The sequence below is a fragment of the Carex rostrata genome, chromosome 5, assembly GCF_964058835.1.
Source record: "Carex rostrata chromosome 5, lpCarRost1.2, whole genome shotgun sequence".
In the NCBI taxonomy this organism is placed as follows: Eukaryota; Viridiplantae; Streptophyta; class Magnoliopsida; order Poales; family Cyperaceae; genus Carex; species Carex rostrata.
The window spans coordinates 14,455,759-14,595,810 of NC_135922.1; the positions used below are offsets into that span (position 1 = coordinate 14,455,759).

General features: G+C 34.3%; 9 protein-coding genes and 1 long non-coding RNA gene across 24 annotated transcripts; 8 read left to right on the forward strand and 2 right to left on the reverse strand.

Annotated features, from left to right (window-relative positions):
• Nucleotides 1-5,901: 5,901 nt before the first annotated feature.
• On the forward strand, nt 5,902-7,526 carry LOC144554780 (uncharacterized). Its single transcript, XR_013511741.1, has 2 exons — nt 5,902-6,193; nt 6,692-7,526. It is a non-coding gene; the product is annotated as an uncharacterized LOC144554780 (long non-coding RNA).
• A 1,679-nt stretch (nt 7,527-9,205) lies between these two features.
• LOC144554548 (BTB/POZ and MATH domain-containing protein 1-like) lies at nt 9,206-21,766 on the forward strand. Its single transcript, XM_078302864.1, has 3 exons — nt 9,206-9,512; nt 12,166-12,395; nt 20,907-21,766. The coding sequence occupies exons 1-3, from the start codon at nt 9,497-9,499 to the stop codon at nt 21,621-21,623; spliced, it is 963 nt and encodes a 320-aa protein (XP_078158990.1). The 5' UTR covers nt 9,206-9,496; the 3' UTR covers nt 21,624-21,766.
• LOC144554546 (BTB/POZ and MATH domain-containing protein 1-like) lies at nt 9,512-10,782 on the forward strand. The gene has a single exon (XM_078302861.1). The coding sequence runs from the start codon at nt 9,616-9,618 to the stop codon at nt 10,666-10,668; it is 1,053 nt and encodes a 350-aa protein (XP_078158987.1). The 5' UTR covers nt 9,512-9,615; the 3' UTR covers nt 10,669-10,782.
• A 1,667-nt stretch (nt 21,767-23,433) lies between the features above and the next one.
• Nucleotides 23,434-24,507, forward strand: LOC144553907 (BTB/POZ and MATH domain-containing protein 2-like). Its single transcript, XM_078302086.1, has one exon. It carries the CDS (start codon nt 23,434-23,436, stop codon nt 24,505-24,507), a length of 1,074 nt encoding a protein of 357 aa, XP_078158212.1.
• A 10,744-nt stretch (nt 24,508-35,251) lies between these two features.
• Nucleotides 35,252-36,848, forward strand: LOC144554547 (BTB/POZ and MATH domain-containing protein 2-like). 2 transcript variants are annotated; one of them, XM_078302863.1, is made up of 2 exons: nt 35,252-36,284; nt 36,373-36,848. In XM_078302863.1, exons 1-2 carry the CDS (start codon nt 35,583-35,585, stop codon nt 36,391-36,393), a joined length of 723 nt encoding a protein of 240 aa, XP_078158989.1. In that variant the 5' UTR covers nt 35,252-35,582; the 3' UTR covers nt 36,394-36,848. The 2 variants fall into 2 exon arrangements, with proteins under 2 accessions (XP_078158989.1, XP_078158988.1); XM_078302862.1 differs by having other exon boundaries at nt 35,257-35,479; nt 35,710-36,848.
• Nucleotides 36,849-37,595: 747 nt separating this feature from the next.
• LOC144554528 (putative disease resistance RPP13-like protein 1) lies at nt 37,596-42,936 on the reverse strand. 2 transcript variants are annotated; one of them, XR_013511633.1, is made up of 3 exons: nt 39,012-42,936; nt 37,887-38,436; nt 37,596-37,773 (listed from the first exon to the last, which is right to left on the reverse strand). XR_013511633.1 is itself a non-coding variant. In XM_078302846.1 (2 exons), the coding sequence occupies exon 1, from the start codon at nt 42,885-42,887 to the stop codon at nt 39,018-39,020; it is 3,870 nt and encodes a 1,289-aa protein (XP_078158972.1). In that variant the 5' UTR covers nt 42,888-42,936; the 3' UTR covers nt 37,596-38,436; nt 39,012-39,017. The 2 variants fall into 2 exon arrangements, 1 of the variants encoding a protein (XP_078158972.1); XM_078302846.1 differs by having other exon boundaries at nt 37,596-38,436.
• Nucleotides 42,937-63,030: 20,094 nt separating this feature from the next.
• On the forward strand, nt 63,031-70,658 carry LOC144554196 (catalytics). 3 transcript variants are annotated; one of them, XM_078302501.1, is made up of 15 exons: nt 63,032-63,333; nt 63,690-63,762; nt 63,912-63,933; nt 64,045-64,123; nt 64,609-64,641; nt 64,917-65,065; nt 65,210-65,366; nt 65,786-66,026; nt 66,659-66,900; nt 67,145-67,408; nt 68,044-68,154; nt 68,522-68,746; nt 68,973-69,176; nt 69,688-69,864; nt 70,243-70,658. In XM_078302501.1, exons 1-15 carry the CDS (start codon nt 63,064-63,066, stop codon nt 70,429-70,431), a joined length of 2,436 nt encoding a protein of 811 aa, XP_078158627.1. In that variant the 5' UTR covers nt 63,032-63,063; the 3' UTR covers nt 70,432-70,658. The 3 variants fall into 3 exon arrangements, with proteins under 3 accessions (XP_078158629.1, XP_078158627.1, XP_078158630.1); XM_078302503.1 differs by lacking the exon at nt 67,145-67,408 and having other exon boundaries at nt 63,031-63,333; XM_078302504.1 differs by lacking the exons at nt 63,032-63,333; nt 63,690-63,762; nt 63,912-63,933; nt 64,045-64,123; nt 64,609-64,641 and adding an exon at nt 64,798-64,827.
• Nucleotides 70,659-71,364: 706 nt separating this feature from the next.
• On the reverse strand, nt 71,365-80,129 carry KUP3 (K+ uptake transporter 3). Of its 3 annotated transcripts, none has more exons than XM_078302500.1 (12): nt 79,855-80,129; nt 78,702-78,939; nt 78,023-78,097; nt 77,812-77,982; nt 75,947-75,997; nt 75,236-75,496; nt 74,975-75,027; nt 74,276-74,396; nt 73,930-74,184; nt 72,754-73,634; nt 72,048-72,308; nt 71,365-71,570 (listed from the first exon to the last, which is right to left on the reverse strand). In XM_078302500.1, exons 1-11 carry the CDS (start codon nt 79,885-79,887, stop codon nt 72,087-72,089), a joined length of 2,361 nt encoding a protein of 786 aa, XP_078158626.1. In that variant the 5' UTR covers nt 79,888-80,129; the 3' UTR covers nt 71,365-71,570; nt 72,048-72,086. The 3 variants fall into 3 exon arrangements, with proteins under 3 accessions (XP_078158626.1, XP_078158624.1, XP_078158625.1); XM_078302498.1 differs by having other exon boundaries at nt 71,365-71,598; XM_078302499.1 differs by lacking the exon at nt 71,365-71,570 and adding an exon at nt 71,588-71,673.
• A 22,307-nt stretch (nt 80,130-102,436) lies between these two features.
• Nucleotides 102,437-116,405, forward strand: LOC144554197 (uncharacterized). Of its 9 annotated transcripts, XR_013511557.1 has the most exons (22): nt 102,437-102,631; nt 108,501-108,590; nt 108,737-108,946; nt 109,385-109,612; nt 109,938-109,982; nt 110,083-110,181; nt 110,272-110,364; nt 110,456-110,548; nt 110,640-110,732; nt 110,824-110,916; nt 111,008-111,100; nt 111,192-111,284; nt 111,376-111,468; nt 111,560-111,622; nt 111,714-111,776; nt 111,868-111,930; nt 112,022-112,090; nt 113,533-113,585; nt 114,292-114,363; nt 114,777-114,862; nt 115,221-115,502; nt 116,069-116,405. XR_013511557.1 is itself a non-coding variant. In XM_078302505.1 (18 exons), exons 2-17 carry the CDS (start codon nt 108,588-108,590, stop codon nt 112,082-112,084), a joined length of 1,488 nt encoding a protein of 495 aa, XP_078158631.1. In that variant the 5' UTR covers nt 102,437-102,631; nt 108,501-108,587; the 3' UTR covers nt 112,085-112,090; nt 112,521-112,791. The 9 variants fall into 9 exon arrangements, 1 of the variants encoding a protein (XP_078158631.1); XR_013511558.1 differs by having other exon boundaries at nt 113,533-114,363; nt 115,218-115,502; XR_013511555.1 differs by having other exon boundaries at nt 113,533-114,363.
• A 17,043-nt stretch (nt 116,406-133,448) lies between these two features.
• On the forward strand, nt 133,449-134,084 carry LOC144553908 (uncharacterized). The gene has a single exon (XM_078302087.1). The coding sequence runs from the start codon at nt 133,449-133,451 to the stop codon at nt 134,082-134,084; it is 636 nt and encodes a 211-aa protein (XP_078158213.1).
• Nucleotides 134,085-140,052: the final 5,968 nt, after the last annotated feature.

Below are 140,052 nucleotides of genomic sequence, written 5' to 3' on the forward strand. Positions count from 1 at the left end.
CATATGATGACTAACTTAATTAGTAACATATCATAAAGAAGTATCATTCCTCTCCAGTAGTTATCCTACTGTAAGTCTCCCTTTTGTCGCTGTAACTAGGGACCACTTCAATTATCTCTGTCGATGCTGAAGCTAGCGCACAAATTTGGTGTACAACGGCGAATATTTGGAATAGAAATGAAGTTTTTCCAGAGAGAATAGGTTAATAAATTTTGATACAAGTAGTATACTATAAGAATGGGAGGGATACTGTCAGTATAATGTCGCAAATACTATCGTCACTAATAGAAAAAATATCTTTATATCGATATACCCTAATTGATAGTTCAGTTTTTAGCTGAATCTTATTATACAGGAAATATTTATTAAATCTCAGTAAATTAATTACTATATCAAATCAATCCATATGACTGAAAACGAACGGGCCGGCCGGTCATATTAACATAAAAGAGTTTTAATTTTCAAAACCCAAGGTATTAACATGATATTAACATGATAATGCTCTTAGAGGATCAATCAAGGTCTAAGAGAACGAATTGTTTCATACAAACTCTTTAATTATAGTTTGACTCTTTGGGTTTTGTAATTCATTAATACAAGCTAAACAGATAGCTAGGGCTTCAAGGCATGGTTCGCAAAGTCATAATTGGAATCGGAATCGAAATCAAAATCAAAATCAAAATCGGGTGAATCCATGTATGAAGCTTACGGGCATTATAATAGCAAAACAACAAAAAGCGCAGTACGTGGTAATAAAAAATGGGGTTACTTTATGTCGGGCAGGATGGGCAGACAAGAAAAAGTTATTATAATAGAAAAAATCATTCAAGCCATAGGATATAATTTAACGTTTTAAGATGGAAGAAAAGTAGATTTCTTATTCGCTAAGAAAAGCAGCAGAGTAAAACCACTTGTCAGCTGCTGACAAGATTTCAAAAAAAAAAAAAAAAAGCAGAGTCGGTCCCGTTCTCATGATCTCATCAGAGCTTATTGCTCCTGGTTCATTATGGACCAAATGCCTCTTTAATGATTTTATTTAAAAAAGATATTGCTTCTGGTTCACTGTGGAACAAATGTCTATGAGTACACCATGTTTATTTAAAAACGAAGAATCTATTTGCCTTTCTTTTCTTTTTTTTGAGTGAAGCATCTATTTGCCTTTCGCCACCTTTCGGCCCCTTTCCTCTCCCAAGATAACTTCGTCTCCTTTCTTCCCATCGACTACTCTCTCTCCCGAATCAATCTCTTTCTGACCCAAATTGACGCAAAAAAACCCCACAATCTCATGGAAAATTCAGTAAACTACATCAAAGTCGCACACCATTTCAAATTTAACTACTCAGAGATGAAGGATATGAAACTTGGGCAATTTGTTTCCTCCCCAGTATTTCATGCATTGGGCAATGAATGGGTCATTCACTGTAACCCACAATGGTCAAGCCAAAAGTCGCCCGGTATTTATACTCGTTTCATTGTTATGCTTCACAGTGAATGTAAAACTGTGAACCCTATAATCAGTTTGAGTCTCCTGAAGAGAGACGAGAAAACATACACACTTTCAATTCGATACCAACAAAGAGTGGGGACAGATTTATTCCTGTGTGGATGTAGTGTACTTTATAACTCATTGTTAGAGAAGGATTTTGTCAATGATGGTAGTTTCGAATTAATTTGCAGCATCGATGACAAAGAGATACCCCACAATAGGTGCTCCCTTGGGGTGCCAAAATCATCTGATTTACCCAGCCATATTGGAAAGCTCTTGGGAAGTAGCGAGACAGCTGATGTAACTTTTTTTCTTGAAAATCGTTCATTTATGTGCCATAGATTAATATTGGCAGCACGATCCCCTGTATTTAACGCAATGCTCTTTGGAAATATGGCCGAGGCGACAAAACAAGAAATTAAAATTGCAGACATGTGCCCCGAGGTATTCGAGGCAATGCTTCACTTCATATATACTGATTCTATTCCCGAATGCAATTCTGAGAAGTCATTGACAAAATTTACCCAAGATTTGTTTGTAGCTGCTGATAGATATGCACTAGAAGGGTTGAAGGCATTATGTGAGGATAAGCTATGTGGTGGCATTTCACTTGACACGGTTACGACCTCTTTGGCTTTGGCTCTGCAGCACGACTCTCTTCGGCTCAAAAATGCTTGCCTAGATATCATTGCGCAGCCAGGAACTCTACTTAGTTGGATGTTAACTGACGAATATGTAGATTTGGTCACAAGCTTCCCATCTATAATGGCTGAAATAAGAGGCAAAGTCGATACCGTACCATCTTTCAAGAACGTTAAAATACAATAAATATAGTAGCATATATATTTCCTCTAAGCAGATTTCTTTTTATATGTAATGAAGTTTTTTGTTGTGTTTTTGTTTGGTCAATAAATTATGAATTATTTATGAAGAAGGTAACGTTAGTTTTGTTAGCAATGTACTGCTTTGAATTGTTACCGGTTTCTTGTGTGAAATTTTTCTTGTGAATGTTGGGTTGAACTCTTATTTTCTCTGCCATTCGGACTGTACTGTCCTAATTGGTGCAGTTTGGCAACCTTGTGAATCTGAACCATGAATTGTTGATGAAATTGTGAACCAAAATTTGAATTGTTTTTGTTGATTTACTTGTGCATGGGTCATGCCTTGTAATTGCTTGTTTGTATGAATCAGGGACTTGTACTAGTTTTCTGGTAACTGGTACCGTCCGTACTGGTTTTAAATGGGTACTGGTACACTTTCTTAAACTGTCAGGGATCTGATTGCAAATAATTATGTTAAGAGGACTCATCTGTATATTTTAATGGCATTGGTAATGACTCTCTATTATAGGGACTTAAAGATAAAATTTGGGATTTAGAATTGATGGGTTCGGCCTTGAATGTATTGAAGATCTTAATTATAGGTGCTTTTCTATCTCATGGTCATTTGCATCATGACCAATTTTTAGGTCCAATTGTGTTCCAGCTGTCAAATTTTCCCATTAGGGAAGTAATATTAGAATTTGGTACTAATATGAAATACAAAATTTGACTGGCCATTAAATTACATTTATTTTACATTTGGCCATCTCGAATTACATTGATTTTACCTAGACGTTGAAGCTTTATGTCATGACCAGAAAATTGCTTTTGCAAAAATTTACCACCCCATCATGCCACATTGCTTATTTTTTGCAAAATACAGAGATTAAGTTGCTATAATTAGATTTATGAAATTGTGTCAGGTATGTCAAATAATATTCTTAGTCTTGACTTAAAGAGCAACATATATGTTTTTTTTTTTTTTTTTATCTTAAAAACTTCAAATGAAGAATTGGTGTTGTTAAATAAGATATACTATTTCAAATCGGATCGTATAACTGAAAACTAACGGGTCATATTAACATAAAAGAGTCTTCTAAATTTCAAATCGGGTCGATATCCGTTGGATTCATTTTAAAAATCACACAGATCGAATTGGAACAAATAGGGTTTAACTTTTTCTTTAGAAAGTAGCAGATATGGAGTGGGGTGTTTGGAGGCCAGCAACATGTGTTTATCTAATTGGAAACACATTTTTTTCATAATAAATAAAAAAAAATGGTGTAGCATTTAGCATTTTTTCACGAAAATTTTTTTTTACAAGAAAAGAAAATTAATAAAATCCTTATGAAAAAAAATAAGGCACACAAAACTCAGTATTTTATGACAAGTGATAGAGGCATAGAGCATTGTGTGGACAGGGGAGGCACTTGCCTCCTTATAAAATTATTTTTAAATAAGTATTTGTAAACCTATACTTTAATTTTGAAGTTATCATGAATTTATACATTATTGCAATTTTTTTTAATTATTATTTATTTACCACACTACTCATGCTTAATACATAATAGTGCAATTAATTAACCCATATAGACGATTCTCTAAGTGACAATTTATTTACTTGACTCGGTCAAAACTAATAAATCTCAGTATTTATTTGCAAGTTCTGAAATTATGTAGTACAGAGTATTAATTATAATGCTCTTAGAAGATCAATCAAGGTCTAGGGAACAAATTGTTTCATACATACTCTTGAACTCTTTAATTAGGTTTTGTACTAAAATTTTTTGGCTAAAACTTGTTTTGTACTAAAAATAAAAATATATTTTTTTTCAAAAAAATATATTAAAGAAAAATAATATTGAAAAAAATTTAATATATTATTAAGTTAGCCATACATTATATGCATGTTATATTTTTAATTTCAAATGTGACAAAATGTATGAAAATATAAAATCATATAAATTGAAAAAAAATTATATTCTTCAGTATGATTTGTAATTTAGACAATTTGCTTGATATGTTCAAATTAAATTAACTTACTAACATTAAATATGTTCAAATAGAAGACTTATTTAATTTGTTTTTTATTTGATGTGCCCATATCAAAAAATACAAAATTGTTCCTGGTTCACAATATTTGTTTGACTTGACCTCTATTCTCAATAGATCAGTACACCATGTGTATTTAAAAGTGATGTTGCTCTTGATTCACTATGGACCAAATCAGTACACTTATTTACTCTTTAAAACTTCAATATATTATATTTATCTCTCAATTCTTCTCATTCTTTGTTATTTACCTTTTACACTTAGTCAGCACACTTTAATTTTAATATTTTTGATTATACCCCTCATTTATTTCATCTCTTCAATTAAAACAAATGAAAGACATGTGAGAGAGGCAATGGTGAGGCGAAGGATGAGGAGAGGCCATTTTTTAGTTTCTCCTTCGCTTCTCTAGTGGAGCTTTTTTATTTGCATTAATTCGGATCGGAGTGCGAGTTGTAGTGCGGGTTTGGGTCTCTCGGTTACTTTTTGCACTTGGTCGGGAAAGTGTTAGGCGAGTAGATACCTTGAAGGGTAAGGAGAGAAAAAAATGTAAAGCGAACATTGCCAAAAAGAATGTGTTTCGGTAACCTGCTAATTCGATCATGAGTTTAGTCCTACACTCCTACTGGATATAGAGTGGGATGCTAAAATGCACTAACCATCATTGTCTCTCTTCTCTCTCCCATGCCTTCATTTGCTTTAATTGAAAGAGATGAAATAAAAGAGGGGTATATTGGAAAATATTAAAATTAAAGTGTGTGAACTAATTGTAAAGAGTAAATAACAAAGGATGAGAAGAGTTGAGAGATAAATATAATATATTGAAGTCTTAGAGGATAAATAAGAAAATAAGCAAGAGTTAAATGGTACATAAGAAATTAACTCCAAATATAAAATCATATAAATTAAAAAATTATATTCTTGAGTATGATTTGTAGTTTAGACAATTTGCTTGATACGTTCAAATTAAATTAACTTACTAACATTAATATCTTCAAATAGAAGGCTTATTTAATTTATTTTTTATTGGATGTGCCTAATAAGCCACAAAGTACAAAATTGTTCATGGTTCACTATGGACCAAATGCCTCTATTAATAATATTTGTTTGACTTTATCTCTATTTACAATAGATCAGTACACCATGGGGGCCGTTCGGCAACAAAGGATTAAGCCTCCTTAAAACTTAATCTGCTTCCTTTAGCTTCCTTAGCCGCTTAATTCCACCGAACACCGGTTCCTTAGCGTGGATTAAGAGCACCTCCTTTAGCTTCCTTTTGCCCGGACTTTAAGGCACTCATACCTCTTCCTTTAGCTTCCTTAGTCTTTACTCACAGATTAAGACAACCGAACATCAATTCCTTAGCGCTCCTTAAGCTCTTAATCCTTCACTCTTAATCATTTATTGTGGAACGACCCCATGTGTATTTAAAAGTAATGTTGCTCTTGATTCACTATGGACCAAATCAGTACACCATGTCTATTTAAAAAAAGATGCATCTATTTAGCCCTCTATTCTTCTCCCCAGCTCTCTTCGTTCCCTTTCTGCACATCGACTCCTCTCTCTCTCCCAAATAGATCTCTTCCTGACAAACCCAAATTGACGCAAAAAAAAACCTAGAATCAGTCTCAGATCGCCCCAAATCGTGGGCTAGAGCCCGTGTGCGAGCATCAACGCCAGAAGAAAACAAAAAACTTAGTCGAACGCTCAACCCGGTTCTAAACCCTAAACCCTAAACTCGCTTGAATCGACCGATTCAACCCTGTTCAACCCGGTTTTTTGCTAAAAAATCGATCTAAGGGCAACAATTAGTCACCTATGGCTCTATACATTGGTACTGAAAACCTCTTCTTACTTTTCAGTTCATATGTCATCTATTAGTTCCGAATCTGAATTCCACAAACTTTTACTATATTATAAGTAGTCTCTCAGAACTCATGGCAAATTCAGCATCAGTAAACTACATAAAAGTCGCACACCATTTCAAATTTAACTACTCAGAGATGAAGGATACGAAACCTGGGCAATTTGTTACCTCGCCAGTATTTCATGCATTAGGCAGTGAATGGGCCATTCACTGTAACCCACAATGGTCAAGCCAAGAGTCGCCCAGTATTTATACTCGTTTCATTGTTATGCTTCACAGTGAATGTAAAACTGTGAACCCTATAATCAGTTTGAGTCTCCTGAAGAGAGACGGGAAAACATACACACTTTCAATTCAATACCAAAGAGAGGGGACAGATTTATTCCTGTGTGGATGTAGTGTACTTTATAACTCATTGTTAGAGAAGGATTTTGTCAATGATGGTAGTTTCGAATTAATTTGCAGCATCGATGACAAAAAGATACCCCACAACAGGTGCTCCCTTGGGGTGCCAAAATCATCTGATTTACCCAGCCATATTGGAAAGCTCTTGGGAAGTAGCGAGACAGCTGATGTAACTTTTTTTCTTGAAAATCGTTCATTTATGTGCCATAGATTAATATTGGCAGCACGATCCCCTGTATTTAACGCAATGCTCTTTGGAAATATGGCCGAGGCGACAAAACAAGAAATTAAAATTGCAGACATGTGCCCCGAGGTATTCGAGGCAATGCTTCACTTCATATATACTGATTCTATTCCCGAATGCAATTCTGAGAAGTCATTGACAAAATTTACCCAAGATTTGTTTGTAGCTGCTGATAGATATGCACTAGAAGGGTTGAAGGCATTATGTGAGGATAAGCTATGTGGTCGCATTTCACTTGACACGGTTACGACCTCTTTGGCTTTGGCTCTGCAGCACAACTCTCTTCGGCTCAAAAATGCTTGCCTAGATATCATTGCGGAGCCCGGAACTCTAATTAGTTGGATGTTAACTGACGAATATGTAGATTTGGTCACAAGCTTCCCATCTATAATGGCTGAAATAAGAGGCAAAGTCGATACCGTACCGTCTTTCAAGAACGTTAAAATACAATAAATATAGTAGCATATATATTTCGTCTAAGCAGATTTCTTTTTATATGTAATGCAGTTTTTTGTTGTGTTTTTGTTTGGTCAAGAAATTAGGAATTATTTATGAAGAAAGTAATGTTAGTTTTGTTAGCGTTGTACTGCTTTGAATTGTTACTGATTTCTTGTGTGAAATTTTTCTTGTGAATGTTGGGTTGAATCCTTATTTTCTCTGTCATTCGGACTGTATTGTCCTAATTGGTGCAGTTTGACACCCTTGTGAACCTGAACCATGAATAATTGCTAAAATTGTGAACCCAAATTTGAATTGTTTTTGTTGATTTACTTGTGCATGGGTCATACCTTTGTACCTGTAATTGCTTGTTTCCCTTTCTTGTGAAAACTTGTTTGTATGAATCGGGGACTTGTACCAGTTTTCTGGTAATTGGTACAACCCGTACTGGTTTTAAATGGGTACTGGTGCACTTTCTTAAACTGTCAGGGATTGAATTGCAAATAATTATGTTTAGAGGACTGATCTGTATATTTTGATGGCATTGGTAATAACTCTCTATTCTTAGACCATAATGAATATAGATCCCTTTTGATGAAGTTCTCAAGTTAATTGGTGTTCAACTTCGTGAATATATTTGTTTTGGAAGAAACAACTATGTAAATCTTAATTACAGGTGCTTTTCTATCTCATGGTCCTTTGCATCATGACCAATTTTTAGGTCCGATGGTGCTCCAGCCGTCAAATTTTCCCATTAGGAAATTAAGTAATATTAGAATTTGGTTCTAAATATGAAATCCAAAATTGAACCGGCCATTGAATTACATTGATTTTACCTAGACGTCGAAGAGATCTGGTTTATGTCAAATTACTTTTGCAAAAATTTACCACCCAATACACATTTTGTTACACGATGTCTTATAAATGTAGGTGTTGAATAACCACGCATAGTCCCCCATCATGCCACATTGCTATAATTAGAGTTATGAAATTGTGTCAGGTATGTCAAATTTTATTCTTAGTCTTGACGTAAAGAGCCAATATATATAGTTTTCATTTTTTACTTTTTTTTTTTTCTTTTTTGGCTTAAAGAACTTCAAATTAAGAATTGGTATCGTCTTACTTTTCCTGCTTATAAAAATAAGATATACTATTTCAAAAAGAACCGTATAACTGAAAACTAACGAGTCATATTAACATAAAAGAGTCTTCTAAATTCTAGGGAACAAATTGTTGCATACATACTCTTTAATTATAGTTGGACTATTTAATTAGATTTTGTGATTCATTAATACAAGCGACAGATAGCTAGAGCTTCCGGGTTTGGTTTGCAAAATTCAAATTAGAATCTGAGTTGAAATCGGAATTAGACAATTCGGATTGAAAACTATGATTTTTTTTGGCTGAAATTTGTTTTGTACTAAAAATTAAAAAAAAAAAATTTCAAAAAATTATGTTAAAGAAAAATAATATTGAATTTTTTTATTACATTATTAAGTTAGTCATACATAATATGCATGTTATATTCTTAATTTCAAATGTGACAAAATGTATGAAAATATAAAATCATATAAATTAAAAATATATATATATTCCTCAGTATGATTTGTAATTTAGACAATTTGCTTGATATGTTCAAATTAAATTAACTTACTAACATTAAATATGTTTAAATAAAAGGCTTATTTAAGTTGTTTTTTATTGGGTGTGCCATAAGTCAAAAAGTACAAAATTGTTCCTGGTTCACTATAGACCAAATGCCTCTCTATTCACAATATTTTTTTGACTTGAGTACTTGACCCCTATTCACAGTAGATTCGCTATGGACCAAATCAGTACACCATATCTGTTTAAAAAAAAATGCATCTATGATCTATTTCCCCAGGCCCTGATCTCTTCGTTTCCCTCTCTGCCCATCGACTCCTCTTTCTCTCCCAAATCGATCTGACAAACCCAAATTGGCGCAAAAAAAAAAAAAACCCAGAATCATTCTCAGATCGCTCCAATCGTGAGCTAGAGCCCGTGTGCGAGCATCCACGCCAGAAGAAAACCAAAAACTTCAAGTCGAAAGCTCAACCCGGTTCTAAACCCTAAACCCTAAACTCGCTTGAATAGGCCGATCGACCCTGTTCGACCCGGATTTTTGCTAAATAATTCGGTCTAAGGGAAACGATTAGTCACCTATGGCTCTATACATTGGTACTGAAAACCTCTTCTTACTTTTCAGTTCATATGTCATCTATTAGTTCCGAATCTGAATTTCACAAACTTTTACTGTATTACAAGTAGTCTCTCAGAATACATGGCAAATTCAGCATCAGTAAACTACATCAAAGTCGCACACCATTTCAAATTTAACTACTCAGAGATGAAGGATATAAAACCCGGGCAATTTGTTTCCTCCCCAGTATTTTATGCATTAGGCAGTGAATGGGTCATTGAGTGTATCCCACAATATTCAAACCAAGAGTTGCCCGGTATTTATACTTGTTTCCGTGTTAAGCTTAAAGAATATAAAACTGTGAACCCTACAATTAGTTTGAATCTCCTGAAGAGAGATGGGAAAACCTACACACTTCCAATTCGATACCAACAAAGAAACGGGACAGATTTATTCCGGCATGGATTTAGTGTACTTTCTAACTCATTGTTAGAGAAGGATTTTGTCAACGATGGTAGTTTCGAATTAATTTGCAGCATCAGTAACACAGATATACCCCACAATAGCTGCTCCCTTCAGGTGCCGAGGTCATTTGATTTACACAGCCAAATTGGGCAGCTAATGGAAAGTACCGAGACAGCTGATGTAACTTTTCACGTTGAAAATCGATCTTTTATGTGCCACAGAATAGTGCTCGCTGCACGATCCCCTGTATTTAAAGCAGAGCTTTTTGGTAATATGGCGGAGGCGACACAGAAACAAATTAAAATTCAAGACATGGCCCCTGAGGTATTCGAAGCAATGCTCCACTTCATTTACACTGATTCTTTTCCCTCTTGTGATTCGAAGAAGTCATCAACGAAGATGGCACAACATTTGTTTGTTGCTGCTGATAGATATGCAATAGATGGGTTGAAGGCATTATGTGAGAATAAGTTATGTGGTCGCATTTCACTTGACACGGTTGCGATCATTTTGGCATTGGCTCTGCAGCACAACTCTCTTAGGCTAAAAAATGCTTGCCTATATTTACTTACAGAGCCAGGAACTCTAATTAATTGGATGTTAAGTGATGAATATGAAGATTTGGTCAGAAGCTTCCCATCCATAAAGGCTGAAATAAGAGACAGGGTCAATACAGGACCGTGTGATAAAAAGAAAAAAAGAAAAGCAAATAGCTTATTAACTCAATGAAGATATCGTCTCATATGTAATGAAGTTGATTGTTGTGTTTTTCTTTGTTCTAGCAATTATGAATTTATGATGAAAGCAATGTTCCCTTTGTATGGACTGAGTAATTGAATTCTAGTCTTTTTGTGCGTTTTTACCAGTTCTGGTATTTTCAATGCCTTGGTGGCTTTTGGTGATGTATTAGGCAGTATTTTCAATTTTGTTAGTCTTTCTGCATGTTTTGTGCTACTGGTATGTACCAGTTCCTGTATGTCCATACTCCATCCTACTCCAGATGCTTGGAGTTGGCAACAGTATGACTCTATGGTTTCTAATGAAATCGGTGGATTAATCCAACTTAAAAATGTTCCCTTTGTATTTCTTGAATTACAGAGCATGCATTTTGTGTTACTTACAGGAATTCTTTTGCAGATTGATAATGAATATCACCTTGATAAAGTCCTTACGGTTTCAACCACGAACTAGTTTATTGTTACTACCATTTTTTAGTATTGTTAACGATTTGAGATCACAATCGAGCCAATATGCTAGAATTTAAATCCAGTGAAAGACATACAGTAATATTAGGTAATTTGTATTTCTTTAAATAATAGGGCATGCATTTTTGTTACTTGCGGGTAATGTTTTGCAAATTGATAATGAATAAAGATACTATTTGATGAAGTCCTTAACTTTAATTGGTGGGCATCAATGTGAATATATTTCATGAAGAATCAACCCATTTGTAGGTGCTTATCTATCTCATTTGCTAACGTGACACAAGAGGATCATATGACCAATTTTAAGATCTAATGTTCTTAAAATTATCAAAATATTTGATTAAAAAAATAATTATAGAATTATGTTCAACCTCAGCCGCTGTCTGCAGGTTACGAGCCTAATCGAATTAGGGCCCAATAGAAGGCCCGCTTTTGTTTTTTCCCAGGATCCATAGGTATACAATACTCACTATTGCATATGTTAATACGTCAACACAAGGAATAAAATTACAATCTCACTAATTATTATTGAAGATACTAGCTTTCTTTTATAGTTTGCCCCTTTAGGTTACATAATTCATCTGTATTTGCCAATATTGAAGATACTGAAGATATTGAGTATCACTAACAAATTTTTTAATATTTGTAAAATAGGAAACTGAAATCTGTAGATGGATTTTATTAGATTATAGCTTAAATTTGTAGTAACAGCTTGTAATTAGATTACGAATCATTCAATACATGCATTCTATAGACAATTCAATCACTGTCCTAATAATCTCTACTTTCATGGATCTATATATTGGTACTAAAAAACTCTACTTGCATATCATCTATTAGTTTAATCTGAATTCCACAATTTTGTACGATATTACAAATAGTCTCTCAGAACTCATGGTAAATTCAGCATCAGTAAACTACATCAAAGTCTCATCCTCACACCATTTCAAATTTAACTACGAAGAGATCAAGGATTTGCAACCTGAGCAATTTGTTTCCTCCCCTGTGTTTCATGCATTAGGCAATGAATGGGTCATCGACTGTTACCCACGGGATACATGTCTACTGTGGTCCGGTAATTATACTTCTTTCCTTGTTAGGCTTCATGGTGGATACAAAACCGTGAACCCAACAATCAGTTTGACTCTCATGAAGGAAGACGGGACAACATCTGCACTTCGTCTCTATCAAAAAAGAGACAAGGATCCTATCTTCAAGCATGCGATACAAAATTCTCCTTTTGAGGGACAGGTATTTGCTTATGGCTATTATAACAAATTATTCGAGGAGGATATTGTCAACAATGGTAGTTTGGAATTAATTTGTACCATCGATAACACAGATATACCCCACAATAGGTGCTCCCATGGAGTGCCGAAGTTATTTGATTTACAAAGCCAAATTGGGAAGCTCTTGGAAAGTAGTGAGACTGCTGATGTAACTTTTTGCGTTGAAAACCGATCTTTTACGTGCCATAGAATAGTGCTTGCTGCACGATCCCCTGTATTTAAGGCAATGCTCTTTGGAAATATGGCCGAGGCAACACAACAACAAATTAAAATTGCAGACATGTGTCCCGAGGTATTCGAGGCAATGCTACACTTCATATATACTGATTATGTTCCTAGTTGCAACTCTGAGAAGAGATCGATGAAATTTACACAACATTTGTTTGTAGCTTCTGATAGATATGCAATAGAAGGGTTGAAGGCATTATGTGAGGATAAGTTATGTGCTCACATTTCACTTGACACGGTTACGACCACTTTGGCTTTGGCTCTGCAACACAACTTTCCTCGCCTAAAAAAAGCTTGCCTAGATTTCATTGCGGAGCCAGGAACTCTAATTAGTTGGATGTTAACTGACGAATATGTAGATTTGGGCAAAAGCTTTCCATCTATTATGGCTGAAATAAGGGGCAAAATCAATACCGTACAGTCTTTCCGTAACATTAAAATACAATAAACATATAGTGGTAGCATATATTTCCTCTAGCAGATATCTTTTTATATGTAATGCAGTTTTTTTGTTGTGTTTTTCTTTGATCTAGAAATTATGAATTATTAATGATGAAATTAATGTTGGCTTTGTGTTTCTTTGATTTTGAGGATGCATTTTTGTTACTTGACAGCCGGGATTATTTTGCAAAATTATAATGAATATATATACCTTTAGATGAAATCCTAAAAGTTGATTGGTGTTCAACTATATTTTTTTTTTTTGAATGAACAACTATATGTGTGAATAATAATGCAATAAATGATTAGCTGTTAGATGAGCTGTTATGAGATGATTGGTAACAAACTTCTGTTAGACTTCTTAACTAATTACAGTTAGGCTTTAGTGATTCTAGAATACTCTGTATGATGCCTATATAAACAGAAGATGTAATCTGGATTAGAGACTAATGAAATTGAGACATTCTGTCATTACATTTCTTCCTTTATCTTCTTCTATCATGGTATCAGACCATTTTTTCTTTCTTTTTCGATCCTGATTCTTACCAGTTCCTCTCCCAAATGGCAACTACAGGCTCTTCGACTACTACTCTCTCTTCTTCTTCTACAGTAACTGATCCTGTTATTCAGATCACCATTTCACTTGTAATTTTTTTTTTTTTTAAATGTCATGACAGAAGCGAATCACTTGTAAATAACATTGTTATCAATATATTATTGGTGATGTCACGTCATCTAACCTTAAAAAAAAAAAAAAAACTGTATATGTGAATCTTAATTATTGGTGCTTCTCTATCTCATTTGCTATTGTTCCTCCAGCCTTCAGATTTGCCAATTAGGGAAGTAAATAGAGAATTGGGTACAAATTAAAATATGAAATCCAAAATTGTATCGGCCATCAAATTAATGCTCTACCCCAAGTCCAGAAATCTGTCATCCTACTGCCGCGCCCTTGATATATATTTTTGATAAGATATGACGATTGAATTTGTGATATATATTCTAATTATATAAAATTCTTCTTATTTAAGCTCTTCCTATGATCGGCTTGGTTGTTTAAATAGCATAGTAAAATGGAATATCATGAGAATTCTATACATAAACTTTGAAATTTTAGTCATCTTTATGTTAGAATTTTTTTTTTTTTACATGCCAATTCATTTGTGAGTTTCAACACTCATAGGTATATATGCTAGTATTGTGCTCATGTGTTGCAATAGAAACATATTATAAAAGAACAAAAAAAATATCTCATACAAAATAACATATTTTCATAAAATAGACCAATGAAAATAATAATTATTCAATAATATCCATCAATTACATTAAAATAGTTTGGTTCTATATTCAAATTATAGGTATTTTTTTTAAACGTTGGCAACGACTGCCAAGTAAAATTATAAATAAAAAGTAATAAAATGTTATTATGATAAAACAAAAAAAATAGTTACCAACTATAGCATAATGTACCAAAAATTTCATCAATATTTTTAAATAAAAATCCATTAATTGACCTTTTATATTTTTATAGAAAGTTTTGTCAATTGGACCGCATATTAATTAAGCAATAAATATTAGTAAATATTAGCGCATGACTGACATACAACAAAATCAAGAATTTATTACTTTGGATTTGTATCTTTAAATGACATTTTGAAAATGAAAAGAAATACCAATTAGAAAATCGAAATGAGAAAATCAAGACATCTACGTGTGACGAGTATGTATCTAAATAAATTTAAATTTCTACATTTAAAAAAAAAATTAAAAGATGCATAAAATCAAAATAAGCTAGACTATTTGATTGGACGGTCGATATTCAATCCGAAATTGAATCTATTATTCAAAGTTATTGGCCCATCAAAACATCTACGTGCTTAATATAAGAATAGCTAAGTATTTCACGTTGTAGAGCAATCTATGTTGTCAACTCTCATATTATATTTTTGGTCTTTTTGGTCTTGAAATAGAGAACAACATAGTATTTTATTTTATTTTTTTCTTAAAAAAGAGCTTTTAGATCTCCATTATTTTTTTTTTCTGAGAAAAATAGAATTCTAATATTTCAAATCCAATCGTATAATTAAAAACGAACATACAATATTCACATAAAAGAGCTCTTTAAATTTAAAATCAAATCGATTAGGTCCGCTCATTTAAATCGTACAAACCGAACTGGAACAATATGATACTACTTCTCGCTTAGAAATCAAATAAATTGAAAATAATAATAATTATATTCTTCAGTATGATTTATAATTTAAACAATTTGATTAATATGTTAAAATTAAATTGACTAACTAACATTAAATATGTCCATGTAGAAGGCTTATTTAATATGTTTTTAATTGAATGCGCCCAATTAGTCAAAAGTAAAAGAAGGAATCTTGGCATCCCTTTAACTACTTTCACGTCCAGTGAAATAAATAAAAAAAAGTGCTCAAATAATCCTCGTTCTCATGATCTCATCAGAGCTCGTTGCTCCTGGTTCACTATGGACCAAATGACTCTTTAATGATTTTATTTAAAAAAGATATTGCTTCAGGTTCACTGTGGAACAAATCTCTATAAATACACCATGTTTATTTAAAAAGGAAGCATCTATTTGCCTTTCGGCACCTTTCGGCCCCTTTCCTCTCCCAAAATAACTACGTTTCCTTTCTTCCCATCGACTGCTCTCTCTCTCCCGAATCAATCTCTTTCTGACCCAAATTGACGCAAAAAAACCCACAATCGGCCTCAAATCGCCCCAAATCGTGAGCAGAGAGCCCGTGTGCAAGCATCCACGCCGAAAGAAAACAAAAAACTTCAAGTCGAGAACTCAACCCAGTTCTAAACCCTATACCCTAAACTCGCTTGAATAGGCCGATTTCAACCCGGTTTTTTTGCTAAAAATATTGGTACTGAAAACCTCTCCTTACTTTTCTGTTCATATGCCATCTATTAGTTCTGAATCTGAATTCCACAAACTTTTAATATATTACAAGTAGTCTCTCAGAACTCATGGCAAATTCAGCATCAGTAAAAAACATCAAAGTCGCACACCATTTCAAATTTAACTACGACGAGATGAAGGATTTGCAACCTGAGCAATTTGTTTCCTCCCCTGTATTTCATGCATTAGGCAATGAATGGGTCATCGACTGTTACCCACAGGATACACGTCAAGAGTGGTTCGGTCAATATATTTCTTTCCTTGTTAGGCTTCACGGTGAATACAAAACTGTGAACCCAACAATCAGTTTGAGTCTCATGAAGGAAGACGGGACAACATCTGCACTTCGTCTCTATCAAAAAAGAGACGAGGATCCTATCTTCAAGTGTGCGATAAAAAAATCTCCTTTTGAGGGACAGGTATTTGCTTATGGTGATTATTCTACAATATCATTCGTATTTGATATTATCGACAATGGTAGTTTTGAATTAATTTGTACCATCGATAACACAGATATACCCCACAATAGGTGCTCCCTTGGGGTGCCCAAGTCATTTGATTTACAAAGCCAAATTGGGCAGCTCTTGGACAGTAGCGAGACTGCTGATGTAATTTTTTGCGTTGAAAACCGATCTTTTACGTGCCATAGAAAAGATTAATTGAGAAAATGAATTGTGTTTATTCCTGTGTTCCTTTGAGCCTATATAGGCGGTACATTTTGCATACACAACCCTACAACTTCTATAATACATTTCTTGCCTATATAACCCTACAACTCTCATAATACGATAAACATACATAAATAAACATACATAATTCTCAACACTCCCCCTCAAGATGGGCAAAAGATATCCTTCAAGCCCATCTTGTCACAAAACCTATCTAGATCTATCGAGCTAAGTCCTTTGGTGAGACAGTCAGCTACTTGATCTCTAGTAGCTACATGACTCAGCTCCAATAGTCCACTCTCTAGCTTTTCCTTTATGAAGAACCTATCGATCTCCACATGCTTGGTTCTGTCATGCTGCACAGGATTGTTGGCAATGCTAATCGCGGACTTGCTATCGCACCACAATTTCATTTTAGCTCCGTTATTCACCTTGAGCTCTTCCAACAACCTCTTCAGCCACACCATCTCAGCAACTGCCAATGCCATAGCCCTGTACTCGCCTTCTGCTGTCGATCTCGCAACAACTGGCTGCTTCTTGCTCTTCCAAGAGACCAAGTTGCCCCCTACAAACATGCAGTAGCCAGCTGTGGACCTCCTGTCATCAAGAGAACTAGCCCAATCCGAGTCACAATAGCCCTCAATGTTCATGTGCCCATTCTGCCTGAAAATCAAGCCCTTTCCTGGTGCACTTTTCAGGTACCTCAGAATGTGATACACTGCGTCCATATGGCCCTTCCTAGGGTCATGCATGTAGCGACTCACCACGCTCACTGCAAATGAGATATCGGGACGAGTGTGGCTCAAATAGATCAATCTGCCTACCAGTCTCTGGTACCTCTCACGATCAACCTGTTCTCCTGTCTCTGCACTTATTTTGGCCTTCACATCGATTGGAGAAACCACAGGCTTGCACCCCAACATGCCTGTTTCAGTGAGCAAGTCTAGGACATACTTCCTTTGGGATAGAACAATTCCCTCTGCTCCACGAGCCACCTCGAACTCCTTCCCCAATCTTGCCTTCAACTGTGCAATCTCCCCTTCGTCATCCCCGGTAATGATTATATCATCAACATACACAGCTAACATAGTAATGTGACCGCCATGTTGTCGAAAGAACACCGTGTGGTCTGCATTGATCTGCTGGTAGCCCATGCCTACCATAGCCTTCCTGAACCTATCAAACCAGGCCCGAGGGGATTGCTTCAACCCATACAGCGACTTCTTGAGCCTACACACCTTACCCACTGTCTGGTTCGTGCCAAACCCTGATGGTATCTCCATATACACCTCCTCTAACAAGTCACCATGAAGAAACGCATTCTTCACGTCGAGTTGGTGTAACTTCCATCCTCCATTCGCTGCCATGGAAACCAGTGTCCTCACTGTACTCATCTTCGCCACGGGTGCAAAGGTCTCATCATAGTCGATTCCATAGGTCTGACTGTACCCCTTCGCTACCAACCGAGCCTTGTAGCGTTCAACCAGACCCTCAGGATTCTGTTTCACTGTAAAGACCCACTTGCATCCAACTGCCCTCTTGCCTGGTGGTAGTGACACGAGCTCCCAGGTTCTGTTCTTCGCAAGGGCCTCGAGCTCTTCTAACATGGCTGCTTTCCACTTCGGATCTTCTTTAGCAACCTGCCAACACTTAGGGATAGAGACAATGTCTAATGATGCAATGAATGCTCCATGTACAGGTGATATGTGTGAGTAAGAGACAAACTGGGCAATGTCATGTGGGAAACCATACCGGTCAGGAGGAATTCCTGCATTCTCGCGAGAAGTCCTCCTTACCGATAAGGGAGTGGGAGGAGTAGAGAGAGGAATCATATCACCTGTGTATTCTGGATCTGAGGTGGATGGTGAAGGTGTCTCAAGAGTCGGAGCGGGCAGGGACAAGGGACTTGGCACAATAGTAGGCACGGTTCCCTCATTCTGCTTCTTCCTCCTCACATACACTTCACCATATCTCGACTCCCCCTGAGCCTGAGTTCCACCACCCTCGGACTCAATCCTCTCAACCTCTGGCTCAATCACAGCCGAAGTCTCCTTTTCCGGCTCAATCACAGCCTCTTCGAGCATGGGGCAACCAATACCACCCACACTCACCATCCTCCTCTCACCATCACCACTACTCTCCTCCTCTCGCCTCATACCTCCTGTATCGAGCGAGCTATCAAATGGTGATGTTGCTTCTGAGGAGTAGTATGGTTCAAGCTCGTGAAAAGTAACATCCATACTCACAAACATTCGCCTCTCAACTGGACTCCAGCACGCATACCCCTTTTGAGTGGCTGAGTATCCCACAAAGATGCACCTCACGGCCCTTGGATCAAGTTTTCCCACATTAGGCCTGTTGTCATGTACAAAGCACACACACCCAAAAGTTTTGAGAGGAAGAATATCTCCATTCTTACCTGTCAGCATCTCAATTGGAGACTTCCAATCCAATACCCGTGAGGGCATTCTATTGATCAAATAGGCTGCTGTCAGAACTGCTTGCCCCCACAAGTGCTTTGGGACTTTCATCGAAATCATCATCCTCCGAGTTACCTCAAGGAGATGCCTGTTCTTCCGTTCCGCTACCCCATTCTGCTCTGGTGTGTATGGACACGTGGTCTGATGCTGTATCCCCTGAGATGACAAGTATTCCCCAAACGCCTTGTTAGTGTACTCTGTCCCATTGTCAGACCTCAATACTTTCACAACTGCACCATATTGAGTCTGAACCATCTTGTGAAAATCTTTAAAGCAAGCAAGCACATCACTCTTATTTTTCATCAAGTAAAGCCAAGACACACGAGAAAAACAATCAATAAAAGACACAAAGTATTTAATTCCATTCAAGATAGTTGTAGGACAAGGTCCCCATACATCCGAATGAATCAAATCAAAACTACAAGGCTTCCTACTCCCAGAGCTAACATAAGAGCTTCTGGTGTGCTTGCCTAACTCACACGCATCACACACTAATTTTTCTTTATTTGCCTTTTCAAATAAAGACTGAAACATCCTACTCAAAACTGGAAATGAGGAGTGACCCAATCGCCTATGATGTCACGCCATCTTTTACGTGCCATAGAATAGTGCTTGCTGCACGATCCCCTGTATTTAGGGCAATGCTCTTTGGAAATATGGCCGAGGCAATGCTCTTTGGTGTTCAACTATTTTTTTTGTTTTTTGAATGAAGAACTATATGTGTGAATCACTTGCATTTTTTTTTTTTAAATGCCATGACAGAAGTGAATCACTTGTAAATAACATTATTATCAATATATTATTGGTGATATCGTACGCCATCTAACCTTAAAAAAAAAAAACTATATATGTGAATCTTAATTATTGGTGCTTCTCTAATCTCTATCTCATTTGCTAATGTTTCTCCAGCTTTCAGATTTGCCAATTAGGGAAGTAAATAGAGAATTGGGTACAAAAATATGAAATCCAAAATCAGACCGGCCCTAAAATTAATGCTCTAACCCAAGTTCAGAAATCTGTCATCCTAATGCCGGGCCCTTGATATATATTTTTGATAAGATATGACGATTGAATTTGTGATATTCTAATTATATAAAACTCTTCTTATTTAAATAACATAGTAAAATCGAATATCATTAGAATTCTATATATAAACATTGAAATTTTAGTCATCTTTATGTTAGAATTTTCTTTTTTTACACATCAATTCAATTGTGGTCTAAGGGGAACGATTAGTCACCTATGGATCTATATATTGGCACTAAAAACCTCTCCTTACATTTCAGTTCATATGTCATCTAGTAGTTCCGAATCTGAATTCCACAAAGTTTTAATATATTATAAGTAGTCTTTCAGAACTCATGGCAAATTCAGCATCATCAGTAAACTACATCAAAGTCTCATTATCACACCATTTCAAATTTAACCTCTCAGAGATTAAGGATCTGCAACGAGAGCAATTTGTTTCCTCCCCTGTATTTTCTGCATTAGACAATGAATGGGTCATCGACTGTTACCCACAAGGCACATGTCGAGATTGGTCCAGTACTTCTTTCCTTGTTAGGCTTCACGGTGAATACAAAACTGTGAACCCAACAATCAGTTTGAGTCTCATGAAGAGAGACGGGTCAACATCGGCACTTTCTCATCAGTATCATCTAAAAGGAGATGATGGACAAAAGTTCAGGTATGCGATACAAAATTCTCCTTTTGAGGGACAGGTATTTGCTTATGGCGATTATTCTTACCTATTATACATGGACGATATTGTCAACAATGGTAGTTTTGAATTAGTTTGTACCATCGATAACAAAGATATACCCCACAATAGGTGCTCCCTTGGAGTGCCGAAGTCATTGGATTTACAAAGCCAAATTGGGCAGCTCTTGGAAAGTAGTGAGACTGCTGATGTAACTTTTTGCGTTGAAAACCGATCTTTTACGTGCCATAGAATAGTGCTTGCTGCACGATCCCCTGTATTTAAGGCAATGCTCTTTGGAAATATGGCCGAGGCAACACAACAACAAATTAAAATTGCAGACATGTGCCTGGAGGTATTCGAGGCAATGCTTCACTTCATCTATACTGATTCTGTTCCAGCTTGCAAATCTGAGAAGAAATCGATGAAATTTACACAACATTTGTTTGTAGCTGCTGATAGATATGCAATAGAAGGGTTGAAAGCATTATGTGAGGATAAGCTCTGTGGTCTCATTTCACTTGACACAGTTACGACCACTTTGGCTTTGGCTCTGCAACACAACTTTCCTCGCCTAAAAAAAGCTTGCCTAGATTTCATTGCGGAGCCAGGAACTCTAATTAGTTGGATGTTAACTGACGAATATGTAGATTTGGGCAAAAGCTTTCCATCTATTATGACTGAAATAAGGGGCAAAATCCTTGCCGTACAGTCTTTCAGTAACATTAAAATACAATAAACATATAGTAGCATATATTTCCTCTATGCAGATTTTCTTTTTATATGTAGTGCAGTTTTTTGTTGTGTTTTTCTTTGATCTAGAAATTATGAATCATTAATGACGAAAGTAATGTTGGCTTTGTGTTTCTTTGATTTTGTGGATGCATTTTTGTTACTTGCCGGCCGGGATTATTTTGCAAAATTTTAATGAATATAGATACCTTTATATGTATATATATATATTTTTTTTGAAATGCCATGACTGAACGAATCACTTGTAAAAAACATTATTATCAATATATTATTGGTGATGTCACGCCATCTAATTATAATTACAACAAAGTAGACACTTTTTGCGAGGGAAAAAACGTTTTTGTGATGGTCGTCCGTCGCAAAAAGAAAAAGCTGAACAATGAGAGTAGTCCGTCGCAAAAAGTCACTTTTTTATCCCCGCGAAAAGTGTCTCATTCTTGTTGTGATATATATATATTAACCTTATAAAAAAAAACAATATTTGTGAATCTTAATTATTGGTGCTTCTCTATCTCATTTGCTAATATTAATGTTCCTCCAGCCTTCAGATTTGATAATTTTGGGAAGTAAATAGAGAATTGGGTACAAAAGTATATATGAAATCCAAAATTGGAGCGGTCATCAAATTAATGCTCTACCCCAAGTCCGGAAATCTGTCATCCTACTGCCGGGCCCTTGATATATATTTTTGATAAAATATGACGATTGAATTTGTGATATTCTAATTATATAAAACTCTTCTTATTTAAGCTCTTCCTATATATGATCGGTTTGGTTGTTTAAATCACATAGTAAAATGGAATATCATGAGAATTCTATATATTAACATTGAAATTTTAGTCTTCTTTATGTTAGAATTTTCTTTTTTTTTACACGTCAATTCATTTGTGAGTTTCCACACTCATAGGTATATATATATACTAGTATCATGTCCATGTGTTGCAATGGAAATATATTATAAGTGAAAAAAAAAAATCTCTTACAAAATGACATATTTTCATAAAATAGACCAACGAAAATAATAATTATTCAACAATATCCATGAATAATATTAAAATAATTCGGTTCCAAATCCAAATTATAAGTAATTTTTTTTTTTGAATCTACTGCCAAGTAAAATTATAAATAAAAAGTCATAGAATGTTATTTTGATTAAAAAAAAGAAAAAAAATAGTTACCAACTATAGCATAATGTACCAAAAATTCATCAATTGACCTTCATATTTTTATAGAAAGTTTCGTCAATTGGACCGCGTATTAATTAAGCGATAAATGTTAATAAATTTATACAGTATGCAGACGATGCGGACTCCAAATAATCCTGCTTGTTACTTCACCCTCATTCTCATGATGTCATCAGAGCTCGTTGCTCCTGGTTCACTGTGGGCCAAATGCCTCTATTAATGATTTTATTTAAAAAAGATGTTAGTCCTGGTTCACCGTGGAACAAATGTCTCTATGAGTAGACCGTGCTTATTTAAAAACGATGCATCTATTTGCCTTTCGGCGCCTTTCCTCTCCCAAGATAAGTTTGTTTCCTTCTTCCCATCGACTACTCTCTCTCTCTCCCTCCCGAATCAATCTCTTTGTGACCCAAATTGACGCAAAAAAAACCCACAATCGGACTCAAATTGCCCCAAATCGTGAGCAGATAGCCCGTGTGCGAGCATCCACGCCAGAAGAAAACAAAAAACTTTCAATCGAGAACTCAACCCGGTTCTAAACCCTAAACTCACTTGAAACCGAATCTGAGTTCCACAAAGTTTTAATATATTATAAGTAGTCTTTCAGAACTCATGGCAAATTCAGCATCAGTAAACTACAACAAAGCCTCATTCTCACACCATTTCAAATTTAACCTCTCAGAGATTAAGGATCTGCAACCGGAGCAATTTGTTTCCTCCCCCGTATTTTATGCATTAGACAATGAATGGGTCATCGACTGTTACCCACGAGGTACACGTCCAGAGTGGTCCCGTGGTACTTCTTTCCTTGTTAGGCTTCACGGTGAATACAAAACCGTGAACACAACAATCAGTTTGAGTCTCATGAAGAGAGACGGCACAACATCTGCACTTTCTCATCAGTATCGTCTCAAAGGAGAGGAAGAAAAGTTCAGCTATGCGATACAAAATTCTCCTTTTAAGGGACAGGTATTTGCTTATGGCAATTATCCTAAACTATTATTAGCGGAGGATATTGTCAACAATGGTAGTTTTGAATTAATTTGTACCATCGATAACACAGATATACCCCACAAGAGGTGCTCCCTTGGGGTGCCCAAGTCATTTGATTTACAAAGCCAAATTGGGCAGCTCTTGGAAAGTAGCGACACTGCTGATGTAACTTTTTGCGTTGAAAATCGTTCTTTTGTATGCCATAGATTAATACTCGCAGCACGGTCCCCTGTATTTAAGGCAATGCTCTTTGGAAATATGGTCGAGGCAACACAACAACAAATTAAAATTGCAGACATGTGCCCCGAGGTATTCGAGGCAATGCTTCACTTCGTCTATACTGATTCTGTTCCTAGTTGCAACTCTGAGAAGACATCGATGAAATTTACACAACATTTGTTTGTAGCTTCTGATAGATATGCAATAGAAGGGTTGAAGGCATTATGTGAGGATAGTTTATGTTCTCACATTTCACTTGACACGGTTACGACCACTTTGGCTTTCGCTCTGCAACACAACTTTCCTTGCCTAAAAAATGCTTGCCTGGATTTCATTGCGGAGCCAGGAACTCTAATTAGTTGGATGTTAACTGACGAATATGTAGATTTCGGCAAAAGCTTTCCATTTATTATAGCTGAAATAAGGGGCAAAATCAATACCGCACTGTCTTTCAGTAACATTAAAATACAATAAACATATAGTAGTAGCATACATTTCCTGTAGCAGATTTCATTTTATATGTAATGCAGTTTGTTGTTGTGTTTTTCTTTGATCTAGAAATTATGAATCATTAATGATGAAAGTAATGTTGGCTTTGTGTTTCTTTGATTTTGAGGATGCATTTTTGTTACTTGCCGGCCGGGATTATTTTGCAAAATTATAATGATATAGATACCTTTAGATGAAGTCCTAAAAGTTTATTGGTGTTCAACTATTTTTTCTTTTCTATTTTTAATGAAGAACTGTGTGTGTGAATAACTTTTTTTTTTTTTTTAAATGCCATGACAGAAGTGAATCACTTGTAAATAACATTATTATCAATATATTATTGGTGATGTCGTACGCCATCTAACCTTAAAAAAACTATATATGTGAATCGTAATTATTGGTGCTTCTCTAATCTCCTACTGCCGGGCCCTTAGATATATATTTTGCTAATGTTCCTCCAGCCTTATCATTTGCTAATGTTCCTCCAGCCTTCAGATTTGCCAATTAGGGAAGTAAATAGAGAATTGGGTACAAAAATATGAAATCCAAAATGGGTACAAAAGTCTCTCCTACTGCCGGGCCCTTAGATATATATTTTTGATAAGATATGACGATTGAATTTGTGATATTCTAATTATATAAAACTCTTCTTATTTAAGCTCTGCCATGATCGGTTTGGTTGTTTAAATAACATAGTAAGATGTATCATGAGAATTATATATATAAACATTGAAATTTTAGTCATCTTTATGTTAGAATTTTCTTTTTTTACACGTCAAATCATTTGTGAGTTTCCATAGTATCGTGCTCGTGTATTGTAGCGGGAACATTTTATAAGAGAACAACAAAAGATCTCATACAAAATGATATATTTTCATAAAATAGACCAATGATAATAATAATTATTCAATAATATCCATCAATGACATTAAAATAGTTTGGTTCTAAATTTAAATTATAAGTATTTTTTTTAAACGTTGACAGCAACTGTCAAGTAAAATTATAAAAGAGTGAGTCTATGGTACTATGCATATTACGATTTGTTACCGTGCTATGGCTCTATATTCGAGTTTTAAAATCCTATCGATCGTTCTGAACTGTTCATCTTGTTCTCCATATTAATATGTGTTTGGAGACCAAATTTTACATTTTTTGAAATTTTTTTACTATTTTTTTAGATTGATTGAAAATCACTGTTTTTGGATGGTCCAGAATTTTCAGATCAAGTGATTTTCAATAAATCTAAAAAAATAGTAAAACAATTTCAAAAAATGATTTACCAAAAAAATAGTAAAAATGATTAAATAAAAAGAACAAAATAGTTACCAACTATAGCATAATTTACCAAAAATTTCATCAATATTTTTAAATAAAAATTCATCAATTGACCTTCATATTTTTTATAGAAAGTTTCGTCAATTGAACCGCATATTAATTAAGCAATAAACATTAGTAAATTTATAGCTATATTAGTAAATATTAGTGCATGATACATTGACATACCACAAAATCAAGAATTGGTTACTGTGGATTTGTATCTTTAAATGACATTTTGAAAATAGAAAGAAATACCAATTAGAAAATCAAGACATCTACATGTGACGAGTATGTATGGCGAGTACGTATCTAAATAAATTTAAATTTCTACATGTAAAAGAAAAAATAAAAAATTTTATAAAATCAAAATAAAGGAAACTATTTGATTAGATGGCCGATATTCAATCCGAAATTGAATCTTTTAATCAAAGTTTTTGGTCCATCAAAATATCTACGTGCTTAATATAAGAATAGAGATATGAATAGCTAAGTATTTCTCGTGGTAGAACAAGTTATGTTATCAACTCACATATTATATTTTTGGTCTTGAAATAGTATTTTGCAGTGTTATCAAAATCGGACCGGACCGGTCGGTTGGACCGGAAAAAACCAGAACCGGAGCCCAGTCCGGTTTGGTTCGTTTATAAGACTGTTTCTGCTATTGAACCGCTAGAAACCGGTTTAATGGGCCGGTTTTGATAAAAAAACCAAGAATTCGGTTGGAAGAAATCCAGTTTTAGAGTGGTTAACTTTTGTACACATTTTTTCATGCATTAATTATGAGAGAGAAATAAGAGATTGTTATTGGCTAGACTCCTCATATGCATACACTTTTACAGTAAAGTCAATAAAGTACATGCTATACTAAAATTATTTTATTCTAAAATTTTATATAGAAGACCTCAAAGTATTAGATATTATATTCTAAGAGAATAAATAATGTATATGATAAAACGTTTCCTAGACTGTGTTTAATTCAAACTATATTTATTTTTTATATTTAATTATCTTCAAAGTAACAATGATTACTATTTTATTTTTATTCTAATTTTCATTTTGATACGGGCTATATAAGGTAGCAGGCCGTATGCTAAACTAGGGTTAAACTGGGCTCGTCCTGCTAGGGATCACAGGCCGAGAGAGTCGATTCAGGGAGATCAAGGGATGATCTCGGATCCCAAACCCCGGAAATTGGTAACAACCTCGGAGATAAGGGAATAGACCTCGGAGATATCGTACTCTGACCTATCTGATATCTCGGAGTATGAGTGTAAGAGAGTAAGTGGGTAAAAGAATAAGTGTGTCTCTTTTGGTTCTCTTCTTTTCCCTGTGAAAGGGATGGCCTTATATAGTATTTTCTACGTACTGCCTTCCCCCTGTCAGGGTAAGGCAGAACGTGAATCAGTTACACAGTTATGTGAACGTGGCAACTTATGATCGTGTGATCGTGGCTGTTAGGAAGACGGGGTCAGTAACCGGCGTGGCTGCCAGTTATAAGAGGTTATTGCCTCGATGGAGACTTTGGGGCTTTATCCCCAAGGCGTAGGCGGTCTAAGCCTTTTATTGGGCCGGCTTATAATGGGCCTCAATCATGGACTTTGCATTGCGTCCCGGGTTGGCCTCGCAGAACGAGGTCCTAATCCCGGCCTTGTTCATGGCCCAGATCGAAGCTATATGGGCCGCGGAACATGGCCCTATCATTAGCCCCCGAAGTCAAAAGATATCGCATACAGATGCTTTTGACTTGAAGTCATTTATGATCACTAAAGCTAAAAAAAGTATCTCGGGATGAAAAATAGTTTATTCTTATTACTTTTCCCATCGTACATTTATCGATTAATACTTCACATAAAAAGTTACAATAGATCCCTAAGTCGTAGAAACTTATTCGGAATCGGACTGCCATTGTTTGTATTTCCTTTTCGGAATGTATCGTCGTTTAGATAAATATTTCGCACAGGGCTGGCAGAAGAAGGTTCGCCACCTCGGGTCATCTTCGTCTTTTGGCAGGTATTCCGTTATACACGGGGGATGCCATGCTTCTCTACACTCCAAGCATGTAAACATGTCCTGTCGTTTCCCATACTGTTTACACGTCGGACAAAAATTTACCTTATCTCGGGAAGAAGCTTTGTCGTCCGAATTTTGTCCGGGGTGGGTATTCATGTTGTGTTTTCGGAGTTTATCGGCATATATCCGGAATTATATATAATAGTATAGACGGACGCGGTAAATTTATTAGTTTACACGGATTATGCCGCTCGATACGCGGTAAATTTATTAGTATACGCAAAATATACGCGGGTTCTGCCGCTCGATACGCGGTAATAATTTTTTTTTTTTTTTTGGTTTGGCAAATTTATCGCGTGAATGGTAAGGTAAATTACTGTGAGAGACGGCGGAGGGAAAGGAATTGTTATGATTCAATACTCACCCCGGGGGAGAGCCCCCGAGATACAAACATCAAAATGCGAAAAAAGTAAAATATTTCATTCATAATTTGAAACATCTTACAGGATCATATTAGTCTACAACAAAAGTAAATAAATAGACCTATTAGTCTACAACGAAAGTAAAAATATTTATGCCCCGCCTGCATTTCTGTTTCCATGCTCGGCAAAAAGTCGAGTGTGATGTTGTTTTTGGACAACAACAAACGTCACATCCGACGAGAGGAGCCTAACAGGGGAAGGAAGCATGTAAGCGTGTTATCCCTCCAGGAACCAGACTCGTGGGGGAGGTGGACATTGCCACATGAAATGTCCCGGCTTGCGGGGGTCTTCTCTGGCGATCCACCTCAAGCACGAGGTATGGGCCTTTTTCCCACAATACCAGCAAGATGTTATGCGGGTTCCAACATCTAATTTCCTGCATACCTCACAGGTTAAGAGGGGAACACCATACACATCTCGCTGGCCGGTGTGCAGGAGGTCTTCGTCATCCGAACTACTTTGCTCTAGCTCGGCCCAGTTAATGTCGTCCTCCTCGGGGGGTTGTTCTAATTTTATCCCCATCTCGAGGAGGTCACCTAGGGTGAGTTTCTCGTTATCAATAACCCACTCTAAAGTCTCAGGATCCCAATATTGTAATAACCCCTTTTTAATTTCCGGGGTTATTCGGGCCCTAAGTCCGGAGTGAGGTAAACCGGAAGGGGTATTAGGGGGAAGCTGCGAGGTGGAACCCTCGGGCTTTGCCCCCAGCAATTTGCGTTTAAGGGCCGCTCGTGTGAGGGGCATAGTGGATATTTCTCCGAGATAGGGAAAAGAAGGGGAAGTGTATATGGGCCTCTGCTGGGAGCATCGAGAGGGTATTTATAGATGACGAATGTTATATTGGTAATAAATATGGTGGGACATACAACATCCGTCCCGTCTCGGGAAGGCGAGGCGTTCCCTTCCCAAGTTCCCTAGGCGGCGTCATTAAAGCGAATGGACAACGTTTCATATTTTCGAGGTTTGACTGGAACGCATGTCAGAAGACATTAAATGTTCCCTGAAACTAAGAGGCGCGAATTTTAATAATATGGAAAAAATGGAAAAAGGTATGCAATTAAATTGTCAAGGCGAAACAACACGATGAACAGGAGATGAATCTTTTCATACAATCCTCATAGGAATTACATCAAAGCAAAATGTAGTCCTCCTATAGTTCATACATCGGGGACAGGAAAGGAGATACAAGATTTTTAACCTCATATAATTACTCAAGACTGTAAGGAGGGAAGAGATGACGCTGGGAGATGCAGGTCGGGCACAAAAAGATATCAAAGCGAATGTCGGTACTATCCCGGGGTAGTTGATCAGAAACGCATCCGGGATGGAAGCTTTTCTCACACCCTTCGCATGAGAACATGTCCAAATAATGCCCTCTTAATGTACATAGGGCGCACTTGTCCTGGGACAGCGGATCCACTACCTCCGAGGTGATACGTCGCATTGGTTCTCCTGCCCGGGAAGGATTTGACGGAATACGAGCCGGCCTAGTCTTATTTTGGGAAGTTGTCAATTCAGAGTGTCCTATCTCGCCCAATACATTGAAAGCCCGTTGGAAATTTCCGTCACCTTCTGCTAGAACAAGATCAAAGAAGGTCTTCCATTTTCCCAAGTCGTTGGGTTGGGGGTTGAGGTCACTCATCTCGCACACACGTATTTCGTATGAGGGGAAGGTTGGGTCGGATTCGACCGACGAAAACAGGTATATATAACCTTGGTTCGTTGGGAGTTCAAAGGACGCGTGAGGTGGACTTCATCCAATCGGGCGTTAGTCAAACTCACCAAACGGCGCGAAACAGAATTCGAGGAAGGGTCATTAGTGTTATCGCCGCGACGAGTTAAAAAGTGCCACGTGTCGGGTGGCAGTAATGACACTGATGGGACAGGCATACACCAAGTTCACCACGAAGAGACCGCCTTCCTGATCCTCGGAGTTAGCGCCCATGGTGCATAGCGCGGCTATATAAAGCACCGCACCCCCTCTCAATGGTCACTTTGTGAACTTGCGTAGGGTTTATCTCGGAACATCAGCCTGTTAAGCCCAGCATACGTACATCGTGCGAAACATTTGACCCCGGAGGGAAAGCGCTCGAGGTAATTATTTTTGCATGAATTCGTGTGTTATAGTTTTAGCTTTTGTATTGGTTATGGCCTATTAGCGGGCTCGGAATACCTAACCCGACTTACATAACCCTTGGACTTGACCATCTGTGCATCAAAGTAAACCTATTCCTCTGTTGTCTTATAACCCATAGATATGGCCGATCCATCTGATAGTCCCTGGGTATTTTCTCAAGAAGCCTCTCCGCCTCGGTCGGCTGAGGGAGTTGACCCCGAGCGATCCGTAAGCCCGGGTTTACCTTGCCCTCGCTATGGTGGCGGTAAAGGTCCGATGATACCTCCTCCTCGCCCCTTGCGGGGTCAAGTGAGGGAAGCTCGTAGTGGTACAGATTCCGAGGAAGCTCGTAGTCATTTGGGAACCCCCGAGATGTGGGGGTGATAACAGAAATGGTTGTAATAATTAAACATGGCCCTCCTGCTAGGAGGGTATAATAGTAGTTTGCGAAATTGTTCCCCGGGTTGTGGGGATGCAACAGATATTTATGTAACTTATTACCTTTCGCTTTTGTGCTTGAAATTGTGATGTATTGTGTGATAAATTTTTGTAAAGGGGAAATACCTCTCTTTCTCATCTGCTGTTACGTTGATCCCGATGATGTATCCCCTTGTGCTTTGTGGTGTAGAGGAACAGTACTGATCGTATTGATCCACGGAGTTTTTGTTCTATCGTCGAAAGAGCTTGCGCTATGTGCGGCCCTCGAGGTCCGTTCTGCGGCTATTTTGGGCTTTCATTATTAACGGATCTCGCCGTGCAGTTTATTGCGAGGTTCCATTCGTTGCTTATAGAGCTTTCGTTTTTTATGTACCTCGTTATAATTGAGTACGTGAGGTCCGATCCGTCGCCTCTTGGGCCTTCGTTGTTTACAGGCCTCGTCGTCATGCATGTGGCGAGGTTCAATTCGTCGCTTGGAGAGCTTTCGTTGTTTATGAACCTCGTTATTATTAAGTGCGCGAGGTCCGATCCGTCACCTCTTGGGCTTTCGTTGTTTACGGACCTCGTTGTAGTGTATGTTGCGAGGTTCAATTCGTCGCTTGTAGAGCTTTCGTTGTTTATGAATCTCGTTATTATTAAGTATGTGAGGTCCGATCCGTCGCCTCTTGGGCTTTCGTTGTTTACGGACCTCGTTGTAGTGTATGTTGCGAGGTACAATACCAGGGATTCCCCCGGTGAAGGTCGGCTAAGACATGGAGGGTTGGCGAGGTATTCCTTGACTTGTTGGAATGCTGCTGCGCATTCTTCTGTCCATTCGAACCTCGCGGATCGTCGCATCGCTTTGAAGAATGGGAAGCATACGTCGCCCGACCGCGCTATGAACCTGTTAAGTGCGGCTAACCTGCCCGTCAATGCTTGAAGCTCTTTCAAGTTCCTGGGAGGCTTCATGTCCAGTATTGCTTGAGACTTAGAGGGGTGGATTTCTATACCTCGCATCGAGACCATGAATCCTAAGAACTTGCCCCCTGTGAGTCCGAATAAACTCTTCTTGGGGTTGAGCTTCATGTCAGCCCCGTTCAATGTCGCGAATGCCTCCCTAAGGTCCTCGATATGCCCTGTTTCAGACATACTTTTTACGAGCAAATCATCTACGTGGGCTTCCATGTTACGCCCAATCTGCTTATCGAACACTCTATTGACCATACGCTGGAACGTAGCTCCGGCGTTGCGCAGGCCGAAAGGCATCATCTTGTAACAGTATAATCCGGAGTGTGCCGTGAATGCAGTTTTCTCCTCGTCTTCTTCGCTCATTCGTATCTGATTATACCCCGAAAAGGCGTCCATGAAACTCAAGAAAGCATGGCCCGAGGTAGACTCCTCATATGCATACACTTTTACAGTAAAGTCAATAAAGTACATGCTATACTAAAATTATTTTATTCTAAAATTTTATATAGAAGACCTCAAAGTATTAGATATTATATTCTAAGAGAATAAATAATGTATATGATAAAACGTTTCCTAGACTGTGTTTAATTCAAACTACATTTATTTTTTATATTTAATTATCTTCAAAGTAACAATGATTACTATTTTATTTTTATTCTAATTTTCATTTATTTTTGTTGATGTGCTCTATTTTTATTTTTATTTTAATATTTATTATTTTTACATATTATCAAACAAAATAGAAGCTTTATCCACCTTAAAAATATTCAATCTATTTTTTTTAATAAAATCAGTATTATTGTTTTATTTAAATGTTAAATTTTGATATATTATAAATACATTCTTAAATCATATTATATTATATTATATTATATTATATTATATTTGTATGAATTTTTACAAATAATATATAAAAAGATATGATTATTTTATAATAGTTCTCATATCTCATATACGTAGGTAGTTAAATAAACCAGCAATTGAACCGGTTGAACCATCGGTTCGACCAGTAAACCGTTAAATTGAAATTTTAGCGGGTCGATGTCCGGTCCGGTTCTGATAACATTGGTATTTTGTTTATTTTTTGTTTAAAAAGAGCTTTTATTTTTTGGCATCCCTTCAACTTCTTTCGCGTCCAGTGAAATAAATCAGAAAAAAGTGTTCAAATAATCTTGCTTGTTACTTCCTTCAGCGTTCAGCCTCATTCTCATGATTGGGAGCAGAATTAATCCGAATGACATCCAACCATATCTTGTCCCAGTGTAATAAAATGCGATTTATGCTGTCGTATATACGGCCGTATATTCGTATGCAGCCCACAACCGCATAAAATTAGGTTATGCGGGCCGCATGTTAAATATTTTATTTATTAAAAAAAATCGAATTCTTTTGAACCCAAATAATGTTATTAATGGAAGCGGATCGGATATTCAGTAATTACCAAAATCCAATTCAAATTTGAACCCGGACGGAGTCCAAGTGAGTGATTTGGTAAGTTGTTCACATCTTATTTTGAGTGGGGAGTAATAGCTTTACTCCTTTTCTTCTGTTCGAGTGTTGTGTGACTAAACATGAGAAGTTCTTTTCCGAATAGATTCTTTTTTGACAGCGACAGCAACGCACATGGGAGTTCTTTTTAGTTTTCTGGACAGACACGGTGCACGACTTTTCACTGGACCATTTGCTCGGCTGCGAGGCTTGAGTTTTTTTTTTTTTTTGCTTTATCTCTGCCCAATGAGAACTTTTATTTGACACCGAATAAATTTTACCAAAGTTCTTTCATTATTTTATTTAATTACATTATAATAAAACCGCATATACAAGTCCGCATGAAAATATGCATATGCAGCCGTATACCGCATATGCGGTATGCGGTAGTCTTCTGCATACTGCATGAAAACTGTATTTTATAACATTGTCTCGTCCAAATACTTATTTTACCGTATGATCATATATATATGATCTTAATATCTTATCAAAGCGGATTGCCAGCGCTTAAAACAGAAAAGGAAAAGAAAATAATAAACCGCTAGAGGAAAGGAGATGGTTGAAAATACAAGTTGCAAAATGATATTGGAAGAAGATAATGGAGTTCTCCATTTGCTTTGGCACCGGATCTGGTGGCTACACAAATTTACAAATTTAATGTATTTTCTTTTCTGTTTTAACTTTTAAGCGCTGGCAATCCGCTTTGATAAGATATTAAGATCAGATATAATCATACGGTAACGGTAAAGTAAGTCCTTGGACAGGGTATGGTCCGATGCCATTTGAACTGAGTCTGCCTCTATTTATGATTATCATCAGAGCTCGTTGCTACTAGTTCACTATGGACCAGATGCCTCTATTAATGATTTTATTTAAAAAAGATGCTGCTCCTTGTTCATTATGGAACAAATGTCTCTATGAGTACACCTAGGGGTGCAAACGGGTCGGATATTACCCGTCCAAATTCGGATCTGTATCCGAATTTTTGTGGATTCGGATATGCGGATACGGATAGTTGCGGATTCGGATATGGATACGGATATTTTTTATGCGGATTCGGATATGAATACGGGTTGAGTTTCGGAATCGAATATGGATACGAATAATTATATGTATCCGCATAAATTATTTTTTCGGATATCCGCATAATATACTCTTGTGTTATCGTGTTGGATGATAGTTTTATATACTTTGATTCTGACAACTGAGTTTAAAATAATCCTTTTGATACATTGAATCTGAGTCATTGACATATAATATAAACCAATTTCACTTAAAGACAAAATGTTTGACATATTATATATGAATAATTCTGACAACTGAATTTATTATTAGGATAAATTATTTAAAAGTTTAGATCATTCAAAATTTAGATTAATCTTAGTTTCTTTGAACAACTCAAACCTAGCTTTGATTTTTGAAATTTTTTATTTCAGAAATTTGATTAATCTTGTTTTGAAGATGCTGACAGCAATTAACGTGTTAAGACTTGAGAAAATATTTTTTGTGTCTATTTATCTTTTATATTAGAATATATTTAGAGAGTATTTTTTGTGTTGGTATTTTTAATTAAAGGTATAGTTATGTTGGTGAGTTTTACTTAATATGAAATATATTTTGTAATGGCGTAACAAGTTAATTAGATATATATTTTGAATTAGCAATCCGAATTATAGCTGTATATGTATTCGTATCCAAAAATATCCGTTCTGTATCTGTATCTGTTTAATATCCAATCCGTATACGTATCCGATTACTATCCGATCTGTATCCGTATCCCAAAAAAAAATACGAATACGGATATGAGTTGAGCACTATCCGATCCGTATCCGATCTTGCACCCCTAACTACACCACGTTTATTTAAAAACAATGCATCTATTTGCCTTTCGGCCCTTTCCTCTCCCAAAATAACTTCCGTTTCCTTTCTTCCCAAAATAACTTCGTCTCTCTCCCGAATCAATCTCTTTCTGACCCAAATTGACGCAAAAAAACCCACAATCGGCCTCAAATCGCCACAAATCGTGAGCAGAGAGCCCGGGTGCGCGCATCCACGCCAGAACAAAACAAAAAACTTCAAGTCGAGAACTCAACCCGGTTTTTTGCTAAAAAAAATTGGTCTAAGGGGAACGATTAGTCACCTATGGTTCTATTTACTGGTACTTTAAACCTCTTCTTACTTTTCAGTTCATATGCCATCTATTAGTTCCGAATCTGAATTCCACGAAGTTTTAATATATTATAAGTAGTGTCTCAGAACTCATGGCAAATTCTGCATCAGTAGACTACAACAAAATCTCATTCTCACACCATTTCAAATTTAACCTCTCAGAGATTAAGGATCTGCAACCTGAGCAATTTGTTTCCTCCCCTGTATTTTATGCATTAGGCAATGAATGGGTCATCGACTGTTACCCACGAGATACACGTCAAGAGTGGTCCAGTTGTACTTCTTTCCTCGTTAGGCTTCACGGTGAATACAAAGCCGTGAACCCAACAATCAGTCTGAGTCTCATGAAGAGAGACGGGACAACATCCACACTTTCTCATCAGTATCGGCTAAAAGGAGAAGAGGAAGAAAAATTGAGGCATGCAATACAAAATTCTCCTTTTGAGAGACAGGTATTTGCTTATGGCGATTATTCTAACCTATTATCCGCGGAGGATATTATCAACAATGGTAGTTTTGAATTAATTTGTACCATCGATAACACAGATATACCCCACAGTAGGTGCTCCCTTGGGGTGCCGAAATCATTTGATTTACACAGCCATATTGGGAAACTCTTGGAAAGTAGCGAAACAGCTGATGCAACTTTTCGTGTTGAAAATCGTTCTTTTGTGTGCCATAGATTAATACTGGCAGCACGGTCCCCTGTATTTAAGGCAATGCTCTTTGGAAATATGGCCGAGGCAACACAACAAGAAATTAAAATTGCAGACATGTGCCCCGAGGTATTCGAGGTAATGCTTCACTTCATATATACTGATTTTGTTCCTAGTTGCAACTCGGAGATGGCATCGACGAAATTTATACAACAATTATTTGTAGCTTCTGATAGATATGCAATAGAAGGGTTGAAGTCATTATGTGAGAATAAGTTATGTGCTCACATTTCACTTGACACGGTTACGGCCACTTTGGCTTTGGCTCTGCAACACAACTCTCCTCACCTAAAAAATGCTTGCCTAGATTTCATTGCAGAGCCAGGAACTCTAATTAGTTGGACATTAAGTGACGAATATGTAAATTTGGTCCGAAGCTTCCCATCTATAATAGCTGAAATAAGAGGCAAAGTAGACACAGCCCCGTCTTTCAAGAATGTTAAATTGCAAAAAATATAGTGGAATATTTTATCTATGCAGATTTCATTTTATATGTTATGAAGTTGTTTGTTGTGTTTTTCTTTGATCTAGTAATTTTGAATCTTTTATGATGAAAGTAGTGTTAGCTTTGTTAGCTTTATTCTGCTTTGAATTAGAGGATGCCTTTTTGTTTTTTACAGGGGTTGTTTTGCAAATTCATAATGAATATAGATAGATCCCTTTTGATGAAGTCCGTAAGTTTAATTGGTGTTCAACTTTGTGGATATTTTTTTTAGAAGAAACAACTATGTAAATCTTCATTATGGGTGCTTCTCTTGCTCTTCATCATGACCAATTTTTAGGTCCAATGGTGCTCCAGCCGTCAGATTTGCCCATTAGGGAAGTAACTTGAGAATTGGGTACTAAAATATGAAATCCAAATAGGACATGCTATTAGACCTGTTACCCTTTTGTAAAGTTTGAAATGATTTCCCCAGACATCAAATCTTCATGTCATGACCAGAGATCTGATTTATGTTAAATTAAATTTGGCGAAAATTTACTGGCCCAAACACGTTTTTCTTGCACAAACTCCTGTTTCAGGCAAATTGTTTTCCACTAATTTACCGGCGAAGCTATCAGAGTTAAATGATGAGTGGCTAAAATTACTTGCTGTAATATCAACAGTATTTCAAGATAAAACATTACAGATGAGTGTGTAAAATAAACCTGATAATGGAATTTATCTGTGAAAGTAACTGAAAATTTCAGGATAGCATTTGGCTAGTGGTGCACTTTTGAAACGAAAAATATCCTCTACCCATGTAAATAAAAGTGAAACAAAAGAACTATCATGAGATAACACACTCAAGATTCAGTTGGTTCTCTAATAAACATGTTCACACACTTCAACGAGGCTTATCACACAATAACTTTGATATTTTTTTATTATTACAGTAGCCAATAAGATTAAAAAAGAAGAAGATAGTTTGCAATGAAATCAAAGATTACAATTGATACAACGAAAGCAAATTCTAAAATTCCATATTTTGAACTTTGAAGTAAAGACACATCTGACAAAAAAAAATGACTGGAAAGGCAAGAACCCAACTTGAAATTTCAGGAAAAGACGACTGAATCCACGGACCTACACGAGATATGGTATTTCACAAGAGATAAGTAAATGGAATAAGTTTATAATAAACAATATAATAAGAGCATATGGATATGTAAAAGAAAGAAGTCTTTCTTTTGATGCACCTTAATTGTAGCTTCATCGAGTGCTCCATATAATTACCCTGTTCCCAATCAGTCCTTTCATCATAAAACATGCACAACAAGATACAGAAATAGCAAAAGCAAATGAGGGTCTGGGGAGGAATGGTTCTCCAATCAAGCTCCAGACATTAATTTATTTTTCTTCAAGGATTGAAACCAAATTGCGCAGAACACACTGTACTGACATGACCACAAATATTGAAATTGCCACATACAAACACAACACAGAAACTAATTCCAGATTACTGTTTTCTTTGTTTTTCCCCCTTTCCTCACTTTTTTATATCTTCGGCATAGATTATAGAAGGAAACCAAACCAAAAAAAAATACTACTACATACAAACACAATTTTTTTTTTTCAGCTTTTCTTGATTTTTCAGTTTTTTTTCTTCTTTTTATCAATTTTTTTTTCTTTTTTTTCCAATTAGTAGCGAATACAAAGCATGAGATTGTAAATGATAGGTAACTCTTCTATTAATCATCCTCTATTCTCTCCTTTTATTTTCAGCACTGTTGAAACTCCATCATGAAACTGCAAGGAGTCAAATGAACTGTTGATTAGTATTTGCAGAAGCACCAAATTCATAAAGAATCCAATCAAAGGGATAGAGAACAACACATTAAACTTCATATTTTTAAGCAACTCAGGTTCTGAACTTTTGATAAGATTGTCTTAATTCTATCATTATACAAGTATGATTGGTAAACTTATAAAGATAATTAATTAGTGAAAAATAAACAACTTTACATTAAAGTTGTGCTCTACATGACATAATTGCAGTCATTTGGAACTTCACAAACATCACGGAGACAATTTTTTAAGATAATTTTAATCAGATGCAACATCATTACTATAGCAGCCTAAAATATGAGCTCTTTACAGCAAAGGATTATTTGAAAAACATTTGAAAGTTATCAAGTGTAAGGGGGTTCAAAAGATTCTACCTCCAGAATATGAAACTAAGATGCATTGCTAAAAAATTGGCATATGTTACCTCCAAAAAGTGAAACTAAGATGCATTGGCAGAAGCATTTGACAGGATTATAAGTAACATTGAGCTAAAACTGCAAACACAAAATTCTTTCCTTGTGCAGATCAAGAGTTACCTTTTATTATCTTATCTGCTTGTCGGGGATGTGGGAAATCTTATGCCAATTTGGATCACTCGTATCTTTGCAGCTCCTTGTGAGCACTTCATTGCAGCCATTCATTAAAAATATTTCAACTGATGGTGGCAGGTCCGGGAGAGAAGTTAGATTTACACAGCTAGCAATGCTTAAAATTCTGAGAGAACGAAGGTACTGCAGAGTGGGCAATGTGCGTATTTTGCAATTGTAGAAATCAATTTCTTCAAGGGAAGGGAGATCACGAAGCACCTCACATTCTTCTTCAGAAAAGTATTCTTGCTGCCCATCATAAAGATATAGAGAAACCAAAGAAGAAAACCCATCTCTGGAGATGAGTTCTTTAATAAGTGACAATCTGCTGATGTAAAGATTATTCGGCTTGATCATCTTATCAGCATCTGCATAGCATTCGAGCTTTTGACACCCAAGCACATTTAAACATTTAAGATTGCACAAGTCACCTAAGCCCCTTAGTGAAACTAGGTTTGGACAACGCTGTACTGCTAGGTCAACGAGTGATTTCAAAGGGCCGATATGAAGATCTACTATGGTTGGGCAGTCCCAAATCCACAAGGTTTCTAGAGATACTAAACCATGCATATTATTCGGGGGCATACATGAACTGAATAAAGCCGATTTAAGGACGCTAGGTCCAGTTTTCCCTCTGCTATTTGTTGCTACTGATGTTTCAAGGATAAGGTTGGGGCAGGATACTATATTGAATTCTGCAAGGCTACTATGAGTGTCCCAGTCTCCAATCGACCTAAGCAACCGGCTTGTGCCGAATATAACCTTTTTCAAAATGCTAGGTTCAGTTTTCCCTCTGTTGTTTGCTGCTACTGATGTTTCAAGGATAAGGTTGGGGCAGGATACTATATTAAATTCTTCAAGGGTACTATGAGTGTCCCAGCCCCCAATCGACCTAAGCAACAGGCATCCACTGATACCAAGAACCATGAGATTGTTCAGGGAATTAAGCACCTCTTCAGATATACATGTAATAGTTATAATATCCTCTAATGTCAACTGGGTCAGGGAGGTAAGACCATGCAAAGACTGATTTAAGATTTTGTCTGTGATAAAGCATGATTTAATTCGAAGTTCCCTGAGGGCAGGGGGCAGGAATAGTTCACCATATACATCTTTAAGTTGGCAAATGAGGTCCAACATTTTCTCTAGGCATTTCTGAAAATCTGTTGAAATGATTGAATATGTTTGTTCATCTATAGAATCATGATCACTCAGTTTCATCATTTCCTGAACACGTTGGAATATAAAATCAGTTTGGCTGTTGCCCATGAAAGTCACAATTTGGGATATTCTTGTGTCCTGTGTTGACATTATCATCTCTAAATCTTCTTTCAGCACAAAAGCAAGAGACAAACAATGAGAAATTTCCAATTGAGTTAGAGTCAAGGGAAGAGATACCCAACTCTTGAGCTTAGGAAGAAAAGATATGGTAAGAAATAGAAGGTTCGATAGTTCATTTATTCTGTGTAGGGCTTCCAAGCCTCCACAGTCAGCAACTTCAAGATGCTGGAGATGAATAATGTTATCATTATTTTCTAAAATCCATCTGGGGAAGCTCCTACCACGATATCCTTTAATAGTCAGCTTTTTAATTTGGGGTGGTGGACAAAGGCCATCTAGAATTTCAACATCGATGTCTCCCTGGACATCTCTACTTTCATAATCCCAAGAAAAATGTAATTTTTGGAGGCCTTTTTTGTCAGATAATTTCGCACGATATGCCTCCTCCTTACTTTCAACATTATGGAGACCATTAATTGATAACAATCCATAAAGGTCACTGAGATGCTCCAATTGTTTCAGCTCAAATCCACTTGTCGTTCTAACATCGATTTTTGTCAAATCTTGAAGTAATATTAGCCTCCCAACATCGGGAATCTGGCCGCTACTATATAAGAAACGCAATTGGTAAAGTCTATTTAATGAATTGTGGGTTTCATCTAGTTGACTTGTCACTAAGTTTAGGTAGCGTAGGTTTCTCAAGTGAATTACAGATTTTGGAACTCTTTTAACAATAACTGCTTGCATATGCACTACATATAACTTCTTCGAGTTCATAAAAAGATCCTCAAGGTCCACTTGTTTCCAATAGATATTAGATGACGACATCTGAACAAAGATTGTAACTAGATATTTTAGTTTGTATATTCTCTCCATATACTCCTCAAACATTTCAAGCCCAACAAATAAATGACGAGTTTGGGAAGGAATTTCCTTTTCCTCACCAATTTCTATTCTAAAACATTCACCTTCAGAAACATGTTCAGCTAGATCATGCATTAGGTCATGTATAGAGTAATGATTACTATCAAATTCGCTAATTTGAAAGAAAGAGCTAGAAACTAACTCCAAAATATACCGATTAGCAATATCCTTCATATGCTCAATACTATCCTCAGTTTCAATGAAGCCCTCTGCAATCCATAAATTAACCAAATTGTCATGCTCAAATTGATGGCCTTTAGGAAACAAGCTGCAAAATGCAAAGCATCGTTGCAATGAGGGAGGGAGGTACTGATAGCTCAAAAATAGTGCTCCCATGGTATCATTTAACAAGCTTCGGTTTAGCATGGATGACCAAAATTCTGGATCAGGTCTTCTACGCAATTGACCTGCCACTGTTATTGCAGCTAGAGGCAACCGGCATAATTTTCCCACAATCTTCACCCCTATTGCTTTTAACTCTTTCTCCAGGTGCTCATTGACTTTTACACCATTTAATGCATGGCTCACAAATAATGATAAGAAATCCTCATCTGAAAGTTCTGGCAATTTCATCGGATCCATTACACACAAAGCTCTTGCTGCTTCTGCATTCCGAGTTGTAACCAATATTTTGCTACCTCGCTTACCATCTCTTAGAGGGGCAAATAATTGGTTTAGTTCTTGCTCACTAACCCCTTTATCACACCAAACATCATCCAACACCAACAAATACTTTTTCCCTCTTAATTTGTTAGCAACTTGGGACATTAGCACATCTAAATTTTCATAATTAGGGCAGCTGCTCCCTGAAACAGACTCCCATATTTTCCTCATAATTGTATGGACACTAAACTTTTGAGAAACATGAGCCCACATGACACAGTCAAAGTACTTTACTTCTTTCTCATGTTCACAAACATACTGTGCCAACGTTGTCTTCCCCGACCCACCCATGCCCCAAATTCCGATAACAGAGTAGCTCTCAGCAGTACTAGTTGATTCTGTTGTAGTTTCCCGTAACAATTTTACAATGCGATCCCGGTCCTCATCACGACCAATAACCGTGGAATCTGGAATAGAAATTGTTTCCCTAGAGCTCCAAGTTGAATTATTGCCACTACTGCTTGGTAGGTTCAGCAGGGCAACAAATTCCATTCCTTCTTTGACAATATTTTCCAAATTCTCCAGGATTTTAATGAGATCTTTCTTCTCAGATGAAAACTTCGGGAGTTTGTCTTTTAATTTCTTTGAAATAGATTTAGAAGTAGAAGGGAAGAGGGAATTAACCTTCTTTTCAAGGCGCTGGTACTCGACTAAACCAAGCACATGCTCAGCCTCATAGAAAGCAAACTTGAGCTTCTGAAGCCACTTCTCGAGATGAGCAGCCTCAAAGTGGGGGCTCTGCTTTGCAGCATCTGTCAGGATGAGAAGCTGAGGGAGGAGCTTGGTATGTAGATCTTCCAATTTTTTCAGGAGAATCTGCTTTCGAGATTGGAACTTTGGATCTAAGCCGAGTTCATCAAAGCATTTGTTCAACAAACGGGTTAGGATAGGGGAGATCAGCCAACCCGCATTGGAGAACCCCCATCCGATTGCCGCGGTGGCCAATGGAACCACCATGGATTCTTCTCATGCAATCAAACAGAGGCGCAGAGAGAGAGAGAGGGGTGTTGTGTTCAGTGTTCCCTTGGCAATCACTGAGCACTAGCAGCAGTTTTCGAAAAGACAAAAGATAGTGGGGCCCGTTCGCCAGAGAGTAAGTTGGTCAAATACGGAGCTCCCTAATAAATGTTTAAATGGATAAGATAACTGACAGATTCCAATTAAATAAAGAAAATTTTCTCGGGTCTGCTCTTCGGATCCATATCCTCTCAGGACTCAGGTACCTTACTCAAGCAAAATGAAACGGATGGCCCGGATTTATTCTCAGCTGGTGCTTATTCGGGATAGCGCAGGAGAGAATTATTATTTGTGCTTTGAGATTCGTGCCAAATTAAAATAACGATCCTGACTGTCCGTTTAAATTGTCCGGACCATCCGCACAGAATTGGAAATTTTGAAGAGAATAGGATCTTTTAATATTCATTCATAATAGATTGGGATTCAAACTCAAAATTTGAGTTACTTTAGAAAATCTGAATTCAGTTTTATTAAGACAAAAGGGCAAGTGACACCTTTTTTTTATTACACCTAAACCAGCGGGTGATCATGTGATATCGACCTTTTAAACAACCACTCTAACTCCAATCGGACAAGTTTTGTTTTTTACTTCAGAATATTCGTACAATGTGTATTAAAATTAAATTATTATATTGTTATATTATTGGCGATTTTCCTACAATTCACAGCATGAGCAGAATCAGAATCAGACTTTCGAACTATAAAAATCAAATATAAATAAAAGTCAAGTATATAATTTTTTTTTACTACGAATTGAGATCAATTTCACACTATCTATAATATTTTAGTTTAAACTATATTAAAATAGACTATAAATACAAAAAAAAATGAAAATGAATGGGGTCAATTGACCCCATTCGTGGATTCACCTCTGATCGATCTACAAGGCAATTGAGCATCATTTATTTTTAAAAAATTGGTCAATTTTATTATTTTCTATTATATATTTGAGAAACTTTTGTTATATATATTTAATTGGACTTTTGTATTCTATATATAAAGTATTTTAATTTCGCCCCATATTTATAACATGATAAAATTAATATTAAATTAACTACTATATAACTTTTAATTTATAAAAGTTGATCTCTTGTGCAACATGACGTTGGTGCATCACTGAACCAAAATCACTAAAAATTAGGGCATGTTCGGTTGCTAAGCGGGAATGGAAATGGACTTAAGTTCAGATTCAGTTTGAATGACCAAAATACTATGCGTGTGGAAAAAAAAAATTCCGAGTGAATTTTTTTCCCACAAACAGAGTGAAAAACCGAACAGGTTAATATACCATTTTGACTGGGATTATAACACTTTTTCGTTATAATATAACGAACAAGCAACCATTTGGACTGAGATCCATAAATAAGGACAGTATCTAACTCAAATAATGTTCTTATAAAAATAATATTTATATTTATAGTAAATTAATTTGACGTGTACATTTGAACGCTCCAAATTGAAAGATTTGCACTAAATAAGGTGTGAATTACATGAAAAACAATAAAACAAAAATTTGGACAACACAAACTACCATATCAATATTATCATAGTAGATCTTGTCAAAGAGAAAAAAGCTCACAACAGATTATTAGATGAAAATATAAAAATTAGTGGTTTTTATTAGTGTGAAAATAGTGTTATTCGGATTAGTAAAAATATTATTTAGATTGTATATTTAGAATAATAAATAGTTGTAACTGAGAAAGAATAGTTTTAAGAATATGCTAATTAAGAGAAAAGATAGACAAGCAGGGTCTCAAACGAATTGTCATGATGTGGAGATAACAAAAGTGGCATCAACTTTGTCATTTCAGGACTGTGTTAACAGAAATATGAGAAGAAAATATTTTTTTTTCTCTCTTTACTCTTCTAAACATTAGCTATTTCAACATTTTTTTTTTAAATAGAAAATAACAATTGTTCTAGCTATTTCAAATTACAAAAATATTGTTTGTATGTACATTGCTATTCTGAATAGCCCTATTATCAAATAGCCTCTATTCTTGATGCATCCAAAGTGAATAGTTATTTATAATTATTCCCACCATAATTGCTCCAATCACAAAATAAGAAGAAGATAGCAATCAAATGGATGTCTCCATTGAAGATGCAACTGGACGTCCATTACAGCTCAACAAAGAGACAGTTACAATACAACAAATCAGAGTTAATTGTTATAAAATAAAGATAAACAAGCATAAACAAGAATGTAAATAATGGCTATCTTTTATTCATATATTTCTCATGTGTACAATACAAGATTACAATGCCTCTATTTATAGGCTACCAATTGTAAATGAAAAGCCATTACAATAATAAATATGAAAATGAATTCTAAATAGTAGTGGGACATAAATTCCAATGGTAGTGGGGTAGTGGGGATTAATATTGGGAGTTACAAATGAATGGACCATCCACTATATTCATAACACTCCCCCTTGGATGTCCATTACATAAGAATATGCCTCATTAAAACCTTACTAGGAAAAACCCTATGGGATAAAAACCTAGTGAAGGAAAAAGAGTACATTATTCTTTTAATGCGTATTAACTCCCTCTCATGACAAGATCTTTAAATCGGCGAACTCCAATATTATGAACTACATTTTCGAATATTGTAGTTGAGAGTGCCTTAGTGAATAAATCTGCTAGATTCTCACTTGAACAGATTTGCTGAACATTAATAGTATTATCCTTTTCGAGATCATATGTGAAAAAGAATTTTGGTGAAATATGTTTTGTTCTATCTTCTTTAATGTATCATTCATTTCATTGAGCAATACATATAATATTATATTCATATATGATCTTCGGGATCATTTCTCTAAAAAACAATCTACATGTCTGACGAATGTGTTGAATCACAGATCTTAACCAAACACATACTTGACTTGCTTTTGTGTATTGCTAAATTTTCTCATAGGTAGCGAAATATATGTTTATTTATATGTCAATATCTTCGCGTGAGAGAAGAACTATATCTTGCTAATAAATTTACTATAAATGATATATCATGTATTGTATGCCCATCAAGATAAGTGCTCATATTGCACTAAGATATGGTACTTCAGGACCAAATAGTTCTTCATCATTTTCTCGAGGTCTAAATGATCTTTATTCACATCTAATGATCTTACAACCATCGGAGTGCTTAATGAATGTTATTTATCCTTATAAAATTATTTCAGCACTCTTGCAATATAATTTTCTTGATGCATAAAAAATATCATTTTTAAATGTTCAATTTGCAATCCAATGCAAAATTTTGTTCTTCCAAGATCTTTCATCTCAAATTATTCATTTAAATAATTTATTCTTTTGGAAGCTCTTCAGGAGTTCCAATGATACTTAGATCGTTAACATAAACTGCAATTATAACAAAATCATTTCTATATCTTTTCATGAAAATACATGGATAGGTCGTATCATTCTTATATCCATGTTTCAATAAATATTCACTTAAACGATTATAGCATATGCGTCCATATTGCTTTAATCGTTATACAAATTTATTCAATTTAACTGAATAATGTTCTCGAGAACCTAAATTACATGCTTCAGGCATCTTAAATCTTTCAGTGATTTTCATATAAATATCATTATCACGCGAGTCATTTAAATATGCTGTAACAATATCCATTAGGTGCAAATTAAGTCCTTCATGGACTGCCAGACTAATTATATATCAAAAAGTTGTAGCATCCACCACAGGTGAGTATATCTCAAAATTTCACCTTTCTCATTTTATTTTCTCATAAATATTCATTTATATCCTACTGGTTTAATACCTTGAGGTACAAGTGTTAGTTTGTAATAATCTAGAAGTCAATAATACGATAAATTATCATAAAACTTTGTTCATGAATTGAATGTTTATTTATATATCATTTTGTTGCCTTGAGTATTATTGAATTTATGGATCATTTCGAGTTCATGACTGAAATTGTGAAACTCCATAATATAGATGATATATACTCTTAAAAAGTCACCGACCAAGGTAATTAGCAGGAACACTAATTACCGCGATAAGGTTAGTATGTGGATTAAAAGATGGTTAAGTTTTACAAACCACCTGACACGAGATGTCATTTTAATCACATAGATACATGTTCTAGGAACATGGTATTTGACAGACCCCGAATGAAACATTAAATAGAATTGTGTTCGTGTCATTTATGTTTTCATTCAGTGTCACGTTCTACAGTATGAGGTATTTATCGTTCCCACTGAGAAATATGTATGTGTGATTGTTATCCACCGCTGTCCGTAAAAAGCAGTCATAACGGTAGCTTTTCCATATGTATAGCTTAGCTGAGGAAGTGATAGTTTACCAAGAATACTATTTGTCCCTCGTATCTCTATACGAGCTATAGCATCACTGGGCCCCTTGATAGAGTTAGATTATCTGCTAGCGGTATAATTACAAGAGTAATTATATTTGATAATCTGCTCAAGATCAAGAAAAGATTCAGTTAGCAAGGATGACACACATCTACCTTGAAACTGATCTGATAGCTATGAGACAGAAGAACAGACACAAGTAAATTGTTTACTGGATCGTGATATTGTACAGTACAGCATCATCTGTGTAATTGGATGGTCATGATGTGTTGCCAGATGCCACCCATGATTATAGAAGTTAAAACAGTTTTAACTCTATTTACCAACATAACACAGATCCTATTGGGTCACACCATATAGGAGTTAATCGGAGAATCTTATTATTATTGATTATAAATTGGTTATGATCAATAGTAAGATGGTTATAATTAATTATACGTGTTATAATTAAATTATAAATGTTATGTAAAAATAACAAGCAAAAACATTGGTTAATTTATAAACGTGTGTGACACGTTGTATAAAAGTTAACCGGTTAATTTATAAATGTGCAGGACACATTGTATAAATTATCGAAACAAAAACCGCAAGAAAAATATATATAATTGTTCAGAATAATTATACGAATATTATTTGTGTTCGGGCGGAGAGCATTCGGGTCTTTTCAGATTCGTCCTTATCCGCATGACATGTCATCGATCCTATCCAGATGACACGTCATCGATACCGAAACAAACAATCGAAGAAAAATATATATAATTGTTCAGAATAATTATACGAATATTATTTGTATTCGGGCCGAGGGCATTCGAGTCTTTTCAGATTTGTGCTTATCCGCATGACATGTCATCGATCCTATCCAGATGACACGTCATCGATCTTATCCACATGACACCTCACCCCCTAGGTGGCATGCCTTGTCATAGGGGTATTTTGGTCTTTTCACACCATTTTAGAGGCTATAAATAGAGGGGTGCATGAAAGGATTAAATAACTAATTCATTCGTACCGGTTTCGTGTCGAAACGGATCGGTATTTTCTCTCTTTCTCGGTTTCTCTCTCAAATAGTGTTTCGGTTGAGAAAAGAAAGTTATACGTACTTGACGTATAATCTTGCGGGTTATTGTGGAGTATATTTACGGGATCGATGAATAGTGTTTTACCGAATTTAGCGGTATGTCAGTTTTGCATATTGATGAAACTGAGCAACCGAAAATTCGTGTTTACGGGTTTTCGTCTTTTTCCCGTGAATAGTGTTTTTGCAGAATTCTGCGGTTTACGGTATTTCTGGCAGAAGAAATAAACCGCTCTCTGGTTAGTCCTGGTGGATAACCGATAGAGGCATCAAACGTCTGATGCTCCGAGTCGATTCCTTCCCTGGTGAGGCTCTACTCGCTCGGTCTGCATTCCAACTGTGATTTGGAAACAAGGTATAAATATGTTATATTAATCTATTTAATTTGTAAGTAGATTAAAGTTTTAGAAATCAATCATGGAGTAGATATGTAAAAGGATTAAATTGGGTTTTGATGCCAAAGGAATACTGAAGGTGGACCGCCTTGGAAAGTTTCCTGACATACCCCGTTTAATCCTGAGCTTAAGTTGGCTGTAGAAATTTTTGTTCTACGGTCATTCCGCACCTTAAGCCTAAAACGGGTTTCCGGTTAGCACCGCGTGAACCCCAACAACAAGGACTACAGGTCCAAAAACTTCTCATTTTTCAAGAGAGTTTACCTCTACCTCAATTGCACCTTTCTATTTTGGCCAATCATTCTTTTGTCGACATTCTTTAATAGACTTCTAGTCATGATCATCAATATTTATTATGTTTAACACTATATTATATACAAAAATATTATTGATATCAATTTCATCTCGGTTCCATCTTATTTCATTCATGATATAATTTATCGAGATCTCTTTATTTTCATGAATTTCAGATACCTGAGTTTCTGCTGGAACTCCAATATTACTTATAATTTTATTCTCTTCTGGAGTTTTATCTGAAATTATCATATCCTCGACTTGACCATTTTCATTCTTTGCTCCTTTTCTTTTTCGAGGATTTTTATATTTTTATTCTTTGGAACCGATTGCTTTTCCACGCTTCATGCGTGTTATAATTAGTCTGTCCAATAGGGACACCGACTTTAATTGGAGCATTAGCAGCTGGTACATGTGATTTGGTCACGTTCTTTGAGTTTGTGAATGTGTCTGGCAATTGATTCACTAACATTTGAAAATGAATTATCTTTTGAACATTTAGTTCACATTCTTTAGTACGAGGATCAAAATAAGACAATGATAATTCATACTAACATATTTTTTTCCAGCTGATAGTTTTCTCCCCCTAAGGTTGGAAATTTTTATTCATCAAAATCACAACCGGCAAAATTAGCCATTAATTAATCTCCCATCAATGGTTCTAGATTCTCTATTATATATGGAGATTCAAATTCAATATAAATTCCCAACTTTCTTTGATATCCCATTTTAGTGCATTGTGGTGGAGCAATTATAACATATACCGCACATTCAAAAATTCATATATGGAAAATATTAGGTATGTGACCAAAAACCAATTATAAGGGGAAGCATTATAATAGCTAGTTGGCATGATGCGAATATCATATCTTCTTTTTATATACGAACATCTACAGGATGTTCAACATTAATTTCAATATTGTCTAGACGTATTTTCGTAATTGAATTATGCTCTTTAATCAAATCTATTGAGCAAGTAATTTCGCAAATGCCAGGTTGCGATTTGATAATAAACATACATGTGACCATCTTATTGATGCATCAATTAAAATCATAATATTTTCAAATGGTTCACATGTTGGATATAATGTTCCACAAATATCATATTGTATACGTTCTAGAAATAAAACCAACACAAAAAAAAATTTATCAGATTAAAGAATTTTCTAGTTCTTTGATGAATGTTCATAATTATCTATTATTTTTCGCATCACTATTGATCCAGAATGGTCCAACCGGACATGCCAAACTATAAACATATTCTTGTATGTAAACTTCTGGTTTACAATAACATGTGTTTCAATTGCACTAATATATGTGTAGTACAAGTCGGAGGAAAATATATGCAATTTGTTTTCAATAAGCATATATTCAACTTTATTTGTCTCAGCATAATTTCTATTTCAGCGGATATTCTTAAATCTTAATAAATTTCTTTGAGACTTACAATAATATAATACATCATAAATATAAATTTGTATTCCTCCATGTAACAACAAAATAACTCTTCTGGAGCTTTCAATCAATTTTTTTTTTTATAAAAATAAATAAACACCATTTCAACAATAATCAATAATAAAAATAATAAATAAGTAGTATTTAAAAAAATTAAACATAAATAAGCAAATTTTATCTTACATTTACATTTTTTTATGCACTACAATCAATATAAATAATAAATAAGTATTAATTCATTTTTCAAAATAAAGAATGAACAACTATTCATTTTTTATCTTACAATTTTCCGTAACAACATAAAAGATAAAAATTAAAATTCCGTCTTATATTGTAATACCTCTAATGAAATAGATAAGCTTCTTTAAGGCATTATATTAATAGAAACGAACAAGCTTCTTTTAGGGCATTGTATTAATATAAAATTAAATGATTTATGAAAGTAAATTGATATCACTTTATTAGACCTATTATTTTGACTTGTTTCCATACAAAAATCTATGTTTTGAACCAACAAATGGTGCCTTTTACATTGAATATCCATAGAATGTGGTACTGCTATGTTTTGGTTCTTACTTTGCAGGAATCAGGCGAAAACGGGCAAAATCAGGGAAGTTACTGAAATCTGAGACATCCGATGCGACCCTCATCACATCCAATGCGACCCTCATCAGAGCCGATGCGACCCTCATCAGAGCCGATGCGACCCTCATCAGAGTCGATGCAGGTTGCATCAGACCTGATGCAGGTTGCATCAGACCTGATGCAGGTCGCATCAGACCTGATGCAAGTCGCATCGCGAGTTTCCAGAGCAGACAGCAAAGGCCCAGAATTGAAGCACTCGTTTTAAAAAGCCTATAAATAGGCCACCCCTGCTACCAGAGAGGGAGTTCCGAAATTTAAAGATTCAAAGCCTCAAGGAGAGAGAAAAGATCAAGAGAGAAGAGAGAGATTGGAGATCGCTTGGAGAAGAAGAGAAGATTGCAAGATCCTCTCCAATCCACCTTGGATCTTTGAGCTTCATCATGATCTGCCTATTCTCTCTCTCTTTTATGCTTTCTTTTGCTATGCTTGAGTAGATCTCTAGTTCTTAGGGTTAGGATGTAGTCTCTAAACCTTGTCTTTGAGTTGAATGATGTTTTGATCTAAGTTTGAACTTGTGTGATTGTTGTTTGAGTATTCATTGTTTGCTTGATTGTGATTTCTTGATTGATTCTTGATTGTCTACTGTTAGATGTCTATAGCATCTATTCTAGTAATTTGGCCTTGATGTATCTTGTAATTGTGATTGAGCATTTGAGGTAGATCTAAGATCAATAGTAGCCGAGAGGTGAAATTTCTATTATCGAAAGGTTGTAGATACCTCTAGTTAACCAGACAATCAATTTAGGTTAGATACCAGTAGGTGAGAGCCACAGGTTGAAGCCTCGCACAAGAAATCAACTTAGATACGAACACATGTCAGCTCTGCTCGAGGGCCATGCGACCCGCATCAGAGATGATGCGAGTCGCATCATACGGGTCGCATCAGAGATGATGCGAGTCGCATGATAGGTCCAGAGAAGGCAAAGTTTGGGATGAAACCTGAAACCCTAGGAACGCCTTTTATCATTGTTCAAAACCAAAACTTTTAATTGCTTTCATTTACTGTTAATTGAATTGACACCCGAAATTAGGAAATTAAAACGAATTCAAACCAAACCCTTCACACTTCTAGTACTTAACTCGGATTTGTAGAAATTTAGAATCGAATTAAACCGTCCCTGAGGATCGATACCTTAATATACTACACGGATAGGGTTGTGCACTTGCAACCTTAGACGAGAGTAAATTCAAGGTTTAAACTGGTACAACTTGTTGTACCTGAAACTTTGTAAGCACACTCTGAGAAGCGAACAAGTTTTTGGCGCCGTTGCCGGGGACGGCTATCAATTCCTCTCTAGATTTACACTTTTCTTAGTTAATCTAGATTTTAGTTTGTATCTTTTCTTTTGCTTTACTTCTTTATTACTAAAAACTGGCTTTCATCCCCCCTCCTGCAGGTAAATACAAGCTGACTTACCAACTGAGGAGTAGAGGACCACTCTTCGACGAAACACCTCCAGAAGACACAGTTCCTGCTCAGACATCGACTGAAGCGACTCGCACAGAGGTTGACGCGACTCGCATCACAACCGAAGCGACTCGCATCACTACTGAGGCGACTCGCATCACAGAGACAATGTCAGAACATCCGAGCAGGGAGGACAGGGATGCAGAAAGAAATAGAGAGCGAGAAGACTTGACTGACCAGTCTGACGACGACATGGATGTCTTCATGCCAAGGACCTTGCGAGAGTTCAATGTACCAAGGGCTGGAGATGTGAGAGGCGCAATCCGGCTGCCGCGCATTCCAGGACAACAACCCAACTTCAATCCGGGAGTTGTCAACATGGTGCAGCAGAACACCTTTCATGGACTCGACCACGAGGACCCGCACTCTCATCTCCAAACATTCCTCGAGTGCATCACGACCATCAAAACCAACGGTGAGAATGCTGATTACACCAAACTTGCTCTATTTCCTTTCACTCTTAGGGACAAAGCAAAGAAATGGTTAGGATCTTTACCTAGGGACTCAGTTTTGACTTAGAGGGAATTGTCCAAATTGTTTCTGACCAGATTTTTCCCTCATAAACGAACTGCCAAGGTAAGACATGACCTGACCAGCTTTAATCAAATTTTTGATGAACCCCTGAATGAGGCATGGGAAAGGTTTAGAGAATTGCAATACTCTTGCCCACACCACAGTATACCAGACTGGCTCTTGATCCAAACATTTTATGACGGCTTGAACGAAAGCACTCGTGCTTACGTCGACGCTGTTGCTGGAGGCGCGCTGATGTCGAGGGAGCCTTTAGAGGCTATGAACTTGATAGACAGCATGGCGCAGAACCAGCAATGGTCCGGCCGTGACAATTCAAGACGAAGAGGAGGCCAAGGAGGTAGCCAAGGAGGTGGCAAGTACGAGGTGGATCACATCACAGCTCTCACCGCTAAGATGGACGCCATGCAGAGAGCGATGGACAAGCTCAGCGTCAAAGCAGTTGAACAGCAACCTCAAGCATGCGTCATGTGTGGTGATGAGAGACATGCTTACGAGCAATGTCCGTTGGTGCAAGCTGACGAGGAGAGCGAGCAGGTAAATTCCATCAACAATGAACCTTTCTTTTTTCCAAAACCTCCCTTCAACCGATCCTACTCCAAGGATCCAATGGAACAACAGAATTGGAATAGGAATCAAAACAACCCTGCGCCTTTCAACAATGCTCCCAGGCCCCCTTTCACCAACCCCACCAACAACCATAACTCCTTCATCAATCCATCATCCGGCAACAACTGGAACAATTCTTATGGAGGAGGCAACAACAGAAACTTCTACCAAAACGCCTCCTTCCCCAATCAGAACAACCAAGCACCTCAAGCTGGCCCTTCCAGACCGTATGTGCCTCCCTATGCGACGAACTTCACACACGAGCAAGGGAAGATGAACCAGATGATGTGGGAGCAAATGCAATCAATGGCAACTCAAATGGCCACCCAAAGCAAATTGTTGGAGCAACTGAGTCATATCGTCACTTCTAGCCAACCTCAACCTGGCAAACTGCCAGCGCAGCCAGAACCAAACCCCAGAGGAGAAGCTAAGGCGATCACACTGAGGAGTGGGACCCAGTACGATGAACCAGCTTTCCCAACTGATCAGATCCCAACTGATGCGACCCGCACCACCACCATGCAACCCGCATCAACCTCGGAGGAACCTGTGAATCCTGGTCGCATCGAGCCAATGCGACCAGCAACACCACCTGAAGAACCTGTGGACGCGACCCGCATCAAAAGAGTCTGACAAAGAGAAAGGGAAAGGGGTCGAGAAACCTGCACCTTACAGACCACCGGTACCCTTTCCCCGACGATTAGCTGAACCAGAAGCATGCTGCACAATCAACATGGAGGATCAATTGGCTAAGGGACAACTTCGCGAGGGATACGGGAGCTCAATTAAAAATTACCCTGATTATCTATCTGAGTTGCAGGTTAAAACAAGCGAGTTGGAATCAGTGTATGGAGCAGATGTGAAAGCAGCTGACCTGGGAGAACTTGGATGCGACCCGCATCAACCTCATGCGAGTCGCATGCCATGGTCTGAAGGCCTTGAAGCTGGTCGAAGCGAGTCGGATGGAGCAGATGCAAGGTCAGAATGCGAGTCGAGTCCACCCGATGCGACCCGCTTAGACCATGATGCGACCCGCGTCAAGGACCAGACAGAGAAACTCACTCCTGAACTCAAGCCTCTTCCAGTAAATTTCAGGTATGAGTTCCTAGATCCAGATAAAAGTTGTCCTGTGATCTTAAATGCAGATCTCAACCCTGATCGGACTGCCACACTCTTGGGGAAATTGAAAGCTCACATAAGCGCGATCGGGTGGTCGATCAAAGATTTGAAAGATATGGGGTGGATTTTTCTTTTGCAAATGTTTGAGAACACGACGCTCCACTCAGATTTGCCACCGTATTGCACTGCTGGACACTTTGAGGATTTCCAAACTCAGCAAAATGTGATCGCGAACTTTATCGAGAAGCTGATGGGCACGAACCTAGCCACATGCATGCACAAGACCTTACCAGCGGATGATCACAGACACACGGACCATGCAGACCATCATACGGGCCATGCACAACCAACCTGGTCGATGCATTATGTTCCTTGGTGTGTTAGAAAGAAAAAACCACCCGACCCTTATGAGGAAAGAATGGTGTATCCCTCCGACACATTCGACAAGGCGCTCCACCAAAAACCACCCGATCCACCTCCCACCAATCAGTGAGACGCCCCCGCCTCACCCCCACTCCATGTCTGGTTAGTTTCCATATTTTCTTCTATTTACCTTTTCTTGTGTGAATTCAAGCATTGAGGACAATGCTTCATTCAAGCTTGGGGGGGTGAATAGAAGAAAACTGTATCTGCATTTAGGTCATGTTTATTTTTCCAAAATTTGCATTTTTAGGTGATAAATTTGTGTGATTGCTTGGGTTAAGGACTTGTTTGAACAATTTTGGTTGTGATTTGGATGACTTTGAAAAATTAGAACTAACCTCATAATTGATCAAAGAACTGATTAGGAAGGGATGTTTTGAGAACTTGAAAGGATGAAAACTTGAATTGTATCAAAAATCAATTTTTGAAACTGAACTGTGCCTTTTAAATAGGACAATGGGGATTTTAAATAAAGAAAAATTTGGATATTCATTGGTATGAATGAATACCAATGGATGTGTGTATTCATGGTATGTGCAAAAGCAAAAGAATAAAAAAATAATAAAAAGATGGAGAAAATAAGAGTACTGGCAATAAGTCCTATTGGGTGCCTTTGAGCTCGTCTCCCAAATTAAAAAAAAAAGAAAAGAAAGAAAAGATAGAGAAAATAAGAGTACTGGCAATAAGTCCTGTTGGGCGCCTTTGAGCTCGTCTCCCAAATTTAGAAAAGAAAAATAACTCTTGCATATATCAACACACGAAGTCCGCGACTTGCTAACCTAAGCTTGTTCCAAGCTTGGGGGAGAAAAAGGGAAAATCTCCACAAATGAGAGCTTGATTTTAGTAAAAGAATGATAGATTGATCAATTCGAGTATTCAGCTTTGCAAGTATTAAAACATTCTAGAACTTGAAGTTTGATTAGTCAATTTGTGGGATGAATCAAAATTGATCAAGGAAAGTCCAAATCATACCATAAAGATTCTCGAGGTTCTTGATTTAAGCAACTCATGTAAATTTTCACATTTAGGAACTTAACTTGCATTTAGAGTCCAGCCCGGTAACAAAGAACAGATCTCTGCTTGAGGACAAGCAAAGGTTAAGCTTGGGGGAATTTGATATCACTTTATTAGACCTATTATTTCGACTTGTTTCCATACAAAAATCTATGTTTTGAACCAACAAATGGTGCCTTTTACATTGAATATCCATAGAATGTGGTACTGCTATGTTTTGGTTCTTACTTTGCAGGAATCAGGCGAAAACGGGCAAAATCAGGGAAGTTACTGAAATCTGAGACATCCGATGCGACCCTCATCACATCCGATGCGACCCTCATCAGAGCCGATGCGACCCTCATCAGAGTCGATACAGGTTGCATCAGACCTGATGCAGGTTGCATCAGACCTGATGCAGGTTGCATCAGACCTGATGCAGGTTGCATCAGACCTGATGCAGGTCGCATCGCGAGTTTCCAGAGCAGACAGCAAAGGCCCAGAATTGAAGCACTCGTTTTAAAAAGCCTATAAATAGGCCACCCCTGCTACCAGAGAGGGAGTTCCGAAATTTAAAGATTCAAAGCCTCAAGGAGAGAGAAAAGATCAAGAGAGAAGAGAGAGATTGGAGATCGCTTGGAGAAGAAGAGAAGATTGCAAGATCCTCTCCAATCCACCTTGGATCTTTGAGCTTCATCATGATCTGCCTATTCTCTCTCTCTTTTATGCTTTCTTTTGCTATGCTTGAGTAGATCTCTAGTTCTTAGGGTTAGGATGTAGTCTCTAAACCTTGTCTTTGAGTTGAATGATGTTTTGATCTAAGTTTGAACTTGTGTGATTGTTGTTTGAGTATTCATTGTTTGCTTGATTGTGATTTCTTGATTGATTCTTGATTGTCTACTGTTAGATGTCTATAGCATCTATTCTAGTAATTTGGCCTTGATGTATCTTGTAATTGTGATTGAGCATTTGAGGTAGATCTAAGATCAATAGTAGCCGAGAGGTGAAATTTCTATTATCGAAAGGTTGTAGATACCTCTAGTTAACCAGACAATCAATTTAGGTTAGATACCAGTAGGTGAGAGCCACAGGTTGAAGCCTCGCACAAGAAATCAACTTAGATACGAACACATGTCAGCTCTGCTCGAGGGCCATGCGACCCGCATCAGAGATGATGCGAGTCGCATCATACGGGTCGCATCAGAGATGATGCGAGTCGCATGATAGGTCCAGAGAAGGCAAAGTTTGGGATGAAACCTGAAACCCTAGGAACGCCTTTTATCATTGTTCAAAACCAAAACTTTTAATTGCTTTCATTTACTGTTAATTGAATTGACACCCGAAATTAGGAAATTGAAACGAATTCAAACCAAACCCTTCACACTTCTAGTACTTAACTCGGATTTGTAGAAATTTAGAATCGAATTAAACCGTCCCTGAGGATCGATACCTTAATATACTACACGGATAGGGTTGTGCACTTGCAACCTTAGACGAGAGTAAATTCAAGGTTTAAACTGGTACAACTTGTTGTACCTGAAACTTTGTAAGCACACTCTGAGAAGCGAACATAAATCATCTCTTTTCAAATAATTTTGTATAAGTTTGATATACTATTTTTTTTCTTCAAACAGTGAGGGCTTAATTTTTCATAAATGTCACCTATTTTATATATCTCTTTTTCCTCATTCAAATAATGTCAAATCATTTGACTAAATTGAGTTTGTCCATAATAGTTCAATATAATGTTTTGACGTACTACAGGTACATTGGCGTACGACAAGTACATGACTAATAATAGCATGAATTTTCTTATTTGTTATTCTATTCACTTTCTAATTATTTCTCCACTTCTAGTGGTAATTCTTTTTGTTCATTTATTTTTCCATTTCTAGTGAAATGATGCGCTTTTTCTTCATTATCAAGTCCATATATAGTTTGTCCATCATATTATTTTTCACTTCATGTGTAATTATTATTTTGTTAAACTAGAACAAGACATGTGGCTTCAATAATTTATTATAATTGAACTTCAGGTCAATTGATAAAATTGATGAAATAGCTTCAGGCCAATTTCATTAATATAATTTATATTCATATGGCTTCGGGCCATTTCATTAACATAATATAATGTAAAAGATAATGTATAAACTCGAAATATTTCTTGAATCTTCTTCGGGAAGAGTACATCAAAAAAATTCCACATCATATAAATCTTATTGAAATCTTCTTCAAGAAGATATATTGAAATATTCTCATATTAATTTTTGTGAGCCACATAAATCTTCTTCAGGAAGATTAAATTATTAAAAAAAATAAGAACATCACATTAATTTTTGCACATTATTTAAATTTTCTTCATTATCTTTCCACTTCAGGTGGAAATATGTGTTTTTGTAATAATCACCATGATAATAAACTCATTATTGTCCACTTCCACAATTTTTTTTCAAATTTATTATTATATATTGCTACATTTACTTCAGGAAATGAAGCAGAACCAATTGAATTATTTTGTCCAACAACTCGTTATAATCTCTTCAACCATAAAGAGATAATAAATCAACTTAGAATATCTTTAACTTCTTTAAGAAGATTAAATTATTGAAAAAAATATATATGAACATCATGTTAAATTTGCGCATCATATAATTTTTCTTTATATCTTCTTCATGAAGATCTTCTTAATATATTTTGAAATCTTCTTCAAGAAGATTCAATTATTAAAGCAAAAAAAAAAAAATATATGAACCACTATACAATATTTGTACATCATATAAATTTTCTTCAGGAAGATTTTTCTTTTAAATCTTCTTCGGAAAGATTAAATAAAAAAATGCACTTCATATAAAATTATATGAATCATACTAAACATCTCAAAATAAATATAAATAAATTGATAACTTATTTCATTTAGCAATTACTAGGAAGTATTATTTATACTAGTATCGTACCCGTGCGTTGCAACGGAGACATTTTATAAGATAACAAAAAAATATTCTCAAACAAAAAGAAATTTTAATAAAATAAAAATAGACCAATAAAAATAATTATTATTCAAATAAATAATTAAATAGAACTTTCTATAATATAAAAAAAGTCAACAGGTAAAGCATACAAATTCTCCACATTTTGAATGATATAACCTAACAATATAATTTTTTTTTAAAAATACATACTTGCTCCTGCTATAAAACTTGCATCTCCAACTGCTTACACAAACTTCTCATGTACATACATTGGAAAGTTCCAGCATTGCGTTTTTTTAAAATAAAAATAAAATGATAAAAATTCCTTCAAACAATAAAAAATTATCCATGTCCCATCAATATTTAATTTCGACAGTCCCCAAACTGCCCTTAATGTTTCATCTTCAGAAAGGTGTATCAAGAGATAAGAAATAAATCACCTCCGTGTTGAATCTTGTATCAGCTTCTGGATATTCAACTTCTCCTCCTTTAAAATCCTGGCTTTAAATGACAGCACTATAAAACATTAATAACAAAAAGTATATCATTTGTTCATCCTCTTCTTACCTTGAAATCATAGTAATAGCACATGCCATGTTACCAGAATAAGACAGAACAAAAACATTAATTTCAGATCTACTGAAATGATATAATCTAGAGCTGCAATTTGAGACACATCCTTGCTGAAAGGTCTCAAACAAAACCAAATTTGGTCAAAGCCAAATTAACAGTAGATAAACAAGATCAAGATGAGAAAAAAAAATCATATCATTTGGGAACATTCCTATTGAAAATGATGCCATGTTGAAACTCAATACTTTAAAAATCCAAATTATGTGAAGTGCATTGACATCTCAGCTGTTATAAACTTTGCATTGGTGTTAAGCCAAGTGTTAGATAGAATTAAATATTAATATTTGGCTATATGGTTGACTTGATACTAAAGTTTAAATCTGTGAAGTTTCATTCAAAAACAAAGAACCAATTTGCTGTATTAAAATTGTGAAGTAGGTAAGATGGTGAAAATTGTGCAAAAACAGTGAGAGAAGAAAAAACTGTTCGCTTGGGTCTAGGGTTTTGGTCTCGATCGGGGAAGAAGGAGATTCGCGAAAAAAACTTTCAGCGAAAAGGCAGTCTTTTGTTGTATTATATTGTATAGCGATTAATGTGGCGGGTTCAATTTAAATTAAATTTAGACTTCTACCCAGAAAAAAAATATATTTAATCAAAAAAAGATAGATTATTTGTTTAGATGGTTCAGATTCAATTTAAATTTAGATCAATAAATCTCAACCATTAGACTTTCTGTCATCCAATTCAATTTAAGGTGTATAATATAGAGGAGAGATAAATGAAATTGAAATAAAAGTTATTAAAATTACCTCGAATCTTCAACTAGTAGAGCTCTCGTGCTGATAACGTGTTATAAAATAAAAATAAACAAGCATAAACAAGAATGTAAATAATGGCTATCTTTTATTCATATATTTCTCATGTGTACAATACAAGATTACAATGCCTCTATTTATAGGCTACCAATTGTAAATGAAAAGCCATTACAATAATAAATATGAAAATGAATTCTAAATAGTAGTGGGACATAAATTCCAATGGTAGTGGGGTAGTGGGGTAGTGGGGATTAATATTGGGAGTTACAAATGAATGGACCATCCACTATATTCATAACATTAATGAGTTTGTTTAGACTTTGCTTAGCATTCGGTTATAGAGAGTAATTGTCGTTAGAACATTGTAAAGGAAGATTAAACTTTTGATTAGCTTTTCTACATATACCCATTGTACATGTACTCTACGAATTACAAAATAAATATTAATCAAATTCCATCTTCTCTTCTCTAAGCTCCAGCTTCACAAAAATGCTCCGGAAACCTCTGCACTAGCACAACCACAAAACACAGCTCTAAGAAATAACCAGAGCTACTCTTCTAAGGCTGTTTGGCAACACATGAGAGATTAAATATTAATCTGTACTAAGGAGGGGCTGTTCGGTAAACTAAAAGAAATTAGGACATGAGATTAAAATAGCTAAAGGAAGCTGAAGGAAGAATAGAGGTGCCTTAAAGAAGAGGCAGGGGATTGAGATCCAGGAAAAAGGAGTATAAAGGAGATTGTCTTAATCTCCGCTAAGAAAAAAACGACTAAGGAAATTAAAGGAAACTCCTTTAAGAAAATCCTTACCGAACAGTACCGTAGAAATAAGTCCCAAAATCAGCATCTGTCATTCTCTTTGATATATTACTTCACCTTTTCAAGTCTCATTAGAATTTTGAACTAATAAACTCTTATACATATGATAATATCTTTAACCACTAGACTAATTAAAGGCTAATTCTTATCAGCTGCTATTTTTGTTGAGCATATAATCAAATCAAATCCAATCCAATCTACTCATTCGATATTCTTTGATATCCATACGAACAAATTATTATAAAAGATCACGTAAATATAAATCAGACACACGAATTGACCCAAATCGAATGGTTCAGATCGAACTTCGAATCAAATTTAGTTTGATGACATTCTCAGCTTATCGCTAAAATTAAACAATAAACAAAAGAAGATCTATTTTATTACAATTAAAGGAAGACTATCATTCAGTAAGGTGAATTATTAATCCTACCCGGAACAACAAAAACTGAGATTTCATGCACCCTTGAAAGCAAAAATATAATTGAATAAAATGAATATTGAATTAAAGTAGGCAAAAGAGGAGAATTATAGATTTCCTTCTCAAGCTTTCCCAAACTTTCAGATCAGTTTTTGGTTCAAAAATGTGTAGGTGCTTGTTAACATAAACCTCTCAGAAATTCTAACAGTATTTATTAGTTTCTTATGATTGAAAATTTTAAATTATTTGACAAATACTAAAAATATATATTAATATTTAAGTCTAATCTGATTAATTTAGCCATCTAAACAACTCAAAACTGAACCGACCCAAAAGTCACAGACTTAGGATTTGATTGGTTAATGTATGAAACTGTATTTTACTATAATTTTTTGTATACAAATATTGGAAAAAAAAAAAAAGGCTGAATAAAATCTTACACAACTGCTGTACACTATCTTTTCTTACTAAAATTTGTTTATAATTAACCATAATATCATTAGAACTAATACGGTTGTTTATATTAAAATATACTTTAAAACTAAATTTTATATTATTAAAAACTTTTTACTATTTATTTATTTAGATAGATACTAAATTACTATTTTTTAGACCGATTTGAAATACACGAGTCATGTTAAGGGGAACCGATTTGAATTTATCATAGATTTTGAAGTTAAAACCGGTTTAGCTTGCTTATTTTTTAAGACGATATTTTTCTTTCCGATATGGCAAAATTTGTCGGCTACTCGCAATCGGCAGGAAGTATATCCCAGACGAATTGGTTCCCTAAAGTAACTTAATTTTTGAGTTTTGATCCGAACCGTCCGATCTACTCTAACACGAATATTAGGGCCCGTGCGTTCCGTCAGATTGGGCCGAACTTCTGATCCGACGGTCCGGATTAAAAATAAAAATTGAGTTACTTTACGGGATACATGACTGATCTCAGACTGGGGTCTGGGGGTACCACAGAATGAGCTCGAAGCTGAGCCAAAGTAATTTCGTAGATTATATCACTTTAAGATTCGTGATAGATTAAAAAAGACAATGCAGATCTCTACCAATGGGCAATGGGCAATGGCCACTGGATCTGAATTCCAATCGCCAAATGGCAGCATGGTACCGCTCGCTCAAAAGTCAAAACCAACACGATATTTCAAAGTCCAGATGGCGCTCTCGCACCGAGGCGCGACTGCGCTCTCTCTCTCTCGCTCGCTCCTCTTCTCCTTTCCATTACCTTCCCACCGCACTCTCATGCTCTCTCGCTCTCTCTCTTCCATCTCTCTCGCCTCTCGCCGTACACTAACCTCCTTCCTTTACAAATCCGCCATGTCTACCTCCGCATCCGGGCCTGGCGGGTCAACTGCTCCTACCCGCCACACGAACCGACTTGCGTCCGAGCACAGCCCCTACCTCCTTCAGCACGCTCACAACCCGGTATGTTCATCGCATGCTATTTTTGTGCTTCTTCTCTTGCTATTTCTTCTTTCTGTCAAGCATTTCGTCGAACAGTTAACCGGGAACTGTATGGAAGGATAATTATTATTTTTCTTCTTTTCGGGGCTATATTACAAGACAGTGTATACGGTATACCTGAGCTTCCGTAATGATGTTCTTAATTGTGAATTTGCGCCATTTTTGTACCAAAATTGTGTAGTCTAACTGAAGATTGGATAGGTACCACAGTTGGTGAAATACTGGTACGACTAGGCTTTTTCCTCCGTTACTTGGTACAACTTTTCTAATTTTTGATATTGGAATTGCATACTGACAAGTGATCTGTTTGGTTAAAGGTTGATTGGTATCCATGGGGAGAAGAGGCTTTTGAAGCTGCTCGTAAAAGAGATGTACCTATTTTCCTTTCAAGTTAGTAGATGTCTCTAGTTCTCTGCTAGTTTTTCTTGGAAATTATTAATTTACTTATTCTTAATTTCAAGTAATTATGTCAACTTGTGCTAATATGTTTCAATTGGTTGATCCTTATTCGCGGCCATTATTGCCTTGACACTGTGAAGTTGGGTACAGCACATGTCACTGGTAATATTTTCAATTTGATACCCTTATATTCATTTTTCTTCTATTTCTTGATATGGAAGGCATTTCTAGTCTGTATGATTTGATGTTGTTCATTCCTAAATATTTCCGTAGGTGCCATGTAATGGAGGTGGAGTCATTTGAAAATGAAGAGGTTGCCAAATTGCTAAATGATTGGTTTGTTAGCATCAAGGTTTTTCTTTCTGCTGTTACTGTGTCTTTGTTTACTACAAAAGCAAACTGAGTTATATATTTGGCTCATATTTGCAGTACTATAAATGGTTAATGTTGCTAATTTGGGTTTGCCCTGTCTTCCAGGGGCGGAACCAGAAAAATGAGATAGTGGGGGCTGGATAAAGAAAAGTAGTGTTATTTTAATTTATGATGGGGGCTAATAGTATAATTTCTTGTAGAAGTTAAATTTTTAAGGGACAAAACTGATAAAAATTCAAATTTATAGGGGGTGCTTAGCACCCTTTCCCCTCTGTTTACTTCCGCCACTGCTCTTTTCTAGGCTTGTTTGAGACTAATTAGGGGTTTAGTTTCATAGCATTGGGTTAGTCAACGAGGATAATGGGGGCAAGGTTGAGACTTGACCTCATACTAAGACTGAGGTATCGTTTTCAAATGTAGCATTTCAGTAATTCAGCTCTTTATTTTTATTTTTATATGAAACAGGTTGATAGGGAAGAGAGACCAGATGTTGACAAGGTTAGCCAAATTTCTTTTGTTCTTCATTTGCTTGCACACGCAAGTACTGGTTATTATCAGCACTGTATCCAACTAGTTCATGCAACCCTGCCACTGTTAATTAAGAGTCATTTCTAGATTTGCGAGTATAGTACCAAGCTATTGCATATATTCAAGCACTGTACTACAATTTGGAAAAAAGAATAGGTAGCACAGATTTTTGCTAATTTATCAATTCTTGTTGCTTGTTGTTATTCTTTTCTAGTTTAAACGATAATAATATTTTTCTATTGTAGGTGTACATGACTTTCATACAAGCACTATATGGCAGTGGTGGCTGGCCTTTGAGTGTGTTCCTCTCTCCTAACTTGAAGCCTATGATGGGTGGGACCTACTTTCCTCCAGATGATAAGTATAACCGAGCTGGCTTCAAGACTGTTTTAAGGTTGGAACAATTTGATCGTTTAAAATTATTTATTTTTCTTTTGTTATTCTGGCAAGATGATTTTGTATATTTCAAGGGTAAATACTTCGATGAAATTATTATTTTTAAGGAAGCGTTTCAGTCTGAACTGGGTTAATTTTTCAGAAAGGTGAAGCAAGCATGGGATACAAAGAGAGAAACACTGGAAATGGGTGGGACCCAAGCAATAGATCAGCTGACAGAGGCTTTATCAACCTCTGCTAAGTCCACCAAAGTTTCTGATGACCTGGCACATCGTTGCTTGAATCAATGTGTTGAACAGGTTCTTCAATTTCCTTTCCTTTTTATATATTTATTGTTGTAAATTTACTCAATACCTTGTCCTCCAATATAGTTTATTTTCTGAAAACATTGTTAATCTTTAACCCTGGAGAGACTAAAGATGACTGACCCAACTTTCTCTGTTTGTATCATCCAGAAGAAATATATGTCATTTTCTATTTTTTTTAAGAATCGAGAAAGAAAGGGTTTTTCCGAGTCGCTCAATGCTTTAGCCCCTGGAGAGACTAAAGATGGAGTGAATTCTGTTCCTTCAACAATAACCTGCTGGATTCATATATATACATATTTCTCAATGCACACACACTCTCAAAGGAACAATATATTTTAACCATTCAATAATTTTTGCATCATTAACATGATTTTTCAATACCCATACATTCAAACTTCTTTTCTCTTCAGCTGACAAGCAGCTATGACCCTAAATTTGGTGGATTCGGGTCTGCACCAAAATTTCCCCGACCCGTCGAGGATTGTGTGATGTTGTACAAACATAAGCAGCTAATGGAGAGTGGGAAAGATAGCGAAGCAGGAGATCTGATGAAAATGGTGACACATACTTTGCAATGCATGGCCAGAGGGGGAATTCATGACCATGTTGGTGGCGGATTCCATAGATATAGTGTTGATGAATGTTGGCATGGTTAGTTTTCACTTACCTGTTACTTTGTGTATCAGTTTCCCTGGAACTGCAATTTTTTCACGAGGGGAAATTTCATGTATATCCCTCATATACTTCAAAATTATGTATTTCCCCCTCTAAAGTTCATAATAACACATGTACCCTTCTAAGTTCTAAAAACTCAAAAATTTATCCATTTTACTATTTTTTCTATTAAAACTAATTTTAAATTTAAGAAGTTCCCGTTTTGCCCTTTATTATGAAAAATAAAAAATATGTAGCATGTTTTTCTCCAGGACAAATAGGTCATTTCTCTACATCTGACACTTACACAAGCATATGCCTAAGTATCACTGTGTATGTGTAAGAAGTAGAGAAATGACCCATTTGACCTCGAAAATTGACCAATTAGCATACTGACATTTTTTTTAAACATGCTACATATTTTTTTATTATTTTAATAAAGGCTAAAACGGGTACTTTATAAATTTTAGTGTGTTTTAATAGGAAAGACAATAAAATGGGAAAATCTGTGAGTTTTTGACATTTAGAAGGGTAAATATGATACATAATTTTGAAGTTTTGAGGGGTATGCATGAAATTCTCCCTTTTCTTAATGTCCTATTCTCAATTTCTGTCTCAATTTTGTGCAGTACCACACTTTGAGAAGATGTTGTATGACCAGGGACAAATTGTGAATGTATACCTGGACACATTTTTGATAACTGGAGACAACTATTATTCCTCCATTGCACGTGACATTCTGGACTATTTGAGGAGAGACATGATTGGAAAAGAAGGCGAAATCTATTCAGCCGAAGATGCTGATAGTTATGAACATGAGGGCGCACCTAGAAAGAAAGAAGGCGCATTCTATTATTGGTCGAGTGAAGAGGTAATTTCAGATGTTTGCTTTTTTAGTTTGATAACCAGGTTTTTCTTTAGCAGATGAAACAAAGTACAAGTCATATACGATGATGCCACAGAATAAATGAAGATAAATCCAGGCCATAAATACAATCCTGATTCTCAATAGTGTACCAATAAGTCGGCTAATAATTAGTTGCTATTTTGTGTTTCACTTGTTTTGCTATTGGTAAAACTTATCAACTGGATTGTTAATTACTGTACTTATGTAGATAGATGAGATCCTTGGAGACAATGCCAATCTCTTCAAGGATCACTACTATGTCAAATCATCTGGGAATTGTGACTTGTCAAGGAGGAGTGATCCCCATGACGAGTTCAAAGGCAAAAATGTTCTTTTTGAGAGGAGACCTATCTCCTACATGGCTTCTAAGCATGGCATGTCTCTGGATGAATACTCGAGCGTTCTAGGTGATTGTAGGAGAAAGCTATTTGAGGTGCGGTCGAAACGTCCCCGGCCCCATTTAGATGACAAGGTTCCTCTCTTTTTTTGTCTTGGTTTGTGTTCATGATGTCATGCCAATATGCGATATGCCTCTCTAGTTCCATCATCCCATGCACGTATTTGCAACATACATTGGCATATGCAATGCATGCATGGAATGCATCCATTAATCTATGCACCCAAGCATACTTATATGTTCATGGATAGAAAGAGATTTTGATTCATTCATGCATGGAATTCCTGTGCACATGTTTTTGGGCAGATGCATGGCTGAACATACTTTCCTTTTATTGAGCAGTATTCTTGTATATATTTCTGTCTATTGGATTTGTTCAAATTTATACATGGGGATGGATTTAGTCAGTAAATTCATGCTAACTAGCCTGATATTTTTGTGTGCATCTGTTATTTATAAAGAGAAAAAGTGGCCCACTCCAATCAATAGAAACACATAAAAGCACATACATCATGAGAGAACCTAAAATCTACTTAATATCAGAAGAGATGGGTATGCTATCTCAGAAGAGATGAATTGCTTTCTAAGAGATGGGTATACGGAAAAAAAATTAAGTGGGAAACACCTATGCATGTAATTAGCCTTTTGATGTTTCGTTCCTCCTGCTACTTATGTGAATTGATTGCAACTAACTGGAAATGTGTACACAGGTGATCGTCTCATGGAATGGGCTTGTTATTTCTGCTTTAGCGAGAGCTTCACAGATCCTCAACCTAGAACCAAAAGGCATTGGGTTTCATTTTCCTGTAGTTGGATCTGATGCAAGTCTTCTTACTTCTCTGTTACTATTTGCAATTATCTATAATTAACATTACATATGTAGGCTCTGCCAGTAAATCTGAACACTTAGGTTATGGGACAAACAGGTAATATGTAGGCTCTGCCAGTAAACCTTAGATGTACATGGAATTATTATGCTGAACAGAAGAAAAAAAAGAAAATTAGGAAACAGGTTAAATTTGGGTAGAACAGTAAATTGTTAGAAACTTCCAAGAGATGTGCTTTCTATCCTATGTTTGGATTAATGCATCAAGAATCCATGTACGAAGCTAACTCATGCACTGTCATTTAAAGTACAATCATGACTTGTCTAGTCTGAACATGAAATTTTGCACCGAATTGTTGTAGCCAAGTGAATATCTTGAAGCAGCAGAAAAGGCAGTGTCTTTTATTAAAAGGAAGCTATATGACGAAATCACAAATCGGTTACAACACAGCTTCCGTAATGGCCCATCTAAAGCTCCAGGATTCCTTGATGATTACGCTTTTCTCATATCGGGACTCCTCGATCTTTATGAATATGGGGGTAATATAGATTGGCTTCAATGGGCCATACAGCTCCAGACCACTCAGGCAAGCACCATTATGCAGATTTGGTATACTATTACTTGATAGTCTAAAACTTGTTGATTTGGTATACTAACGGGACTAATAACCCAAGAAGAACAACCTGAAATAAAATTCGGCCTGAAGAACTCAAGTCCAGTTTTATCCACAATCTAATATCCCTATGCATGGCATGGTGTGGCGAGAATCTTGTAGAACTCAATTATTAGTTTGTGGATTGTACTTGTTGCAGGATGAACTATTTCTAGATAGAGAAGGGGGTGGTTACTTCAACACTCCAGGGGAGGACCCCTCAGTGCTTTTGCGTGTTAAAGAAGATCATGATGGGGCCGAGCCGTCAGGAAACTCGGTCTCTGCTATCAATCTAATAAGACTTGCGTCTTTTGTTGGTACCGACAAGTCTGACACCTATAGGCAGACTGCTGAGCATCTTTTGGTACTCTCTCTCTTTGATTCTAAATTTCTAACTGTATTAGAAGGCTTTCTGAGTTCACAGAAGTAGTTTGTCAAAAATATATATCATTTTATTTATCTGTATTACCATGGAAAGAAATTGTTTAGTTGACAAAGTTTTAGATCCGGAGGCTTTTTGGGTATTACCATGGTAGTGATGATTGAAATGTTGCAATCAGCAACTTAGCATAAATATGGTGTTTAGATTTTCTGTTCCTACAATTGTTAAAAAATATTATGATTGCTGTGCCCCTTTAAAATGAAAATTAATCATATAATCCTTTCAATGGTAGTTATACTTAGAGGTAGTTTGGCCTTTTTTGAAGGAAACAGGTAAGAAATATTTTAGTCTTGAATGGCATATTCCGTGGGTGTTTCTGATGTTCTCCTTTTGGAGATTTTATAATGATTCTCTATATTTTCACAGTAGATGAAGTTAAAACCCCTCACTAATGTGCGCTGACATGCAGTGCCATTAATCTTTATTTTTGCAGGCAGTTTTTGAGACGAGATTGAGCGAACAAAGTGTGGCAGTGCCACTAATGTGTTGTGCTGCTGACATGCTTTCAGTTCCATCAAGGAAGCAAATTGTGTTGGTTGGTGACAAGGAAGCACCACAATACAAAGAGATGCTTGCAACTGCTTTTGCATCATATGATCCTAATAGAACTGTAAGTTTTTCTGGTTGGAAACTATGGATTAGAGTTCAAACATGACTGGTACTGGTACGCTACTGATTGAGTCTTAATTCAAGTGTGAATTTCAACTTCATCACAAGGGGAATGTAAGGAATAAAAATGTATCACTTACCAGTATGGTACTCCTTGAAATTTGTGTACATTAATTTTCGAAGTTATTACATCATTAGGGTTCTCTGTGTAGATCTACAGAACCTTTTTTTTAACCAAATTTTTTTTTTTTTGAGAAAAACCACCATTTAATGTGAAATTCACATGAGGTTATTTCTGGTTCAGGTCACTGGTGTTTGCTAAGACTAGCATTGAATTGAGCATCTTAAGTTGGTGACTTGTCTGATCTATGCTATGCAGGTGATCCAAATTGACCCGAAAAATGCAGAAGCAATGGATTTTTGGGAGAAAACAAACCAGAATATAGCTCAAATGGCTTGTGGTGGCCCACCTGATGTACCGGCTGCAGCACATGTATGCCAGAATTTCAAGTGCAGCCCAATAGTCACATCATCAGATGGACTTGAGAACATTTTGAACAAGAAATGAAGAGGTGTATACCGCCTTGTCTATCAAATGATGTAAATATAATAGCCTCGATGTAAATATGCCAGCCAACTTTTTCACTATTTGGTTGGTTATATAGTTCCGATATCTATTTGTATAAACAGTAGACTGATAAATTAGTATAAAAATAAGGCCCCTTGTGGACTGTCTTGTAAGCTCATCTTGGTTCTTCGAGGTTAAAAGCATGGATGCAATACATTATTTTTGAACTTTCTTTATTACCTGTGGGAGAACCATTAGTTTTTAAATTTACAATTTTAGATTTTACCTTTTAGTAGGAAAAAGTCTTAATGAAAGGTGGCAAAAAGATGAAAACTTGTCATGGTGTATAATTGGATCGAAACTGATGAATTAATTTGTAGATTTTCCCTATTGTTTTAATATGTTGGGCTATAGAACCGGTTTGGCATTAGCACCTCGTTGAATTTCCATAGCACACTCGATGAGATGAATGGCAAGTAGCAGGAAAAATACCAAATTCAACTAATCAAATAGCCAACCAAACGGACGCAACAAAATTTAAATTGAATGGCAAGTTAAAAGAAAACGTAGCTTAGAAGGAATTCATATCACCCAAAGGTAACAGAATATTTCAGATTAGATTCGGACCATCTGATTAGAATTCACTGGAATATTAAGGGGCCTTGTGCATTTAACCTCAGCTCGGATTAACTTGGATTTTGATTAGACGGGGTCTAAAACAGAAATATTCTGTTACCTCAGAGGATATGGACTCGCTTAAAAGAGGCTCAAACTGTATTATAGTTCTTATTGATGTAACAAGCATTAACCAAGGTTTATTGAAAGTATCTATATAAGCTTTTCAAAGACATTTATGTTAGATAATGTACAATATAAGAAAAATAAAATAAAATAAAAAAGATGCACACACTGGTCAGTATGACATAATCTATATGAGAAATCACGGGACAAAAATTTGATCTGGCATGCGCTAAAATATATTTAAAATTTGCAAGAGAAAGCTTGAACATTTTATTACTCAAGCTATGCTACAAAGTACAAACTATTCACAGTTCGACCAAAAGAGAAAAAAGATCATGGCCATATAACATGATTTCATCTTTCATGTTTATGTAACAAAAGCACCATCGATCCTTCATCTCCATGGAGTCAATTGCCATTATCATACTGCAAAAGAATGGAAATTGGCCAAATTAGTTAAAGAAGCTTGCATCAAGATCAAGTGTCACATAAAACTTGAACCTTCAACTTGCAAAACATACAAAACTTAGAATTTGCTAAACCCAAGTGATGGAACTGTAACTCCTGTCAGATTGTAAATTTAATGACCCTCGTCAGGTTATATACATTGCATAGTAAAGTTAGTGACTCGCTGTAATTATGGGCTGCTAAAGTATCAGGTTAACCCAAAGTAGTATTCTTAAATGTAAGTTAACTTTGTTGATCCGTCAACCTTTTCTTTCAAACAAGCATACATTTTTTTTATTAACATATCCTGCACTCTTAACACCTTTTGGCATGCACAACAGTTTAAGCAGTTAACTCTAAACACCACCCCCTGCCCAAACAAACAGAGAGAGAGGGAGAGAGAGAGAGAGAGAGAGAGATTACTGCACCTCATGACAGTGAAATCACTGATTACACAAACAGCTGTTCTAGACATAGTAGATCATGCCGACCTCAATTAGACTAATGTGGGGGATATGTAGTGCCACTGAGGGACCTCGGCAATTCTTGCGCAAGAAAGAGTATGCCACATCAATGACAAATTTCTTGACAAATGATGAATTTCTTCTTGCCTTGACGTATGAGTGACCCATTATGTATGCCACACCTGCATGCTTTGCTTCAATCAGTGCATTCAGCTCATCCCTTACCTGCACGCCAAGCCAACTTATGGAATCATAAAAAGTACCCAATAAATGAGAAACTTTGCATCTGCTTTGCAATTCTTGGACTATTTAAAATATTCCCTTGTGTCTAAAAAACATGAGAAATATCAAATATGCCCTCTCTATCCTAATAATTCTTCATTAAAAAAAAAATTAATAAAGCACTTCTTACTTGTGCAAGAGAACAAGAAGTGGTGAACTGTTCACATCATAGTTTAACATTTTATACCTTTAGGGGTATGGTGACAGTTCTTATGCTTATAGAGGGTTAACCTGGTTTTTTTATCCTTTCCCATGGCTACCTTTCATATTTTGAGGCTTATGCACCAAAGGCGATTTTGGTCTGGAGCAAATCAAGAGCAGCACAAGTAGCATGTGCAGCAACTAGTTGCTCATTTCATGAATCACGCCATACAATAACTGGACTAACCTGAGGGTCCATAGAATTGGCCCGGGGTAGCGGCAACTCGAAGCGCACACGACGGCGGCAACTGGGTGACTCCTGCACGCACGCTGACTGCAGGCTCTGCAGAGTCTCTGATCGGGAGCTCAGAACTGTGATGGAGTTATCATCACCAATCGTTTCATCTTCCTCCTTCATCATAATTGAATTAGCCAACAAATCACAAGTCCTTATCACCGCCATTCGGCCTTCGTTTGACGGGTCATAGGAACCCGACGAGGCCGTAGCCAGATCTTCGGCCTCCATTTCAATGAATTTTGCAATGCTCAGTACAAGCTGGTCCTCAAAGTGGTCATCATCTTGTTGCACGTCCTTGTATCCATACCGCGCAATGCACCGGTACATACGGTAATTTTGGGGTCCAATTCGTCCAATGAGGTACCGCTCGTCTTCTGGCACATAGGGAACTGGTACTGATTTTATGCAGATGAAAACCAGGACTTGGTGGAAGGCTGGAAGGTTGGTTACAAAGTGGGAGAAGATGGATGGTACACCGGTAACCAGCTCAGTGTATATGAGGCCGATGCCAGGTACACGCACGATGCCGAGGCTGGGTCCAAGGGTGAGAATCCATTTCATTGAAACCTTATTTTGGAGATCGTATTGGTACTTGCGGCGGGTCCCATAGTGCCAGACATACATGATAAACATGAAGACTAAGGAGAGGGCAAGTGGGGCCCAGCCCCCCTGGGGTACCTTCATGAGAGAGGAGGAGAGGTATGCAGCCTCAATTGAGCCAAAGAAGATGAGGAAGAGGAAAGCGAGTACCGGGTTCTTGTTCCACACAAATATTATAACGAGTGCCATTAGCCAGGTTGTGATGAACATAACAGTCATGCATGCAATGCCTGAAATTTTCAAGACAACATCATCAGAAATTTTAAGAATCAAGTAGTCTTGTCTTATAATTTCACAGTAATAATTTAATATACTTAATCAAAACAATTGTGATCAGTACCAAATTGAACCATTGTACCAGTACAAGCTTTCTTGTTTTCCTAAGCATTTGATGAAACTTTTTTCTTTCTTATATAACCCCATTTCTTCCTAAACTCAATATGAAAGAAATAAAACCACCAAAAAAAAAAATGCACCTCTCACCCACACCCCAAAAGTTGTAATTTGCTAGTTAATATAATATACCGTAAGCATTGCCGATGAGAGTGGTGTCACGGAAGCCAATGGTGATAGCGAGACACAGTACCATGAGAATCCAGTTTATTTCAGGGATGTAAATCTGGCCGTAGATCCACCTAGAAGTGTGAACGACCTTCACACGTGGGAAGCAACCCAAAGAATGGCACTGCTTCACAATTGAAAAGGTTGCGGATATAACTGCTTGGCTTCCAACAATAGCAGCAAGTGTGGCAATGACAAAAACTGGCCAGAATGCACGTGCTGCACCGGAAATAATATAAATTTTTTAAAAATTTACTAATGTAATAGTAATTCAGGTATTTCAGATGGAATCATATGCAGAAGACATTACTTGGAATAGAATCATAGAAGATAGTACTGGCAGCTGCAGTAGTTCTGTGCTTAGAAAGAAAAGCAGCTTGACCCATATATTGTAATACCAGGCATGGATATATAAAAGAAACAAAAGCCAGCTGCACAAACATTAAATATCGAGTTAACAAGGGACCTTCTGATATTATAATTTGATTATTCACTTTTTGGTTTGGTGACTCTCATCTATAACTTAGTCACTATCTTGTTCAGTGTGGTGCTTATTTATATTTTTCACAATTTTCCATTCGACCCTTCTCCTTAATACCACATTTGTTTGACAGGAGGTGAAGGGTAAAGAAGTTGAAGAGTCAAACGGAATGGAAAGGAATGAAAAGGACAGTTGCTATTATATTCCAACCTCTTGTTTGGTTGGTCTTGTTTCCTTCCATTACACCCCAATCTGGGACGCAATAAAATATAAGCTTTAGAGGGTTACACGAGGTTAATACTCAAAACTACTATTAATTATCCAACCAAACATAATGATTTATGAAGTTTTCTTTCCCTCCCCTTCCATCTTTCCTATAGTCCCTATCCAACAAAAGCTATAGACACAGTTGAATACAAAATTTGATCCAACTTATCATATCTTTCCTTGGCCGAGCATTTCTCACATTGAACTGATGTTATTTCAGTACTAGAATAAACCACCCCAGGTGGTGTTAAATATACATACCCTAATTGATGAAGCAGTGAAGTGCCCAAGATCGGCATACATAGCTTCGGTACCTACACAGCCAATGAAAATACATGTAAGAAAACTGAACAATAGTTATTCAAATATGCAGAAAAAAAAAGCTAACAATAAAAAGGTAGATGAGTTTTTGGTTGCCTCAGTAAAAGGATAATCTCAGACAACATTTTTTATGCTCTCATCTCTCACAGCAGACTAATGAAATGGTTGTAAAAAATAATAAAAGGAGCAGTTCAGAATTACCGGTGATAGAAAGAAGAATCCCTCCAAGGGAGATCCAGCCGTCTCTTCCTGTCAGTTGGAAGAACTTGACGATGTAATGCGGGGAGAGGGCCCGGTAGATTTGATGGTTCCAGCAGATTGTGTTGTACACCCCTACGACCGCAATGCAAATCAACCAGATTATCACAATCGGCGCAAAGAGAAATGCGACCTTCTGGGTTCCACGGTGCTGCAATGCGAAGAGGCCCACCAAAACCACACATGAGATGATAACGACCTCTCCTGTTGTGGCAACATATGCAATTACAACAGGGAAGTTATGGAATATGCTTGTGTTTCTTTTTTTAATAAATTTCTTCTGAGGTGATTAAACTATAACCAATGCTGAATGTTTTGTTTTTATCATAAAAGGTTAGTGAGCATCTACATTTTCTTAATCTGATCACTGCTCTGTTCTTTTCAATAAACAAATTGAATGAATTTCTATTGCAGTGGCCTCTTAAAAAGTAACACCTATTTCAATGAAGTTACTGAACATATCTGTCAAATAAACAATAATAAACAGGTACCGACTTTGGCTCTCTTTTTTTTCTCAGATGGCTAAGCTCGAGCTAACAACAACATGGACTCTATAGAAAAATGCTTATTTTTGGTCAATTGGTTCTAGTGTTGGCAAACCAATAGAGAAATAATCAATATAAGAATAGCAGATATAAAAATAGAAACACATACTGTCTCGTAGCTCCTTCAGAGGTACTTGCAGCCCAGAAATGGAGGACAGAACTGAAAACAAAAGCGATAAAAAGAATTTGATCAGTTGTAACATCCAAAGCATAAGCTTTCCAACAAAGAATTCACACTAGTTCTCCAGTTCATTTACAGCAATATTCAGATTACTCGAGCCTCCGGGCAGAATTGGTAAAATAGTATATATATATATATATATATATATAGAGAGAGAGAGAGAGAGAGAGAGAGAGGTTGGCTAATATCAAAACATTTGTTCCTAGACCATGGAACAAACGATTCGGTTTTTACATTTTCAAAATCCAAACAGTCGATCCAAACCGTTCAACATTCAATCTATATTAAAATGTGCTTGGAGACCAAATTTTACATGTTTTGGAATTATTTAATATTTATTAAGCCAGTTTTAAAATTGTTGTTTTCAATGATCCAGAAAATTTTCCATGTTTATTAAAATCAGTGATTTTAAAACTGACTTAATAAATAGTAAAAAAATTCAAAAAAAATGTAAAATTTGGTCTCCAAGCACATTTAATATAGAGATCACATCTAACGGTTTGGATCGGCTGTTTGGACTTTGGAAATTGGAAAACCAATTAGTTGCACCATAGCTCTGAATATAACGTTTTGATATTAGCCAACCTCTCTCTCTCTCTCTCTTTTTTTGAAAATTTGGCAGAAGCTGCCAAAATGTCTCTCTCTCTCTTTATATATATATATATAGAGAGAGAGAGAGAGTAAAGCTAGGGTGTGACGTGCTCACCAAGAAAGTTTGGTAAGTATAACTCCAAAAGTATATCGGATTAACGTCAAATGCCGAATCCAAACCGTTGAAATCCATGTACTTCATGAGTGATGCATATACATGCAAAATTTTGAAAGTTTCGAGTTTATTTGCTACACGGTCAAGTGGTCAAAGAAATAATAAAAATTGAATATATAAAATAACTTATAAATTAACTTACAAAATGTTCATTTCTTTGACCACTTGACCGTGTAGCAAATAAACTCGAAACTTTCAAAATTTTGCATGTATATGCATCACTCATGAAGTACATGGATTTCAACGGTTTAGATTCGACATTTGACGTCGATCCGATATACTTTTGGAGTTATGCTCACCAAACTTTCTTGGTGAGCACGTCACACCCTAGCTTTACTCTATATATATATATTTAGGTAACTTTGGAAGTCATAATTGCAATCACTTTGACATCCTGTAAAGGGTGACATAGCTAGAATATATCCTGCGAGTATATTGCAGATGTACCTAAGTACTAGATGATACAGGATGTCAATTTCTTCTTTAGAATGCTTAAACTCTTGAAAATGAGTGAGGCAATGTTACTATGCATATTGCAGATTGGTCCATATTACGGATCAATATTTTTGTTTCCAAAGTCCAAATAGTCAATCTGAACCGTTCAACGTGATCTCCATATGAAAATGCATTTGCATACTAAATTTTTTAGATTCTTTTTACTATTTTTTTAGATGTAGAAAATCACTACTATAGAATGGTCTATAATATTAGATCAAGAGACTTTCTACCTATATAAAAAATAGTAAAAAATTCTAAAAAATATAAAATTAAGTCTACAAGTACATTTTCCTATGGAGATCATGTTGAACGGTTCAGATGGACTGTAGACTTTGAAAATGGAGATACTGATCCGTAGTACGGACCATTATGCGCTATGCATAGTACAATAGCCTCACTCAAGACTTTTTGCATCTTCCCCATATTTTGTTAAAACATGTAATTGATATTTGCACCCCAGGAGCAATATACACGAAATATACAAAAAGAAAATTCCAATTTGAGATTTTAAAAAACAAAAGAAAATAACCAGAAATAGCAGGGGTGAGGACACCATCTCCAATGAACATGCAAGCACCGAAGAGGACGATTAGCAGGAGACAAGTTCGGATCTTCTTGTGCTTCTCAAGGAAGCGCTTCAGCGGGGATGAGATGGGACCACGCACCATCCCCGTGCCGTAATATGTTGAGAGCTCCTCATCTGCCGCTTGCTGATTTGGCAGCAGACTTAATTTTGCATGCTGCCGCTTGCTGATTTGGCAGCAGACTTAATTTTGCATGCCGGCATAGCAATGAGTATAGAGCAAACGTACCTCCTGTTTAGAGCATTTCCAAAAATTTAACTGTAAGGTTTCAATTTTCGATAATCGACCAAAGCGATTTTGAGCATTACATCGCTTGGCAGACAAAGATCTTCGTTAGTTGGTAAATTAAGGGTAAATTAACTGTCAAGGTTTCAGAGGGAAAATGGTTAATTTATCTACTTTTGACACGTATACGGTGACATTTAGGTATACGCTTGTGTACGCGTCAGAAGTAGAGAAATGAACAGTGCCCTCAGAATCCGAACAATTAGAAGACTGACATTTTTCTTAAGCATGCTATATATTTTTATTTTTATTTTAAAAAAAAAGGCAAAATGAATACTTTATAAATTTAAAATGAATTTTGATAGATAAGGCAATAAAATGGGCAAATTTGTGAGTTTTTGAAATTGAGAAGGATAAATATGATATTATGAACTTTAGTGGGGGTTTCGAAGTTTTTGAGGGGTATACATGAAATTCCCCCTTTATAATAAAAGGTTAATGGAGGCTTACAAGCTTGTTTGGGAGAACTGTAATGCCGATAAAATCATGAGCTGATATGAAAACCCCTGCTAGTAAAAGTAAAATTAATCTCAAAGTAAAAAGTGTGTACCTTCGCCATTATCATCAGCAGCTATAACCATAAGCACATATTTCAGCAACGGTATAAGCGTAAAGGTCCAAAATATGAGAGAAAATGCACCGAATACGACTTCCTCTGATTGATAGTGGCGTAGCCGGCCTGAGAATGTACTTTTGTACACGTAAAGTGGCGATGTTGCAAGGTCACCATATACCACACCAAAACTCTGGTACGCTAAAAGGAGAAGATTCTTGTAGTGGCTCTTCCACTGATACAAGGATTGAGAAAACTCAGTTGCAGCTTTTAGAGGATGGGAGCCTTATTTTGGTACAGGAATGAGCATTTAAAAAGGAACCTTTACTGAAACGGTTGTGCTGCTACCAGTTTAATTTCATTTTTTTTTTGCTTTTGTTTGTCCCCTTTTTTTTTTATTTTCTTTGGGTTTTTTATTTTTTTATTTTTTTTTCATTTTGATGCTCAAGTTATAATTTAATATTTCTTTGTTCCCCTCATTTCTTTGTAAGAAGAAAAGAGAATAATGTCCGTTTTGCTCCAGCAATGAAATCAGAAACAGAAATAAAAACGAAATTGGACCTAGCATTCAATTGATGTGATAATTTTAGCTTATGTAAATTAACTTTTGTACCCTGCTCATTGAACAGTTTACTATGACCTGATTTCACAAATATCTATTATATTATAACCTACAACTTCATCTACCATTAATCCTAGACTATCTTAGCATAGTAAAAATACAGCATACCAGCAAATGGGTAAATATATTTACAGCACTGTTTTGGCTTCATGCAGCACAGGAGTAGTATGTTTTTTCAGTTTGACTCTATTATCTGTGAGCTGCATGAAGCAAAACCAGTACTTTCGATATCTTTATCCCCAGAAAATTAGTATGGATCACTAAACAATTATCCGAATGTTTTGAATATATTTGCAAAGAACTTGCTACCACAAATGAGTTTGCATAAGACAATAAGAGGTCACTAGATGAATTTCCAGTGATTTATCATGTTTATTATAAAAAAACACGGAATAATAGGAGATGCAACATATAAAAAATTTCACCAAAATGACAAACAATACAAATGAGTCAACTATTCAATTGATGAAATATCTATTCAGTACCAAACTTCCCGTTAAATCATGAAATTAAGAAAAAAATTCTAACCTGATGGTCGTCAGCTCCGCTCTCTTGATCCATTCCGAACCCTCTCTCGCCAAATACCGCCAAATACCTACGATTTTCGCGTGATTTCGAAAGCCCCCTTTTTTTCACAGAGAAATCCCTTCAAATGGATTCATCTCTCCTTCCTCCGATGCCTCCGATCGAAAATTCAAAGGAGAATCGGGAAGAGCTCAAAATAAATTGACGAAAAAAGTATCAGAGAGAGAGGAATAAATCCAGCTTCAATTAGAACCGATCGCTTCTAATTTGATTTCCTTCGATGAATTCCACACGGTACTATTTTTTATTTTAATTTCATTTTCGCTTAGATTTATTTATACTGCTCCAAAAATTCGCATCCTCTGAGGTATCTCATATTTTGCGTGACCTTTTGGAAATTTCCAACCGTTCAAATACATTCTACACGAATCTCAAACCTCAATAATACTGCCGCCTGCGTTATCCCCGAATAGGCACCGGACACGTCGGTCACGCAAAATATGAGATATCTCAGAGGATACGCACTCTTGCAGTCCTGCGGCTTTGGTTGTAATAACTTAGCTGTTGACCTACGGGTATTTCCTCAAAAAAAAAAAATTAGCTTAGCTGTTCCAGAATTCAGAGGTCTCTGACAAGTGGGGCCTTTGACAGCTACAAAATGAATTGAGCTCAAAATGAGCTATGGAATATAGATACTTTATCAAAAATAACTAATGAGCTATTTATATATACTAAGATAAGATACGAGTTCTAACCTAGATTTATTTATAAATCGATTCGAGTCAGAAATTGAATTTGAAAATTGAAATAATTAAATTATCGAGTTGAGACTAATTTAAACTCGAGACTTACATAAGCACGGTTTTTTTTTTTTTTACTTATTTCACATATTACTATAAAAAAAAATCGAGTATAAATAATTGATAGTCGTCTTTTTATATGGGGAACATTTATTTATTTATGAATATTTTACTGATTTTTAAACGAATAAAAAAGTGTTATTCACATCCTGAATAAACATGATCAATAATTGAGATTCTGTAAATCAAACTTCAACAATCTTGGAATCATTTATCATCTAGTCTAGTGCTGTTAGCACAAACTTTTATACATAAAATAATTTTTTGTAGTGCTGATAGAAATAAATCAATAATTTTAAGTCATAGAAATCTCTTTAGTTGCAACATTTGACGCACACACTTATCCTTTCAAGTTTCAACTTTCAAGTTTCAAGAGCCGTGCAGCGATGTGCAGCTTCGGTTGCATATAACAGCCACAGATAAGCTTTTTGGCTGAATGTGCTCTTTTACCAACTAGTCCATTTTTTACACTTTTTTTTTTATCTATTTTTTAAACGTGACGGAATGACGAATTGTCTGAGCTAAAATTTTAAAATATAATTATATTTTTATATTTATTAAGAAAAAAAATATAAAAATCTATTGAAAATTTAAAAATTATAAAAGTGTGTCTCAACCTAAATTTTATTTTTATATTTTTCTCAAAAAAATTATAAAACATACTTAAAATACAAAAATTATGTCTCACCTAAAATTTTGTCTTATTCTTCTGCTGAAAGTGTTGACTCCGCTATAAAACAATTAATAATCACTAACGTTCTAATGTGTTGTGACTTGTGTGTATCAGCCAATTTGGATTTAGATGGATTGTGTGAGATTTTTTTTTTTTTATAAACATTTATTTAAAATATATATGGACCCTATTTATTAGAAGCCACCCTTAAATAAAATTTATTCTTTTTAAAACATGTGAAATATATAGTCCAAGATAGTAGAAAATAGACATAATTCTGGTAGCATTATACACTGTTTTAATATCTACAAAATATTACCCATTGCCTAATGCCTATAACTCAGACCGCTCTAATTTACATTGATATTTTATACAAATGAAAAAAAAAAATCAATGAATGATAGGATAATAATATAATATTGATAAGATACCAATTCTATTCCATTGCTTGTTTTACATCATCAACAGTTGCATGTAGCCGGCATCGACTAATTAGAAAAACAAACTAGGATATTATTGTAATATTATTATTCTCTGCTCGTAAAAAATAATACAACTTTATTTGGACTTTTTTTTTTATTTGTATCATTTTACAAAAAAAAAATTTAAATATAACACCATTTGCAAAAAAATGAAAATCCTCAACGGCCGCTATGAATCACGAATTGAGATTTTCTGAAATAGGTGCAGCGATTTCAACAGATTTGGATGCATGAATTACAGTACTCCAGTGGGACGTCACGTCACCAGAACCGTGACGTCCCACCGAACATAATTGTGATTCATTGGGTCATGTGCAGAGGCGGAGCTACAAATTCATGATAAGGAGTGTTAAAATTTAAAATGCATAATATATTGTTGGTGAGAATTGAATCCAAGCTCTCCACAACTACAAAACAAGTTCTAACCATTAAACTACAAGTAGACATGTGATATTTATAAGAGGGTTGAACTATATAAACAATTCTAAAAGAAAAACTCAATATTCATGACTAAAATTTTAAAATCATAGGAGTGAATTAGCACCCGTACGGATGAATATAGATCCGTCTGATCATGTCCTGTTTGGAAATTTTTCAAAATCGATACGATAAATTTAAATTTATTTATTTTTAAATACTATATATAATTTTTTTGAAAAATATACCACTTCCGACCAAATTCAGATGTGACCATCAATTGGGGAGGCATAAAATAATTTTCAAAATGGAATGATGCCAACCTGAGTGGTGAGTGCTAAGTTTATCCTAAGAAAGAGAAATTTCCATCCTTTTCTCCAACCATCACTTTTGGTTTTAATATGCGTTCAAAAGGCATCTCTACATTTATTTTTCTCTAGATTGGTTTTTTGGTCCTTATGTAGGAATAAAAGATTAGAGAAAAGCGTTTGAAGATCTGCACCAAACCCCGCGTTTGAAACGTGTAGACTGGACACTGGAGAGAAGTATAGGCTCCTCTCCATTAGATGGTAAATGGAGAGGCCAATTGCCATCTTTGTTGTTTCTACCTGTGTTGTAAAAAACGTCCGTTTAGACGGATTAATCGTCCGATTAGTCATTGGCAGTGACCAAACCGTCATGAATTTTTCAGACTAATTGGCCGATTATTTCTAATTATAGCCGATTATTCCCGATTAATCGCTTGGCGGTACTATATCCGTCTGACGACCGCATGCCATTATTTACAACACTGGTTTGTACTAAATAGCTTTTTTTTTTTAAATGGCAAACTTTAAAGGGAACAGAATGATTTTAGAAAAATAAATAAATGCCCAAGCAACCTTGAGCATGCTAATCTTAGTTAGTTTATTTGTATTTATTTCCATTTATTGTTATTATACAACTGGACATGAAATTAAGAATAAATTATTTGACAAAAGCAAATAAATAAAAAATAATAATATTCAATATTCCTTGTGTCATTTTCTTGACTCAGAATATCAACTTCAAATAACATAGTATGACATTTTGGTTTAGTATACAATGTTGTACTGTTTTATTATTATTGCAAGTATCAGAAAACTTCAAATAATAAACAAAAACCGTCCCTTTATAAATGCAAGAAATAAAAAAAAAAAAATAGGTGTTGAATACATCCTACTTGGAAGATGTTCCTCTCCGTTTGGTAAGAAATGGAGAAAAATCAATGTAAAAAAAATGAAGAATATGGGCCCAGGGTATAATTGACTCAATAAAATATACTCAATTATTACGAGAAGACAAATGCTATCAACCAATTCTATCAATTATACAATAATAGCGCCAAAAAATGTCTTCCCATTGATTGGATATTATTTAATATATTTGGTACCAATTTGTACAAATTTGTGAACGTCATGTACTATAATAAAGAAAAATAAATGTACTATTTAATATATTTAGTACCAATTTGTTTTGTATGAATATGATTTGTTTGTGAACGTCATGTATATTATTTGTTTATCAAAATAAAATAATTAAGCGTTGAACCAAGGAATTATATGATTATAGGGATATGTTGTATTAAAGAAATATTCTTTATAATTTAAATAAGTTATGTATACATTTTTGTTAATTTAAAAAGAGAGAGTCATCTATTGAGTGATTTAAAAAAGAAAATAAATAGTTCAATATTGTTAATTTAAGAGAGAGTTGAGAGCATCAGATTTTATTTCGATTCTAAGCCTTGCTGTTAGTTTCCTTTTCACAGCACTGCAGATTCTATTGCTAATTTAGCAAGTTTGCTTATTACGCAAATGCTTTTTAAAATTATTCTCCCATTTCTCTCTCCTCTTAGCAAATTTATATTCGCTCCTATCTCTTTCAGGTTTCAGCGATGGAGCTGTTTCAAAATTAAAATTAACTTAATTTTTATTTGACAGTGGACAGCTGTATTTTTAGTGTAGTACTTAATATTGTTTCTCATTTCACCGTTGTGGATGCTCTGATAGGTAATCAAATATTAATATAATTCCAAAAATTAATTTTAGTTTCATGTCTAGACACCAGGACTGAATTCGGTGGGATTCATTAATTAATTATTTTCTATCTTTTTAATTAATTTATTACAAAATTATTCAACTCCAATATAGCTTCTACTAAGATTCAACTACAACATATTGTCCGAATTTTGTTGCTAATTAATTTTAATTTTCTAATTAGTTAAGTGTTTAATATCTTGCCACGTGTACCTACTCCCTTCTCTAGTTTAGAAAAAAAAACACAATTTTCTGTTTAAAATATTAACAACTTTGCATTCAAATTGATAATTTTGGGAAAACTCAAAACTTGATATTTTTTAAAATACAACCATGGTTCTAAATCACAATTGACTTTTATAATGTGAGCATTGGCATTTTTGTGAAAAACCATATCTTGAAACCTTCCATCTTTTCCTGGCCTTTCATTGAAGTTATGTCTAATGTTTTTCATTTATTTAAGATAAATTTTGTACAAGAAATATTTGGAAAATTTAGAGTGAAATGCTTTCTATGAATTTGTAATATATATAATTTAATCTGATTTTATCAATCACAAAAGATGGAGACCCTATTATTTAATTGAACTTTTCAATTAGAGCCTTGTGTAAGTTGCTGTATTATTTTTTTAATTCTAAAAGTGTATACAAGGTAAAACTATTTACTTGTTAAATATTTGACAATTATTTTTCTAGTGCTATAATGTCAGGAACCTCAAGTAGGGAGAGATACAATTAATGGGTCATGGGATAAGGAATCTTGTCAGAGAGTATTAATTGTAGGTTGTGTAAAATTATAAAATTAGATAATGTTCAAAATAATAATAGTATGAAAGTCAATTTTACCAACAAACACATATTTACATGTTACAACAATAGTGTAATTCATTTGCCTACAAAACCATAGTATGGAGCAATGCTGTCATCAATATAAGTGCCTATCCACTTATGCTCTAAAACCGATTATTTATTTTTTTATAAACCATAATTAAAAAACCAGAAATTAGGAAACTAACATAATGTTATTTTTTTATTTTTTATTTTTAACAAAAACCATATGTACCGAATAGGTTATTCGGTATATTCCATTTACGTCCACGAGGTACCGAATAGCCTATTCGGTACCATCCATTTTTACTTTTTTATTTGCAACTGTTCACCGAAGAAATTCTGACATGAGAAGTACTGAACAGGCATATTCGATACTCCCTTGATTTAAATGGTATGTACCAAATAGCCTATTCGGTACCATCCATTTTTACTTTTTTATTTGCAACTGTTCACCAAAGAAATTCTGACATGAGAAGTACCGAATAGGCATATTCGATACTCCCTTGATTTAAATGGTATGTACCGAATAGCCTATTCAGTACTTATGATTTTTGTATAAAAAAAAGGGTATGATAATTGTCCCCCCGCTCTCATCCCCCCATTATTTCTCCAATTTTATTTGTTCAATCTCGTCCACATTTCTCATTATCTATAAGGAATTTTGTGAATCTAAAACCACGAACGTCTTCTACGCAATTTTATCTTTCAAATGAGATCCATGATGACATACTTTCGAGCTCGTCATCACGCAAGTATTTATACCTCACTATTTAAGTATTTATACATAGTATTTTACATATATGACACTACTGACATTTAAAAGTATTAATATCAAGTATTTATACCTATGCACTGAAGTATTTATACCTATGTGGTCAATTATTTTTGTTAGAGAAATGTTGACGCAGGGACGATTGGGAAAGGTTGATGCGGAGATGCGGGGTCCACGATTGGAGATAAATACTTACAAGTATAGAGATAAATACTTGCACGATGAGGTATAAATACTTGTGTGACGATGAGCCCGAAAATATATCATCATGGATCTCATTTGAAAGATAAAATTGGATAGAATACGTTCGTGGTTTTAAATTCGCAAAATTCCTCATAGATCGTGAGAAATGTGGACGACATTGAAAAAAAGAAAAAAAAAACTAAAAACGTGTATGATTATTCTTCCCATGTAGTTTGAGTGGTCCTCCCAAATTAGTCGTATCAAGTTAGACATGCAAGTATTAATATCTTAGTTTGTAAGTATTAATTTATTATCTTCCAAGTATTTATATCTATGAATTTAATTAAACTTGGAAGACCACAGTGTTTTGAATAAATTTAATTAAACTAGTTAGTTAAGTTAGTTTATAGAAGTTAAACACGATTGGGAATAAATGCTTACAAGTACAAGTATAAATACTTACACGATGAGGTATAAATACTTATGTGACGATGAGCCTAAAAGTATGTCATCATGGATCTCATTTGAAAGATAAAATTGCGTAGAATATGTTCGTGGTTTTAGATTCGCAAAATTTCACAAAGATCGTGAGAAATGTGGACGACATTCGCAAAATTCCACATAAATAGAGGTTTAAAAGATGGTGGGATAATGGGGGGATTCATATAATTATTCATAAAAAATAACCATCATGTTAATTCCTTAACTTATGGTTTTTAAAAAAAAATTCCTCTAAACCCACAATGTCAAAATTTTATACAGTATATAGACCTAATAAAAAAAAAAGTAGCTCCTGCATCTTTTAAAGATGACATAAATGCGGAATGGTACAAATAAATAAAATATAATAGTATGATGATTGATAATCTAGCTACAATATCAACCAAAATTAGAACAAGCCCGAGGCCTTAACCTACAATTGGCCCCTACAAAAATTATTAGACAATACAAAATAGAAAATATTTTATGTGATTCCTCAAGAACACACTAAATTAATATAATTTTTTTTAGTATGAAATAGGAGTCAAGCTCCTATTTTATTAACCACAATTGGTTACAATCATTTAAAGGGTTTTGAGAAGGAAACCTAGTGTCAATTTATAGATGGATAAAAACAAAAACAAAAACAGAGAGAAAACAAACAAAAAAACAAAAGAGAAAAGAGTAAAAAAAGCGAAAAATAACAAAGTACATGAAAAAACGAAGGTTAATTTCTCCTTGCATTTAATTCTTCAATCTTCATTCTTCATTATTTAGAAGTGCCACTGTTTTATATTGCTCTTTAAACAATCGAGCACACCGTTCTTTTCAAAAGACGAACTGCAAGATGAGAATCAATGCTCTGTCTTCTTTCAATATTGACCTATTTACCAATTTTGCTATGATATCATTTTCAGAAGTCAAGAAGCCATGATGATTACTTTCTAGTTTCTTTAAAAAATCACATATTGGCTATTGTTCCTTGTTTCTTGCTGATTTGTCATAAACTACAATAAAAGAGTTGTGATGTTGTTATCGTTTGGATTAAGGAGTAGAGCACATAGAACTGTTTTGTACTATGGTCTCATATTTTTATTTTCAAAATAAAAAAAATGATCTAAATCATTCAATATAGTCTTTATGTAAAAATATACTTACAGATTAAATTTTATATTTTTAGAAATTTTCTACTATTTTTTATATGGGTAGAAAATCATTTGATATTAAAATTTATGGACTATTCAAAACTAGTATTTTTTTTTATCTATCTAAACTGTAGTTAAAATATTCTAAAAATATATAAAAAATGATTGACTGTTTGGAATGATTGTTTTAACTGAGAATTCCGCCCCTTTTATGAATGCAGAAAAAAAAGGTGTTGAAGATGGGATCAACATGTGCTGTTATTCTCGTGCATAAACAGTATTTATGCTATTTCTGCTTTTCCAAATCCAGTCTTTAAATTATTTCGAGATGTGTGCACATAAAAGTTTTGAAAAAAGTTACTTTGAGATTCATTCCCGAAAAAAATTGAACGGTTGGATTCGGAAAAACAGAAATAACAGAGTTACTGTTCACGGGAAGAGAATAGCAGCGGATTTCATTCCTTAAAGATATCCTTCTTGGAACATTTATTGGTTCCTCTCCGTTTAGTGAATAAATGGAGAAAATTAAAATAATGTGGAAACAAGGAAAATATGGGCAGGGACTATATAGTTGACTCAATAAAATATACTCAATTATTATGAGAAGACAAATGTTATTAACCAATTCTATCAATTATACAAGAATAGCTCCAAAGGTAAAAATGTCCCCCAATAATGTTTTTCATGATGATGCTATTATTATATTGTGTCGCTATAGCGTCAACAATATCATAGTTTTTATAATTTAAAAATGCTATATTGCTACTATAGCGTGTTATTTAGAACTCTAATGACTATGCATTGTTGGTGAACGTCATGTATAAGATTTGTTTATCAAAATAAAATTATTGCGCGTTGAACCAAGGAATTATTATATCATTAGAGGGATATATGAATTTTGAAAACAATAAGATTACTTTACTAACTAACAAAAATAGTTATCAAAATAAAGAAATAAAGATATATTATATTCTTTAAGATTACTTTGCCACGTGTGACTACTCCTTTCTCTAGTTTAGAAAAATAAATATATTTTGCGTTTGAATATATTAATCAACAATATTAACAACTTCAAATTCAAATTGGAAAATGTAGTGTGGAATGCTTTATATGAATTTATGGTTTATATTACGAGTGAGTCTATGGTACTATGCATATCACGGGTTGTTACCGTGCTACGGCTCTATATTCGAGTTTTCAAATCCTAATGGTCGACCGAACTGTTCATCTTGTTCTTCATATTAATATGTGTTTGGAGACCAAATTTTATATTTTTTGAATTTTTTTTACTATTTTTTAGATATTTAGAAAATCACTTGATCTGAAAATTCTGGACCATAAAAAAACAGCGATTTTCAATAAATCTAAAAAATAGTAAAAAAATTTCAAAAAATATAAAATTTGGTCTCCAAACACATATTAATATGGAGAACAAGATGACCGGTTCGGATCGACCGTTAGGATTTGAAAACTCGAATATAGAACCGTAGTACGGTGCCAAATCATAATATGCATAGTACCATAGACTCACTCTTATATTATTTAGTCCGATTTAAACAATTTCAAAAGATGGAGACCCTATTATTTAATTGAATTTTTAATTAGAGCCTCGTGTAAGTTGCTATAATATTTTTTAATACCAAGTGTCTACAGGGTCAAACTTGTTATGGTGATGTCAGGGACCCAATAGCAGAGAGAATCAGAGAGACATAAAATGTGATAGAGAATCTTGTCAGAGAGTGACTAATATTATAAATATTTGACAATTAGTTGTATCTTTTAAATAATTTTAAATCTAGATGATCAGAGAGATAATATTATTTATAGAAATTATTATTAAAGAATAAAGGAAAACATAATTTTTTTTTCGAATCCAAAGCTTTTTTTTTATTGCAAAAGAGATTCTTTGTGGCTATTGAATTGTGAAGAAGCTGTAGGCATTATAGTGACAATATACGTGTTTAATTCGTGAATAATTTGCGTATTAAACATTGTTTTGACGTTTTCGAACCGAACTTTGAATAAAATATAAAAAAAGTATAATATATTTTATTCGTGAATAAAATGCGAGTAACGAATTATTCGCGATAAAAAACCGAATTTTTTTTGGGGTTTTTTTTGTTTCCTTGTTGTACCGAATCATTCCCGAATTATATTCGAATTATACTGGAATCACGAATTTTTGATCCACTGAACTGAACCCGAACTATTTATGTGTCACTATGGTAGGCATCAGAAAAATGCTTTGGATATGATTTTCCTATGCCACAAAAAATTCAACGTAATTTTATGTTTTATTTCTATATTATTTAATAATAATTACAGAATAAAAAATTCTTGATGTTTGCGCTCTGCTGTGAATTGACAGCTTTTAAAAAAAAAAAAACAATAGTATGAAGCCAATTAATTACCAATAATTAAACACATTTTTAAAACAATAGTGTAATCTTGTAGAAGACATTTGCTTACAAAATCATACATTGAGGTCATACACTAATTAATACTGTCACCATTGTAGATGCCTCTCCTCGTATTCTCCAAAACCACATTGTCAAAATTCTATACAATATATAGACCTAACAATTTAGTGTCACACCCCCGATCTGGAGGTGCGACGATGCAGCCGCGTCTATTTATCATAACAATATAGGTAACATAAGGCATGGATCTTTTTATGCATTGCCAATATCATCCATTATTTTTGTCACATCCCAATTTATTTACAATAATTATCTGACATTTATAGTGGATGATGCTAGAGATATATTCTCTGCATCCTGTCAGATATAATAAACCCAAATCCTATACCTTTAGGTGGCCCTGCTGTCAATTATCCGGAAGTGCTCTTTATCTTCGTATAATAAATCTGTAACCCACAAGGGAAAACGAGTGAGAAATAATAAATTATTTCTCAGTGCTGATTGCCACTCAGATTATTGGATTCAAAGGAAATCCATATTCAGAATGAAATCACCGCACGAGAAATTATCAGTTCAGTTCTATAATGACAAATGCAAATGCTCAATAACAGTATCCAATTGAATAACAAATATTTCATAAGTAACTCAGAACTCTAAGAATCTTATCAGTATAAATGGTTTGGGTCAAAATCTTTTAAACAATAAAGTCAGGTAACGTTTGGAACCTAATCTTTAGAACCGTTAAGTCTGGTAACGTATGGTTTCTTAACTTTACAATATCTAGTCTGGTAGCACTGAAAGATAACATACATCTATCTGTCGTGTCAGGGCTTATACCATTCTAAATATCCTGACACCTGATTAACGGAAATAATACAAAATCAATATCACAATACTGTCATTATCAGAAAGAAAATCAATGATAAGACAGTTACCACAGTTCATTAGTCTTACAGTCACAATTCACATTTATTCAATATCCCTTATCCAACCGGTACTGGATTCAGTTGGGGCCATTCACCATATGCGCATAAGGGTCCTGGAGTAAAGTCTAGTAGCTAGCTAGACTTTACGATATATTAATCCTTTTTCTCCACTATATGGAGGTTCAAGGATTACAGTATTTCATATTTATTCAATTCAGTCACTGTGGTCTCAATCAATCATTTGCAATAAGAATCAAGCAATCAATAAACAATATGAACACGACAGTCAACAGATTTACCTGTAATTCAGTTTCAGTTGTATTGGACTATGCATATGATGCAACAGTTCAATCAATGCAGTCAATCAAATATTCAAAATGCACAGCGAGTTACGATTTAATTTCTAGTTATGAATCTCAGACTAATCCAATAAACTCGCACCTGATAATGTAGGGAAATAGAGCGATTGATCGTGCAATACGAATTGTTCCGGACTGTTCCGTCAATTTTCACTTCAAGATATCCATGCAAGGGGTGAGTTACAAGAAGCAAGAAAGAATTTAACACAAGGAGCAACTAAGCAAGGCTCCAACTACAATATGCTCAACAGAGGAGGAAGGATTCCTCTTAGGTCTACCTCGCAAAGAGAAACAAAAGAAAGAGGGGAAACAAGGATTTTTGCAGGAGGGATAGTTTAGGTGGGTTAAAAAGAACCAACAGCTTAAGTCATATGTGTGGCACGCTGGAGCAAAGAAAATTTGCCACGTATAGAAGTCAAAAGAAAATAGTAACAATGTTAATCAAAATATAAATGGAGAAGATAAGATAAGAACAAAATTATGCGGGTCCCACCTATTAATTTATAAATCTAATTTCATTTTGTAATTTTAACCTTTAACATTCTAAAATCTACAAATTAGTCCAAAGTAATAAAAAGAATATATATATATATATATATTAATCCTATGTATTGTATCATACTAATTTCATTTTTTATTCTATTCATTCACTTCTAATTATTTTGTATATTATTTCCAATTACTAATTTCATATTACTGTTGCATAATGTTACATTTAGTAGCTACTGAATTTGTTAATGATAATAACACAATTATAGAATAATAGATAGATGACCAGGGGCGGATTTACATGTATGGTAGGGGTACTAAGCTACCCTATAATTTTAAAATGAGTAATTATGTATATTAAAATTTAGTTGAACTTTTATATAGTCTAGCTCCCCTCATAAAATAATAAAAGTGTATTAGTAGTCTAGTGGTTTGTATTCTAGTTAGTATGTGCAAGATAATGGATTCAATTCTCTTAACCACACTTATTTTTTTATCTTTTTAACATATTACATTTTATAGATTAGCTCTTTCTATTCAAATTTTGTACTTCTGCTCCCATAGATGACTGTGCAATCCATAAAGAAAAGTCTAACAAGTTGTCAAGTTCAATGATTAATTATTTGTAAATGGAGCACCACCAACCTCAATTTTTAAATATTTTATTTAGAAGTGGATATTTTAGAAAGTTGATGTGACAACCTGACAGTAACCTTTTAAAGTTTTAATACTGGAGAGTTCAAATGCATTTATTTTTATATCTTTATTATGTTTTCATTTTTAAAACATTATTAACTTAAAAGTTTTAAAATATTTGTATCTCTATTTTACCTCTATCATGCAATCCATTTTTATACCTATTTTACTCATGCAGAAATATATATATATATATATTTTTCAAAAGTCACTTGTTGTTCCTTGTTTATTGTAAATTTGTCATAAACGACAATTAATTTAAATTATAAATGATTCAATTTTATTACAACGGCTACCTTTCCAATATAAAAGACTTCTTACTCCAAATTAGAAATTAAATTATTAGCTAAGTTTACATGAAGGGTCTCTGGTTGATATGCAACTTAATTAGAGAATTTGGGAAATGTTGGGCTTCTCTACCTATCAAGACCAGGCCCACTTAAGAAAGTAAAGCCTACTATTAGTACCTAATTAAGCCTCTTTAAACTCAAATATGGATCCATTCGAATAAAAACCATTCGCATATAAATATGTCAAAAATACAGGTCTATTTAGAAACCAATTTTTTGCTCATACTATTAGGAAATTAATAAATTAAATTGGTAGCATCATTTTTAAAAAATTCAAAAATAAGTGGAGGAAAAAAAAATGCAAAAATAAATTGGTATCATCATTATTTTTTTGGTGATTGAAAATTATCGTATCATTAAGGCTGGCCTTAAGCATGAACTCGTCACAATAACCAAATAAATTATAAGTTAAATAAATAAATTATAAAGTTGGTCATTTGTTATCCACTCTATTTAAATTATAAATTGATAAATTTACAGTTTTAACCTTTTGATTTCAACAATTTTAATGACGGTAAATATTGAAGGGAGATTTTCTAGTGTTTTCATGTAAACTTCTAAAATAACCAATGTTAAAAAATAATTAAATATACCATAAAATGAATGCCATGCTCTTTTCTAAAAATAAATAAATAAAAGAAGACTGTAAAGTCATACCCAATTTTTGTGAAATTGTCAACACAAATTAAGGAATAGAGATCCAAACGCATATAACACATGGCGTAGGAAGAATTGTATTTTGAATTTATTGTTTTATTTTATTTGAATGAACTAATGATTGCCTTCAACTACTAACACACGTTGACAAAATATTCTGTGTAAAATAAATCCATTGTATTATCTTAACATTTGAGACACTTCATGATGAGTGTATGAATGTATGTATATATACATTTTATATTTGTTTTAGATAAGCTAGATTACAACCTATATCCAAAACAATTTTAAAAAGATCCCCATGTCAACTCTTTGATTTATTCCTCATTTGTCAAGTAACATAATCTAATACTTAGATCTTAGTTAATCTGTAAAACGCCGAAATTTTTATTAATACCATTTAAAAAAAAAAAAACCAAAACACCCTTGAAATTGGGGAATTCTAAAAAAATGATTTTTTGATTTATTATTTTAGTTAAGCTGTAAAACGTGAATTAATTAGGCTGAACTATATAACATGGTTTAAGTCTAAAATTTAAGCCACCTATATATTGAGGTGGTAGTTTAGCCTTTATTTCTTATTACCATTTAGCCACCATGTTTGGTTGTATAATATTAATATATTAATAATAACTATAAAATATTATAATATTATTATAATAATTATTTAATATATTAACAATATAACATATTAATTATATAGTTATATATCGTTAATAAGATACTAATTACACAGTATTAATATATTAACAATATAACATAATAATTATATAATTATTTATTAATAATAATTATTAATAAAAGGATATTAATTATATAATTTTATTATTTAATATATTAACAATATAAGATATTAATTATATAATTATATACTAATAATAATTATTAACAATAATATACTAATTATATACAAATAAAATATTATTATAATCATTCAAGTTAGGCCACGAGGTGGAATAAAAATTAAACCACCATATGAGGTGGCTTAATTTAGGCCGGCCTAAAGATCGACTTATGCCATCTTAGGCTGGCTCATTTAAGGCACGTTTGGTGGAATAACGAGGCCTAAACTCCTTATTCCACCATTTAGGCCACAACCAAACATGGTTCTTAGCTTTAGGCCACAACCAAACATGGGGTATGTGACTTATTGACTTGCATGTTTTATCATTTTTATTTTGGCTGCTTAATTAACTGATTTAAAACAAATGTACATTTAAGTATTAATTAGCATTTCATATTTGAACACTTAAGTTATTAATTAATCCTCATATAACCTTTTTCTTTTATATAGGATCGTAATGTTAATTGTCAGTCTTTATTGATTTTCATTGCACTTGTTTTTTTGAAAGATAGATACAAATATATATGTGCATTATAAGGCTACGGTACTTCGCGAAGTAAGTTAAGCGAGTGCTTTATTTCACGTCAATATTTTCAATTTCAAAGTTCAAAACGTCGATTCGAAATGTTCAAATTGATCTCCATATTAAATTGTGCTAGGAAACCAAATTTTATATTTTTTGGAAATATTTTACTATTTTTTTAGAATTTTTGAAAATCGTTGTTTTTCAGAAAATTCTGGACCATCAAAAACAACGATTTTCAAAAATTCTAAAGATATAGTAAAATTTTTTCAAAAAATATAAAATTTGGTCTCCAAGTACAATTTAATATGGAGATAAACTTGAATGGTTCAGATCGACATTTTGAACTTTAAAATTGCAAAACATAAGTGTAAAGTAAAACACTCGCTTTACTTCATGAATTACCGTAGCCCAACTCTACATTATAAATATATTATGAAGATAGATATATTAATTAAGTAAATTATATATCTCTCAATGAAATGCTTTAAGTCCGCACTAACAATGTCTCTATGCTGGATTACTGGTAGAGGTAAGGTTCAGTTTCAAAATAATATTTAAACAAAGTGAACCTTCAAAAAAAAATATTTAAACAAAGTGGAGTGTTCAAATGTACGTCTCTCTTTTTTAGCTTTAATCATATTTCTATTTTTTAAATTTTCTAATAATAAAAATTCTAAAATGGTGGTAAAAAATAAAGTTGAATAGTTATATTTAAGTTATGGATTGGATCACAATTTCAAACAGAAAAAAAAACTTAAGTTATGATTTAATTATTTTAGATTTCAATTAAACATGAATAACTTCGGTCAGTCTAAATTGAAATAACCAAGTTATAGACATCTATAATTTTAGATCTCAATCAATTAATACCATCTAAATTAGGTACCCAAACCTTATGAGGTAAATACCAGTACACACATCTGATCTTCATCCTTTATCCATAATTTCATTTTGTTTGCAACTCAGTCTCCGTACCAATCGTCGATCGGGTGTCGTCTATTCATGTCCAGTGATCATCTTTAATTTTATATGTTTTTGTGTTGCTAATGTAGCCTGCTCTAGCTTTTATTCACATATAAAATCATTTCCCATCTTTAGATTGTGTTATTCTATTAGAAGAGTGGGATGACCATTACTTATAATAAACATAAATATATATTTACGCAAATGATTGTACATAAATTTCTCTCCATTTCTTATAACTTCCCTTTTACACATTTAATGTTTCAACTTGCTGAAACATTCTCTTTTGTTGCTTAATGAAGGCACTAAGTGAAAGAATTAATGCCCCAAATGGAGAAGAGGCCGATGTCAGGAAAAACCGTCACGCTCCTGTGTGTCACTAGCTTTCTGGTTGGGTTCTTGCTACTGCAACAACCAAAAAGCTGTGTTAGCCTGGCCTAATGTAAATGCATTTTGATATTTTTCCACTTCATCTTTTCATTTTGGACAAATGAATAGATACATCTAGGTTACTTGACGATTTGTAATAATTATGTTCTAAGAATCATAGTGGAAATGTCCAAACCTTAAGGACAGCTTGCAGAAATTCCCTTTATTACTAATGAAATACTGACGACGACTATAATGGCAGTGGCTAGCTAGGGGTGTTCATTGGGTCCGGTTTATTCCCTTTATTAACCTAAGTAGTCTTGTGTCCATTTGCTGATAATACTAAACTAAACACTTTAGCTCAAGAGAGGAGAAATATAAATTAACTTCCAAGATCTCAGATTCGGCCTTCAAAAACATGTTTCTTCGTATTATATATCCTTCAAAAACACTTTAGCACAGAAATCAGACCAATTAATTGGGGAAATAAAGCAATTCGCATGGGAAATCGAGATGTATGTTATCAATTATATCGGACTGCTCATCTTCATATATATATGTTATCACAGGCTTTCTACACTGTTATTTGATAGATTTGCGATCCGAAATAATTGATAAACCCAAATCTCCACCCAATTGTTAACAGTGAGAGGGAGAGTATAAATTGATCAAAACGGTACTGAAAGGAGAATGCCTTTTATATATACCAAAATCCTAAAATAACTTTTCTACATGGCCTTTTATTAAACGTCCATATAGCTCTTTCTCAAGGCTTTCTACACTGTTAATTAAATAAAAAATCGTGTACAATTTTCACCTTTCTACACGGCTCTTTATTAAACGTCCGTGTAGCTATCACAGGCTTTCTACACTGTTATTTCAACAAACATCCGTGTACAATTCCTACCTTTCTTCACAGTTCTTTAATTAAATATCCGTGTAGCTCTCTCAAGGCTTTCTACACTTTTATTTAAACAATAAGCAGTGTACATTTCCTACTAAATGTTTGTGTAGTTCTCTCACGGTTTTCTACATTGATTCTTTAATAACTATCCATGTAGGGATCCCACAGATATTTCAGGCCCCCAAAAAATTACAATTTCTACACGGTTTTTATATAAAATTGCCAAATCCGTGTACAATGTGCAGTGTGCAATGACCATTTATGTAGTAGTGAGCTATGTTTTCTCTTCTCCAATAGGTACATTACAGTCCTGCGTAATCTCTCCGTTGATGCGAACTTCGTTTTTTGTTGTTGTTGTTGTTGTTATTAGCTTAAATAAATAGCAGCTAATGCACGATTCAATTAATTTCTTTTGTTACTACAATAGTGATTTCTTTTAGATTGATAATTTGATGTGATGATTGCTGGGATGTACCACAGTTTCTAAATTAGCAAATTTTCTTTAAAAGAAAATGTTTTTTTAATGACACACTAGCTAATTAATTGGTTCAATTATTTTCTTTCCTTTATGTAGCACTCTCACTCTCTTAATTGCAATTCATAATTAATTTTTGGGATGGAGTGATTTAGAAATTATGAATCCCTTAATTGCTAAACTCAGTGACGTGGCTAATTTTAATTTCTAAATGTTTTCTTAGATAGAAATGCTCTTAATATTCCTTTCGTTCTGTGTGTGGTCCCTTTTCCAATTGATTTTGTTTTCTCTTTTGTAAATTTGAAGCTTAATTTAAATATTCATAAGAGGTGTAAAGCATAATGGCAAGACAAGGAAATGGTGAAATGCTCTTGCTTTTAGTAATGTGAATATCCATATGTTTTATTCTTTACTTCTTTCCTCTTTGATGATATGGAAATTCTTTGCTTGAGAGACTAGCTACGTACTCTTTCCACTTTTAAACCCCTTAACAAACCAGAAATTTTAAATTTACCATTCATTAAAAAAAAAGAAATCAATTCACCATGAATTCTATGGAATTCAAAATTCACCATGGATGCAACTTCATGCTGCGTCCAAAAATTGGGTGGGCCCCACATTTTTTTTGGCCACTCAAGTTGGTTAAAAAAGAAGAAGCTTTTGGATGCAAGACTCAATGTGAAGTTGCGTCCATGCTAAATTTCAAATTCCCACAAAATCGTGGTTTTTTTATTTATCATGTTTTTAATGATGAAATTAAAAGTTTTCGCTGAACAAACAATTAGATTTCTTTTCCTTTACTTTATCATTTTTTTCTCTCTCTTTTTTTTTCCCACTTCCAAACATGTTATAAGAGGGGTATCTTTCATTTACTTTTAAAAGAGAGATATATTAGGGGTATTTTTTTTTTCTCTTTTTTCTTTTACTTTTCTGTTCAGCAGGGTATCTTTCTGTACTTTTCTATTTATTTCTTTTTCATTAGCAATAGAGCAAGATGTCTCCCTCTCTCCTCTCACTATCACTTCTAAATTTTGGTAATTCCATACAAATAATTTTCCTTTTATCTTACATATAGTTGAATTTGAGCATCAATTTTAGTGCCTTCGACAAAGTGATATATATAAATTATCGTGTAATAACCCCATTCCCAACCGGCCTCCTGTTGCGGGTACTGAAATTTACATTTAGCGGCCTATGTCAGAATGACAATAATTTCTTGAACAAAATATGAAATTATAAAATTATAGTGTGCTCACCCGCGCTTTGCAATCCACCCTCTTTAATATATTTCTTTAAAGCCCTTACAAAATTGAGTGACTGTGATTAGCAATTCCACAATTTGTTATAATTGAAAAAAAATCAAACCAAGTGAATTATTATTGCTTACTTTGATACAACAGGGCAGATACTTTTGGACTGATGAGGAGTGATGCCTACTTCGAGCCGTGAAGAATCCATGATAAAAACCGTATTTTTAAGTGACACAATCACAATCAAACACCAGTGGCCCCTGTGGGATGAGAAGAATTGTAGTACTTTAGCATATAATTAGTGACATATATATTTCAGCATATAATAGTGACACAAGTGTTTGCTATGGTTCATAACGTGATTTCATTTTTTTATATTTCACTTTTATTTCTTTTTTCTAATTCTTTAATTGAAATATAAACAATACATAAGTTAAGGTTAGAAGTAACCTACATTTGGTGGCATGCAGGAGAATAAATTTCTTGCAATCCGCACGAGCTTGATGCATCGCTGAACACATGTGTTGGACAGACGCATCGTCATATAATTTCACCATCGTAGCATTATGTTTGCCGGGGTCCAAAAATGCACATGAGTTTACCTTACCTTTTATAAGAGTCTCAGCACATTTTCGGACTAGGAAACTGAAAATCATCATTTTATATTAGAATATATATTTGAGTGCACATATGATATAAATAATTTTTGGTCGAGAAAAACGGTGACGGTGGCATGTAGAAAGTCATTTTATTCTTTGAAAGGCAGCATGAGAAGGTGGCCTTCATGTAGAAACATCCCAAGGTCGACAGGGATGATGACTTTCGTCATGTCCTCGGGTACCTTAATCAAGCAGTCGTGTAGAGTCCGCAAATCAGCAGGCAAACGGCTAACCTCTTCTTGAGTGAGCTCCGTACGGTCTAGTAGTGGCGCATCTACTGGCGCATGAGCCCCGACGACTACTTCCAAGCCCCCCCGTACTGGTGACAAAGCTTCTTTCGCAGTGTTCCCCCGTACCAGTGACAAAGCTTCGTCCGCAGCGTTGGCATCATCTCTTCGTGTCTATATCAAATTTTGTACCTTTTTCAAGTATTTCAAAAGAATGATTTGAATGTAACAGAAGATATTGATTATTTAGAGATTACATGATCCAAAATAATCTGATGTTTACAGAGGGTAATATGAAGACACATGTCTTAGGGTTTGTCAGAATCTTCCTTGTTCTCCTCTAGGGGTGTGGTGTTTAGTTTAGTATTATCAGTAGGGAACTAACCAAAAGACTACTTAGGTTTAATATAACTAAACAAAAGTCTGATTAATTAATCATACTTTTGTTTACTTATATTAACCTAAGTAGTCTTGTGTCCATTTGCTGATAATACTAAACTAAACACTTTAGCTCAAGAGAGGAGAAATATAAATTAACTTTCAAGATCTCAGATTCGGCCTCCAAAAACATGTTTCTTCATATTATCCTTCAAAAACACTTTAGCACAGAAATCAGACCAATTAATTGGGAAAATGAAGCAATTCGCATGAGAATTCGAGATGTATGTTATCAATTATATCGGACCGCTCATCTTCATATATATATGAGCTCCAAAAACAGTAGCTCATCTTGATAGATTTGCGATCCGAAATAATTGATAAATCTAAATCTCCACCCAATTGTTAACAGTGAGAGGGAGAGTATAAATTGATCAAAACGGTACTGGAAGGAGAAGACCTTTTGTATATACCAAAATCCTGAAATAACTTTTCTATATGGCTCTTTATTAAACGTCCGTATAGCTCTCTCTCAAGGCTTTCTACACTGTTAATTAAACAAAAAACCGTGTACAATTTCCGCCTTTCTACACGGCTCTTTATTAAACGTCCGTGTAGCTCTCACATGCTTTCTATACTGTTATTTAAACAAATATCCGTGTACAATTCCTACCTTTCTTCACGGTTCTTTAATTAAATATCCTTGTAGCTCTCTCAAGGCTTTCTACACTTTTATTTAAACAATAAGCCGTGTACATTTCCTAATAAACGTTCGTGTAGCTCTCTCATGGTTTTCTACATTGATTCTTTAATAAATATCCGTGTAGGGATCCCACAGATATTTCAGGCCCCCAAAAAATTATAATTTCTACACGGTTTTTATATAAAATTGCCAAATCCGTGTACAATGTGCAGTGTGCAATGACCATTTATGTAGTAGTGAGCTCTGTTTTCTTTTCTCCAATAGGTACATTACAATCTTGAGTAATCTCTCCGTTGATGCGAACTTCGTTTTTTGTTGTTGTTGTTGTTGTTGTTGTTGTTGTTGTTGTTGTTGTTATTAGCTTAAATAAATAGCAGCTAATGCACGATTCAATTAATTTCTTTTGTTACTACAATGATGATTTCTTTTAGATTGATAATCTGATTTGATGATTGTTGGGATGTACCACAGTTTCTAAATTAGCAAATTTTCATTAAAAGAAAATGTTTTTAATGACACGCTAGCTAATTAATTGGTTCAAATATTTTCTTTCCTTTATGTAGCACTCTCACTCTCTTAATTGCAATTCATAATTAATTTTTGGGATGGAGTGATTTAGAAATTATGAATTCCTTAATTGCTAAACTCAGTGACGTGGCTAATTTTAATTTCTAAATGTTTTCTTAGATAGAAATGCTCTTAATATTCCTTTCGTTCTGTGTGTGGTCCCTTTTCCAATTGATTTTGTTTTCTCTTTTGTAAATTCGAAGCTTAATTTAAATATTCATAAGAGGTGTAAAGCATAATGGTAAGACAAGGAAATGGTGAAATGCTCTTGCTTTTAGTAATGTGAATATCCATATGTTTTATTCTTTACTTCTTCTTTCCTCTTTGATGATATGAAAATTCTTTGCTTGAGAGACTAGCTACGTACTCTTTCCACTTTTAAACCCCTTAACAAACCAGAAATTTTAAATTTATCATTCATTAAAAAAAAAAGAAATCAATTCACCACGAATTCTATGGAATTGAAAATTCACCATGGATGCAACTTCATGTTGCGTCCAAAAATTGGGTGGGCCCCACATTTTTTTTTGTCCACTCAAGTTGGTTAAAAAAGAAGTTTTCGGATGCAAGACTCAACGTGAAGTTGCGTCCATGCTAAATTTCAAATTCCCACAAAATCGTGGTTTTTTTATTTATCATTTTTTTAATGGTGAAATTAAAAGTTTTCACTGAACAAACAATTAGATTTCTATTTAAAAGTTTCCTTTACTTTATCATTTTTTTTCCACTTCCAAACAGGTTATAAGAGGAAGATAGGTATATTATATAGGGGTATCTTTCATTTACTTTTAAAAGAGAGGTATATTAGGGGTATTTTTTTTTTCTCTTTTTTCGTTACTTTTCTGTTTAGCAGGGTATCTTTCTGTACTTTTCTATTTATTTCTTTTTCATTAGCAATAGAGCAAGATGTCTCTCTCTCCTCTCACTATCACTTCTAAATTTTGGTAATTCCATACAAATAATTTTCCTTTTATCTTACATATAGTTGAATTTGAGCATCAATTTTAGTGCTCAGTGTTAAGGGAGAATTACAAAAGTAGAACAACAAACTAGAAAATAGAGAAACACATGGAATGCTAGAGCAACGACTTCTCTATTTTGGATCACATCTCTTACAAGGTAAAGATTTTATGTTGTCTTCAATCTTTCTGTGTTTTATCATGAGCTTCTCTATTATGTATATGGATCATATCATTTTATAATTACTTTATTATTATTTTATGATCATTGTTACCATTATGTTCTATTACTTAGGAGCGTCATTTCATATTTCAAACGATTTTAGTGTGATTTTAGTGGTAATTTCATAGTGGAAGAGAGAACATTTATATATTCTTAAAATTCTGCAATTCTTATTGATATTAGACTATGTTTTTATAATATGGGTTATTCACTTCTTAGTGTGATTGCACATAAAAAAAAGAGAAAGAAATTAATCACATCAGAGTGAATTATAAGGCTTCAATTTGTTTCAATTACTTTTGTAGCCTATTATGTATACAAACAGCAAGGACAAGTATAAAATTATTTGGTACATCTATTTGATTTGAACTTATTGACTACAACTACAAGTATAAAAAAATCAATTAAATAATTTAAATGATCTACTAGAAGTAGCAAATATATCAGTTTTCTTTTTTTTACTTTTTATAATGGAATTTAAGGAAACTAATATTGTGCAGTAATTGATGGAAGAGTGTCCAAATGCTAGAAGAAAGATTATTCAGGGGCAAAATTGACTATAAAAATATATAGTGTTATGTCAATAATAAATTATACGTTGTGCTAATATCAGTCGCCAGTTTAAAATTTCACAATTTCAAATCAAACTATTTTAAACTGAAGGGTCAAAATCAATTTTTAGTTCCCATTTAAGGAAATTTGTCAAACAATCTAAATATCACAACCGATTAATAGAAATGTAGTTGCTTTTTTTTTTTTTTGAAAACTTCGCAGAAGTCGTGAGGGGGAATCGAACTCTCGACCTTTGGGTACAACAACTCTAGGGCTTTTTCCTAGCCAATTGTGTTACCTCCCCTTTCTGAGAAATGCCATTGCTGACTTATCAAACTTACATATCAAAACAAATTCATGTTATACTAATTATATATCAGATTTCTCATTATCTTAAAATCAAGTTAATGATAAACTTTAAATTCTTATTTTGATCTTAAACGGAAACTTTCATGTAAATTGAGAAAAAAACATTGCCTAAATGAATCATTTAATTAATTAATCCTATTAGTATACTATCTAAAGCCTTAATTAGCAAAATTAAACACAAATAATGACATAAAAGTATAGATTTTGAAGAAACATTAATTTCAACAATTTTTCATTATGTTTGTTATCATTTGTTCGTCCTTTTAATTAACATCAATACACAAAATCGTTATTTCTTAGATTGAAGAAATTAACCATTAATTGCAATGCAACCTTCAAGGGAGCCAGTGTTGCAGAGTTGGTCGGACCACTACTAAAACCCCTTAAACTAACCAAGGAGCGAGTTCCTGAAAATTTAGAGATGAAAAATATCATCGAACAAATTAGCATAGAGGTTGAAAAGACAAAAAAAAACCACACGACTGGTCCCCATAACCCACACGTTCCATCCCTTTCTTTCTCCTCTTCATATCGGAATTTTTTTTTCATGGCCGTGATAGACAATGAAGTCATGTTTCTTTTTTTTTTCTTGGCCATGATAGACAATGGAGTCCCTTTTTTTTCGATGTTTAGTCAAAGGTTAATCTTTTTCGCTAAGTAGGACGTAATGGTATATAATGTCCCCTGGACGTTATAAACTATCACATTTTTCTTAATGTCAAATTTCTCCATATCCCTTCTCTATTGTCGATATTTTTAATTTATTTTTCTATTAATAAAAATTTCGGCATATATGAGGGTGTCTGTCAAATTGCAGACCTCCGTCTTTCCTTTTTATACGTTCAACTATTTATTATGCTTTTAGTAAAGATACGACTATATATCAAAGAGCACACATTTTAATTAACAACAATACACCGAAATTCATTAAAGCTTATAAAACCAAATGGATGAACCAATAAGGTTCTTCTTAAAAAGTAAAGATCACACGGCATGGACTAATTAAGTGTGCATATATAGGCACTTAAGAGACAAAAATAAAAAAAAGATGACATTCCTGTTATGAAAAGAAATGTGCCTCACATGGGTTCCATTCATGGTTGTGAAACTCGGAATCAAATGAATCAGTCGGAATCTGAAGAATCGAATCGGAAATTTGGATTTTTTTTTTTGACAGAAGCTTGTTTTGTAGCCAAAAAATCAAAAAAAAATTGATAAAAAAAATAATTTGTAAAAAAATTATATATATTAAGACAAAATATTACACTCAAATAATACACTAATTACAAAATATAATACAAGAATACAAATATAAGACATTTTTTATTGGTACAAGTTATGCCCACTCATCCTCTATATTATAAAATACGAAGGGGTTATTGTTGTACATACCCAACTGTATAAAAATACAAAGGGGGATCACATCACCTCAACGTTCTCGTCACATAATTTTTTTTATTTATTTATTTGAAATGATAGATGAACAACTGTCAGGATAAAACATATATAAAATAACCAAAGGACTTGGACTTGACTCAGCCTGACTCAGACAAATAATCAAATAACTTGGTTGAGTCAACCCGATTCAACCGAATTTTGATGAAAAAAATCATATGGGTGTGAAACTCAGATGACATAGCTCAGACCCGACTAATACTGTTCTGACTCAGCTGATTTTCCAATCCATGGTCCATTGATTACTAGTACCAGCAGGTTTATCACCATCTGCTTCCAGAGCCGGTACTAGCAGCGGGGGCATTTTACCCAGATAGTACGCTTGACGAGGAGCGTATGATCTTGATGTAGGTGTTGTAGCCCCAACTGGCCGTGCCATGCCATGGCGAGAAAGTCATCAGATTCAAAGAAGCAGGGGTAGTGCTCGACCATTTGTAGGTGGTCCAATCCTGGACAGATAGAAACTGATACGTGGTCGGAGATCAACTCAATGATGCCTTGCAGGTAGAATTGTATCACCTAGTTGTAGCCTCCCACTGGGAAGCGCTCTGACTTGATGCTGTCCTTGTTGCTGATGCTTTTAATGATGCAGTAGTCTGTTATTTCGAAAGTTTTCGACCCTGTGACGAACACCAGGGGCTCTGAGACCATTGCAATATTTAGATGAGAAAATTATATATACTGATATTTGAGCCCTGGTTACGTTGTAGGATGAGTTCATTGCAATTTTCTGAAGGTTTTTGCATTTATAGATAGATGGGTCATGAGTTGCCGCCTTTTTGAATGAAGAAAATGACGATCAGGTTCCACACATAAGGCGGTACAGATTTTAGAATATCAGACCGTTTGCTTACCCCTTTCTTATTGGAAATTGAATAGCACTTAATTAGCAATTGATGCAACCTTTCAAATCACACTGTGACTGTCCTTTGATCTTAAAAACGATCCAGTTGACTAGACGAGAGAAATGCCTTGAGTCCACCGCTCACAAGTCTCCAATGAATAACCAAAAAGGAATTAAAGTAGCAAGTCATTTATATATCTTATTAGGACAGTGTGTCATTTAATAACTTAATTAGTTTAATTACTAGTATCATACCCGTGCGTTGCAACGGGGAGACATATTATAAAAAACAAATATATCAATGAAAATAATAATTATCTAAAAATTAAAACACATGTTAATAGAAAATTTATATGATTTTGTATTTTTAATTAACTTTAATCGTAATCTCTGATAACAATTTGATGATGTGATAATTTTTTATTTTTAAGTACCAATGATATCAAAAAACATAAATAAAAAGTGTTATCGTGTGTATGTATAGGATATATACACACACACACATATTAAGAAAAATATATATTCACACACACGTTCCAATTTATATTCTTCTTTGTTTCCAATTTAGAACACACACACACACATTGATATATTCTATATCGGAAATATATTCTAAATTGCCCACACCAATATGTATAGAAACAAAGAAAGAGAAATAAGGAAATTAAAAAAAAAATGATTTCCATTGTGATTCGTATAGAAACGAAGAAGTAAGGAAACAATAAATAAGAAAATGGAAGGCGGAGTTTTCTCAATTGAAGAGGAGAAATATGGAAAAAAAGAAAAAAAGGAAACGGATAAATATATCACTAAATTTAAGAATTTATTCAATTTTAATTGTAATGTATCGTGTGGCAACATATGTGGCGGGTATGTTTTTAACTAAATTTAGACTTATATACATAAAATATATGTATTTAATCAAAAGAAGACAAAATATGTAATTGGAGAGCTGAGATCAAATCCGAAGTTTCATCTCTCAATCGTAGCCGTTGGCGGATCGGACACCCAACGTGCTTAATAATAGAATAGAGATTATTTAAATATTTTAATAGGACGGTGTGTTTAGAGGTCCAAAATAAGTGTAATGTTCCATGGGTATGTGATCAAAATAAGTCTAATGTTCAGTCAAAACCGTCCGATTCAAGTTATGTATGAATTGGTTTTTAAAGTATAAATTATAAATGTTAAAACCGAGTATGAAAACACAAATTATTAAAAAGAATGTGTATAATTCATATTTAAAGCACTACATTAACCAATATACCAAAAACACAAAACTAAATTTCAAAAAGATATAAATTAAAGCAACACATAACAAAAACATTACATTTACCAATATAAATAAATTTACAATTACATTAAACAAATGGTTAAATTAACAACATTCTAACTAAAAAAAAATGTAAAAATAACATAAAACCCAAGGTCTGAGACTTTATACATTTACATGAAATATCTAAGAAAAACTACGGTTAAACAAAATAAAATATAAAAAAACTTCATCAGAACCTGAAAAATGCAGTTATGCCTATAGGTTATGATGATTATAGATCTCCTCGCAAGCTTTCTGAATTAGGATAGAACACTGAAAATCAAACACTCGAGCTAAGGGTTACATCCGTTTGAAGTTTCTTCATCCTCTATTGCCTTCTCAGTGAAGATATCGCCTCCCTTCTCTTACCTCTCGCCTTAGCATCATCTGTTTAGAGGAGTTGCCTCAAAGGAATATATATGTACATGGAAGAGATATTTTAGATATGAGAGACATATCTTAGAAAAAGATAGATAAAGATGCATTATAACAAGAGAGATCACGTGAATTTTTTTGCATTTCTTTTATCACACATGGATCATACAAAAAATTGCATATAATTACAAACATAATTTTTATCTAAAAACCCTCATACCGAGCATTTATACACGCTTTTGAAAATGAGCTAGAACATTTATACAGGTTTTTTTAATACTGTGCATTAATCTTGGAGAACATTTATACACAGTTCTTTATAAAAATCTGTGTATGAATATTGAAGCTCATTTTCGGAGCGCACCTTCTTGCTTTACAAATGAATTTAATGAAAATTTTGAGAAAATGTATATGATGTACCTTAGTTGATTAGCGTTTTTGCGGTAGTGACACTTCGCGAAATATTTCATTAATTCGGAGTCATAATTGAGAAAATGTTTTTGCTGACCATCTATATGAAAATGGAAAATTACCTTGTTTAGTCTTATGCATATTCATTTACTACGTACAGGAGGATTCTTGGAATTAAATCTAAAAAAGGAGAATTTGTACACCGTATTATCATATATATTATAACTATCAGTACCTCAAACAAGAGTATGACGAAGAAATGGTCCTCTAGGGTATTCTCATTGCTCCAATAATAAAAAAATTAAATATGCTAATACAAGATTTTGCAATTTGCATTGGTATCTATGCAAAAATGCTGCGGATGCAACTAGTTTTTATTTTTATTTTTTATTAACTACATTTCGTGCACGAAGATGAAATGCTTTTGTATGTCTAATTAATTACATCATTGCGTGTTTAATTACATCAAGTATATATTCATCCAGGAACCTCGCTCTAAGCCTACAAAACAAAGCAATCAACAAATGCAGCAATAATTCCATTGTCGCTAGTGTGCTCAAATTTTTCCCGAAATGGTACGTGCTATCTTTTTTATATAGATGTCAAAATGAAGATTTTCTATGAAAAATGAGTGTTCAGAAACTAATTAGAGAGAAATTCCTCTAATTCATATATTAATCATCTTTAAAATTCCTTTTGCCCACTATGTGATTTAATGAAGGCGTCAACTCAAGTTGTCATAAAGAAGGTCGGGCCAGTTGGCGGAAATGGTGGGGTAGTGAAAGATATGAATATCAATGGCATCAATCGCATTGTTAAGATCAGTGTTCGACATGGTTCTGTTATTCATGGTCTTATTGTACGTTTTCTACATGATAACGATGAGGAAAGTACCGAGGTGTGGGGTGGACAAGGAGGAAATATGGCAGAGGTACTGCTTTTTTTCATCCCTGAACTAATAGAATTCCAACTCTGTGAGCGAGAAGTGGAAAGTCTTATTTCTTGGTAAAGCAAATTGACCACATTGATCCATTACTTGATAATAATAGAAGAAGAATGTAGTGAAATGCAGGACGTTATCCTACTGTTACCAGGACCACTTGAACTGGTACTGATAATTGTACCAATGGGGCTTCTTAAGTGATGAAAAACAAAATAATATAGTGACCAAGGATTTTTTTGTGAAATTTGGCAGGAAAAATATAAAAGTAATCATTAATTCGAACCTACTCTTATGTTGGAATGAAATGAAGTGAATTTTGTCACCAATTTTGACCTTTGATTAATGTGTTTATCAATAGTAAATGTTGATTTATGTAGCCACCAAAAGGATGTTAATGATATATGTTATATGCTCTTTGTCTTGTAGTTAAATTTTGAAGATTCTGAGTACATTACCTCCGTTAAAGGCCACTATGGTTACTACTGGGGTATGATTGTTCTGAGATCACTTAAATTTGAGACAAACATGAGATCTTTTGGACCATATGGTCCAGGAGGGGCATTCCCTTTTGAACTTCCAGCAATTAGTGGTCAAATTATTGGTTTCTATGGACGCTCAGGAAAATATCTTGATGCACTTGGAATTTACGTCAAGGTGTGTAATAAAATTATTATTATTGATAATAAACATCTCTATTTGATCTGTTGTAAAATCCATCTGTAATCAAGTAACATATAGTTTTATAAAATATTCTACATTATTAAAATGTTAAATAAAATACACCTTCAAATTTGTAAACAAAACATATATAATTCTTAGACCCAAATATAGATCATATCATGCTCCGATTCTCTTTCCTCTCGTTTAGTTCCACCTTGTATTGTCCAATAGAAAATGTATTTAGTCGATCTCCAGGTAATTGTAATCTGTATTCATTTCCTCCTTTTGAAAATTAATAACTGCAATTTACTTCACCCAGGACAGAGAAGAAATCATCAAGAAAGAACTTGAGGATTGCAAGCAGGTCTCTTTTTCTCACCATATTCCCGCAAATATATTTCTTACATTGTTTAATGAGTCACTTAGAGATTGTCAATATTGATTTTTCTCTCTTTCGGACATAGAATTTGAAACACACAGAGGCCAAATATTTGAAGCTAATTCCAAAATTAAGAGTAGAGTTGGATAACAAAGATGAAATTCAAAAGAAGCTCGAATCTGAGGTACTGATCGTGGAGTATTATTTTTCATACTTTTTAATTGGTTGTTAACTTTTGATTGACTCGCATATGCATTGGTATTTCTATTGATAGATCGAGTCCTTAAAAAACAAGAATGATGAATTATTAAAATTAAGAGCTGAGTTGGATAACAAAGATGAAACTCAAAAGAAGCTCGAATCTGAGGTACTGATCATTGAGTATTATTTTTCATACTTTTTTAATTGGTTGTTCACTTTTCATTGACTCACATATGCATTGGTTTTTCTATTAATAGATTGAGTACTTAAAAAGCAAGAATGATGAATTACTAAAATTAAGAGCTGAGTTGGGTAACAAAGATGAAATTCAAAAGAAGCTCGAATCTGAGGTACTGATAGTGGAGTATTATTTTTCATACTTTTTTAATTGGTTATTCACTTTTGATTGACTCGCATAGGCATTGGTTTTTCTATTGATAGATCGAGTCCTTAAAAAACAAGAATGACGAATTACCAAAATTAAAAACAGAGTTGGATAACAAAGATGAAATTCAAAAGAAGCTCGAATCCGAGGTACTGATCGTGGAGTATTATTTTTCATATTTTTTTAATTGGTTGTTCACTTTTGATTGACTTCCATATGCATTGGTTTTTCTATTGATAGATCGAGTCCTTAAAAAGCAAGAATGATGAATTACCAAAATTAAGAGCTGAGTTGGATAACAAAGATGAAACTCAGAAGAAGCTCGAATCTGAGGTACTGATCATTGAGTATTATTTTTCATACTTTTTTAATTGGTTGTTCACTTTTCATTGACTCGCATATGCATTGGTTTTTCTATTGATAGATCAAGTACTTAAAAAGCAAGAATGATGAATTACCAAAATTAAGAGCTAAGTTGGATAACAAAGATGCAATTCAAAAGAAGCTCGAATCTGAGGTAGGGATGGTGGAGTATTATTTTTCATACTTTTTTAATTGGTTGTTCACTTTTGATTGACTTCCATATGCATTGGTCTTTCTATTGATAGATCGAGTCCTTAAAAACCAAGAATGATGAATTACCAAAATTAAGAGCTGAGTTGGATAACAAAGATGCAATTCAAAAGAAGCACGAATCTGAGGTACTGATCATGGAGTATTATTTTTCATACTTTTTTAATTGGTTGTTCACTTTTGATTGACTCGCATATGCATTGAGTTTTCTATTGATAGATTGAGTCCTTAAAAAGAAAGAATGATGAATTACCAAAATTAAGAGCTGAGTTGGATAACATAGATGAAATTCAAAAGAAGCTCGAATCTGAGGTATTGATCGTGGAGTATTATTTTTCACACTTTTTTAATTGGTTGTTTACTTTTGATTGACTCGTATATGCATTGGTTTTTCTATTGATAGATCGAGTCCTTAAGAGCTGAGTTGGATAAAAAAGAAGAAATTCAAGGGATGCTCATATCTAAGGTACTGATTGTGGAGTATTATTTTTCATACTCTTTTAATTGGTTGTTCACTTTTGATGGACTCGCATATGCATTTATTTTTCTATTGATAGATCTTGTCCTTAAGAGTTGAGTTGGATAACAAAGAAGAAATTGAAAAGATGCTCAAATTTATGGTACTGATCGTGAAGTATTATTTTTCATACTTTTTTAATTGGTTGTTCACTTTTGATTGACTCGCATATACATTGGTTTTTCTATTGATAGATCGTGTCCTTAAGAGAAGAGTTGGATAACAAAGAAGAAATTCAAAATAAGCTCATATCTACGGTACTGATTGTGGAGTATTATTTTTCATACTTTTTTAATTGATTGTTCACTTGTGATCGACTTGCATATGCATTGGTTTATCTATTTGTAGATTCGATCAATGCAAAACATGAATGAGCAACGAAACAATAATGAAGAGTGTAACATCATGTAATTTCAGGTACGTACTTGAAAATTTTATTTTAAAAATATAATCGATTATGTAACGCCACATAATTAAAAATACTAAATTACCATACGACGTAAATAATTGATATATATATTTATTTGTCTTTCTATATTATCGTTCTTTCTTTTTTCAACCTTCATTTAGATATGTCTATTTAACAAATTACCCAAATTAATATACCTTGAATAAAACCAATATGTGTCGATGCATATCAGTATTTTAAAGGTATATAATTATAAGTTAACAAAACACACAAGGCCCGATTTAACATATTATTAGTTTCGGCAGCCCACAATATATATATCGTTAAATTACCCAAATTAGAACAATAACTTCCCGAAATAACCACCTTACATTCAGCGTCTTTTCGCCTTGTAAATAGCAACTGCTTTTATAATTAAATTAACTCATATATATGTAGCGTACTCTCTCTCTCTCTCCGCTTTCTTCACAGAAGAACAAGAAAAAGGTTAGACCTCTGAGAAAATATTTCTCTTTTCATTAATTATTTACATAGTAACTAATTAAGATGTTCACCATGTTGGATAAGAGTTCTTATGTTCAACCTTACGTTCAATTATTTGCATAGTAATGGGAGTAAAACAATCTCTCATATTCATTTGTTGGATAAGATTTCTTATAGTTAGTATTTGATATAATATATACGTTATATTTATTTATTTCATAATAATTCCTGAAAATTATATAATTTCTGTATATTATTTATAATATTTCTTATATTTATTATTTCATATAATCGGTGTAATTCAAGAAGGATTTTGATTGTCAGAAAATTATGGGATTTCATAAATCAGTTGGTTAAATAATAATCAAATCTTTTAGATAATCATACTTTGTTTGTTTTTACTCTTTCAGAAATTCCATACTATCTATATATAAATGATCGATGTCTCTAAAATATTACTAACTTCCTGATACATACATATATATTTCATCAAAGCATCATACTAATATAATTATTTGTATTTTATATAATATATTCTTCTTCGGTCTCATCACTGAATCAATATTTTGATCTATACAACTTACTTTGATTATTATTAATATTAACATTTTGAATTTAACTTACAATTAATTAACCTTCATGACTTCAAACTAATTAAATTGTTTATATGTCTCCAGTATATACAAGCATATAAATCGTACTATGTATATATTCACAAATTGATTTTAATTATGTTATTTATATTAAATAGTAAAATTTCACCAAAGACTCTGAGATTATTCACCGAAGACCCTAAAGTTATTTTTATTATAAACAAGCCTAGTTATAATCTTAATCAGAGTCCTTATTGTTTTGCGTTCACCTGCTATAGTAGGTACTTCCGTCTCGTTTAATAGATATAATTTTGTTAAATGAGAAGTTTATGTAAATATTAATTAGAAATCATGTTTCGTGGTCTTGATCCAAGTGTCAAAGTAGGAAAAGATGTAGAGACAATAGTGAACTGCCACACGACAACAGGTACATGTTTTCTGGATATTGTCAAATTACTTACCATATTGTGTGTATTTTATTTATTTACTTTTGAAATTGTGAATGTTGAATCGAATGATCCCTTTGGTTTGTTTAGAGATACAATAGGATTATTCATATCGATCATGAGACTTATAAGTAGAATGTATTGAGCATGACATTGTGTAGTGTTGAATGAAACGAACATGGAATGCAACGGATAAGTTAACGGAAAGGGGCCAACATGTGTTGAACTCATGTTGGAATGTATACATTGGGTCTGGGTTCGACTAGACCCCTCATTAACGTGGTTGTAGGCGAACGCAGTCCTGTCACAGGTCAAGATCTAGCGTATGATAGATTCCCCGTCTAGTGCGACAGCCAATATCTAGTGTAGGGTGGATTCTCCGTCTAGTGAAAAAGTCTCCCGTTGTTGGTTGGATTTCCCAGCGAGTTGGCAGTCTGCCAATGTTGGTTGGATTTTCCATTGGATTGACAAATGAACGGATTAACGAAAAACTTGAAAGATAACTAAAGAGGGGTGTGTGTGTGTGTGATTTAAAAATGCATTAGTAAGATTGCATGTGAAGATATATTTTCAAATATCATATTTGTGTTAATAAGTCAATTTTTATAAAATTCGGTACTAGAACTAAATCCTGTACTGAGAGGCTGTTTGATCTCTCCCCCGCTTTCACTTTTATGTGAGTTCCAGGAAATGATGAAGCTGACGGTGAGCACGAATATAATGGATGTGGATTAGAAAGTCAACGAGCAGATAGCTCAAGTATCTTTTTATTTTTATTTTTATTTAAGACTTTTAAATTTTCTCTCTGAAAGTAGATACATTAACTGGTATGGCAATTATCGATTTGTTTGTCATGTTTGTCTTGATTTCATGTTGAAATTATGTTATGTGCTTGAACTATTTGTAGTGTTAAAATACTTTGTTTGATTTAAGAAAAGTTGCATAAAAATTTATTATTGGTAATGTATATGATGTGCACTTACGTGTAAACACGTGGCACGTTAATTGTCTCCGAGTGTGACAATGATTTACTACAGACTAAGTTTAATTAGTATAGAGGTCGTGCTTTTGATACACTCGCAAGAATTGAGAGCCATATTATTTTTCATAGTTTGTAAATTAGTTACTCAATTTTGATTGATCCACATATGCATTGGTTTCTCTATTGAAAGATTAAAAACATAGAAAACGAGAATGAGGACCTACAAACTAAGGAGAAGGGTTTGGAAGATGCAAACAAGGAATTGCTACAGTCAAGGTACGTATAGTTTTTGTATACCATAATGAGGTCTGTTCAATTTATTCTTAATCAGTTCTAAGGTTGAAGTAAATAGAAAGAAAGGGAAAGGGAGTATGACACGGTTTATATTTAAGTCCTACGGGAGTATGTTGTTAATAAATATAAATAAAAATATTTCATAAAACTGTCCTTATTTGCATATATGTAATGTTTATTTGCTTTCTTATCTCCCTTAGTTTCCTTAATTTTACATTTGTCCTCGTAAATTATCAGAAATACTAATTAATATTAGAAAGTATATATGTTGGTAAAATGCTGTTCGCATTATTTAGTTTCTCCTAATGCTAGATTAAATATTTGTATGCCAAATCAGCAGCCATGTCAGAAGAGCAGTGATAACTCTTCCTCCAGTTCTATCCCGTGCCGTCCGCTAACACTTCCTCCAATTCTGACGCTTCTGGACTCACATTGCAACGGAATTTACCCTCAATGGTCACGGACAGCCCTTTAATAGCGGGGCCCAATCTCAGCGTCCCTGTTTCATTTAATTTCTGCCCAAGCCATTGACCATGCTGCCCGGTTCCTTTCTCTTGCTCTCTCTGTCCTTCAACTGAGTGAAAATTAGAATCAATCCTCCCTAATTCATTCTCCGCATATGGTATTTTCCTCCCCATGTATGAATTAAGATTATATATGAATTAGATCAGTTATTCCTTGTTCGAAAGGACAAAATTAGATTATAGTACCATATGGAAATCCCATATCCCATTAAAAATTAAAATATTTTTATGGCTTGTTCGAAAGGACAAAATTTTGACTAAAATGAACTTAGTAAATAAAGGTTGGCAATGTGATACAAAATGTGTATTCTGTAACCAAATAGAGAGTACCGAACATCTTTTTACTCAATGTTCTTACATTAGCTTGATATGGAACTGGATAGCCGAACATAATAACTTTAGTTATAATTGTCATACTTTAGAAGATTTATGGTTGATTGATGCTTTTATTCCTTTCAAGGATAGACTTTTAATTGAATTATTAAGAGGGGCTGTTTTATGGATTATTTGGTTAGAACGAAATAGATTATGCTTTAATGATGGTACCCCTTGTCCTATTAGGATTCTAGGTACTAAGATTATTTCTTTAACTCAATTTTGGTGTCAATCTAGAGGTGATGATTCTTTCTTTAAATTAAATCTTATAATGCCTTTTGATGTTAAGGATCTCTCAGATCTCATTCTATTGGAAGAAGCAAGAAGTCCAGAACCGACTCAAGCTTTGGACCTTCTAGTGCAGGGTTCTGGGGATGGCAACCCCCCATCTCCAATGTCTGGCGACGAGGAGGATGAGGACTTATTAGATTTGTAGCTCTTAGTTTTATGTCTATTATGTTGTTTTTGTGTTTTCTTATGATATTGTCTGCTTTTGTTTTGAACAGTTGTACAGACTTGCCTTATTTGATTTTGGTACCAATTTTAGGTACTAGGTCAGATATGCATTAATTTCTGATTTCAAATGAAATCGGTGGTAAATACCACTATTTTTCAAAAAAAAAAGATCAGTTATTCCTTACTCAGATCATCTTCGACTTTTCGTAACAAAACAGTTGCGCTTCTGAGAAAAATGTGTTCAATTTAAACATGTTGATTGAAATATAAAAAATGGTTTATTGTGTTCAAAATCATAACACGATTTTCATTAGTCAAATTAGATCTACTGTTACATCATATGGTTTAATGGTTGGCATCTATGTTTGATGCAATATACATTCCATAGCTTGTCCAATTTTATCCAATATATAATAACCTGCGTACCTTCCCCTGTTGTCTAACATAAACCGAAATCTTCAAAGAAACTTTCAAATCACATTTTTGTAGTATAATTTAGAAGAAAAACACTCCATGAATGCATCTAGTTATGTAATCCTCAGATTATTGTATTATTGTCTTCTGATGCAGATATATATTTATATAGAGTAATAGATATATAGAGTAATATAGTTTGCAAGATTTTACCATTCACATTCTATTCTGTTGAACTTTTTGAGGCCACGAAGTGTTATTTTTCACATGAACAAAAAAGTAAATAGTGTATAAGCTTCTAAACTTCAAAACCCTAGTTTGAAAGTTATCATTCCATATGGTAGGTTGATAGTGTCCCGACCGTCGCTCGAACCCAGTAGATTGTAAATTTGCGTTAATACATAACCTATATGAAATCACTCTCATTTGTTTCTGTCGAACCGGGACGAAAGATGGAAGTGCATGCAAAGCATAGAGCCATTTATGCAAGGAGCTCTAATGAAATTATAGGAGATACTTGTGGCTACGTATATATAAATTTCAGATTGCTGGACTGCTCTTCCATTTATAGATATATAGTCTGATTACCTAACAACTCTCCTACACATGATCCACCAAGATATCATACTATATTTAGAACAAATTAAATATTTGGTAAATCATTGATTTCATTTTTTTTCCACGTTGGACAATAGTAAAAGAGGACTGTATGCAGTCACTACCAGAATTTTTGTTTGTTGCAAGGGTAGCACCAGTTAGTTGCATGGTTATTTAGGTCTCATGTAAAAGAATTAACATTTCTAATTTCATAAACATTGTTGCATGGGATGTCTCATGCAAAACATCACCCTTATAAATGCAAGGCGCTTAACCATGCTATTGTCTCATGTAATTGTTTCGTTGATCCCTTTTTATATTATTTATGCTAGATGCTCATGTTAATACTTGGTCACCATACCCATGTTAATATTCTGGATTGTTGGGACAGGTTATTTGCAAGGGTTGTCTCATGTAATTGTTTGTTTTATCGTGCTTTGAATGAATATCTCTATTTTTAAAGTTTAATCAATTAATTTGAAATGTTGAACGTGAACTCCATATGAAATGTACTTCAAGTTGAAGACTAAATTTTTTATTTTTAAATTTTTACTAATTTTTTAGATAATCAAGATCAAGTGATTTTCTATCCATCTAAACAAATAGTTAACTTGTTTGGAGAGCTGCTGTAACACTGTGAACTTTTAAAATTCAGATTAATGAAAATAATATGTGGTTAAATCGAATAATATATATATGTACGGGTATACGAAATTAGTGACGTGGATGGTGAACAATAATTATACGATTAATTGTGTTAAGGAAGAGGAGCAATAGGTGTTATATAAATCATTTAATCAATATCGAATAAGTGGAGGGTTTATTTTGCAAAAATACCACTTACAAGTGGGGCCCCTTGTCATTCTTTTCTTCCCCTCCTCCCTTTCCTTTCCTGCGCCCCCATCTCTTTCTCTTTTCTTTTCCTTTGTTTCCGCCAAGAGAGAGAGACAACGAGAGAGTGAGAGAGAGATCCCCCGGTGACCGTATTGCCCGAAAACGGAGATTTAGGAAGAGGAGCTCAAACCTCGCACATCCATCAGTTCCATTGGTAATTCCCCTTTCTATTTCTCGCTCATTTCTCGATTCCGTGTTTTTAGGGTTTCGGTGAAAACCCGTAGAATCGTACCAAACTGATTATTCTGTGCCTTTGTTGTTTCTATAGTGTAAATTGACTGATTCCGTGTTCCAAAGTGCAACCAAATTTCCAATTTACGGATTTTCCCAAATTTCTCGATTCCGTGTTTTTAGGGTTTCGGTGAAAACCCGTAGAATCGTACCAAACTGATTATTTCGTGCCTTTGTTGTTTCTATAGTGTAAATTGACTGATTCCGTGTTCCAAAGTGCAACCAAATTTCCAATTTACGGATTTTCCCAAAAATTGATTAGGGTTTAAATTGTAAAAGTGCCGGACTTTAATAAATTGACCTATGTATAGATCCTAACGAGCACGGCTAGCGGGATTGACGAGCTTACCGAGTCGCGAGATCGCGGACCCTCTACGTGCCCTACATAACCAGGTGCGGGGGTTCACGGGATCTGTTTTGGGGTTTATTCGTAGAACTAAATAACGGTGCATATTATTATATTTATGTTGATTGCTTGATTTAAATAAACTGTGCATAGCATGTTGAATCTCTGATTGAAAGCATTTGTTGCCGCATTGCATTAATTGTGATATTAGTGTAATTGAATTGTATAACTGTTATGATTCTCATGTTGGTACGGTTTATCGATTGTTGATCTGTCGTTTTGAATAAGTGAGTGGAACCATAGTATGACTTGGATTGATTGTGTGAAGTGAACAGTGTATCATAGTGGAAAGTCTAGCTAGCTACTAGACTTTCATCCAGGACCCTTATGCGCATCTGGAGAATGGCCCTAGTGAACCCAGTACCGGTTGGGTAAGGGAAGTGCAGTGTAATTTTAGGTAGAACTGTGGTTCAGTGATTCAGTGATTCAGTGAAAGTGTCAGTGATTTCTTTTTGAGAAAATTGATATTCTATTGCATATTCGCGGAATATGCCCGTGTATATTTTAAGTGATGAATTGATGAAATTGTATGACTTGAAACCAGAAATTAGAACTGTTAAGCCAGAGGTGATCGATAGTTGATATCTGTACCTCATAACCAGACGTATATATATTATATCTGTGAAACCAAATCTTTCTGGAAATTCGTTGATTGATGTTGATGAGATGTGAATTGAAATCCGTTTGAATCTATTCCCGGTACATGTGCATTTATTATTATTGGTGAATAAATAAATAGATGCTCTATTGCTAGTGTATTTAGTTCTGGTGATGGATTTCTCACAAATCCAGTAGCCCTTTTAAATTCCGCACTGAGAAAACGGATGACAGGTTTTCTCACCCCCTCCCCTCGGGGAATTTTTCCCTTTGAATTGAAATGTGCAGGTAAACGCGAGTGAAGTGGGACTCGGGCTCGACGCGTGAGTTTAGGCCGAGCTAATAGGTTATGCCAAACCCTTTTTATGCCATTTTGAATGTGTAGTTGAACCCGTAGTCGGTTATTTTGATGTATAGGTTATTATCGAACCGTATTATGTTATAAAACCCTAACGGTATGTTTTAAATGGTTGTTATGATTTAAATGTTGAAATTGCATGTTAAACGTCATTAAAATTTCTAGTGAATGGGGAATAATTGTTTAGTTATACGGGGATTTGATCGGGTTTGAAAACGGGGTGAAATTTCACGAAAATGGGCAAAGGAATGAAAAACAGTACCCTTATTGCTGGCCGCAATAACGCTATTGCGGGCCGCAATGAGAGTAGACAGAGAAAAATTCGCAGCTTAAAAAGCCAATCAGGTCATTGCGGGCCGCAATGAATGGAGGCAGAAGCGCTTTGCAGAGGCTGGAAATTTTGGAATTTGTTGCGGGCCGCAATAAATTCATTGCGGGCCGCAATGAATTGAGGCAGAGGCGATTTGCAGAGGCTGGAAATTTGGAAGTTGTTGCGGGCCGCAACAGCCCTATTGCGGGCCGCAATGGGTTCTGAAAAATGCTGTTTTGGGTATAACTTAGCCAAATTAAATCGGATTTGAACCAAACTTGTTTTAAATCAAATCATAAGATAATTTGACTAATCTGGGCCGTCGGTTAAAAGATTTTCATACCATTTGACTTCTCCAAAATAAAATTTTCCGGGCTCTATTGAGCGGTGCTTCGTAACCTCAGACAACGCTCGCAGGGGGCTGCCGCCCCCCCTGCCACCCCCCGCATACTAATAGAATCAGGCCCACCCACATACATAAACATAACAATTTTTTTATATATATATATATATATATATAAAACCGCATTTTTAAAACAGTGACACAAAACTGCGCGACCCCCTGTTCCGGGGTGTGACAGCTGCAGCCAATGAAGTTGCTGCAGTTGTCTTTATTTGCATTTTTGTATCATGATGCACTATTATATAGTTTTGACGAGAGCTTATTTCTAGCAACCAAATTTTATTGAGGACATTCGCAATTTTTAAATGGTACAATGTCGTCCCATGTTTCGATCTGGTCTCAGTTGATGGTCCCTAGCCATGTTCTTGCGTTGTCTCGGAGGGACAAGTGGAAGTATTTGAGTCCCTTGATAGTTGAGAAGATCTAGGGGTATTCGGTCTACAATCCCTTGATAATTCCATCTATTCGGTATTTGTTTAAGTTCATGTATGATTTGATGAGGTTTCTAACCTAATATGTCATTAAGGGTCACTTTTGTGAATTAATAACGTGCCTAAGTAATTTGGACTTCACGATTAGGTCCTTCACCCTAGCTACCTAGACCATAAGCTCTTGTTAGTCTATCTTCTCCTCAAATATTGGTACTTCACGATTAAGTCCATCACAACAATATCCGATTTGATTTGAGATGTCCTAATTAGGGTTTAGCTTCACGGTTAGGTCCTTCACCAAGTCCCTAACCTTAATTTCTGTAGTTCCGGCTTATATTACAAATTGGTTAGATCCTAATCCAAGCCTAGGGTATTTGCACTCATAATTTGGTATTATCCTATTGATCCTAGTCAATTTTGGTTCTTTCGAATCCAAAACGGGATAACTACAATTCAAGCACTAATTATGTAATTAACACAAATGATAAATCACATAAATTAACAATCAAATCCCATAAAACAATCATAACAAAAATAAATATCCAAATAAAATAGAATTAAATAAGTTCATGCATTGACCTAAACCCCTAGAAAGAGATTTACTCCCTCTTAGAGAGATCCATTACAAAAATCGGCAAAAATAAGAAGAAATAGAATAAAGAAATGATTACACCCTTTATCAAATTAAAAATCTCAATCTTGCCGAAATCTTGAGAAGATATTCTCTTTCTCCTTCCTAGAAAAGCTTCTGGAACTCCAAAAATTATTGCAAATTTATCGCTGTATTTTATGGAAACATGCACCAAGGGGGAAAGTAAGAGATGAGAGTTGTGTGTTGAATGGGAATGAATCTCCTCTTTTATAGCCAAGGGCTATACCCAATTAAGAGACTAGGAAGTGGAGTTAGTGGGTCCTATATTTGAATTGTTTTCCAGATTGCCTTGTCCACATTTGACTGTAAAAATGCTTCCCTGGTGCGCCAGAAATAGAAAAACTGTCAAACCGAGTAATTCTGGCTGTCTGCGGGTCCAGTGCGTCTGCACTGATAGTGAGTGCGGATGGATGACCCGCACTGGATCCAACCTTTCCTTATTTAACTTTCTGTAATTTCTACGCAAATATCCTTAGTGCGTCTGCACTGGATTTTAGTGCGGGTGGATCACCCGCACTGGATGATTTTCTGTGTTGTTCCAAATTTCCTGAAATCGGCTTAAGTCTTGAGTGTGGATGGATGACCTGTACTAGAGAATGAGTGCGGACGCATTACGCTCGGACTTTTTCTTCTGAGGCACTGTGATGCTGGAAATTTGTCTAAGTGCTGAGTGTGTTCGCACTGGTGGTGAGTGCGAATGGATGACCCGTGTTCGCACAGAATATATGCTACAAAGTTTCAGTATAGCAAGCTATACCTTTTAAACCTTTGTTATACTCTGTCAAATCAGATAGCAAGTGCACTATCCTATCGATGAGTATGCTCAGGTATCGATCCACAGGGACGGAAGAAAATGACCGGACTCGTCTTAAAATTACTTGAGATTCTAGAAGTGAGAAAAATTGGTTTGATTTAATCCTAACAATTCTACTGATTTATGACAAGTTTAAAAGACAATAAAAAGAATTAAAGTTGTTTTCAAATGATAAAAAGGCGTTTCCAGGGTTCAGACTTCATTTCTGTTCAGCCCCGAGGCATACAGCCCGTATGGTTTCCCATACGGCCCGTAGGGGACCCCGAGTTAATGCTGCAGCTACTGTTTTCTGTGTTGATACTAATGTTTAGGGTTTCTATCGACCAGATCTAGATACCTAACCTCAACTTTCGCATTTTGGCCTAGGACCCGATTACCGGACTCAAATACTTCCCTCTTAGATGCGTTAAACCTCAACTTTCGCATTTTGGCCTAATTTATCTAAGTTACTTGTTGGTTTACTAAAAGTATCCAAGGACTTTCGCCTCAAGGAAAGTTTCACCTTTCGGGTACTCCTTGGTTTCACCCTACTTCATATACTTTATTCGGTTGGATTAAATGTCATAGACTTGGCTCCTAACACTTAGATGTGCGCATTCATCTAACGGGATGACTAATCAATTCAAGCAAGCACAAATAAAGCAATCAAAATACTACTCAACAAGGTAAAAACAAAGCATTCAACACAAAATCCAAGTAGCATGCAAACAAAACCAAACTAGAAACTACATCTTAACCCTAGAAACAAAGTAAATTAGCTACTCATGTTCATAAGATAACACAAATAACAGAAAGTAAAAGAGTTCATGACAAAACAGTGGAAAATCTGAAGATCCGTTGCAAACTCGCGTTTTTCACTTCTCTTCTTCTTCTCCTCCCTTGTCTTTTGCTCCAAGAAAGCTTGTCCAAGTTCCAGTTGTGAAAATCCCCCTTTTTTTGGTGAGGAAATATCTCATTTAATGCCCTGGATCGCGTGTGCAGAGGCTTCCTTTTCGGCCTCCTTGATTTCAGCTGATTTCAGATCCTGCTGGATTTTTCCGATTTAGCACCCTACGGCCCGTAGGGGACCCCATACGGCCCGTAGGGCTGTGTTTTGTCTTGGAGACTATGTGCCTCTGTTGTGGAATCTTCTGTGTGGTTGGGCAGATCCCGTACGGCCCGTAGGGTATGTCATACAGGCCGTATGAAAAATTGTCAGATCCAGTTTTTCGCCCTTTTTCCTGCAAAATACCAAACAAAACATAGCAGTACCACATTTCTTCGAAATATAAGTAAAAAGTCCACATTTATAGGCTTTAAAACACAGGTTTAAGTATAAATTAGGGCTATAAATTAGACATAATATGGAGATATCAACCCGCACTGGGAGCCTTTTTCTTCATTTTTCATCTTTTTCTGCATTTTAAAGCCAAACAACCGCAGTAACTTGATTCTAGGTGTATTATGATAACTTTTTATTCAAAATACATGATATTGGTATTGCTTTTAAAATAAAATGTAGATCGAATGTGTATATATTTTATACTTGTCAACATGCAAGGAAGACTACTTTGGTTAATGTAACTAAACAAAAGTCTGATTAATTAATCAGACTTTTGTTTAGTTACATTAACCAAAGTAGTCTTGGAGAAATACAAATTAACTTCCAAAAAATCAGACCAATTAATTGGAGAAATGAAACAATTCACATAGGAATTCGAGATGTAGGTTATCAATTATATTGGATCGCTCATCTTCATATATGAGCTCCAAAAATAGTAGCTCATCTTGATAGATTTGTGATCCGAAATAATTGATAACCTAAATCTCCACTCAATTGTTAATTGTGAGAGGGAGAGTATTAATTGATCAAAACAGCGCTAGAAGGAGAAGGCCTTTTATATATACCAAAACCCTAAAATAACATTTCTACACGGCTCTTTATTAAACATTCATGTAGCTCTCTCAAGGCTTTTCACACTTTTTTTAAACATAAAACCGTGTACAATATCTACCTTTCTACACGGTTCTTTATTAAAAGTCCGTGTAGCTCTCACAAGTTTTTTACACTGTTATTTAAACAAACATGTACAATTCCTACATTTTTTCACGGTTCTTTAATTAAATATCCTTGTAGCTCTCTCATGTCTTTCTACACTGTTATTTAAACAATAAATTGTGTACCATTTTCTAATAAATGTCCGTGTAGCTCTCTCACGGCTTTCTACACTGATTCTTTAATAAATATCCGTGTAGACACTAGTGGAGAACTTGGAATTAGTGTCGGCTGTTTATGGGTATTAGTGTCGGACATTAGGCGACACTAATCGGACTGATACTAATACTTTGTAAATAGCCGACACTAAAAGTAAGGCATTAGTGTCGGCTATTTATTAAATGGCCGACACTAATACTAACTTTTAGTGTCGGCTATTTATTAAAAGCCGACACTAATACTTATTAGTGTCGGCCATTTAATAAATAGCCGACACTAATACTTATTAGTGTCGGCTTTTTAATAAATAGCCGACACTAATGTTTTTTTTTTTTTTTAAAATAAATTTCAAAAATTCACTATAAATCATAGAAAATTCTAAAAATGAAAATTTTTGTTCTGGAATGCTCATATATTTTTGCTGAACTATATATAAAACAAAGATATCAAATAATTCATCATAATTTACAAATAACACTCATTAAATAAAATATCATCCAAATTGCTCATTTATTGTTATCATACAAACCCTAAAACAGAAAATACATAAAAGATGCATAAAAGACCCTTTATTGTTATCATACAAACCCTAAAACAGAAAATACATACATAAAAGATACATAAAAGACCCTAAAAACTCTAAAATTATAAAGACTATACCAAAAGTCCATGAAGGAAGACTCGGATCGTGAATCTGAGCCCGCAGAATGTGAAACAAATTTATAGATTGGTTTCTGATCCGGTTTTGGGCTGTGAAGTTCCTGTCAAAATTTCAGCCCGATCCGACGGACGGATCAAAAGTTACGCCCCTTTTCGTGAAGCATGCGCAGAAGAAGCGGCTGAGAAGATCAGATCGGAGAGAAGCGCTTTTCGTGAAGCATGCGCAGAAGAAGCGGCTGAGAAGATCAGATCGGAGAGAAGCGTGAAGCACAGTGAATGTTTAAACCCTAGGCGTGCGTTTCAAAGAGGTGCACGGGACTTAAAATGAAATTTTTTTAGCTTTAGTGTCGGCTGTTTATAAATAGCCGACACTAATAACTGAGAATTAATGTCGGCTGTTTATAAAAAGGCGACACTAATACATTAGTGTCGGCTGTTTATAAATAGCCGACACTAATTGTTAAGTATTAGTGTCGGTTGTTTATAAATAGCCGACACTAATACATTAGTGTCGGCTATTTATACACAACCGACACTAATACTTAACAATTAGTGTCGCCTACATCTAAATAGCCGACACTAATATTATTAGTGTCGGTTTTTTGTAAACGACCGATACTAAAGTATTAGTATCGGTTTTTTAAGGCGACACTAATTGTATGTTCTCCACTAGTGAGAGATCCCCACAGATATTCCAGGCTTCCAAAAATTTACAATTTCTACACAGTTTTTATATAAAATTATCATATCCGCGTACAATGTGCAGTGTACAATGACCATTTCTGTAGTAGTGAAAGTTACAATATATCAAGTTAGAAAGACTTCATCACGAATTATTACTTTAATACTAAGTTTTTTGTTGAGGTATTAGTACCGAAAGGCCCAAGGCCTAAAATTCACTTTCTAGATTATTCATAAAATTACCTAACCAACTTATATTGACGGTAACAAAGAAAATAGTATAATATTCTATGTAAACTCTAGATGAAGCATTAGTAAAGTCAGTAGAACAATAAGAAGAATCTAGATAATTCACCCACCGACATTATACCTTGTATATATAGGATAGCAGTTGTGTGAATGAAAAAATGAGAGTTAGAGAATAAAAAAATATATCAAGTAGTGCTGTAAACTCTTGTACTCTCCATTTATAATAGAATATACACTAGTGGAAAATATGGAATCAGGATCGGTTATATACACATATCAGTAACGGAATCCAACCGATCCTGATGAAGGCGATACTGATACTATCAGGATCGGTTTTATATTTTTTAAAGAACCGTTCCAAATAGAAACTAATAGGATCGGTTTTTTCATAAAACCGATCTTAATAGTAGTTATCTAGATCAGTTTTTGAATAAAAACCGATCCAGATAGGAACTATTAAGATCAGTTTTTATATAAAAACCGTTCTTGATAATATTTTCGAATATTTTTTTTTATTAAAAATTTCATATCTATATCAGTTTTTGAATAAAAACCGATCCAGAAAGGAACTATTAAGATCAGTTTTTATATAAAAACCGTTCTTGATAATATTTTCGAATATTTTCTTTTATTAAAAATTTCATATCTAGATCAGTTTTTGAATAAAAACCGATCCAGATAGGAACTATTAAGATCAGTTTTTATATAAAAACCGTTCTTGATAATATTTTCGAATATTTTTTTTTATTAAAAATTTCATATCTAGATCAGTTTTTAAATAAAAACCGATCCAGATACGAACTATCAAGATCAGTTTTTATATAAAACCGATCCTGATACTTTTTTTTTGTTGGAATGAGGATCTGAAATCTGGATCGGTTTTTAAAAAAATAACCGATCATAATAGTAGTAATCTGGATCGGTTGTTTAAAATAACCGATCCTGATGTTTTATTGAAGCTAAAAAAAATATTTTTATTTATTTAACCAGCTTCCATATATATTTTGCTGGCCAGCATCCTAAATATATTTTTTTTTGCACAGTAAGAAACAATAATCAAATATCATATACACATCATAAATTAAATATCATACACATCTTAAATTATTACAAAAAATTCATGTTCATACAAAGTTTTGTGAAGCATTACATATTATAACAAGAAATTTAAATCCAAAAAAAATTAATTAACAAACATACAAGTGACTAATTGAGCTATTTCTTCAATTAACACACATTTATGCAATTAATGTAAAGCACAACAATAAAAAAATCAATAATTACCTCTTTTGCAATCACATCACTTGAGATTAAAAAAGATCCTAAAAATAAAAACAAATGTAACAATTAGATGGAAAAACATTTTACAATAAAAAATACAAAAAAATGTGTTTTTAAAGCATAATAATGAGAAAATTATATAAAGTTAATACCGTAATAGTTGATCGGCCGAGCCGGAGGTGCGAGAGGCTCGGCTTTGAGAGGAAGAGACGGAGAGAAAGAGAGAGAGAGACACGGAGGAGAGGGAGAGACGGAGACAGAGAGAGAGACACAAAGAGTACAGAGGGAGAGACGGAGACAGTGAGAGAGACGCTAAGTTGAAAATGAGAGGCGCGGAATGAAAATAAGAAGAACCCTAAGCAGGTTATATAGGGAGTTATCATTAGGATCGGTTGTTTATAAAAAACCGATCCTAATAGTATCAGGATCGGTTTTTTATAAAAAACCGATCCTAATACTAATTTTTTTTGGCGGGACTAACTTTGAAAAAAATAGTATCAGGATCGGTTTTTTATATAAAAACCGATCTTGATAAATTTTTTTTTCAAAATGGGTTCTGCAAAAAAAAAAAAAAAATCAGGATCGGTTTTTTATAAAAAACCGATCCAGATACTATCAGGATCGGTTTTTTATAAAAAACCGATCCAGATACTATCAGGAACGGTTTTATTGCTAAAAACCGTTCTTGATAATTTTTTTTTTTTTTTTTTTTTGCTGCAGAACCAACTTTGAAAAAAAATAGTATCAAGATCGGTTTTTTATAAAAAACCGATCCTGATACTATATATAAGAAAGATCACTGCGGTAAACCCCACTCATATTGATGGTCTATCAACCATCAAACGGCTACCATTTATTTTCTTTTCTGTTGATAATGCATGTACACAGATAAATATTAAGAAAAATGTGAAAAATATCAAATTTATTTATTTGTGTTTGTATGGCCAAATCAACTCTACTATGATCAATTTTGTACAATTTTATTATTATTAATGGCATCAAATTGTTAAATGGAATGCAGACCGTTCATTTCTGCATGATCATCCAACGGTGGGTCTGTAATTAAATGACATGTAATAATTTTTAAAATGATCAAGATATAACATGGAACATTAATAACGTAAAAGTGCCGAAGGCCCGACAACTGTAAGTTTTGATCCAACGTAAATTATTTACGGCCGTGCGATGTTGCTATATTGTTTTGCTTTGATGAACTAGTACACGAATCCCGAATTGTATCAAATTTTATAATGGTGAAATTAATATGACATTCTTTCATTTTAACGGTTCCGATCGACCAAATGCTAATATTCGTATTCGTTCCTTCACAACCCCACACAACAAGGGTTCAAGTCCTATGTATATTATTATATGGCACAAGTCATTGATGCATCATGCATGATTGTATAAAAAAATTCAATAGTCAAAATGACTTCAAAATGAAATATCAATGTCAAATAACTAATTATATTATCACATAAATTTTAATAATGTAAATTACATTAATTTTCATCAAAAAATATTTATAATTGAACCATATGCCATATACAACAACCATATATATATTCTATTAATCACCACACTAATTACATATACAACAACCATATAATTGAACCATATGCCATATACAAAAAAATAGTATTAGAATTGGTTATTTGAAATAACTGATTCTAATACTATTTTATTTTCAAAGTTGTTCTTAAAAAAAAAAAAAAAAAAAAAAAAAATTATCAAGAACGGTTTTTAGCAATAAAACCGTTCCTGATAGTATCTGGATCGGTTTTATTGCTAAAAACCGATCCTGATGCTATTTTCTGATATATATTTCATTTGTTAGATGTATTTAAGTTATCTGAGAAATATATATATAACCAGAGATTATTTAAAAAAAATAAACAACTTGTTTGTGTTTGTATAATTGTTTGTTTAATTATTTATTTGTTATTTATAAATTAATACCATAAAATTAATTGCTTAATTGATGTCATGAACAAATGGAAACGAATTCATATTACCTGAGATAACAAAATATATATGGTTAGACCAAGACCATATTGATTCGAATTTTATCAGACGGTTCATATATAGGATGTACATAGGGAATTAAATATCTTTAATTTGACATCTTTAAAGAAATTAATTCAATTATAAACCTCTTTTTTAAAAAAAAAATATACTTGAAAGCTGGCCAGGTTTTACAATGCTACCTTTAAAAAAAAAAAAAAAAAAAAAAAAAAAAAAAAAAAAAAAAAAAAAAATTTTATCAAGAACGGTTTTTAGCAATAAAACCGTTCCTGATAGTATTTGGATCGGTTTTATTGCTAAAAACCGATCCAGATGCTATTTTCTGATATATATTTCATTTGTTATATGTATTTAAGTTATCTGAGATATATATATATAACCAGAGATTATTTAAAAAAAAATAAACAACTTGTTTGTGTTTGTATAATTGTTTGTTTAATTATTTATTTGTTATTTATAAATTAATGCCATAAAATTAATTGCTTAATTGATGTCATGAACAAATGGAAACGAATTCATATTACCTGAGATAACAAAATATATATGGTTAGACCAAGACCATATTGATTCGAATTTTATCAGACGGTTCATATATAGGATGTACATAGGGAATTAAATATCTTTAATTTGACATCTTTAAAGAAATTAATTCAATTATAAACCTCTTTTTAAAAAAATATATATACTTGAAAGCTGACCAGGTTTTACAATGCTACCTTTAAAAAAAAAAAAAAAAAAAAAAAAAAAAAAAAAAAAAATTATCAAGAACGGTTTTTAGCAATAAAACCGTTCCTGATAGTATTTGGATCGGTTTTATTGCTAAAAACCGATCCAGATGCTATTTTCTGATATATATTTCATTTGTTATATGTATTTAAGTTATCTGAGATATATATATATAACCAGAGATTATTTAAAAAAAAATAAACAACTTGTTTGTGTTTGTATAATTGTTTGTTTAATTATTTATTTGTTATTTATAAATTAATACCATAAAATTAATTGCTTAATTGATGTCATGAACAAATGGAAACGAATTCATATTACCTGAGATAACAAAATATATATGGTTAGACCAAGACCATATTGATTCGAATTTTATCAGACGGTTCATATATAGGATGTACATAGGGAATTAAATATCTTTAATTTGACATCTTTAAAGAAATTAATTCAATTATAAACCTCTTTTTTAAAAAAAAAATATACTTGAAAGCTGGCCAGGTTTTACAATGCTACCTTTAAAAAAAAAAAAAAAAAAAAAAAAAAAAAAAAATTATCAAGAACGGTTTTTAGCAATAAAACCGTTCCTGATAGTATTTGGATCGGTTTTATTGCTAAAAACCGATCCAGATGCTATTTTCTGATATATATTTCATTTGTTATATGTATTTAAGTTATCTGAGATATATATATATAACCAGAGATTATTTAAAAAAAAATAAACAACTTGTTTGTGTTTGTATAATTGTTTGTTTAATTATTTATTTGTTATTTATAAATTAATGCCATAAAATTAATTGCTTAATTGATGTCATGAACAAATGGAAACGAATTCATATTACCTGAGATAACAAAATATATATGGTTAGACCAAGACCATATTGATTCGAATTTTATCAGACGGTTCATATATAGGATGTACATAGGGAATTAAATATCTTTAATTTGACATCTTTAAAGAAATTAATTCAATTATAAACCTCTTTTTTTAAAAATATATATACTTGAAAGCTGACCAGGTTTTACAATGCTACCTTAAAAAAAAAAAAAAAAAAAAAAAAAAAAAAAAAAATTTATCAAGAACGGTTTTTAGCAATAAAACCGTTCCTGATAGTATTTGGATCGGTTTTATTGCTAAAAACCGATCCAGATGCTATTTTCTGATATATATTTCATTTGTTATATGTATTTAAGTTATCTGAGATATATATATATAACCAGAGATTATTTAAAAAAAAATAAACAACTTGTTTGTGTTTGTATAATTGTTTGTTTAATTATTTATTTGTTATTTATAAATTAATGCCATAAAATTAATTGCTTAATTGATGTCATGAACAAATGGAAACGAATTCATATTACCTGAGATAACAAAATATATATGGTTAGACCAAGACCATATTGATTCGAATTTTATCAGACGGTTCATATATAGGATGTACATAGGGAATTAAATATCTTTAATTTGACATCTTTAAAGAAATTAATTCAATTATAAACCTCTTTTTAAAAAAATATATATACTTGAAAGCTGACCAGGTTTTACAATGCTACCTTTAAAAAAAAAAAAAAAAAAAAAAAAAAAAAAAAAATTATCAAGAACGGTTTTTAGCAATAAAACCGTTCCTGATAGTATTTGGATCGGTTTTATTGCTAAAAACCGATCCAGATGCTATTTTCTGATATATATTTCATTTGTTATATGTATTTAAGTTATCTGAGATATATATATATAACCAGAGATTATTTAAAAAAAAATAAACAACTTGTTTGTGTTTGTATAATTGTTTGTTTAATTATTTATTTGTTATTTATAAATTAATACCATAAAATTAATTGCTTAATTGATGTCATGAACAAATGGAAACGAATTCATATTACCTGAGATAACAAAATATATATGGTTAGACCAAGACCATATTGATTCGAATTTTATCAGACGGTTCATATATAGGATGTACATAGGGAATTAAATATCTTTAATTTGACATCTTTAAAGAAATTAATTCAATTATAAACCTCTTTTTTTTAAAAAAAATATACTTGAAAGCTGGCCAGGTTTTACAATGCTACCTTTAAAAAAAAAAAAAAAAAAAAAAAAAAAAAAAAAAAAAAATTATCAAGAACGGTTTTTAGCAATAAAACCGTTCCTGATAGTATTTGGATCGGTTTTATTGCTAAAAACCGATCCAGATGCTATTTTCTGATATATATTTCATTTGTTATATGTATTTAAATTATCTGAGATATATATATATAACCAGAGATTATTTAAAAAAAAATAAACAACTTGTTTGTGTTTGTATAATTGTTTGTTTAATTATTTATTTGTTATTTATAAATTAATACCATAAAATTAATTGCTTAATTGATGTCATGAACAAATGGAAACGAATTCATATTACCTGAGATAACAAAATATATATGGTTAGACCAAGACCATATTATTTCGAATTTGATCAGACGGTTCATATATAGGATGTACATAGCGAATGAAATATCTTTAATTTGACCTCTTTAAAGAAATTAATTTAATTATAAACCTCTTTAAAAAAAAAAAAAACGTACTTGAAAGCTGGCCAGGTTTTACCATGCTACCTTAAAAAAAAAAAAAAAAAAAAAAAAAAATTATCAAGAACGGTTTTTAGCAATAAAACCGTTCCTGATAGTATCTGGATCGGTTTTATTGCTAAAAACCGATCCAGATGCTATTTTCTGATATATTTTAATTTGTTATATGTATTTAAGTTATCTGGATCGGTTATTATGTATAGACCCGATCCAGATGCTATTTTATGATATATTTCAATTAATAAGATTTATTTGAGATATTTTAATTATCAGGATCGGTTTTTGTTGGAAACGGATCCTGATACTATCAGGATCGGTTTTTACTAAAAACTGATCCAAATGATTGAACTATTAGGATCGGTTCTAAAATAAAACCGATCCTGATAGTATCAGGATCCGTTTCCACAAAAAACCGATCCTAATAGTAATAAACTAGGATCGGTTGTTACTAAAAACCGATCTGAATAGTTTTTAGGATCGGTTTTTTTAAATAAACCGATCCAGATACTTATTAGGATCGGGTGTCCATATAACCGATCCAGATAGGCCGATCCTGATTTCTGTTTTTCCACTAGTGATAGTCTAATATTCAACAAGTGGTATCAGAGCCAGGTTAGGTCCTGTTGACTAGAAGGTTCGGATAACTCGTGAGTCTGTTGTTGTGTCGAAGGTTCGGCTAATTAGAAGGTTTGTGTAACCCCTTAGTACGCCGTGGTGCCGAAATGTCAGATTTGAGTGGCATGAGTGGTTTGATTGAGAAACTGAATAATTATAATTATAGAGACTGGCGTACGTGTATTAAGTCATATCTGCAGGGGCAAGATCTGTGGGAGATTTTCGGTGGCGATGAGATCGAACCGCCACCGAATTCGATCCGAGCTTATAAGAAGTGGAAGGTGAAGGCAGGCCGAGCATTATTCGTGTTGAAGGCTACGGTGGACAAAAGCCTACTATCCCACATTGAAGATGTGGAGACACCAAAAGAGGCATGGGATTTCTTCGCCACGTTGTTTTCAAGGAAGAACACAAGTCAACTGCAAATGCTCGAGAAGGAGCTGATGAATATCTCCCAAGGTGACAAGACTGTAAGTGAGTATTTTCTTCAAGTAAAAAATTTGTATAGGGAGATTGAGCAGTTAGACGCCAATGCAAAAATTGGCGATGATAGAATGCGGCGGATAATCCTGAATGGCATGAGACCGAAGTATAACGCCTTCATCACGGCAATTCAAGGATGGGTGACGCAATCAACCCTGTTGGAATTGGAGAATTTGTTGGCCAGTCAGGAAGCTCTTGCCAAGCAGCTGGCAGGTTTGATGGTAAAACACGAAGAGGAGAAGGCTCTGTATAGTGGTTGAGTGGAGAGTTGAGCAGGGACCGGTATCGATGACAACCTGAGACGAAGAAGGCTTGTCATGAACAATGCAAGAGATGTTCATGTTCAGGGGGAACTCCAAGAGGCCAAGAAGGAAAAGAAGCCGAAAATGGTGAATACCAGAGTAGAAGAGTGAAGTGCTACAATTGCGGACGATGAGGGCACTATGCGAGACAGTGCCGCTTCAGAAAGAATGAAGGAAGCTTCGTGGTGACCACGAAAGAGAAGGCACCAGAGGAGGTCCCAAGTGAAGAAGAATGGGACGCAGTTGCAGCTATTGCGATGCAGTCGGTGACCGACGTAGAGGACGTCGAAGAGGCTGATGAGCCTGAGGATGAGGAGATCGACTTTGAGTCATGGTTCTTTCAAGAACCAGTTGAAGAACCGGTCCAGAAGGAGACCGGATTTGAAGAACCAATTGAAGAATCGATCCAGAAAGAGACCGGAGTTGTGAGGTGTGCGGTGGCTGATGAGGAGAAGCCACAAAAGAGCATTGAACTGGAGGCCATCACCAAGAAGGGTGATGATGACGAGATGACACAGATGAGTGTCACTGTTATGGAGAAGACTATAGGACGAGAGTTTGTGCAAGAAGATGCAGCTCGTATGATGATCTGTCGAGAGAAGAAAGCTCGGCGATGACTTGTGTGAAAGCAGCGTGACAAGAAGATTCTAGAAACTTCTCTTGTGAAGATGACTATTCTGGAAGATCGACCGCAGACGTCTGAGCAACTTCAAGCTCAGAAAATTAAAAACAACAACAAGAAGCATGATGACCCAAATGGACGCGGAGTACCAAAGATTAAGACAACATCAAGTCGGTGCTGAGGGGGGAGTGTTGAAGTATCAGCACGGAAAGGCCCGAGGCCTAAAATTCACTTTCTGGATTACATGAAATTACCCAACCAACTTATATTGACGGTAACAAAGAAAATAGTAGAATATTCTATGTAAACTCTAGATGAAGCATTAGTAAAGTCAGTAGAACAATAGGAAGAATCTAGATACTTTACCCATTATACCTTGTATATATAGGATAGCAGTTGTGTGAATGAAAAAAATGAGAGTTAGAGAATAAAAAAATATATTTGTAAACTCTTGTAGTCTCCATTTATAATAGAAGATAGTCTAATATTCAACATTTTTTACAGGTCGTAGTTCGAAATCTAATCAAAACATTCCTAATGAATATTTTAATTGAAAGGTACGTTGACCTTCATTTTTACTCATTTCCTCAAAAAAAAAATTAAAAAAAAAAATCCATTCTAGCTAGAAAGAAGTCGAGCCGAACGTAGCCATATATGGTATGATCATCAGTTCGTTAGGAAGATGTACATGTAGATGTCTTTGTATCGATGAAAAAGCCAAGCGTGAGAAGAAGAGAGAGCCATACGTAGCCAAAGATAACTTGCCGGCAATTTCGCAAAAAAAAAAAAAATAGAAATACACCACTCTAATTGAGTTTATTCAGTTTCCGGCAAGTCATCCTTGGCTACATTCGACTCGCTATCTCTTCACGCATGGCTATCTATGCCTTTTGTTTTCTTCTTCTTTGCATAAGTTGATATATGTCTGTGGTAAGGTCGATTTGGAGCATATCATTACAAAAGGATGTGGTGGTATTTAAATAGCATTTGAATCGTAGCGTGTTATCTAGCTAGCTAGTAGGTATACTGTAGGCTATAGTGATTTCTTTATATATAAATTTGTCAGGTCGATCTGATGGAATTTCTCTTTCTTTTTTAAGTTCTTTAAGCTTAATTTAGTAACATAATTAATTTTTTTTGAAACATATGATAGGACAAGTACAGATATGATCATTTTTTCCCTGGCCAACTCAGTGAGGATATATATGAAATTATTTGTTTTCGAATTTGAATATTTTCTTCCTATTTAATAAATATTCGAATTCGGACCTACGAAATTATCTGCTCTTCTTATTTAATAAATGAGGAGGGTTCAAATGCACTCAAATTTTTGTGCACCCAAATGCACCCTATCATTTTTCTCCGTTTTCAAAGTCCGAATAGTCAATTCGAACCGTTAGATGCGATCTATATATTAAGATGTGCTTGGAGACCAAATTTTATATTTTTTGAAATTTTTTTACTATTTATTAAGTCATTTTGAAAAATCGCTGATCCAATGGTCCAGAAAATGTAAAATCAGCGATTTTCAAAGTGGCTTAATAAATAGTAAAAAAATTCCAAAAAATGTAAAATTTGGTCTCCAAGCACATCTTAATATATAAATTGCATCTAACGGTTCGGATTGACTATTCGGACTTTGAAAACAGAGAAAAAGGATAGGGTGCATTTGGGTGCACAAAAATTTGGGTGCATTTGAACCCTCTCTTAATAAATATCCGAATTCGGATCTGTGAAATTATTCGCTCTGTTACGTTTATTCGTATTCACATCAGAAGAGAATTCAGACAAATATTATCAGATACATTTACCCCTGTCACATCGCCGGATAGGGGTGCGCGACAACGACCTGTCACATCACCGGATAGGAGTGCGCGACAACGACGCCACTCTCGCATTCATCCTTAGTCCCTCAGTAATCAATTATTTAATAATGTGTTTCTCTATAATTGACTTATTTAAACAACTATTCAAACATACTTAATTAATTCACACAAATTCACATCAATTATACTTGCATATTTGACTGTTGATAGAAATCGACACAAATTCATATCAATTATGCTTGCATATTTAACCGTTGATAGCACAAGAGTTTAGGTTATTCGTAAAATAAGTCACACAATATTCACACAATTAGAATCACTACCACATAGATTCTCACAACCAAATTACAGTCTCATACCCGCTATCTCGTTAAATATGCCTTATAAAACAATATCTAATTCAAACATTCAATTCAACCATGCAAAACAAAAACACAGATTATAGAGAAAGTTTAATTATCTGATAGTGAACAATCTAGAAATCCAAATTAAATTGAAATAACTGTTCAAAATCAATACGATGTAGTCGGAATTGCAATCGGACATACAATCAAATAATAATCAATATCTCATTTTTTTTATCAAAATATTTCATCTCATTTTCTCACCATTTCCTTTCTGTTATTTTCTTCTCATTATATTTGGTTTATCTTTCGTTTTATGAATCGATAAGACAGAGAGTCTTTTCAAGTGATTTATGATGTGGGGGCTAAGGCCACGCAAAAAGGAAAATAAACTTGAGGGTGTCACGTGGCCTTAGTGCCACGTTGGTTTTTTTTTTTTTTTTTTAAAAGTGTCTTTTTACAATTTAAACAATTAAAGTTCCAAATATTATATATGGATCCAAACTAATTTAAGAAATAATATAAAAATTAACGGAGGTTACAACGTCCTCCTTATACTTGAGATTTAGTATCAAATCCGACAAAGTCTTTTGCTAGTTAATTGTAATTAGTGGCATTAAAAAGTACAATTTATTAATACTCTTATTCGGTTTATGTATATTTTTAAGTTAAAATCTCTACTTAGCTCATCATCTAAACTTTTCAAATAGCTAATTTTCTATCAAAACATTAAATCCAATATCCCATACAAATTTAACATTTTTTTCTTCTATCCATTTTTAACTATTTAATATTTTATTTCATTTTTAAAATTTTAACTGACCAATATGCCCTATGATTTTATATGAGCATGTCTATTATTTTTGAATGCCCTCTCTCCCTCCGTGTAATCTGTCTCATCTCCTCACCATCTCCATACGCACTTTCGTTGTTTGATTATTCAGTTTTTTCTCCTCTTTAATTTTGTGAAAAGCACTTTGGTTGTTTGACGTTCTGCATTTTTTTTTTCTGCAAGAATACGAAGGCCAAAACTACTCATTGCTCACCATAGAAGGAAAATTCGACTGTTCCAGACCGGAATTGGGCTGTACCAATCCGATTTCAAGCTGGGTTGCATAATATGTAAATTTTTCGTCCAATTTCAGCCAAAGCATACCAATTATTCCAGTCAAATTTCAAACAAAATAATGGTCCTATTCCTATCAAATTTTGGCCGAAATGATTTGATTCTAATCATACCATCAACCGAAATGCACAAATACCACTCTCCACAAATTTCCCCTCTAACGTGACTCGAACCTAGCTAGGACCTCTTGGTTATCAACTCAAGTCAACTACCACCATACTATGCTATCTTTTGTTGCTAGAATACATAACTAAATGTAAATGTAAGTGTTGAAATGATTGCATTATATTGTATTAGTGGATTACTTGATTATAATCATTTGTCTAAACATAAATTATTAAAACATTACTTTTTATCAATTTTTTCTTATTTTTTTAGTATAAAACAAGTTTCTTCCAATAAAGTCAGAGTTTCCGATTTGATTCGGCCGATTTCGACCAATTCATTCGATTCCAATTCTACGGTCCCGATTCCGATTCCGATTTTTCCTTCTATGAGTCTATTTAAGAATACAAAGTTTCATTGGTTTAATTAGACAATTCACAACAGTTAAATCTCTAAAGGAAAGTGAGATGAAATTCATAAAGTGTATATTTTGGCTAACTTGAATGTGAGATGAAATCCATAAAGTATATATTTTGGCTAACTTGAATCAAAACTGAGATAAAGGCTCTTTTACTAGTTTCACCATCGATGTGAGCTTTAATTAAGTACTGTTCCCACTTTAAACCATAATAAATTGTTGTTGCATGTTCGTCTTAATTAACGTACGTACACCACAAACATATGTGAGGACCATCGATTTGAGTCCTTAATAATGTTGCCCCTTTAAACCATAACAATTTTTTTTTTAAGTAAGAAATAGGATACAAGCTCGTATTGTATTCACTGTACACTACTAGAATTTCCAGTAATGGCAACAGCGGGATTAGACTTGTTGCAACGACTTACCCTTGCTACAGGCCTCAAAAATGCCATTTGCAAGCGCTATGCTTACAATATATAACTACCGTTGCTTTAATCCCTAATGCAAATACTCAACTTCTGATTTTTTGCAAGCTCTTACGCTTGCTAAAACTTTTTGCTAAACTTTCCGTAAGGGCAGCCGTTGCAAAAAGACACGCTTGCAAAAACTTTGTCCCGCATGGGCAACTGAGAATTAACAAGCATATGTATCATAGGCCCCACTTATTATTTGCAAGGATGTCCCTCATGGGTCCCACCTGGTTATTAGCAAGGATATCATTTGTAGGTCCCACTTATTATTTGCAAGGATGTCACGCGTGGATTCCACCAGATTATTAGCAAAGATATCTGACGTGGATCCCATCTGATTATTAGCAAAGCTAGCATTAGTGGACCCCACCTGATTATTAACTAAGATATTTGACATGGGTCCTATCGTTTTATTAGCAAGGTTAGTGTTAGTGGACCCCACCTCATTAATTGCAAGGATAACGAGTGTGGGTCCCACTACTTTTTTTGCAAGGGTAGGGATAGTGGGCTCCATCAGTGTTTTTACATGGGTATGTATTGTGGGTCCCACCCGATTATTTGCATGTTCTATAGTTTCATCATAAATGTATTGATAGTTCGATACAAATAATTACAATCAATAGTATCATATTAGCACCAATTTCTAAAATTCTCCCATTACCGGCACGTTATTAGCCCGGTACCAGCTCGGTACCAACCCATCAATTTGAGTGTTGTATTTGGGTTATAAATGTCATATTATCTTGCCATATAGACACACTACTTGAGTGCTCCAAACACCATCAATTAGAGTATTATATTAGAGTTGTAAATGTCATATTATCTTGCCATATAGATACTACTAGAATGATTCAAACACTATCGATTGAATTGTTGTATAAGGGTTGTAAATGCCCTATTATCTTGACATATATATAGGTAAACGCCATTAAAAGTCGATGGTGGGGTTTTTCATTCTTTTAGTGGCGTTCTTTAATGCCACTAAAGGCTAGATTTCTTGTAGTGTATAATG

What these genes read in the sequence shown, in the direction of transcription:
- LOC144554548 (XM_078302864.1), top strand. An exon ending in ATTCTCCTTTTGAGGGACAG is followed by an intron (nt 12,396 to 20,906) that starts GTATTTGCTTAT and finishes TTTGAGGGACAG; the next exon opens with GTATTTGCTTATGGCGATTA.
- LOC144554546 (XM_078302861.1), top strand. Translation starts at nt 9,616, where the DNA reads ATGGCAAATTCAGCATCAGTAAACTACATCAAAGTCGCACACCATTTC.
- LOC144553907 (XM_078302086.1), top strand. Translation starts at nt 23,434, where the DNA reads ATGGCAAATTCAGCATCAGTAAACTACAACAAAGCCTCATTCTCACAC.
- LOC144554528 (XM_078302846.1), bottom strand. Translation starts at nt 42,887, where the DNA reads ATGGTGGTTCCATTGGCCACCGCGGCAATCGGATGGGGGTTCTCCAAT.
- LOC144554196 (XM_078302501.1), top strand. Translation starts at nt 63,064, where the DNA reads ATGGCGCTCTCGCACCGAGGCGCGACTGCGCTCTCTCTCTCTCGCTCG. An exon ending in GGGTACAGCACATGTCACTG is followed by an intron (nt 63,934 to 64,044) that starts GTAATATTTTCA and finishes ATATTTCCGTAG; the next exon opens with GTGCCATGTAATGGAGGTGG. An exon ending in ATTATTGGTCGAGTGAAGAG is followed by an intron (nt 66,901 to 67,144) that starts GTAATTTCAGAT and finishes GTACTTATGTAG; the next exon opens with ATAGATGAGATCCTTGGAGA.
- KUP3 (XM_078302500.1), bottom strand. Translation starts at nt 79,887, where the DNA reads ATGGATCAAGAGAGCGGAGCTGACGACCATCAG. An exon ending in TCTGAAGGAGCTACGAGACA is followed by an intron (nt 75,497 to 75,946) that starts GTATGTGTTTCT and finishes TTGCCACAACAG; the next exon opens with GAGAGGTCGTTATCATCTCA. An exon ending in TCTCATCGGCAATGCTTACG is followed by an intron (nt 73,635 to 73,929) that starts GTATATTATATT and finishes TGAAAATTTCAG; the next exon opens with GCATTGCATGCATGACTGTT.
- LOC144554197 (XM_078302505.1), top strand. An exon ending in AAAAGAAGCTCGAATCTGAG is followed by an intron (nt 110,182 to 110,271) that starts GTACTGATCGTG and finishes TTCTATTGATAG; the next exon opens with ATCGAGTCCTTAAAAAACAA. An exon ending in AAAAGAAGCACGAATCTGAG is followed by an intron (nt 111,285 to 111,375) that starts GTACTGATCATG and finishes TTCTATTGATAG; the next exon opens with ATTGAGTCCTTAAAAAGAAA.
- LOC144553908 (XM_078302087.1), top strand. Translation starts at nt 133,449, where the DNA reads ATGTCAGATTTGAGTGGCATGAGTGGTTTGATTGAGAAACTGAATAAT.